The sequence below is a fragment of the Sebastes fasciatus genome, chromosome 1 (genome assembly GCF_043250625.1).
Source record: "Sebastes fasciatus isolate fSebFas1 chromosome 1, fSebFas1.pri, whole genome shotgun sequence".
NCBI classification, from domain to species: Eukaryota; Metazoa; Chordata; class Actinopteri; order Perciformes; family Sebastidae; genus Sebastes; species Sebastes fasciatus.
Window position 1 is genome coordinate 3,972,460 of NC_133795.1, and position 138,028 is coordinate 4,110,487.

A 138,028-nucleotide genomic window follows, 5' to 3' on the forward strand; every position below is an offset into this window, starting at 1 on the left:
TATTCAGGAGAAAACTGCTGGACCAGAGCGGCGTTTTCAGCACCCTGGACAGCGTTAATAAGTCTGCAATTTCATTGGCTGTCAGTGTATGCCACCTATACGCGACTTGCCCCTCTAGCTGTGAGGCAGGTAACGGCGCTAACCACTGCACCACAGTGCAGCCCCACACATTTTTTTTACCTGTTCAAAATGTACCTTAAAGGGAGATTTTTCAAGTATTTAATACTCTTATCCACATGGGAGTGGGCAAATATGCTGCTTTATACACATATGTGTATATATGTATTACTGGAAATCAATTAGCAACACAAAACAATGAGAATTATTGTCCAGAAACCCTCACAGGTACTGCATTTAGCATAAAACAATATGCTCAAATCATAACATAGCGAACTGCAGCCCAACAGGCAACAACAGCTGTCAGTGTGTCAGTGTGCTGACTTGACTATGACTTGCCCCAAAACTGCATGTGATTATCATAAAGTGGGCATATTTCTAAAGGGGAGACTCGTGGGTACCCATAGAACCCATTTACATTCACATATCTGGAGGTCAGAGGTGAAGGGACCCCTGAAAATGGTCATGACAGTTTTTCCTTGCCAAAATTTTGCGCAAGTTTGGAGCATTAATTAGCCTCCTTCGCGACAAGCTAGTATGACATGGTTGGTACCAATGGATTCCTTAGGTTCTAGTTTCATATGATACCAGTATTTTCACTCTAGCTTTAAAACCCGCTACAACCTCCGAGAGATCGATTACGTTTCAAGAATCTCTGTTGTGGTACTCTCTAAAGAAACTTGTCATGTATTTGCATCGGACCCAGAAGCCTCCTACGGAGCCGCTTGAACAAGAATGGGACCTGCGACCAGATGTGACCCTGGGATATCACTTCAATTATATTCTTGGTGAACTGTACCTTTATCTTCTGAAGGTTGGGGAGATGATGCCATGCTGAGGTGCAAGTTGACATCAAATGACTGGGCTGTAATGACTCTCGTGTCATGGAGCGAACAATGAGTATAATAGGAAAGCGTTTTTTAATAATTAATATGATGCTGGCTTTTATCATCCCTCTCTGGCCGTTTTATTCTGCTTTTTAAAAATCTATTTTATCCTCAGATGTTTCTTGTTTGTATGATCCCTCTGAATTTTGTATTTTATTATTTTTGCTGATTTATTGTTTTTTGCTGTTTTTTTGTTTTAGTTTTTTTTTCTGAAAAGCACTTTGTAACCTTGTTTAGAAAAGTGCTATATAAATAAAGTTTATTCTTATTATTATTATTATAAGGTCCTGATGGGCAGGTTGGCACCTTGATGGCAGCCTCTGCCATCAGTGTATGAATGTGTGTGTGAATGGGTGAATGCTGACATGTAGTGTAGAGCCCTTTGAGTGGTCGGAAGACTAGAAAAGCGCTTTATAAGTGCAAGTCCAATTTACCATTTACCACTGGCAGTTAGATCCTCATTCAGTATTTTTCATTAAGTAATCATTAATTAATCATTACCTACTCTATAAAATTTGAGTGGAATCAACTCATCAACTAATGGTTCATTAGCATTTAAATCCTCATTTCTTTTTTAATTTAGTAATCATTAACTAATCATTACCTACTCTATAAAATTTGAATTGGAGTTTGTGAACATTGTCAGGTAGAAACTGTAGAGCCGGAGCTCTGTAAGCATTAGGATGCTTGGTCAGAACAGGACTGATGACACTGTAGGAGTTAACTAACGCCAGAAGATGGCAGTAAAATGTCAAATGAAGAAATGAATGAGGCATGTGGGCTTCCTGCAGATTACAATGGGCGACTTTCCTTATAAATTTCTCCAAAACGGCACAGTAAAATGGCTTTAAATTCCATATGGTCATAGTCAGTGCCACATTTTAGCAAATCTATTAAAAAAAATGTCATATATAACAAAATTGTCCAAGTGCTATATTGTATTTTGACTTTGGATGTGAATTAATTTCCTCCAAAACGGTTCAGGAGAATAACTTCAGATTTTATAAGGTCATAGTCAGGGTCACGCTGGACAATTTATTTAGACTTTTCCTTTAATGTTCTCCAAAACTGTACATTATTATGCTTTCAAATTGTATATTACAAGTCAAGGATATTCTGAGCAGAATTCCACTGGATTTTTTTGCAAATTGTTATTGTTTTGTCACAGTTTTAACAAGAAAACTCCACAGGTGGCCTTAGGGAATTAGTTCATATTAGATACTTACTTATCCATAGTCAGTGTATTACCTACAGTAGATAACGCCCCTGCTTTGGAGGAACAGACAGGAGTACAGGCACAGAGGAAAGTCATATACTGTTGTGGACGGGTGCAGCAGCAAAACGTATTTTAGCCACCTAGAAGAAAGGCCCACCTAAAAAAAATCAATATCAGTTTAAGTGTACGCTATATTTAGAATATTTTCACAGCTTTACCTTTCCGTCAAACAGCCCTTTCCGACAGGGAACTGAAGCCTTTATCTATGCTCTCACAGTGCGCTCTGTGAAGGCCATCCAGCATGGACAGCATATTCTTATCTGCCGAGCATCCTTCCACCTTCTGCAGCCGAGTCCCCTGCAGCACCAGTTCACCAAACTGGTGGTCCCTCAGCCTGAAGACCTCATCACTGTAGAGGAGCTTATTAATCTTTTTCTCATTTAAAGCTGCTAAGATTATTCGATTTATTGATTAGCCAGTCGACAGAAAATGAATGAAACTATTTTTTATTATCGATTAATCATTGTAGTGATTTTTCAAGCAAATATGCCAAAAAAGCTTCTCAAATGTGATGATTTGCTGCGTTTATCTGTCGTATCTGACAGAATATTTTGGGGTTCTATATTTTCTGACTTTTAATAGACAAAAAGATTAGTTGAGAATAAAATAATTATTTTATTAGTGACAAAGCAACATGAACGAGGGACTTGAATAGACACAAACAATACCTGCAGAACAAGGCCGACATGTAATTTGTATACTCAGTCGGTTAGATTAGAGGGCTACATTAGAAGCTAGTATACTAGGGTGACATAAAAACACAGTACAATTACAGAAGTATGCATATATTTATTCACATAAATCACAAAAAGTAACATATTTTCCCACTTACCTCTAGTGGTTTCATGCCATGTAGTTAGTTTTGGGTTTTTTTCCTGCAGAGGATTTAAGGCATCAGTCTCTTAGATTTCTGCCATCACCCAAATAAAATAGAGGTCAATTGAAAATCACACTTCATGTCCCAGTTACTACTGATAACCCACAGACTCCACATGAAGATCATAAATCTCTGTGCTCTGGTGCCATCCTATGTGGCTTTGACTCAAGTACAGTTTGTAGCACTAACTCATCTCTGTATATTTCTGAATATTGTTTATTTGTTGTATGCTACTGTTGTGGCTTATCGCCAATTAATCATTTCAGTCATCTTTGTCAAAAGCTTGGACACAGTAACACTTTTCTGCATTCTGCTGTAAACCCAACATGTGTTTTGTGTTGTGTCCTACAGGGGGCAGCAGGGGACTAGTTCAAGGCCGACTGTGGAGAAGAGACCTTAGGGAGTCCTGAGAGTCCTCAGAGTCCAGCAAACTATAAGCACATTCATAAGATGTATTTTAATTGTATTTATTTGTAACTCTAATCATGATCATGATAAAAAATTTTGACCTAAAATGTAAAATATAATACTCAATAATTGTTTTATTAAGAACACACAAAAATGTGAATTAATGTAATTTAATTTCCAGTTGATAAAAATTAAAGGGACTGTTTGTAAGAATCAGAAATGCTTGTTAACAGAGACACCAGACACGGGAAACCTCTGTTGGTCTGGAGGAGTTGCAGCATTTATTTCTGTACAAACATCCACTGTACATTCACTAGATATTCTCAGAGCTACTAACTCTCCTGCAGTGTGTAGTATGCACGCATAAACATGAGAGTGGAGCGAAATAGCGTGAACGAGCGCAGTGTGTGAGTGAAGGCAAGCAGAGGAGCAGAGGAGCAGAGTACAGCAGAGACTCCGGCCCTGGAGACCAAAGCTACGGTCTCCCCCGCGTCCACCGACCACGGCCAACACTGTTTAACAGACGGGTTTCACTAGATATAACTGATATAACGGTTTTGGTGCTTCCGTGTAGTTTGTGTTGGAGTCGGAGTCTGAACAGTGTAGCCACACGCGAGTGAGTGCGCATGGGACACCGACACGGATAGATTTATACGTTTAAGAAGTTACAAACAGTCCCTTTAAAAAGGTTAGGATGGGTGAATGTTTGCCATTTGTTAGATGAGAGGTGATAACATGTTTCTCACGGCCAAATGTTGCACAGAATTGATTCCACTGCTTTGCATGTTCCCTCATGCTCATTTGTGAACGTAAACAATGTCAGGACCAAATTCAACTGCAAGGTATCGGCTGTAATATTTGAAGTACCACAGTTCTCACAGGTCCAACTATTTTTAAATGTCTGGAATTTCCACAAAGTAGAAACTTGGATGGTATAACATGTGTTTGCCTGTCTAGCACATGCAGCTGCCAGCAGCTTTCCCATTGGTTGCTTAAAGGCATGTAAAGATCTGCCTGTTAAGAGGATAAAGCAGGTGAATGGAGTCAAGGAAATGCCCAGCCTGATCCACCAATAGAAAATGAAATAGGTGTAATCATTGTAGAGCAAGACAGCCTGGAAAATAAGCCTGAGAAATGATTGTGGAGCAGGACAGGATGAAACTGTAAATTGTTCCACCTGCAATAGTACTTTTAAATCTGTTCACAAATAGGTTTGTTAGGAGGCAGCAGACCTGAAGTGCATAATGCATTAAAGGTTGTACACAACATGTCTTTTGCACTGACTTATTGTACAGTATGTCTGATTTTGAGGGTTTGTAGGTTCTCATTACACAGCTACAGATTAAATGAGGATAACATAAAGCTACATGTAAGGAATAGTACTATACAGTGTAATGTGTGCAGTGTCTGGGCCAAAGTTTTGACAGGTCACTTTTCTGCACACGCCGTTTTTATTTAATTCCGAGGGATTCCACCGGAAGTCGAAAACCTGTGTCTCCTTGAGCTACGGTGACCGACGTGAAAACGGGAATGACCCTCTCTAGAGCCAGTTATAGGTCATTTGGAGCAGAGCCAGTGTGTAGAGTGTGTGTGTACGTGGGACGTGAGAGAGAGAGAGAGAGAGAGAGAGAGTAACATTATTGACTCAAGCAGGAAACGTTAACAGTGTTTGGTTTGTCCTTTCTGCGCTACTATAGAAACATGGCGGTGCAACATGGCGGACTCCGTGGAGAGGGGACCCGCTCCCTATGTGGATATAAACAGCTCATTCTAAGCTAACGAAAACACAGCGATTACTATTATCAGGTGATTATACACTAAAGAAAACATACTTATTAATATCATATTCAATTTCTACCAATTGATCCACTTAACTGTTACACACTGGTCCTTTAAGTTATAGTAACTTGTGTTTGATCAGAATCAGAATCACATTTATTTACTTACATGTGCACATTCAAGGAATTTGACGCTGTTTTTTTTGGGTTGTTTTTTGCATCTCTCTCAATGTACTTACACAAAAATAGAAAATATATAAAAAACACCAATGACAAACAATAAAATTGGAAATAAAACATCTTTATACAAGTCAAGTGAAGTAAGTTGTAAACAATACAAATGGATGATTATGTACAGTATGAACATGTCTATTTTACAGCGTGTAGGATTAACATTGACAGTGACAGACGATAGGTACATATTAAAACATTTTTACATTAAAGACTGTAATATTATAGTCTATAACAACAGCAGTGAATATTTTGGTGTTGTGTATGACTGATTGTGTTCATCAGAGTGACGGCCTGCGGAAAGAAACTGGGGGCAATGTATGGGGTCTCCTCCTGAAGTCCACTGTCATCTCCACACTTTTAAGAGCAATTGTGATTGATTGTGTGAGGGACAGATTAAACCTCACTAAACCCAAATATTATAAAGGTATGTAGGATTTGGCTGCATCTAGTGGTGTGGTTGCAGATTGCAACCAACTGAGTACCCCTCTGCAGTGGACGTGTCTAGAAGGTAACCCGCAAATTGCAAAAACTTGCAAAAACTCTCACAAGACTCGCTGCCCGACAGCAAGTCCTAACCTTAACTATTTAAGGTCAATGCCTAACCTTAACTATTCAAGGTCAATGCCTAACCTTAACTATTCAATGTCAATGCCTAACATTACCTATTCAAGGTCAATGCCTAATCTTAACTATTCAAGGTCAATGCCTAACCTTAATTATTCAAGGTCAATACCTAACCTTAACTATTCAAGGTCAATACCTAATCTTAACTATTCAAGGTCAATGCCTAACCTTAACTATTCAAGATCAATACCTAATTTTAACTTTTCAATGTCAATACCTAATCTTAACTATTCAATGTCAATACCTAACCTTAACTATTCAATGTCAATACCTAACCTTAACCATCTTGTGAGAGTTTTGCAATTGCGTGTTACCTCCTTGACATGACCCTCTGCAGCTCACGTTACCGCCGTTTCACAAGCGTGTTGGACAACTATTGTGGCCTTCAGGTACTTGACTTGACTGCAGACTCCGAGTCCGAAATGGAAACAGCAGCTTGATTACTGTGTGACTCAGCGATGGCGATGATGGCAAATGAGATGGCGATCAACAATAAGACTTGCACTTATGTGTAACACACCTGGGCATAAGCATAAGACTGTTAATGCAGTCATGTTTTCATAACATTTTAGCGAAGATGCATGCGTTTGGGAAGTAATGAACATACGGCTGGATGAATGACACTTATTATACTGCTCAAGCTGTGTGAGAGTTGTAAACGGATGTTTTGATATAGTTTTGCTGTTCTTAATCACGGCCCCCATTTACTTCAATTCAAGACTTTTCTCCTTTTTTTTGATTCTCAGTTCGTGTTGGAGGCATGCGAGACGAACGCCTAGTTCTCTTCAAGAATTTAAGGTAACACGTGGTGAGTAATTGATATACAAATAGTAATTTTGTGGGTGAAGTATTCCTTTAATACTAATATTTTTGTTATTGTCATTTTATTACACAAATGTGTAAAAGGTCAAATATGAGGGATTATACAAAAGAATGATTCCATTGAATTATTAAATCATACAATATCTGAAAAAAATTATAGTACAGTGTATTTTCTCTATCTGATTATGTCTGTTGTCTGTCATACCCAAAACAAGAATCAATCAATCAGCCTTTGGGCTGTTTTCAGCCTCATCCTATGGCAATTGGTCCAATGCTGACGGTTTTGAGCATAGTTGAGTTGTCAGGAGAGCGATAAGTTCTTCTTCTGCAAAGCTGTGAGGTGAGAGGGGGTAGAATGATTAGACATCTACCCAGTGTTTGGATATAAAGCATTGATTGCATATTGGTTATTTTGATTGAGTGAGAGGATGAGTGTCTGACTCACTGGAAAACAGTTTTGGCTCCTCTTGTCACATAGGCGTAGTCTGCAGTGAATGAAGACGCTTGGGTTGTCACCCTGGAGAGGGAAGAGCAGGGCAGAGAAACGAGCACGGAGGGATAGGCCGTTCTCAACCACCAACACACGACGGGAGTCAGTAGAGCACCTGTCAGAGATGTCAGATCGAATCATTAGGACCATTACACATCACCATAGATTTTACATTTTCCACTCCAGTCCATCTAAATTAGGAGAGACACATACCTGGAATGAATGAGAAAGTATCGCACAGGGTCATCAGGGTTTGAGGAGTTAGTGGTATAGCACTCCTCCAGAACGACTGCGAAGCTTGGATCACTCAGAGGCACAAACACTTGCACATGCAAGGCAGAGCCCACTGGCAGAGAGAGCGGACCCGCTGGGTAGCTGTATGAATAGTTGGAGTCACGGAAAAGATTCATGTAGGCTCTAGCTTTGGTACCTGATCCCGTGAGGCCACCCTTAAGGCTGTTAAGAAAGAAAGACAATTAGAGATGTATTTCACCCCTGCAATAGTAATTATATTATCCAGGGATGTAGGCCCACGACTTTTAAGTGTATTGTATACAGTCAACGAATGAAATAAAAGACTCACAGCTGAGGTTTGATTTCAGCATTCAGGCTGGTTTCGGTTTCCAAGGGATAGGCACAGGAGAACGGAATAATCGAAGGTAGAACGAAGGAACCGTTGCTTAGAGGGTAGAAAAACAAGCTGTTGCTGTAGATGGCATGGGTGGTGTTGGTCTGAAAGAAAAAGGATGAATGAATGACCAGTCATGTGTATAATCAATCAGTCATCTTGAGTTAAAGTACAAACCAGCGTTAAATCAAGGTCCTCCAGATGAAAGATGGTTTCTTTAATCTCCTAGTTGGAGATTAAAGAAACCATCTTTCATCTGGAGGACCTTGATTTAACGCTTTCAAAACCAATTTTAATAGTATCACAGCTGACACTTCTTGATGACTTCCTGATCGAAACCACACTAATTACTTTATCTGCCGAGTTATTTTATAGCTCAACTTACCTCTGACCTCACTGCAGGGAAGTAGGTGAGAACCGTTTTCGTATTAAAATCAATAACCGCTCTTAAGAATTGTGCAGTACTGCAGTATGTAATGAATACAGTAAAAAAGAAAATAGTAACTAAAAATAAATGCAGTTTAGTGTTGTTCCTGTATACACATATAAATGTGGCACTACGAATTGCTATTTGTGCTCCGTGAGCTTGTTTGCCTGAGAGCCTTACTTCACTATATTCCGTTATATTTTGAATTGTCACCTCCCGCCTGCATTTTGTATTTTCCTTAACATAAATAAAAACAGTGTTCTAGCGCCAACACTGTACTTACAGTAACTGAGGAGGAGGAGCGCTGCTGCGTCCCTGTGTGTGTAACAAGCAGAGTGTACGCGTTGTGAACTCGCCTGTGTAGACGCATCCTACTATCTGTATAATGCGCCCTTTGAATACCAGGAAAATACTGCACCAGACTTTAGACCAGGTTTTTGTTGGTCAATGGCGCAATCACTTTTTGCTGCCTCAAGATAGCAATGTGCCAACAATGCGCCTGACCTCACCTAATTTTTAGGCCATGGGCGCACAGATGGGTGTAGGTACATTTGCTACTTGCACAACGTGGGCAGAAAATGAATAAATACAATAGACTTATTAAACAAATAATCGGGTGATAATTAAGTAGTTAATCTCACCATCATTACAGTTCCACAGATGCCAGTCCTACGTTGCACTTGGTACCACAAAGTGTTGTCACGCACTGTGTAGCTGGTACAGTATGGGGCCGCCAGGTGACCAGAGAACGCGTTCAAACCAGCCGACAGCAGACTTTGCAATGGCATACCAACTTCAAGCTGATAAGGGGTGCAAACAAGCTGAGAGTCCTGGATTAGTGGTTGTTGGCCTGAAACAATAAAGAAAAGAAGAGTAAGCGGGAGAGATTTTGATAAATTTTGATTTCACTGTATTATGTCAAAACATTGCAAAAGTAAAACTAGCTAAAATGCAAATTGAGTTGTAAAATATACACATTTACCTGCACAGATGACACCAGCATCTTTTCCATGGTAACAGTTGTGAGAACCAAATCCCCCATGTGCACAATCTGTAATTGATGACTCATTTCCTCTGCACCGAACATTATCTAACCAAATCGGTCCAGTGCCCCATCCAAAATGTGCCCCATGTGGTGCTGCCACAGCCCTGCCACAGCCCAGCTGTCGACAAATCACATGAGCATCATTCAAATCCCAGCTGTCATCACACACCGTCCCCCAACGGCCGTTGTGGAAGATCTCCACTCTGCCAGAGCAGCGACTGTTAGAGTTGACCAGTCTCACTGGAGGACTTGGTGGTGCTGTGGTTGTAGTAGTAGTAGTAGTAGTTGGAGTAGGAGTAGGAGTGGTTGGAGTAGGTGTGCTTGAAGGTGTCGCTGGAGAAGGTGACGTTTGAGTAGATGGCCTTGGAGGAGGTGGGACTGGTTAAAATTAAAGCAAAAATCTCAGTCAACCAACATGACAACTGCAGGTTGCAATTACAGCAGTATTGAGGAAAAGCCCCATTTCTTCGATGTAACGGTATTTGATCATTTATTCCTTGGGCTCCTTTTTTGCTTTGTTTAGAAATAAATGGTCTTAACACAAAGTAATGCCTTAATAGTATATTAGTTTTTTTGCAGTGGAAGGGGATGCCTATTCTGTATGGTACAAATTAGACTTCAGACACGTGTTTTAATAGTGAATGTGGCTTATTGTTGTAAAAAAAAAAGTCCATTCTGTATGGTATCCAGTATAAGGTGCCTTCTTTAGTTGTATGTGAACAATACCAACTGCAGTGTGCATACTGTTGTGTAAACTTACCTTCACAAATGACACCAGCATCTTCTCCATGGTAACAGTCATGGGACCCTAATCCCCCATGTGCACAGTCTGTTAGTGATGACTCATTTCCGGAACACCCAACATTATCGAACAAAATTGGTCCAAAACCCCATCCAAAAAATGCACTGTGTGGTGCTGCGACCGCTCTGCCACAGCCCAGCTGTCGACAAACCACATGAGCATCATTCAAATCCCAGCTGTCATCACACACCGTCCCCCAATGTCCGTTGTGGAAGATCTCAACTCTGCCAGAGCAGCTGCTGTTAGAGTTGACCAGTCTCACTGGAGGACTTGGTGTTGCTAAGGTTGTAGTAGTAGAAGTTGGAGAAGGTGTGGTTGGAGTAGGAGTAGTTGGAGTAGGTGTGCTTAGAGCAGATGTGGTTGGAGCAGGTGTGGTTGCAGCAGGTGTGGTTGGAGTAGGAGTGGTTGCAGCAGGTGTGGTTGTTGTGGAAATTTCTGTTTGAAGGAAAACCAAAATCTCTGTCAATCCACATGACAACTGCAGTTTGCAATTACAGCAGTATTGAACAAAAGCCCCATTTCTTCAATGTAACTGTACTTGACCATTTAATCCTTGAGCTCTTTTTTTGCTTTGCTTAGAAATAAATGGTCTTAACACAAAGTAATGCCTTAATAGTATATTAGTTTTCTTAGTGGAAGGGGATGCCCATACTGAATGGTACAAATTAGAAATCGGACAATTGTGTTTGAATAGTGAATGTGGCTTATTGTTGTAAAAAAAAAGTCCATTCTGTATGGTATCCAGTATAAGGTGACTCCTTTAGTTGTATGTGAACAATACCAACTGCAGTGTGCCTACTGTTGTGTAAACTTACCTTCACAAATGAGACTAGCATCTTCTCCATGAAAACAGTCATGGGACCCGAATCCCTGATGTGCACATCCTGCTATCGATAACTCGTTTCCTGAACACCGAACTTCATCTAACCAAATATCTCCAGTGCCCCGTCCAAAATGTGCAGCTCCTGGTGCTGCCAAAGCCCTGCCACAGCCCAGCTGTCGACAAACCACCTTAGCATCGATCAAATCCCAGCTGTCGTCACACACCGTCCCCCAAAGGCCGTTGTGGAAGATCTCAACTCTGCCAGAGCAGCGGTTGTTAGAGTTGACCAGTCTCACTGAAGGACTTGGTGGTGCTGTGCTAGGAGTAGGAGTGGTTGGAGCAGGTGTGGTTGGAGTAGGAGTGGTTGGAGCAGGTGTGGTCGGAGTAGGAGTGGTTGGAGCAGATGTGGTTGGAGTAGGAGTGGTTGGAGCAGGTGTGGTTGGAGTAGGAGTGGTTGGAGCAGGTGTGGTCGGAGTAGGAGTGGTTGGAGCAGGTATGGTTGGAGCAGCTGTGGTTGGAGCAGGTGTGGTTGGAGCAGGTGTGGTTGTCATGGAAATTTCTGTTTGAAGGGAAAGCAAAACATCTGTCAACCTACATGACAACTGCAGGTTGCAATTATAGCAGTATTAAATAAAAGCCCCATTTCTTCAATGTAACTGTACTTGACCATTTAATCCTTGAGCTTTTTTTTTGCTTTGTTTAGAAATAAATGTTCATAACACAAAGTAATGCCTTAATAGTATATTATTTTTTTGCAGTGGAAGGGGATGCCGATTCTGTATGGTACAAATTAGACTTCAGACACGTGTTTTAATAGTGAATGTGGCTTATTGTTGTAAAAAAAAAGTCCATTCTGTATGGTATCCAGTATAAGGTGCCTTCTTTAGTTGTATGTGAACAATACCAACTGCAGTGTGCCTACTGTTGTGTAAACTTACCTTCACAAATGACACCAGCATCTTCTCCATGGTAACAGTCATTGGACTCGAATCCCTGATGTGGACATCCTAGTATCGATAACTCGTTTCCTGAACAGAGAACTTCATCTAACCAAATTGGTCCAGTGCCCTGTCCAAAATGTGCAATTCCTGGTGCTGACAAAGCTCTGCCACAGCCCAGCTGTCGACAAACCACCTCAGCATCATTCAAATCCCATCTGTCGTCACACACCGTCCCCCAAAGGCCATTGTGGAAGATCTCTACTCTGCCAGAGCAGTGGTTGTTAGAGTTGACCAGTCTCACTGAAGGTAAAGGTAAAGGTAAAGATGAATGTGTTGTTGGAGTAGGAGTGGTTGGAGCAGGTGTTGTTGGAGCAGGTGTTGTTGGAGAAGGTGTTGTTGGAGTAGGAGTGGTTGGAGCAGGTGTTGTTGGAGCAGGTGTTGTTGGAGAAGGTGTTGTTGGAGTAGGAGTGGTTGGAGCAGGAGTGGTTGGAGCAGGAGTGGTTGGAACAGGTGTTGATGGAGTAGGAGTGGTTGGAGCAGGTGTTGTTGGAGCAGGTGTTGATGGAGTAGGAGTGGTTGGAGCAGGAGTGGTTGGAGCAGGTGTTGTTGGAGAAGATGTTGATGGAGTAGGAGTGGTTGGAGCAGGTGTTGTTGGAGCATGTGTTGTTGGAGTAGGAGTGGTTGGAGCAGATGTGGTTTGAGCAATTGTGGTTGTTGTGGAAATTTCTGTTTGAAGGGAAACCAAAATCTCAGTCAACCAACATGACAACTGCAGGTTGCAATTACAGCCATACTGAGCAAAAGCCCCATTTCTTCAATGTAACTGTACTTGAGCATTTAATCTTTGAGCTCCTTTTTTGCTTTGTTTAGAAATAAATGGTCTTAACACAAAGTAATGCTTTAATAGTATATTAGTTTTTCGCAGTGGAAGGGGATGCCCATTCTGTATGGTACAAATTAGAGTTCGGACACTTGTGTTTTAATTGTGAATGTGGCTTATTGTTGTAAAAAATGTCCATGCTGTATGGTATCCAGTATACGGTGCCTTCTTTAGTTGTATGTGCTGAATGATGAGTGCGCTGTTTTTGTTGATTAAAATATCTGGCAACTTCATGATTGTTTCATTTGTGTGGTCATTTAAACATGTATGAATTAAATCAAAACTAAATTGTATTATAATGATATATGACAATGGTCTCACTATGAAGGCAGAATGATTGAGAAGATCTCTTGTATCTCCAGTTTTTTTTTTTTTAATATCTGATACAGATAAGCTACACAACAGCAATCGTGTAATGAACTCTTATAATACAGAGAAAATCATGTATAGTGTGAAGGGGAAGATATAAATGATCTGAAAAATGTGGGGTTCTGTGATACGCAATACTCCAGCAATGGATGTAAATTAGGGGTGAAAGTAATAAGACATAAAGAGGTAAAAGGGTATGAAATTAAGTATTAGCTGTGCCAGATGGAGCTGGGTACATGGGGACTAGATACACTGGTTATTGGTTGGGAACAGGATTATGGAGATAACTGTTGTTACTATGTCATTGTATTATTTGTTAAATTGAATGAAATTATTGGGGGTTTTTCTCAATTATCCAGTTATATTTGAGCAGAAAAAAATGAAATGGGTAGATTTACACAGTTACCTTGACAGATGACACCAGCGTCCTCGCTGTGAAGACAGTTGTGGAACCCAAACCCTTGATGTAAACAGTGTGTTACTGATGGCTCATTTCCTAAGCAGCGAACATTGTCCAACCAGATTGGTCCTCTACCTTGTCCAAAAAATGCACTTTGCAATGCTGCCACAGCCCTACCACAGCCCAGCTGTCGACAAACCACCTGAGCATCATTCAATCCCCAGCTGTCGTCACACACCGTCCCCCACTGGCCGTTGTGGAAGATCTCCACTCTACCAGAGCAGCTGCTGTTAGAGTTGACCAGTCTGACTAGAGAACTTAGTGGTGTTGCTATTGTTGGAGCAAGTGGGGTTGAAGTACAAATGACACCAGCGTCTTCTCCATGGTTACAGTTGTGGGACCCTAATCCCCCATGTGCACAGTCTGTTACTGATAACTCATTTCCTGAACACTCAACATTATCTAACCAAATTGGTCCTCGGCCCCATCCAAAAAATGCACTGGGTGGTGCTGCCACAGCCCAGCCACAGCCCAGCTGTCGACAAACCACCTGAGCATCATTCAAATCCCAGCTGTCGTCACACACCGTCCCCCAAAGGCCGTTGTGGAAGATCTCCACTCTGCCAGAGCAGCTGTTGTTAGAGTTGACCAGTCTCAATAGAGAACTTGGTGGTGCTGCTATGGTTGTAGTAGGTGTGGTTGGAGCAGGTGTGGTTGGAGTAGGAGTGGTTGGAGTAGGAGTGGTTGGAGTGGGAGTGGTTGGAGTAGGTGTGGTTGGTGTAGGAATGGTTTGAGTAGGAGTGGTTGGAGTAGAAGTGGTTGGAGCAGGTGTGATTTGAGCAGGTGTGGTTGGAGTAGGAGTGGTTGGAGTACAAATGACACCAGCATCTTCTCCATGGTAACAGTTGTGGTTCCCGAATCCCCCATGTGCACAGCCTGCTATCGATAGCTCATTTCCTGAACACTGAACATCATCTAACCAAATTGGTCCAGTGCCCTGTCCAAAACTGGAACTTCTTGGTGCTGACAGAGCTTGGCCACAGCCCAGCTGTCGACAAACCACTTCAGCATCAATCAAATCCCACCCGTCGTCACACACTGTCCCCCATTGGTTGTTGTTGAAGATCTCAACTCTGCCAGAGCAGCTGCTGTTAGAGTTGACCACTCTCACTGGAGCACTCAATGTTGGACCAGATGTTGTTTGAGAAACTGTGAAAATAAAGACATTATATACCAATGAGATAAATCAGATAATTTGTTTAATCAAGGATTATGTGTTTTGTCAGACGAAACACAGACACATCACCGACAGTATGATAATAATGCATTTTCTGTGCCTAGTCTGATAGTCTGTAGATTATGTAGCCCATAGATAAGATATATTTTAATAAAATAGAGTGCGTTCACACCTATACTTGTGATCCGATCACTCAGGACGCATGTTAATGCCAGGTCTGAACAGGGCATTTGGTGCTGGGTTTATCAGAGGTTTGTCACTGAAAAAAAAAAAAGGAACTGCCTACTGAGGCTGGAAACAAGGTCATTGAGAGCGCCGTGAGTGAAATTAAATAATAAAGTCGCTGGCTGTAATACCAAAACAATAAGCAGAAAGGCGCTGAAATGTTCCATAGAGCTGGAGGGGACTGCAGAGTGAGGTGGTAATAAAACTAATGTTTAGAACAGCTTTAAATTAAGAAGAATTTGAGCTTAATGTGTACTAATATGTCAGACACTTTACCTGTCCATCCTGTTAAAGTCTGCATCAGCAGGAGCAACAGCATACCCCGAGTTATCCCCATTATGGTCCACATCCAGGAGATAAGACACACACTTACTGAAAAGGACAAAAGAGACATGTTTGACAAACTGCAGACTCTGTAAGCTGCTTGCTCAATAATGGATATAAATGCAAATACAAATTCACAAAATGATCAAAATATGCTACCATTCACAAATATCAAGGGCAGAAATTAGATTTGATTAGATTCAAATACAGTTGATTTCCAGCATCCTTACTCTCCTTGAAGTGGCTGTTTGCTAATCCAACAGTAGCCGTGCTTCCATTCATTTGTCAAGCGAATTTTAAGCAAACTTTTGAAATGACTCAAGAAAGAAATGCAAATTTGGCACATTTCCATCAACTGGTTTGGAGCAAATAAAATCTGCCACAGCGTAGTTTCATCAGAAGTTGGCGCTGTAGGTTTTGCATGGCTGTAATCCGCCAGTAAACAGAGTAGATGAAGTTGAGGTTGTGAACTGGAAACAAAACAAGGCGCCTTGGCCATCTAACCCATGTACGATTGAAAAATGGAGAGAGGTCTTCATGAATTTGTTTGATTGTTTATGTCAGCTACATTGTCTCTTTGGTAGGTTTTCAGTTTTGTTTTTTATTTGTTTGTTTTTAATCAACTAGCAAGTACATTGTAAGTTTGTAAAATTAAGAAACTAACTTTCCCTGTTGAGAACTTCTTTTACCACCAAGTAGCAGTGTAGCGAGACCAAACGCTATATGTGTCGGAACCGGAGGGCAATGGAATCTGACATTGAACTACTTTATTTGGTGAACCACTTTCACCAATATTTGTCTGAAAGCTTCCTGAAGCATGTACTACTAAGCAATTTCAACATACTTTTTGTTATCTGGCTAACCTAAAGTGACGCCAAGGGTAATTATAGTGGTTTTGATGCCAAAACCTAAAGGGACGCCAAGGGGCGTGACAAAGTGGCTGTACAGCATGTGACGAGTTGGGATGAGAAAGTGAAGGGTTTTCTCAATCTAGCTGTGAGCGTGGTCACATACAAGGGGTGGTGTTTGCAGCATATGACCAATCGCAAACATAGACCTACTGTCAGCAGAGCGGCTTATTTTACAAACAAAGAGCAAATATAATATTAGACAAATACGAAGAAGTTAAACACATAATCCAGACTAAAAACAACACAGTTGAAGCTCTAAAATGAAATGCCAATCCTCTCACACGCCTACTCATCTCCAGGGTGTGGCCCATCCTTAAATGTTTTCAAGGAGTTGCTGGGGTTGAATTTGTTTGCTAATACCATCCAAACTGTTCTGAAATGAATATGGTGGTATTGCTAGCTTCGAGCGTTAGCATGTTCTCCTCATTAGCCGAATGGTTTATTTCTCAACCTTCTCTGTCTGGGTTTCTTCAGTTCTGTATTGCCTTTGAAATTCCGCTCATTATCAATGGTGCTGGGTCTTTCTGCATTTAATTCTCGAGTTTTGGCGGAGTTAGTTGTGTTGTGTGAACTCTCAACTCAAGCTTTACCATCCCCCAAAAGCTGAATGACCGTAACAAAGATTTTTTTTTACAGTATATGCAAGTTGTTTTATCTGACGATACTTTTATGTTCTTCAACAGGCATTTTGCACCCCCCCCCCCACCCCCCCCTGCTGCCAGAAAATGTATTTACGACAAGCATTCGCATATTATGGGAATATCTGGGAAAAGAAGCTGACTGCAGAAACAGCTGATCAGTTATGTTTGCTAGGTCAGAACTTATTAGGCAAAGGCGTTTCCATATCCCATTTAACGTATTAACGTAGCATTCTTTTTTTGACAAAGGCAAAAAACACTTCAAGCGGGCGTAAAAACGTTTTGCGCAATTGATAAAATGTTATGAAATTTTGCCATTTTCACACAGCTTTTCTATTGCGAAACAATGGAAACAGCTTATAGTGATCACGTCTGTCCGGGTCAAATTGATTACTATAAGCAGATGATTATTATAACCAAATTTTTGTTGTTGTGCATCATTTGTAATGCAGATTACTATCTAATTGACAGTTTTAGATTTTTTACATGAATACAAAGTAATGAAACAGACGGCTTCGCTATTAACTGACTCGCTGCTCTCTTGCATTTTCCCTCACCAAGGGTGAGGCATTTCCGTTTTTGGCCAGCTCTTCAGCGCAAGCATGCATGCAGAAAGACGCCCTTTTGCCGGGGCTCCTCGTTCTCTCAACCGGTAGAAGCATGGAGGGAGAACAGAGCCGGTCTGCATGAGCTGCATGAGCTGCATGAGCTGCCGGTGCTGCAGGGCCGAGGAGCCGGTCGGCAGAGTGTCACTTTTGGGACATTACGTGACGAGGCATTGTCAATCCACTTGATGAGGGTGGCTTCACCCACAGGTGCTTTCCCCGCGCACATTAATTTTTTTATTCAGAGAATTTTTTTTCTTTTTCCCATTATGATATCAATGTGCACGCAGCATCAGCCACATGTATCAATCCCAAAGCATCAAGAAAGTATCAAGGAAGTAAAGTAAAAAAGAAATTCATGTATGAAAATAACCCAAAAAGAACACTGTAAGTGGACTACTTGATTACTATAAGCAAATTATTTAAACAGCATTTGTATAGGAATGATTCTGTCCCAAGCTTTTTGATCCATATAAGCGGTTGATCAATGTACTTAAAAATGTCCATAAAAATATGTGAATGGAAACACGGCTAGTGAGTGAAAGAGCTTGTTAAAGAATCCACCTGTGAGAATGGGACTATGTATAGAAGCCAGTGTTGGCGTCCAGGGATGTATGACATTATTAGTCACTTGTAACCCTCAAAACGTAACTCGGATTGTAAAGATAAACACAATGCCAGGGTGCAAATTTGCCAGTTATTTGCCAATATCATAAAATATACTGTATTGTGTACTATATACTGTTAATCACCACCACCACCACTGCCCACATCATGGTTGTCATCATCATTTACTCACCTTTTCCAGGTGTGAGACAGGCAGTTGTCCTTGGAGGCTGACTGGCAGTGCTTCGTCGTCGCTTGGGAAGAGAGTTTCTGTGAGCTACGTGCCTGTTCTGCCTCGCTCTGTGCACTGGATATTATATAAAGTCAGAGACAGATGAGGTGGTACAATTATGCCTTGAAGAAGTTTAAGAATGTTGACTATCTAGACAGACAATCAAGTTAATTGCTTGACTTTGCCAGACAAGTTAGGCAAGGTCAAGTTATGTGTTTGTGTCATGTATGTTAATGTTATTATGTAACCTTGCACGGCAGCAGATTCTTGCAATGCCACGAGATCACGCACAAATCGCAGGATCAAATGTCACTCGAAAATCCATCTCGTCGGGCTTCAAGTAATGCTTTTTTGTCCGGCAAGCCAGATCACGGACCATTCAACTTAGGTTAGGTATGTGAGACCCGGCGAGACCATAGTGAGAGACGACACGTAGAGCGACTGTTCAACAATGGCGGTTAGCATAGATGCTGCAATAGCATCAGTTACATCAGAACTGGAGAATAATTCTTCATTGAAAGAAAAGCAAATTGCGGCGATGTTTTCACCTTCAGTCAGTTTAGCTTTCGTTAGTTTGAGTGACAGATGGTTCATCCAATCTGTACCTGCCCTTTTCCAGTCTCCCATTAAGGCTTCTCAGATTGTTCTGTGTAACAACCCATCTGACGGGTCAGGTTAGTTATTATGTCCACTCATTTACAAACTAACAAATCATTTCAGTATAAGAAAACCTAATTGGAGCTGCCTCTGTGCTATTGAAAGTTGGAACATTAGAAGTTTACAGTATTTTACAATATTTCCACTAAGTTGCAGTAAATGAAAGATTATCCTTACATTATGGGAAAACTTTCTAAGATCAAAAATCCATTAGTATTCTGCCTGAAGCAGAACCAGGTCACAGTCTTTAACATCGGTGGGTGTTTGATCAATTGTATAGCACATCATTTTAATTCTGTCAATCTTTGTGTTCATGAGGCTTGAATCAGGGATGTTCTTCATTTTAGTAAACTAAAAACGATTAAATACACGGTCTACGGTAACATTTTTCAAGTTATGGCAACCCCTCTTTGACTATATGGAGACACTGCAGTTCCAGAGTGTACCTCTGTGAAGCTGGCAGCTAGCAAACTTTTTTTATTTTTGGTTTTTCAGTTTCAATTCTGCTGTTTTGATCACCCAATAATACCAATTTATAGCACTAAGTACTTATTTTGCAATTTACCATGAAGACTGTGTTTTTTGTTTGTTAGTTTGTTTTGCAGGGGAGAGGGGGTTAGTTCGTATATAAAAATATATATTTGTTTCTATGTTTACATCTTATTTGTACGTATACATGCCATATACATAATGTCTATATGCTATTATTTTTACATGTAACATATGGTTAAAAACATGTAACAATTTAACAATTTGAGTATCTTCTGTTTACAATGGAAAAACACCAATAAAAAGAGTTTTCCAAAAAAAAAAAAATCGTTGTGTTCCAAGTGGTTTATAAGGGGCAACAAGAGTCTTTCCTATAGGTCTGCTCTCACGTTCACCAGTGTGTTCTAAGGGATGTCAGAAATAGAGCGTGTTTTACCAGGATCCACATCCACACGGACTACTGGGGTCAACCCTGGAGTACTATGTTTTCAAAATCTGGGTTTCTCAAATCGTCCAATTAGTAGCTGTTAAGATTAGGGGGAACTTGGACAAAAAAAGCTATGTGGTCCTGGTGCACCGCAATCCGGTGCTAAAGCACACCGGGCTCCCAGGAGGGAATGGGGACAAGGTGACCTAGATCCATCATCCAGGAGCAGGGCCTGGAAGGGAGGGCCGCAGGAGCCTCAGGTGGCAACTGGGAGTCCACAAACCAATGAGTGACGTCACGGTGACTAGTACGTCCACTTCTTATATAGAGTTCATGCATTTCGGCCAATGCATTCTGCCTCTTTTGCTCTCCACATGGACTGTTTACCTGGATGCAACCAAAGCCCGGTCAAACGTGATTGTTCAATACTACTCGGACTACAAACAGAAACCAGAAAGTTTCCGATACCAAAATCTTGTCATGTTGCCTGAAGATTCTGAGAAAACCACGGCGGCAGTAGGGACTTTTCTCAGCATGTGGAACTTTCCAGTTCAACAGGATGCTATTATTAGCCTGTCAGAGCAGTGAATCAGCACAGCAACATGTCACTTTTGCACTCACCAAACCTACACACAACAACACTGACAGTGTCACCATATTTACTATTAAGACTGACTGAAATAACCACAGATGAGCCGTAGGAATACGAAATAAATACAATGTCAAACAACAATAGCGGTAACAGAGACTGATGTTAATACACCTGTTGCCCCAGTGCATGCTGGGAGGCTTTCCACTACACCTACCCTCCTGTGCCACTATGTAATTCACATAAAAATATGATTTATTCATATTCAGAGACATTTGTGCATCCTGTATTCAGACATGGCAGGGGTGGGATTATGGTGCACATGTGGTCTGATGTGGTTCATGTTAACTATGATGGTGAGAAGCTACAGTAGCAACTCCAGGTTTATTGTTTGTGGTGGGTGTGATCGCAAATTTTCTTGCAGTTGGGACTATTGGCAGGCTAAACTTAATTAGGTCAATTGGATTGCAGAAAGTGTTGCAAGAATTTTTCTGAGGTTTTGAATCATCTTACATTATTTTTTTTTAACCAGGAAAGTCATTAAGAACAAATTCTTATTAACAATGACCTAGTTAAATGCAAAGCACACACCCATTACCGGCATACAATCATGACAAGCATTACATAACATGCATTACATAAAAGATATGCAGACAGGTACGCAACTCAACATGGGCAGTAGCAGACAAAAGCATCAAGCAATACAAGTCAAAGTCAAGTCAAATTTAATTTTTTATAGCACGTTTAAAAACAACCGCAGTGGACCAAAGTGCTGAACATGTACATAATAAAAATGAATACAAAGCAAACAACAATAAGAACAGAGTAAAAACAATAAACATAATAACAGCAGTGAAAGAGTTGCAGCACAACAGAAAATAAAATTAATCAAACACCAGTGAGAAGAGATGAGTCTTCAGCAGCGACTTAAATGATTCTAAGGTCTGAGCTGTTTTAATATGAAAAGGTAAGCTGTTCCAGAGGTTCGGGGCGGCCACCGCAAAGGCTCGGTCGCCTCTGTTTTTGATTCTAGTTCTGGGGACATCAAGGATCATTTGATTGGTCGACCTCAGTGCTCTAACTGGAGTATGAAAGTGCAATAGTTCTGACAAATAAGGTGATGCCAGCCCATTTAAAACCTTAAAACAAGCAATAAAATCTTAAAAGCCTCACATAAAAGACATGCAGACTAGCATTAAGACAATGATAATCTAAAAACGTTAAGACTTTAAGACAACTGATAACTTAAAAAACTTTATTTTTATCACAATCGCACAACAGCACAGCGTATTGAAATTCAACCTCTGCATTTAACGCATCCTAGCATTAGGAGCAATGGGCTGCTGTAAAGTGCCATGGGAGCCACTTGGGGTTTAGACAGGAGGAGCCGGGGATCAAACCGCCAACCTTGTGAACCTTGTCTGAAGTCCTGGGGCCAGATGTATAAACAATGTGTCCACACAAAAACCATGTGTATGCCTTTTCCCACACTTAAACTGGTGTTTATAAAGGAAAAATGTGCGATGAGAATGTGCACACCTCAGGTATACTTTAGACCAACGGTGCACACGGTTTTAGCTGAGATAGAAGGAGGAGATTGAATATAAAATTGAGAGACGGGTAACATTGTTACCTGCCGTGACAGCGGCGCTGGTATTGTTTTCACCTTGTGAGTCTGTGTGTGAGTCATCATCGCTACACCTACTGTAGCGGGAACTTCCACAGAAGCAGTTTTGCCAGGTGTTTATATTTGGTTTTATCCGTCTGTGGACAGATTTTGTCGCTACGAAAGTGTCGCTGAGATCAAATGAAGGTCTGAAGAAGGGTGCCGGAAGTAGGGGGTAGGAAGTGGGAAAGGGCATTTACAGCACAGTCAAATGTGATGAGAGTACCCCGTTCCGCAGACGTCGCTCCGCCAACTTGTTTGACTCCCTTTCTGGCCACAATTTTTTTTCAGGATCTTGGACAGTGGTGATTCCTGTCTCGTCCATAGTCCAGATGTCTTGTGCACCAAATTTGTGTTTGGTCAAGACAGCAGACATGTAAAAAAAAAAAACATTTGTTTTTCAAAAATGCTGTAAACCAGTCAGCTCCAGATATCCCTTTCTCTGCCAAGGTGTCAGGATAGTTGCACTTCTAGGCCTTTGCTAAATGGAAGGAACGGAAGAGGATGAAGTACTCAGATCTGGCTGCTGAGTGCAGGGAGGCGGGCTGGAGGACTACCATGTACCCCGTGGAGGTGTGGTGCCGGGGCTTTGTCAGCACATCAACCTCACGGCTACTCCGCGATATGGGAGTAACAGGGGCGAAACTCCGGCGGGCGTTATAAGAACTGGCAGAGGAGGCAGAGAAGGGCAGTTTTTGGCTGTGGGTAAGGAGGAAAGATAGGAGTTGGGGTACTGGTTAACCCGAAGGCCAGTTGCAGGGAGTGGGAGGGAGACGTCCCTCCCACTGCTCCGCCACCAAGAGACGTACCGGATGTAAAGGAGCGAAACCTCGATGATTGGTGGTTTCCCCGGCTGATGACCCTGCAGCTGGCCCAAGGGTACCGTTGGAGGTGCGGCAGGCAGTAATGTCCAGCAGGTAGCAACACCCACCTGTATTTCTAATGAAGCAAACTTCAGTACCTGAAATGAATAAATTGTTGTGAACATAATAAATCTATATATAGCCTGGACTACTCCTCCTTTGGGCTCAACCCATGTGATACCATTTAGCTGCCTGCATCAGGTAGTTTCTCAGAAGGATTTCCTGTTTTGTGGAGAAAACCTTCTTGGGGGTCCAGGGCTATACTTTGGGATCCTTGGCACTCCAGCCTCTGCCTCTTTTTGTGAAAATGGTACAAGATCGCATTGCAAATTTTCTCTTTCTGATATTTGGCATGCTGTAAACAAACACATATGTTTCTACTGACTATTAGCATGCAATTGATTATCATTAACTTTGCTCGTAATCTAGGTTCGGTACGCCTTTTGGTTTTTAAAAAATAAGTGGAAGTACTTGGTTCAGGGATGGTTGTGTCCCAGTATCACCAGCCATGTTTTCACCTCATGTGAATTACCTGACTGCTAGTTTGACAGATTAGTCATTTCTATTGTTAGCTTACAAAACAATTATTCTAATGATCCTTGTTTGGATTCCTACACATCTGATCTCAAGGCAGTATCCAAAAAAATAGATCTGATAGAAAAGTTAAATTTAAAAACACTTTTGCTGGTAACTTTCTCTGGGATTTCAAATGTGGCTCCTGTCCCTGGTCTCCCCATGACAGCTGCTCTGGCACCAAGAACCTCGCCGATGCGAGACAATTGGTGAAATTGCACTTTATTGCCGTAGGCTATTTCTCATTGACAGGTCTAATGTGGAGCTGGCACATATGCAAATGCATGTTAAGAGCGTTTCAACATCCATTCATGTTCCACGGCAACATGAATAACTGTTGCTGTGGAAATGAGGCTTGTGCGCGAGCGGCCAGTTTCACAATGATTGTGATTAAGAAAACAGAATCAAGCGTACGTGCAGCTTTATAAATCTGACTACTGTTGTTATATTTTTTAAATATAAAAGGTTGACCTCCACACAGATGTGAAGGAATGTAACATAATACTTACACACATATTTAATGTGTATTTAACTGTTCTATTTGCGCAAGAATTTCTGCAAGAGAGTCTGACTATCCAATATTGCTGTTGCATCCTATCTAGGTCACCTAATGAGATAATGTTGTGTGGCAAAATGTATTTCCTTGTAAAAGCTATTTTGTTATTCCATTTAAAGAGTGAATCGTCAGCAGGTGAAGCCGAATTCACCACCAGTGACGTACAAATATTACACAAGTAGCAGTCTGTATCCACCCAGTCATTAAACTAATTACAGAAATGAATGGGTGTGCCGCGGAACAAGTTGAGTTTGTACAGGAAATGGCATGTGGGAGAGCTTGTGATGAGATGTGTCCAAAGATGACATAAAAGTTAAACCTCAATGATATCCGCATAAACAATGAGTTGACCTACTTAATATGTTGACATGTGTGATATTTCCTGTTTTTTTTGTCGCACTTAAGTAGGTCTACAAGTAACTGATTACAAGTACAACATTTTCTGCTGAACTACCTGCAGCCACATGAGAACACGCATGTGGGAGGCCTTCAGTTTGAATATACCTGTCAATTGAGCATACGTGCATAATGACTTGTACATTCCTATGGTTCCCTATGACACACACTGAAAGTGCCTTTCTCCCTCTAACGCACAATCTTCTACTGAAGAACTAGTTCCTATGAAAAACCTTGATACTAGAAAGACTATATTCAAGTTTTTACAGATGGATTGAAGGATCCACAGGTTCTGCAGTGAGAGTTCTAGCCATAGACGTGAGATATGCAGGTAAACTTCTAATTGCCTAAGTGTATGTTGAGCTGTACAACATTTTGATGGCTTTAGAATGAGCTGAACAAGACAAATCAAAGCGCTTTACATGAAACATAAAACATTGAGAAACACATTATAAAAGATAAATAAATAAATAAATAAAAAGATTTTAAAAAAGATTAAGTAAAATGCATAACATAAGATGGAAAATAAAACCCACTGAATACTAATAATAATAATAATAATAATAATAATAATACTTAAGTTATACATAATATGTAAATTGGGCACTGGGATCAGGAAATAAGGGAAATACATTCCATTTAAAATAGTGGGTATTGTGGGAACTAGGGGAGGAAATAGAAAAGATTAAAAGTAGGACACAGTTATCGGAACAGCACACAACAGCATCATACCGGTCTTTGTGAACTGTGTTAGGTAATAAAAAATGTAGAGCATGTGTTTGGTGGTTGCAGGAAATATGCAGCAGAGAGAAAGAACGTGATGGACGACGTGAAAAGGTTAACAGGAGCAGGAGTAAAGAGCATAGCCTACTAGTGAAGGCTGAAGAAGATTGGTCAGAACAGGACTGATGAGGAAAACACTGTAAGTGTTAACTAACTCCATATTGGATCTGAACTGGACGATCTGGAGGTGGTGGCAGAGGGGAGGATGAGGAGGAAGCTGGACGCCATCCTGGATAACCCCTCCCACCCCCTCCATGATGAGCTAGTCAAGATGAGGTGCACCTTCAGCCACAGATTCATCCCCCCTCGGCACAACACAAAGCGCCTGGGTCAGTCCATCATGCTGGTAGCCATCAGGCTCCACAACCAAGGCTGACCCCCATATGAGAACTATGAGGACTTTAAGAACTTTAAACATGCACTATCTGCCTTTAAACATGCACTATCTACCTTTAAACATGCACTATCTGCCTTTAAACATGCACTATGTGCCTTTAAACATGCACTATGTGCCTTTAAACATGCACTATCTGCCTTTAAACATGCACTATCTACCTTTAAACATGCACTATCTGCCTTTAAACATGCACTATGTGCCTTTAAACATGCACTATGTGCCTTTAAACATGCACTATCTGCAACCATCTTGGACTCTAACCACTGGCACACTTTACACTATACATCCTATATACCACTTTATAGACTGCACATATGTACATACTACATTTATTTATTGACGGACTGCACACACTATGTTCACCCATTCACTCTGTATCTTTTATATCTCTATTATTGTTTTTATAATTTTTGTATACCTTTATCTCTCCTGTGTTTCACTCTGTTAGCTGATGTTGCTGCTTTGACACCTGAATTTCCCTCCAGGGATTAATAAAGGTTCATCTTATTTTATCTTATCTTATTCTAGCTTTTATTTTTAGCTTGTTTTTATTTTCTAATATTTAATGTTTATAACTCTTAATGTTCTTTTGCACTTTGTCGCAATGTTCTTGAATGTTTATGTAAAGCACTTTGAATTGCCCTGTTGCTGAAATGTGCTCTACAAATAAAGTTGCCTTGCCTTGCACATAACACCTTGTCCAAATAATCACTACACTTTAAATGTTAAAATGTTGGCCTCTTTTATTTCTTAACATTAAGCGTTAAATAAATACATTTTTATAATTTTTGTATACCTTTACCTCTCCTGTGTTTCACTCTGTTAGCTGATGTTGCTGCTTTGACACCTGAATTTCCCCCCGGGGATTAATAAAGGTTCATCTTATCTTATCTTATCTTATTATGGCAATAGTGCAATACTAAGTAGAGATAATTAATTTTATTTATTTATTTATTTATTTATTTATTTATTTATTTATTTATTTATTTATTTATTTATTTATTTATTATTTTATTTTACTTTATTTTTATTTATTTTCAATTATTAGTATTTTTCTGCCAATCTACTGCTCCACACTCCAGTCCAGTAGGTGGCAGTAATGCACCTCCAAGCTGGTTTGCCAATAAACACCAAAGAAGGGAGGAAGAAGAACCATGGAGGAGGAAGAAGTTGGTGCCAGCAGCAGCAGCGACTCAACCAATAATTGTGATGTTTCAGGCGGTTCTGTGTCACAGAAACCACCTGAAGATGACAGCTCAGAGAGTGCAGCATCTCAGCTTGACCAGGACCTCAAAAGCGTCCTGGTCACCAGCGTGTTAAACCTGGAGACGCTCGACGTAGACCTGTACAGGTGAGTCTGTTTCTCCTACTGCAAGTAGCCTTCAAGTCAAACTCGGATATTTTTTAAAAGATCTAATATATCCGACAAGTCCCTGAAAATCAAACACATATGGATGCTTCACTTGAGCCAAAGACCGTCGTTTAATGTAGTTGAACCCTAATTTAATGGTGTTGTATTGTCAAAGCACCGTCTTGTTGACGTGAATGGAATATTTCCCACCGTCCCGTAGGTCTTGAACGCAGCATAACTATTTTGATTCAGTGCATTTAGTTACTGAATAAATGCAAATTAATGTGGCTCTGAATTTGTTTTTGACTAAATGCAATTATATTGTGATGTCACCAAAGTGTCCTAATGTGTCTGCAGGTTTCCTAAAGATCACAATGGGGGACTTTTCCTTAAATGCTCTCCAAAACTGTTCAGTAGAATAACTTCAGATTTTATAAGGTCATAGTCAAGGTCACTTTGAACAATTTATTATTTAGTCTTTTCCTTTAATGTTCTCCAAAACTGTACATTAGAATAACTTCAGATTGTATATCACAAGTCAAGGATATTCTGAGCAGACCTATTATGGAAATGTTTTGTTATTGTTTTGTTATAGTTATTTAAATGAAAACTATACTAAACTCATGACACCTGAATACTTTGATCAGCCTCGCTGTCAAAGCTACATGAGCATCAATGAGTAGGGCTGCATGATTTTGAAAAAAATATTAAATTGCGAATATTTTAACGATATTATCATCATTATTTTCATTTTAATTTAAAAACCTATTAAAATGACTAGTGTGTTTTTTTTGCGGGGAACTGTACCAAAAAAAGATATTTTATTAAATAAAATATGATGTGTAGTCCAGGAGATCTCTGGAGCACCACAATATTTCATTTTAAATGGTATTTTGTTAATCATTTCGCCTTGAACAAATATTATGCCTCCTGTGATTTGAAAATTGCAGTAGGCCATATTGCGATTTTTATAATAATTTGATTAATCGTGCAGCCCTATCATCAAGTGAGACTACATTACATATATTTCAATTATTTCTCTTGTTTTTCCCCAGAGGGACACACCACTGGGTGCCCCGCAGTCAGCGTTTGTTTGGGGGTCAAATAGTCGGTCAAGCCCTTGTAGCTGCTGCCAAATCTGTCAGCGATAATCTCTATGCCCATTCTCTCCACTGCTACTTTGTACGAGCAGGTAAGATGTAGCATAATTCTAAAGGTGTTGGCCAGCGATAGTGCAACCCAAATATTAAAGCGGAGGTATAAGGAAGTTACCGCTTTTATTGTTGTAGTCTTGAGTAACGTGACATCATATCCGTTCCGTATCTGTCAACCAAAACAAACTGCAGCCGACCGCAGCGAGCCGAAACAAGAAAGTATAAAACGGCGGAGGTTCAGCGTGGATACGACCTGCACCCTCACATTTTAAATCCAGCGTGGTAAACACTACACATCCAGTAAAGTATGGAAACACTTTGGGTTTCACACATTGACAGGAAAAGCAGAGCTAGACATCACGGCTAAAGCTGCACGCTAACTCTGTCATGGACAGGAAATGTTATCGTATCGCGTTGTGTTATCGTAACGTGCGGTTGAGCCGGCCGTCGCGCTCATCTCCGTGGTCAAATGGGCCGACGCCACAACTGTAGAGCACCCATATACTGACATTTATGTTAAATGCATTCAAACGGCCCGATGGAGCTGACCATGGATGGATAAAGAGAACGGAGCTGACGGGAGAGCTAGAGACCACCTTGGAGAAATTAGAGGAAGTATACACGTGTCCGGTTTTCAAAATAAGGTGTTAACAAAGGGAACTGTATACATAAAATACATATATGGAAATAAGATTGATTGATTATATTCACCAGAAGTATAAAACATTATATGTCCCATATAAATTAAAAAGAAAATACCATTAAGTCCCTACAAGTGTATGATTCAACTTTTTCCCATGGTCTAGTGTTAAATAAGTTAACAAAAATCACAAAAAAATCATAATATCGAATCGCAATACATACCGAATCGGCACCTTATCGTGATCGTATTGAATCGGGAGATAGGCGTATCGTCCCAGCCCTAATGGTTTAATGCAAATTATCTTTTATAGAATGAATGAAACCACAGAAGACTGGAACAGTAGTTACAGTTACAGTGACTCTATCCTGTCATAATCAGTGGTGATCTGGTAAATTGGCTTCAGTCAGTCCCAGTTACTGTTTCCCCACAGCTGTCTTCTGGGTGTTTTTCAGGGGATCCTAAGGTTCCAGTGCTGTACCAGGTGGACCGCACAAGAGATGGTCGCAGTTTCGCAGTGCGCTCTGTGAAGGCCATCCAGCATGGACAGCCTATTCTCATCTGCCAAGCGTCCTTCCACATGCTGCAGCCGAGTCCCCTGCAGCACCAGTTCACCATGCCGGTGGTGCCTCCGCCTGAAGACCTCCTCACTGTAGAGGAGCTCATTCATCATTATCTCAGGTAAAGCTGCTAAGATTAGCAGATTTATTGATTAGCCAGTCGACAGAAAATGTATTAATTAAGCTATTCGATTAATCGTTGCAGTAATTTTTCAAGCAAAAATTCAAAACAAATTCTGGTTAAAGCTTCTCAAATGTGATGATTTTCTGTGTTTCTCTGTCATATCTGACTGAATATTTTGGGGTTTTGGACACAAAACAATTTGAATTCATCACCTTTCTCTATTTTCTGACATTTAATAGACAAAAAGATTAATTGAGGAAATAATGAGCAGATTAATTGATTAAGACAGTAAATGTTAGCTGCAACCCTGATCTCAAGTAGAATAACTATTTATTTTATTAGTGACAAAGCAACATGAACGAGGGACTTGAATAGACACCAACACACCTGCAGAACAAGGCCGACATGTAGTCTGTATACTCAGTAGGTTAGATTAGAGGGCTGCATTAGAAGCTAGTACACTAGGGTGACATAAAAACAAAGTACAATTACAGAAGTATGTACAGTATTTATTTGTTAAATGGTCAGGTCACACAAATCCAAAAAAAGATAACATATTTTCCCACTTACCTCCATGCCATGCAGGTAGTTTTTTTTTCTGCAATCACCCAAATGAAATAGAGGTGAATGGAAAATCCCATTTTAGTGTCCCAGTTACTCCTGATGATCCATACAAACCGTTAAAACCTCTTCAGCTTGTGTAACCACAGACCTTATTTCAGGTATCTAACTACAAACCCATTGACTTCCAGACGAGGAATCGGATGTGTTAAAATGCTAACTCATTTCAGGGTTTTAGGACTCATTCCTGTAGCACTTTATACAGTCCTCAGGTGTGGGAACCAGCTCACAGGTTCATTAGAATAAACAAATGATGGATTGACTCCAGTTATAAAATAAAATATGCAATGTTTTAGTTTGCCATGAATGACCATTGAGCACTTTGCAGATGGAGGTCCTCAATCGTTGATTTGTATTTCTTTCTATTGTTTCACAGTAAACCAGACCTGGCAGAGAAATCAAAACAAGGCCTTAACAAACTGCTGGCTAATGAGGTCCCCATTGAGATAAAGCCAGTCAACCCACCACACTTCTACAGAGTTGTTGCAAGTGAGCCGAAGAAGCTGTTCTGGGTGCGAGCACGAGGATATATTGGTAAACAATTCACTCTATTTGCCCCATTCTGGAGTGTAAATGAAACAGTAAGCTGAGAATCTTTGGGGACATGAAATGACTGCAGCAGACATGATAGGATACAGCATATAACACAATGACATATACTCGGGATGTAAGCAAAATATACCATGTATACAACCCTGTCTCCCACAAAGTGACGTTGCCGTACAACTGAAGTGCATAACCAAAATACGTTTTGAGGGAAACATATTTTCTCCTGGATTACAATCGCAGTTTTAAACACGGAATTAACGTTGTAAATGGAAACAAAACAAAAAGAAAACACAACAAAACTCCTAAGTTAGGTTCAGGCCACAAAACTACTTAGTTTTAGGCTACAACACTACTTGGTTAGGTTTTGTAAAAATGGTTTGACTTAAAATGACTAGGAGAGTGAGACAAAACCAAACAAAACTACTTAGTTAGGTTTAGGCAACAAAACTACTGGGTTAGGCTTAATAAAAAAAACATGGTTTGGCTTTAAATTATTTACTGGAAAAACAAAAACGCAAGAAATTACTGTTTCACACGGGACACAAACTTGGTCTCCTGGGGGAAAGTCTGGTGTTTGTTGGACCCATCCACCTGCCCGCCAGTAGTGGACTTTCTCACTTGTTATGCCCATTATTATTCAATAACGTTTTTATTCACGGTTGCTTGATATACTGCGTCACCTGCTCTGAGCGTCGCTCCTTGTTCTACGTCAGTCGCTGCAGCCATCTGCAGATTTCTGCAGGTATTTGTGATACATAAAAGACAAACGTAATCCGCAAAAAAATATATTCCCTTCCAAATGTAATTGAGAATGCAGTTTAGTTGTATGGAATTTTTTAGGAGACAAGGCTGCATGTATAGTGCAATCAAAGCAGGGTTTGTTTATGCATTTTATTTGTGTATTTATGTAGGTGAAGGCAACATGAAGCTGCATTGCTGCGTTGCTGCTTATGTATCAGACTTTGCGTTCCTGGGCACAGCGCTGCTGCCTTATCCCAACTACAAGGCCCTGTTCTCAGCCTCCCTGGACCACGCCATGTGGTTCCACAGCACTTTCCGCAGTGATGAGTGGATGTTGTACGAGTGTGAGAGCCCATGGGCAGGTCAGTATGTTGTTCACTTTATCTCCGCTGTACTTCATTTGTTCTGTCTTCTGTCTTGCACCACAGGGTCTTAAAGACTCCTGTCTAGAGTGATGTGTTAGTTTTAAGATTTTACATTTAAAATGAGAATATTAATACATGTTTTAATACCAGTTCACTAATATAATTAATGTGGTTTGTGTTGTGTCCGACAGGCGGTAGCAGGGGACTGGTTCAAGGCCGACTGTGGAGAAGAGACGGGGTGCTGGCTGCCTCGTGTTCCCAGGAGGGAGTCCTGAGAGTGAAACCAGTCTCAGAGTCCAGCAAACTATAAGCACATTCATAACATTTCTTTTATTTAAATGTATTTATAATCATATTAATGTTATTAGATTTTTAGACTAATGTTCAAAATGTTTAATATAATAATGAAGGATTGTTTTATTAAGAACATGCTAAATTAAATTAGTGAGTGTGAAAAAAGTGGAATTATTGTGGATTAGGACAGTCAAGGAAATGCACAGCCTGATCCACCAACAGAAAATGAAATAAGTGCAATCATCGTAGAGCAAGACAGCCTGATCCTCCAGGAGAGACTAAACAAGGGAAATGATAGTGGACTAGGACAGGACGAAACTGTAAATTGTTCCAGCTACAATAGTACCATGAAATCTGTTCACAAATACGTTTGTTAAGATTGAGCAGACTTGAAGTGCATAATGCATTAAAGGTTGTACACAACATGTCTTTTGCACTGATTTATTGTCCAGTATGGCTGATTTTGAGGGCCTGTAGGTTTTCCTTACACAGCCATAGATTAAATGACAGTGTGAAGATAAGATAACCTTACATGTAAAGATGAGTATTAGATACACAGTGCAAATGTGTGCAGATCTGTGACAAAGTTTAGTTCACTTTTGTGCACACGACGCTTTTATTCTGAAGGATCCATCCGGAAGTGGAAAACCCGTGTATCCTTCGCCAATCTGTGGTTCAACACAAGTTGTATTTCAACTTGTAGAGAAGTATTGTTTAATATCATCGGATATGGCGCTTATTTATGTGAACACGAGCAATTACACTTCTGTGAACGTTTAGAGTTTTATTTTGAAATGATTTACCGGAAGTGTGAACATGTCTGCATTGACGCAGTTTTTGTTTTCGACTTCTGGCGAACTTTGTTACACAATTTTTACCTCGAAGTACAACGTTTCTTAGATTAATATTCTGAAAAACCAAGCAATTGTGAGTCCAGTTTAGGAGACGTTTTTAAAGAGCGTGTGATTCCGTCGCCCCTGTGACCGTTGAAAGTTTTATTTTGAAATGCTGTACCGGAAGTGTAAATATAGTACAACGTCTGCAGTGACGCTACTTTTACTAATTTAGCAGTTCCTTGCTGTCACCACTAGAGGGCAGCAGACAGTCTTGATTTTAAATACAGAGATCAACATCTATCAACATACAGAGGGAGACTATGGATAATGAATTAATAAATAAATAACTCATTAAATGTAGCAAAAATATTATGAATAAATATAGACATTAATTATTTGATCAAATTTATAAATGTATTAAATAATTATATTTTATTTATTGAATTATGTTTGTACTTGTTTTTATCTTATATTTATTTTTAAATATACGTATTTATTTATTTATGCATGCATGCACGCATGCATGCATGATTTTACTTTTGCATTTCACCCCTTATTTATTTCCCCAAACTTATTTATTTTCTATTGGAAGTTTTATTTTGAAATACTTTACCGGAAGTGCTCATATGCTATATTGTCTGCATTGACGCTATTTTACTAATTTAGTAGTTCATCGCTGCCACCACTAGAGGGCAGCAAACACTCGTGATTTTAAATACACTAATCAACATCTCCTCGCAGCAACATAGAGGGAAACTCAGGATTAATGAATAAATAAATAAATGATTAGATAAATAAAAAACTGTCAAAAATTATATTACAATTATATGTATTCATTAATTAATTGATGAAATGTGATATAAATTGTTATTTCTGTTTTAATTTGCTTCTTTATCTTTTTATTAATTCCCTTTATTTTTTTGTTTAATTGTCACTTTTATATATTCAAGCAACTATGTTTATTAATTTTTAAATGTATTTATTCATTCCTGCATTCATTATTTTTTTTTATTATTTTTTTATATTTATTCATTTACTTTTTCATTTATTTATTTTTTATTCATTTTGTTTGCACTTATTTTTATTTTATATTTATTTTTAAATGTTTGTATGCATTTATTTATGCATCATTTTCCTTTTGCATTTCACCCCTTATTTATTTCTCCAAATTATTTATTTCTCTATTATTTTCTTTATACATTTCTTTATGCATTTCTGCCTTATTATGTAAATGAGGGGACTGTCAATAAATGCATAAATACATCATTAAATGCATACATTTAAAAATAAATATAAAAAATAAGTGCAAGAATGAATGAATGGATAAATAAATACATTTAAAAGTAATAATAATAATAATAATAATAAAGGATTTAATGCAAAGATAAATAAATAAAAAAGCAAATTTAAACAGAAATTTCAATTTATGTCCCATTTGATCAATAAATTAATGGCTAAATTTATTTTTAATATTATTTTTTGTTAAATTCAATGACATTTATTTATTCATAGTCATTTATTTATTTATCTATTCATTTTACATTTTGGCCCACACTTTGCAGACAATAATACAGTTATCAATACAGATTATATTCTTTACAGGTATCAATAAGACATTTATATGTTCATAATAGTATCTGTATTTCTCATGAACACTTTGTTATAAACAATATAAAGCCTGCATCATGTAATGTGCTGAGAAACTGTATATTTCCCAGAAGTATGTTACAATGTTGTAAAATACAAAGGAAAACACTATTGGGATGTTGTGCTTCTTTTCCTTTATGTGTTCAAATAATCCCTAAAAATACTCTGTATAACATTAAATAATTACATTAAATATTGTGTATTTGTTATGTTATAATAGCTTATGGCAAATCATTGCCATGACTCAACACTGCCCTCCTGTGGTGACCACGAGTAACTACATCTCGTTTTATGTTTTATTTTGAAATCGTTTACCGGAAGTGTGAGTACGCTATAACGTCTGCATTGACATTACATTTACTAATTTAGCAGTTCCTCGTTGTCACCACTAGAGGGAAGCAAACACGCGTGATTTTAAATACACAGATCAACATTTCCTCGCATCAACATAGAATTAATTAATTAATAAATAAATAACTCGATAAATAAAAAACTATAAATATAAATGTAGCAAAAACAATATTAGAAATATATGTATTCATTAATTAATTAATAAAATGTGACATAAATTGTTATTTCTGTTTTAATTTGCTTCTTTATCTTTTTATTAATTCCCTTATGTATTACTCTTCTGTTTAATTGTTCTAAACACGTATTTTTATTTTATATTTATTTTTAAATGTTTGTATTAATTTATTTATGCATAATTTTCCTTTTGCATTTCACCCCTTATTTATTTCTCCAGATTATTTATTTCTGTATTACTTTCTTTTTACATTGTTTTATGCTTTTCTGCCTTATTATGCAAATGAAGGGACTCTCAATAAATGCATAAATACATAAATAAATACATACATTTCAAAACAAATATAAAAAAATAAGTACAAGAATGAATGAATGAATAAATAAATAAATTTTAAAAAATAAATAAATAAATAATAATAATAATAATAATAATAATAATAATAATAATAATAATAATAATAATGATAATAATAAAGGATTTAATACAACGATAAATAAATAAAGAAGCAAAGTTAAACAGAAATTTCAATTTATGTCACATTTGATCAATTAAATACACAGATCAACGTAGAGGGTGAATCAGGAACTGCTAAAGCTTAAAATGCTTAAATTATATGCATGCATGATTTTCCTTTTGCATTTCACCCCTTATTTATTTCCCCAAACTTATTCTTATTTTCCTTTATGTGTTCAAAATAATCCCTAAAAATACTCAGTATAACATTAAATAATTACATTAAATATTGTGTATTTGTTATGTTATTATTGCTCATGGACAATCATTGCGTTGACTCTACACTGCCCTCCTGTGGTCACCACGACTAACTACACCTCTCTGTACGTTGGAAGTTTTATTTTGAAATGATTTACCGGAAGTGTGAGTATGCTATAACGTCTGCATTGACGCTACTATTACTAATTTAGCAGTTCCTTGCTCTCACCACTAGAGGGCAGCAAACACTCGTGATTTTAAACATACAGATCAAATGTAGCAAAAATAATATTAAAAATAAATATAGCCATTAATTATTTGATCAAATTTATAAATGTATTAAATAATTATATTTTATTTATTCATTTATTTTTGCATTTATTTTTATTTTATATTTATTTTTAAATATACGTATTTATTTATTTATTTATTCATTCATTTATTTATTTATGATAGTAATGATTAGTATATTATATATATTATATATATATATTATATTAGTATATAGTATATTACAAATACTTTGAATTTCAGCCCTTATTTATTTCCCCAAACTTATTTATTTTCTGTATTTCTTTATACATTTCTTTGTGCATTTCTTCCTCATTATGCAAATGAGGGGGCTGTCAATAAATGCATAAATACATATGGACAGCTAAGAGAGAAATACATAAATAAATAAATAAATAAATACATACTTTAAAAAAATAAGAGCAAGAAAACAATTATTAAAATAAATAAATAATTAAAGAATTAAAAGAGGAAATTAAAAAAAACAGTAAATAAGTAAGGGAATTAATACAAAGATAAATAAATAAAGAAGCAAATTAAAAAAGAAATTCCAATTTATGTCCCATTTTATCAGTTAATCAATGGCTACATTAGTTTTTCATATTGTTTTTGCTTAATTTAATGTCATTTATTTATTTATGATTTTTTTTTTTAATTGTAGCAGGTTCCTACCTCCACACTTTGCAGACTTTACTAGGAATAATACAGTTATCAATACTGATTATATTCTTTAAAGGTATCAATAAGACCACAATAATGCCATCCTGTGGTGACAGAGTAACTACATCTCTGTGTACGTTGGAAGTTTTATTTTGAAATGATTTACCGGAAGTGTTGGTATGCTTTAACGTCTGCATTGACGTCACTTAACTAATTTAGCAGTTCCTTCATGTCACCACTAGACAGCAGCATTTTAAATACACAGATCAACATAGAGGGAGACTCAGGAGCTGCTAATGCTTAAAATGCTGAAATTATTCATGTTAAATGATTAGTAAATATAGATGGTTTACTTCTAACTTGACCTGTTTATTTAAAATCTTGAGTTTTAATAGTTTTAATGTCCTCCAGAGTCGCTCTACCACCCTCTTCTTGGTTGCTATGTGGGTTAAGCGCCCTTGGTTACCACTTTTCTCCCATCATGCATCACTGCGAGGAGAGCTGGTGAGGTAACTAAGGCAACGACAACCCGTTAATATCAATACACCCGTGTTAATATGAGACTACACAGCGTTACAGTGGGAAACTAAGGTTATATCGACCACAACCGGAGAGAAAAGAAACACGTTAGTAGCTAACAGTGGACGCTAATGTGAGGTAACGACGTCTAGCTGCTAGCTACATGCTAACTTAGCTTAAAACTAGCTAGCTGTGTTAGCTCTGTGTGCTAACAGCATGCTAGCTGTGTTAGCTCTGTTTGCTAACAGCATGCTAGCTGTGTTAGCTCTGTTTGCTAACAGCATGCTTGCTGTGTTAGCTCTGTGTGCTAACAGCATGCTAGCTGTGTTAGCTCTGTGTGCTAACAGCACGCTAGCTGTGTTAGCTCTGTGTGCTAACAGCACGCTAGCTGTGTTAGCTCTGTGTGCTAACAGCATGCTAGCTGTGTTAGCTCTGTTTGCTAACAGCATGCTAGCTGTGTTAGCTCTGTGTGCTAACAGCATGCTAGCTGTGTTAGCTCTGTTTGCTAACAGCATGCTAGCTGTGTTAGCTCTGTTTGCTAACAGCATGCTAGCTGTGTTAGCTCTGTTCAAGATTCAAGAGTTTTATTTATTTGTTTTTTGCACCTATTATATAAGTACATTGTAATTCTGAGCAGTTTACACCGAGTCAGCTTAAGAAAAGAAAAAAGGGTAGAAAAGGCACAAGGTAATTACAGTACAAAAAAGTAGCACATTCAACTACAACACAATAAATAAATTATTAAAATATAAAACGCGTTGTCAGTGTAGTCAATAAATAAACTAAACTACCGTCTGCATAGGAACTATACCCCCAGAATACAAATATACAGTAAATAAATAAATACTTCCAAAAATGAATACAAAATAATTGCAAAAATAAATAAATTCAAAAATAAATAAGTACATTTAAATATTTATAAAAATAAATACACAAAGAAATAAGAGGGCAAATTAAACAGAAACACAAATTGATAAAGGATTAAATTATTAATTAATTAATGGCTAAATTAATTTTTAATATTTTTGCTACATTTAATGATATTTATTTATTTATTATGTTATGTTTGGTGTTGGCAGGTTGTTTTGAAGTGGGGTTGTATGAGGTACTTATTGTATTACCTACAGTAGATGGAGTTTGAAGAAACAGACAGGAGCACCATCATGTCATTAAATGTAGCAAAAATAATATTAGAAATAAATGTAGCCATTAATTAAATCTTTTTTATTTATTCTCTTATTTATTACTCGTCTGTTTAATGTTCCCTTTTATTTATTCATGCAATTATTTGTATTCATTTTTAAATGTATTTATTTATTTTTGCATTTATTTTTATTCATTAATTTATTTCTTATTTATTCATTAATTTTTCCACTTATTTTTATTTTATATCCATTTTTAAATGTACGTATGCATTTATTTATACATGATTTTCCCCTTTGCATTTCACCCCTTATTTATTTACTACTACAATTTTTGCAAGTTAATATTAGCCAAGTATTCCCGTGAATGTCACTTCTAGCCGGTGAATAATCTTGCTATCTCAGTTCATAGTTAGCTCAGATAGTATTTAACGTATTTAAGACGGTTCCTAGTTAATCAGAGCGGATGTGTTTCTAGGTGTTTCTAGGTGGATGGATGCAGAGAACTTCGGTGAGTGAATCTAATGAAGGATGGAGAAGGAACAGCACAACATTGTCGTCTTCAATGTCTCGAAAAGAGAGCTGTTTACTACGAATAATGGCTACAAATCCATGCAGAAAAGACTAAGAGCTCAATGGAAAATCCAAAGGTAAGGTGCTTGTAGTGTAACACGAACCATCTCTGCTGTCTACGGTTACTTCATTTAAACTACAAAATGTTCCATAGTATTGCAGTAACTAATCTGGAGAAAACCCTCAAAATAAATGTTGTCTCCCCTAGTATGAAGGAAGAGCTGTCGTTGGAGAAGCTGAAGGGCGTCAAGTTGTGGATAACTGCAGGACCAAGAGAGAAGTTCACAGCTTCAGAGGTGATGGAAAACACTAGCAAAAATCGAGTTTAAATAAAGTAAACATCTAGAATAATAAATCAAACAATACTACCTATTATTAGAAAAACAACAAATAAATACTAACAACAAATAAATAGCTCCTACAACAAGTTAAGTTTACCAACATTTTACCCCAGTACTCCTCAATGTGGATACATGACCACATACAGTGCCCATAACTTCCCACCTCCACTTGACATTTCGAGCACATTTCTGTGAAACTTGGATTCATCCTGTGCTACTTTTAAATTCTGCACACACAAGCATGTTTTCAGTGTTGTCCCTTTGCATTTCAGCTGGAGGTACTGAAGCACTACCTGGACGGAGGAGGAAATGTCCTGGTAATGCTTGGTGAAGGAGGAGAAATGAAATATGACACTAATATCAACTTTCTCCTGGAGGAGTTTGGAATAATGGTCAACAATGGTGCATATTTAAATTTGTTGAAATGACAGTTGACATCATCTAAGTAGTTCTATGTATTTTTGTGACAATGGTATTGAATTCTGTGGTTTCTTGTTTTCTTTCTCTGCATCACTGCTGCAGATGCTGTTGTGAGGAATGTGTATTACAAATACTTCCATCCTAAGGAGGCGCTTGTGTCCAATGGTGTATTGAACAGGTTTGTCGTTGGAGCATATATTTTTCTCACACAAACACACCCATTTTATACTGTATATTCCAATAGAGGGCTCCAGGAATGACATATTTTATAGGTCAACCAGGAAGTTAGCATCACCCTGGGTTCCCTCGAAAAAAAGCCAATGGGATCGTTTCATTGGATTTTGGATTATTATAGAAAATAAGCTCTGTGACAAACAAACGTTTGATATTTACACCTTTTGTTCAGCAAGATAATCTTCACAAATGAACACCTCTTATGATTTTAAAGCGTAAATGCAATCGCCAGAAGTAAAAAGTTAGCGTTTAATTATCTTAAGCTTGTGTTAACCACAGAACTTATTTCAGGCAACTAAAAACCCATTGACTTCCAGACGAGGGAACAGGAAGTGCTAAAATGCTAACCCACGTCCAGATTTTAGGACTAATTCCTGTAGCACTCAGTAACTCCCAGACTTTTAATAGCCTGTACATATGTATCCACATTTAGTTGTAATAAATGTACTACTCTTAAACAGATTAGTTTCTTAGCTAATTTTATGTCTTTCTCTTGTTTAGAGAGATTAGTCGGGCTGCTGGCAAAGTGGTCACAGGTGTCATCGAAGATGAAAATGTTGGAAATAATGCACAGTAAGTTGTTTACTTTTATACTCCTATCTTCTTCATTAAGTACTGCATTTAGTGTTTTGGTGGGTTATTTAACGCAAAGCTCTTCTGTCTTTATTTGTGTAGGGCTCTGACATTTGTGTACCCATATGGTGCCACTCTGAGTGTGATGAAGCCTGCTGTGGCTGTTCTTTCTACTGGCTCCGTCTGCTTCCCCCTAAACAGGCCTGTCCTGGCCTTCCATCAAGGAAAGGTCAGATGTAGTTTTCACACTCATTCCCAGACCATATAACACTTGTGTGTACTTGAGATGATGTTGAAAGATATCCTATGTCTCATGAAGGAGGCTGGCAAGCTGGCAGTGTTGGGTTCCTGCCACATGTTCAGTGACAAGTACATAGACAAAGAGGAGAACAGTAAAATCATGGTGAGTCCAGTTGACATTTAAAGATTTTTTTTTTATCAACTAACACATCAGAAGAGTATTCTGCTCTCTTGTGGAATTTTTGTTAAGCATCAATGTTTGTGCACAACAGCCTGTCTTGCTTTTTCATTGCAGGATGTTGTGCTCCAGTGGCTCATGGCTGATAATATTCAGCTGAATCAGATTGATGCGGAAGACCCAGAGGTGAGGAGGTATACTTGACAGGAGAATGGCGTCACTTATATTGTCTTCTAAATTAGCCAAAGATCCCATGTTGTCCATTTGTCCCCTAGATCACAGATTACACCATGTTGCCAGACACAGGGTGCCTGTCAGAACATCTCAGAGTGTGCTTACAAGAGGGTGATGAAAACCCCAGGGACTTCACCTCGCTCTTTGATATGTCTTTGTTCAATTTGTCAATGGACACTTTACCCCAAGTCATCAGGTGAGAATTCAAAATACGCCCGAGGAGGCTGTCCTTGCATCACTGCCGTTTTTTCAGCTGACTGCATTAGCGGATGTGAGCTTCCCTCCATCCAGTACATTTACAACGATTGGTGTGTCAGTAAGGCCTGTAGGATCATCAGAGACCACGGCCACTCCAACCACAGACTGTTTCGACTGCTGCCGTCTGGCAAACTGTACCGCAGCCTTAAGGCCCGGACAAGCTTCTTCTATCAGGCAACCAGGCTCATATACAAAGGACACTAAAACTGTCTGTCTGAGACACACATAACTGTGCAAACACACAACATGTAAATATAGGGCATACACATTTGCACACTACACATTTATATTATTTTATTATATTGTATTTTACTGTATTGTTACCTTTTAATGTCTCTTACTGTTAATTGTGTTATGTTGCTAGGTCAAGGAGCTTAAACAAAGATTTTTACTCTCATACCTGTATATTGAGATATAACAATAAAGGAATCTTGAATCTTCTTTATAGCTAAAAAATGTTAAATGTTTTCTGCAGTGCTTACAAGCAGCTTAATGTCAAAGACGAGCCACTTCAGCTAATCACACCACAGTTTGAGACTCCTCTGCCTCAGCTCCAACCCGCTGTAAGTGTCTGTCCTGCATTCCTGTCCCAGACAATGTTTTTCCATACATACAATTAATTTACTGTAAATTCTAGTCATCTACAATTGAAATGTTATGGAAAAGAAAATTTGCCTTAAGCCCCACAAGTTTAAACCCAGAAGTGGGTGTTGTCTTGTCTTTTAGGTCTTTCCACCCGCCTTAAGCGATCTGCCTCCTCCCATGCTGGACCTGTTCGATCTAGATGAAACATTCTCTTCAGAGAAAGTGCGCCTAGCACAGCTCACCAATAAATGTAAGTTCAATGTTTTTCTAAACCAAAATGATTAACTGGTAAGGTTTAGGACTGTTAGGGATAGTTCAGAGGTTTTTAAGTAGGGTTGTATGAGGTTCCTATCCATAGTCAGTGTGTTACCTACGGTAGATCACAGTCAGCGCGCCCCCAGTTTGGAAAAGCAGACAGGAGTACCGGCACCGAAGCTAAGCAATGTACTGCTGTAGACCGGGGCAGCAGCAAAATATATTTTAGACACCTAAAAGGAAAAATTATAGTTACATTTGGAATATTTTCACCACTTTAACTTGCCATCAGACAGCCTTTTCCAACGGGTAACTGAAACCGCTATCTATGCGCTCTTCAAAGCCACCAGACTCTTGACAAAAACTAATATTTTACCTCGCAGAACACAGAAGTTGCTGGTCTACCGCTGCTTTGGTTAGTTTGTTTGCATCATTTGACTTCGGGGAATCCGAACCAACCCTTTAAAACACCAAAGTCGGGCGGCTGGTTAGCTCAGTCGGTAGAGCGAGCGCCCATGTATCGCCAAGGCTCAGTCCTAGCAGCGGTGGACCCGGGTTCGAATCCGGCCTGTGGTCCTTTCCGCATGTCATTTCTCTCTCTCCCCCTTTCCAACACTCTATCCACTGTCCTATCAATAAATGCTTAAAAATCACCCCAAAAAATAACTTTAAAATAAAATAAAACACCAAAGTCACACAATAACACAAACTAACCGATCGAGGTAGCGGTAGACACGCAACTTCTGCAAGGTAAAATTACCGTTTTTGTCAATGGTGGTCTGGCGGTTTTGAAGAGAGCATAGATAACGGATTCAGTTCCATCCTAAAGGGCTGTCTGACGGCAAGGTAAAGCAGTGAAAATATTCTAAATATAGCGTACACCGTTTGTTTTGGGGGTTTTTTTGGGGGGGGGGGGGGGTAAAATGTGTTGCTGCTGCCCCCGTCCACAGCAGCACATTATTTTGCGCCTGCAGGTTTCTCCAAACTGGGGGCATACAGACCATCGTCTACTGTAGGCAATACACTGACTATGGATAAATACCTCATACAACCCCATTTAAAAAAAATCGCAACTACCCCTTTAGGTACTATTGTTATATGTCATCATTGTTTATTTAATTTTAACCAGTTCCGTTCTTAAAAATGAATAGGTACAGACGATGATCTTGAATTCTACGTGCGGAAATGTGGTGAAATCCTGGGGGTGACTCCAAAGTTGGATAAAGAGCAGAGGGATGCCAAGCACATCTTGGAACACATTTTCTTCCAGGTTGTAGAGTTCAAGAAACTCAATCAGGTGAGAACCTTTAAAAAAAATCTTTACAAAAAAAATGCATTGAAGGCCTGGTCTAAAAAAATAATTTCCCCCTCCCTGCAGGAGCACGAGACGGACACAGAGGCACCATTCACGCTGTTGTGATTGGATTCAAGAAACATGTTAATTATTTTCAGCTGCCTTTTCAACACACTGTAATGTGACCAAGCAGATGTGTATTCTTTAGTAAAGGAGGTAAAGCTGTTGTGTTTTAGAAACTGTATATACACACAAGATATTTATCTTTATACCTTTGTATTATATTGTATTTCATTTTGGAAAAAAATGTACAATGCACTTGAGCAAATAAAGTCATGATTACTTTTATTTAAATCTTTCAAATCTTTTAAAAACATTGTTAAAAAAAAAAGGCATACAGAACTCTGCATGAATCCTCACACATGGATCCTGTAAAATCAAAACAATTTTTGTTAGTTGCAGATCTTTGCCAGAGTCAAATATTAAAAATGATTAAGTAAACCAAGCAGCTTACATTCACATTTTTTTAAATCCATTTTGATTCATCTTTGATGCTTGGTGGATGCAGAGGCGGACACAATCATGTACAGCTGAAAATTCCATCCTAGTCTCTTAAAATTTCTCCATGCTAAGTGTGTAATTAGAGGAACATTCGTGGTCACCTCAGGGGGAAACTTCAGCTTGTGATTGTTGTGTGCACTGGGGTTTTGGACTCCATGTTGCCTCCAGAGCACTAAACTCCATGCAGGATTTGGGGCTGTTTTCGGACTTAATCAACGACACATCCCATGACATATGAGAGACAGTGAGATCACTGTTCAGCTGGTCAACACAAGCAGCCTTTTTTTGCTTTTTAAGTAACATGTAGGGAGTGGAGGACTTTCCCTGCAAAGGCACAGCCAGGAGACAATTTTCAGTCTCTTGAGCGTTTAAGCTGTTCACTGAAAATGCCCGAGAGGGAGAAATGGAATCCGATGATAGGCAGAGAGAAGCCAGGATGGACGGCCTGGTGTCGGATCCATCAGCCATTGTGTCATTTGACGCCCTTGATGTGGACAGTTGTTCCAGCAACAGAGCAGACAGCAAACTCTGTTCCCCCAAAAATTTCCTGTCAAGCTCCGATGGAGATGAACACTCAAAGCTTTTCATATCTAGGAGGTAAAACATTAGATCCCACTTAGAATCACATCATCTAATCAGACATAAATGAATATATCTATCTTATGAATAAAACCAGTTGTCTTACCTTTAATCACAAAAGCTTTCTCCATTGTTTCCTGAGGCCAGTGAGTGTCAACTGAGCACCAGGTGGGTTTTAAACTGTTGAAGCTGCTTGTTAATTGAATTGACCCAGCTGGAGGCATAGCAGCATCAGTCTGGAGGAGGTGGGGGAGCATTCATGTTTTTATATATATATATATTTATATATGTAAATAAAATGTTATTTTAATTATGTATATTTTGTGATTTAAATAAAAAAAATTCTAAAGAAGAAAAATGTTTAGAATTTTTTTTAATTTATTTCCTGAGCACTTCCTTTTGGACAAATATATAAAATAGAGCTCCAAATAAGAATAATTGACCTCATAAATACATGTATTGATTATTTTCTCCAATTAATTGTTTAATTTGTCTAGAAAATAGTCATAAATGCCCTGCCCAATATCTCAGAGCCTAAGATGACAACTTTCAAAATTGGTTATTTTGAACCACCAAAGGTCCAAAAAAAAGCAAAGAATCAACAAAGAGAGAAGCAGCAAATTTTCACATTTGAGAAGTTGGAATCAGAGAATATTTAGTATTTTTGATTAATAATTAACTTAAGTGAATGAATTTTTTGTCATTTGATTAATTGGCCGATGATTAACAATCACCTCAAAATATTGAGATTATTGTTGTTTTAAAAAAAAAGAATTAGAATAAATATAACAGTGACCTGTTTTTGTTTGTCGCTTAATATTTTTTATTATAAATGATTTAATAATTTATATACAACAATGTAAAGGATTTTACTTGTCACTATATTGTAAAAAAATATGTGGAGGTAATTCAAGATTCAAGATGTTTATTGTCACGCCGGTTATACAGGTACAATCGTGTGAAATACTTTTTGCTGGGAAGCTCCATTAAAAATAATAAGTTATAATACAATTATAAAAGGAAATACTTTGTACAAGGGCATATTAATAACATATACATATCAGGAAGTATATATATATATTTATTGTGAAGGGCATTTTTGACTATTTTCTAGAAGTGCTCAGAAAATTGAAAAGAAAAATCACCTTTTTCTAAACATTTTTCTTCTTTAGAACAAAGACGATTTAATACACAAAATATACATAATTAAAATAACATTTTATTTACATATATTTATATTTATATATATATATATATATATATATATATATATATATATACATGTATGCTCCCTCACCTCCTCCAGACTGATGACCTGCTGTGCCTCCAGCTGGGTCAATAACTCCGTCTGATTAGTCTAAGCTTATTGCTATTTGATTATTTATTTGGGGGGAAACCCACTGTTTTTAAAATTTTATTTTGAAACTCCCACAGGAAGTTTTTCGATCTGACTGCTCGGACCCTAGGCGCACATCTACTGCGCATCTACGTCACCATCCGGTTTCTACGATTGAGAAGAGCGCGAGATAGAAATCCAGGAGCGCGGACAACCTCTGCTCTGCTCTCCAGCTGGCTAAAGGCTGCCTGCAACCATCACCATCCAACACAACACAGCACCGAGCCTCCACCACCACCACCACCACCACCGCTGACTAACTCTTGAAGACAACAAAACACGTGGAATACAACCATATTACACCAAATATAGACGCACATGACGTGCAAAGGCTGCAGGACAAATAACAACAGAGACAGAAACAGAGGGAAATGTCCTGGTGGCCGCGCGGGTAAGATGTTGATCTTTACTGCATTAACAGTATTAATTTAATCACAGATGGATTTAATGTTACCATATAACGTTACAGTATTTATTTCATTCCAGTTGACTGTGGTAAATGTTTGCTTTTTGACCTTTTACTTGTTGTGAGTGCTTCACGGACTCGTCTGTCTGTGCCGCCCTTTTCCTGGAGAATCACTAAAGAGTGTTCAGTATTTAATTTTACAATGTACTCTTTTTTTTTTTTTTTTTTGAGAAACCCACTACAGTAATTTCTGAGTAGCCAGTAGTAGTATCTTCTTTTTCCTTCTTTTTTTTAATTTCATTTATTCATTATTATTTGTATTATTATTATTATTTATTTATTTTTTCTATTTTTATTTATATGTATGTATGTGTTTGTATGTATATCTGTGTATGTAGGTATATATATAAATATATATTAAATTACTATTATTATTATTATTATTTTTTCTATTTTTATTTATATTTATGTATGTGTGTGTGTAGGTATGTATGTATATGTGTGTATATATATATAATATATTCTCTCCCTGTGTTGTATTTTCTACAATTTTTATTTTATGTATCCATGATTGAACGTCAGCCACTCTATTAAATCACAGCAATCAAATAATAATCTAATACTGTTCTGACAGTATACTTACAAACACTAGTTAATGCTCATGAGATTGCCGCCATGTCCCAGTTAGCTATAGAAACAAACCTGATAATCAAGTATTCCTTGCTGCACCATAAGGGCGGGTCACAGTGGCTCGTTTGTTGCTTTCACTGTCAGCTTTATTGTTGTACATCACAGCTTTTGTTTGTTTCTCAGTGAGGATGGAGAGGAGGCCATGCATCAAGACACCGATTCTGATGTGGCAGAGCAGAGAGACGGTGGGAAAGTGAAGGTGAAATGGACACAAGAGGAGGTGATTGTCTTGACATGTTCCAGCAATTTGCATGTTGTCTCAAATGACTTCTGACCCTGTCAAAGTAAATAATGGCTCTGTAGGACTAGGGAACATAAACATGCTTATTTGTTTATGTTAACAGGATGACAAACTGAAGGCGCTGGTTCAGAAGCTGGGACCAAATGACTGGAAATACATTGCCAACTACATACCAGTGAGTTTGATTATCCTTTTTGTTATTAACCCTTCTGAGACCCACAATAGACTCATTTTTGTCTTCTTTATGGGGGGGATAGCAGATCAACAGTAGATGTCACATAGAAGTGGTGCACATCATCTGAAAGCTGGGAAGCTGAAGATTAATTTGAGATGCAGCTCAGCACTGTGTGTCAAGTTGTTCTAGTCATAATTCAGAAATAAACATGATTTTTATTAATTAATTATTTAAAATAAATTATGATTGGACAATGTGATGGCCATTCTCATGCTCACTTATGTCTCATAAGTTGTTGCAGCAATATTTTGGGTTGAAACCATTTGTTACACAGATTTGGTGCTGAAGTTAAACATTTTTTTACCAATTAAGAATTGATAAAGATGATAAAAAATACCACATTAAGACACCAAGACCTTGAGGAACACCATAGAAAAAGCCATGCTGTGATTTGGTTTCAAAAACTTTTGACATTTGGAGATTTCTGCAAGAATTGCATTTTTTGGTTGTTGTATGGCAGTGGTCTCAAACTCAATTTACCTGGGGGCCGCTGGAGGCAGAGTCTGGGTGAGGCTGGGCCGCATCAGGTATTCCACAAAAAAAGCTTTGTTAAAAAAAAAACAATCTTCTCAAACGTCATTATTAACAGTTCTTTAACTTGAATGGGTTCTTCTGAACATGAACGGTTCTTCTGAACACGAACTGTCCTGAACATGAATGGAACATTGAAGAACATGAACGGTTCTTCTGAACATGGCCTATTGTGTCTCCCACTTTTCCTGAAATTGTCTGTGCTCGTCACCAACCTTTCTCTTCACTGCAGGCTTTGAAAAAGACATGATTGGGGCTGTGTGACAAGATATATATTCATTCCACTTGGTGTCACTCCGCAATAAAGTTGTGCCTGCTGTGTTTGTGTTGCTCTGCAATTACACCACCAAACCGCTAGTTGGCGGCGGCGTCTCTATGAGTTTCCTTCTTCTTCTTCTTCTTCTTCTTCTTGTACTACAAACAGAAACTGAGCGGAGTTGGAGCTAATAACTGTTGAACCACAGAACTTTTACTGACATTACTGCAACGCCGAAAAGAGAAAATATATCTGAGTGGATTTGTGTGAACAAACATTGAAAAGATGGAGGCAGAGAGAAGTAGAACTTTCTGTGGTTGTCCGGGGTCCTGGCCGCTCAGCATCGCTGAGAGACTGGACCAATCACAGCTGTTGCGGTCTGCGTCGCCGCGACGTGTAGTTACATTTCTGGAGAGGTGCACGTCAGGCTACGGCGTCGATTCAACGCAGAAGTATAAATCAAGCTTTAATCAAGCTTATGCGATGTTACACGGGCGCCGCCATAGTTGTTGTGAAATGTTTCTCTGCTTGCATCAAGCCCGGCCGATTGCCCGCCCCCGGGAGCCATATACCCCACTGTGATTGGTAGGTTCGTTCAGCTCGGGCTCGCGCAACAAAGGGACCTTCCACGGCAAACTGCCATTCACATAAAACTCGCGGGCCGAGGGCGCCTGGTTAGCTCAGTTGGTAAAGCGGGCGCCCATGTAACAAGACTTGGTCCTGACCGCGGCGGCCCGGGTTCGAATCCGGCCTGTGGCCCTTTCCGCATCCACTCTCTCTCTCCCCCCTTTCCAAGACTCTATCCACTGTCCTGTCAATAAAAATGCCCCCAAAAAAAAAACTTTATAAAAAAAAAAAAAAAAAAAATTTGCGGGCCGCACTAACATTAAACTTTCATATCAAGGTGGGGGCCACAAAATATCGTCTTGCGGGCCGCGAGTTTGAGACCCCTGTTGTATGGCAAGCACTTCTGTTGTGTAAACTGCTCAGAAACCCCCTTATTGTCAATCTAGATAGGAAAGCCATCCATCCTTTGAATGCTCTAGGTCTCTAGGTTTGTGGCTGTAAAGTTTCATGAGGCTGTGTTTATCCTAGAGGTCACCACAGGTCATTTTATACAGAGAGGTCACGTTTTAAAAATGCTCTCAATATGATGAAATGGCTACTATGCGGACTAACATCATCACATATGAATACAATTGGGCTCTTTGGATCCACAAGAGTCTCAGCTTTACAGTGATCCCCAATTTACGTAATTCCAAGACGATTTAGGGACCCCAGTATGCAGAAATATTCAAACATATCATTTTAGAATAGGCGAAAAAAACACATTTATACTGCATGCAAAAAACTGCACGTTTTTTTCCAAAACTGCATGTGATTATCATAAAGTGGGCATGTCTGTAAAGGGGAGACTCGTGGGTACCCATAGAACCCATTTACATTCACATATCTGGAGGTCAGAGGTCAAGGGACCCCTTTGAAAATGGTCATGGCAGTTTTTCCTCGCCAAAATTTTGCCTAACTTTGCATTATTTAGCTTCCTTCCCAACAAGCTACCTTCTCTAGCTTTAAAACTGAACCTGCTACAGCCTCTGAAAGACAGTAAAGTTGGTCGGAATCGCCCACAATTCTGCATGTCTCAGAGGGTTAATAGTAAGCTTTAGGGCCTCCTTGGCTGATCTCATATCATTCAGTGTTTTGAAGCTTCTTCTGCTTGTTTTGTTTTGCGTAGAGTCACACTGAACACCAGTGTCAGCACCGTTGGATTAAGGTGTTGGATCCAGAATTGGTTAAAGGCCCTTGGACTAAAGAGGAGGATGAGAAGGTGAGTGCTTCGTTAGGTAGCAGTGCAGAAGTTTACAATTTGACTCCCTACACAAGTATGTCCGGTATGATGAGTAATTGCATACCCCACATTCCTCAGGTTTTAGAGCTTGTAAATCTCTACGGCAACAAACAGTGGGCAATGGTGGCCAAGCATCTGAAGGGCAGACTGGGGAAGCAGTGCAGAGAGCGTTGGCACAACCACCTCAATCCCAACGTGAAGAAGTCATCATGGACCGCAGAAGAGGACCTCATCATCTACAAGGCTCACTGCCTGATCGGAAACCGCTGGGCTGAGATTGCCAAGCTGCTCCCTGGAAGGTAAATACTCTCCATCTTCGGCAGCTGATTTGATAGTTGATATGGTATGATGCGTGGAAATAAACCCACTCCAAAGGACTCATGTTATAATATTTATTCACAGAACGGATAATGCAGTGAAGAATCACTGGAATTCAACCATCAAACGCAAATTAGAGATGGGCTTCTATGCCGGCGAGGTCTTTAGGCCAGAGGAACTTGAAGAGCTGTTGGCCCGTGTTAATAAAGATGTGCAGGTGGGCTGTCTTTCCATCCTCTCCTCTAATTTTGATGTAGTATTGAACTGTGCGGACAGTAGTGACAGTTTTTTGATTATACAGATGCCCAGTTGCTCTCAAGATGGCGCAGAAAACGAACCAGAGCAGAAAGCGAATCCTTCGGTAAGCAACCAGTCACGTCGATTTGAAAATCAGAATTTATATACAGTTTGGCTTTGAGTAATTTAATCTCTGTCAGTAGATTGAAAGAATATCTGTATTGTGTTTCCAATGTCAGTATTATTATAGATGTCTACATTTTCCACCAGTTGCAGGAAACGCCTGTCTCAGCCTCGGATAAAGCCGGTCCCAGCGAAGCAGGGCCATCAAAGGCTGTGTCCCCTCCAAAGGACAGTTTAAGCCCCAAAAGTGAAGCAGACACCACAGGAGAGATGAACGCTACCAGCTGGGTGGTGGACAGCTCTGGCTTTCTCTCCCCTACAGGCCCAGCACTGAAGGAGGTGCTGGACATGGTGGATGGGGTAAGTATCCCCAGTAACCAACAAAATAGACACATCGCATAGCATTTAATTCAAACATATCCAACAGATGATACTTCCATCTTGGCTGCTGCTTGGCAACCTCTTTTTTTCTACCAATGACAAATAATGCGATTGAATATAAAGTTCAGTTATGTGCAGATAAAAAAAAAAGTAGGCTGTCAAAGTTAACACGATAATAACGTGTTAACGCAAATTAATTTTAACGATCACTGATTTATTTGAGGCATTAACACAACTTGCGATTTTTAGGTGGTAGTGGGCTCAGTTTTAAAGGTAGAGTGAAGCTACTGGCATCATACGCTAAATTTTGGCGAGGAAAAACTGTCATGGCCATTTTCAAAGGGGTCCCTTGACCTCTGACCTCAAGATATGAAAATGGGTTCTATGGGTACCCACGAGTCTCCCCTTTACAGACATGCCCACTTTATGAGAATCACATGCAGTTTGGGGCAAGTCATAGTCAAGTCAGCACACTGACACACTGACAGCTGTTGTTGCCTGTTGGGCTGCAGTTTACCATGTTATGATTTGAGCATATCTTTTATGCTAAATGCAGTACCTGTGAGGGTTTCTTTACAGTAATTTGTATTGTTTTGTGTTCTAAATTCATATCCAATAATAAAAGTATACATACATTTGCATAAAGCAAGCACATTTGTCCACTCCCATGTTGATAAGAGTATTAAATACTTGACAAATTTCCCTTTAAAGTAAATTTTGAACACATAAAAAAAATTTGTGATTAAATATTTTAATCGATTGACAGCCCTAAAAAAAGATTGCCAGATAATTTGTGTTGTTTAAATATGTATATTGTTATTGTACTTCTATAAAAGATGTACGCTTCTTTTGACTAGTTAACATGAATTATTTTATTTTTAACTTTTATGACCTTTTACCATTTTACACCACCATAGTTAAACAAATGCAGAAAAAGCTTTAAAAAGCGTAGCTGTAATATTTTAGAATAGTGACTAGATGTCCAACTAACAAGTTAATTGTCTCTTCTGCTACCAGGACCTCGATGGCTGGTGCAACCTAGAAGCCTTTGACCTGCCTGAGGACAGTCCGAGTCCAGAGCGCCACCGGTTTCGTCTGGAGGGCAGCGCCTTGCAGGAGTTAAGCAAAAGCAGCAAAGGGGAACTCATCCCTATCTCTCCTGGAGGGATCACGCCGCCCTCCATACTGAGCCACCGAAGCCGGAGACGCATCGCCTTGTCTCCTGATGCCAATAGCTCCATGACTCCCAAGAGCACTCCTGTTAAAATCTTGCCCTTTTCTCCATCTCAAGTAAGTTATTAAATCAATGCACCACTGACTTTTGGCACTGCTCACAATGTCGCATGAGCTGGTCCATTAACTAACAAGTGTTGTTCCAGTTCCTCAACATGTGGACCAAGCAGGACACTCATGACCTGGAGAACCCGTCCCTCACATCCACGCCAGTGTGCAGCCAGAAAGCCCTTGTTACTACACCGCTACAGCGTGACAAGACCCCCCTCACCCAGAAGGAAAACTCAGCGTGAGTGGTCTCTAACTAGTGATGGCTTCTAATAGCTGGTTCCATTTTGGATTTCAGGTTGACCAAATACCTGGATTCTTTAAAGGGACAGTTCACCCCAAAATCAAAAACACATATTATTCCTCTTACCTGTAGTGCTATTTATCCATCTAGATTGTTTTGGTGTGAGTGTTGGAGATATCGGCTGTAGAGATGTCTGCCTTCTCGCCAATATAATGGATGGCATTTGGCTTGCACCAAAAAAATACATTTGAAAAACTCAACAGCGATGTCTCTTTCCAGAAATCGTGACCCGGTTACTCAAGATAATCCACAGACCTTGTTATGAGCAGTTTCATGTAGGAACTATTTTCTTTCTACCGAACTACACCCGCCAACCGTAACACCGCGCAGAAGGAAAAGTGCACCAACTCATGGACGAGAGGCTCGTGCTTGTGACAGCGTGAGATGTAAACGTGAATGGCGTCCTCCTCGGCTGAGCTGTAATGTCAGCTAACTCACACCGGAGGAGCAGACAGGCCACGGCTCCAACATTTTGATTTGTACTGCTTTTACCTATTTTAAACACTCGCTGTCAGTACTACATATTGCTCCTTTAATAATAATAATAATTTGAATGTCAACATTATGAATGAAGCTTCGAACTATTCGGTACAACCCTAATTATATATGCGTATAGCGCTCACAAAAGACACAACTTTCATAGTTAGACAAAAAGTCTGATTATTTTCGCTTTCATTTCTGGTATTTTACACATATATGATGAATACTGTGGGCCTACATACCTGAGTGTGATTATAAGTGCATGGGAGTGAATATTGGCGTGCGACTTCAGTAACTTCAGTATTTGAAGTATGTTGCTTGTGCTGTACAGTAGGCTACAGCTTCTCATTGAATGTGTCCAGTACATTTAATAAACCTTTTTTATATATTAAAGGGACTATTTGTAACTTTCAGAATTGCTTCTTAACAGCGACACCTGTGGCCGTGAAATCAACGAAAGTCAGCGTCGGGCTCGTGCTTGTGCTCGCTCTACGTAGACATAAACGAGCATCGCTCAACACAGTGAGGCGACACACGTCAGCTAAAACCACAACATCACTCTATATTTCAGCTGCTTGGCAGTAATGTTAGCTGACCAGACGAAGGTCTCTCGATGAATCACTGCTGATACTGTGTTTGCTTCTCCTGCCTCATAGCAGGCTTCAGCAGCGAGGCTCCGCAGCGAGAAACTCATCTCCCTCCGCCCGCAGCCGGAGTGAACAGGGAGACACCGGCACCCGGTCGGTAACGAGATGACAACGTTTCTCGCTGGAGAGCCCCGTCACTTCACAAGACACGGGGAAACCTCTGTTGGTCTGGAGGAGCTGCAGCATTTATTTCTGCACAAACGTCCACTGTACATTCACTAGATATTCTCAGAGATAAACTAACTCTTCTGCAGTGTGGAGTGAGCGCGCGTTCACGTCTAGAGGTGGAGCGAGTACGCGAGAACGCCCGCGCTGTCTGAGTGAAGGCAAGCAGGCAGAGGAGGAGAGGCAGCAGCCACAAGCGAGCGCGCATGTGTCCCGACCCGGTACATTTATACGCTTAAAAAGTTACAAACAGTCCCTTTAAGCTGCTCATCTCATTTTTAGGTTTTAGGGTACTGGTTGTGAACATGAAATAGACTGTCACTAAATCTGTTTCTGCTTTCTCAGCCAACTAAAGGTGATAGACATCTTTGAGTCATTTTAGCCTTTAGTTACTTGCAAATGTGGAAACGTAAGCCTAATGAGTATCGATGAGGGATTCAAAAGGATTTGGATTTGATACTGGATTCAAGTTTGATTTGTTCACATTTTGTTTTCATGCAGATTTGTTACACCCAACCACAAGTCCGACCTCTGTACGACCCCGCGAACTCCGACTCCGTTCAAAAATGCCATGGAGAAGTACGGACCTCTGCAGCCACTGGTGAGTGTCTGTGATTGTCAGTGAAAAGCAATGAGTTCCCCTTATGGTTTTTATCAACGCTGCTTTAACACTATTTTTCTGCTGTGTGATCTTAGCCTCAGACTCCCAACCTCGAAGACGACATAAACGAGGTCATTCTAAGAGACGGTGGGATTGACTTGGTTGTTGTACGTACGACGACGCCTGAGCAAAGACGCAAAACGATGGTAACTGAGTCAACTTTAATACTTAACACCTATTTTAATCCTTTAACCCCTGTTAAAGGTATACCGTAACATTTATACATATTAGTACAGATCACATAGAGCCAGCATGATATAAAATATTAGAGACATTTGTAATAAAGCAAGTTAGTAAAATCAACACAACCTTGCCCAACAGTACGGCATTTAGTTCATTCTGTATGTCCAGGTAAGGATGCTAAATAATAATAGTAAAAAGTAATATTGTTGTTTGTTTTATATATCTGTTTTTAGTTTTGTTTTTTATAAAAAATAAAACTAATGAAAACCATCTTGGTTGCTCTATCCACTGTTCCAACAATCATCGGTTTGGTCGAAATAATTCCGTAATTCACAGTTAGATGTGAAAAGAAACAGCCATTATATGCGCTTCTAAAAGCTACCAGACTCCATTGACAGAAACATTAATTTTACCTCACCGATCGTTGTAAAACACACTTTATTCAACTCGACAGAAACTAAAAAAAACTAATAAAAAAAACATCTTCGTTAGTTCTCACCAACTCTGGTTTGAGAGGTTGAAAGAGAGAATGAATAAGTAACATATTTTCAGTTTGCTAACCCTGTTTTCCAGCGCATTTGTGACATTGAACGTGACACAACAGGGGGAAAAAACAGAAATGCTACTACTGGCAATCTCCTATTATTTTGTGTTTTAAAAAACAGCATACAGTATACACGCTAATTTTTGTGGAAAGGGGGTATAAGATAGTGAAGAGAAGGGATAAGCGTTTATATGATGGTTTGTGCTTATGATCAAGTACCGACTCGAGTGTATGTCTGTTAAACTATAACTGTAGATTGTCTGTAGAAGGTGAATCTTGGGTAACATCCACACTATTACGTTTTCATTTTAAAACAGCGTTTTAATGTTCCGCCGCTGAGCCGGGATCAGAGGTGGAATCTCTGTGTGAAAGGGGCTACTGACAGTCTTCCACTGTTGTTCAGCAGACAACTGCACAGCAGCGACTGAGTGTGAAGTCCCTTGTTCATTCACTTCCCCCAACCAGATACTTCTAGGCTTCTACTGCCACAGCCATTCAAGAATGCTTTCAACTAATATGTTTTAGCTTCCACACTGGAACTTTTAGTCCCTGGAACTACTTTTTAAGAAACTAAAAGGTTCCTTCAGCCCAATGTTGTCTATGTTTCCACCGCAGTTTAAAGACCTGAGAAGACTTGGGCGAATGAAAAAGCAACATGTCATGGGACAAGGGCTGCCTAACTTTACTTTTAGTGTTATCAAACAAAGAGAAATGGAACCCAAAAGTTTGGGTACTTACAGAAACTACTCTCCCAATCAGGGCAATTTTTTGGGAGGTAAATTGTCCCCAGAACTTAATCTAGACCCTGGTCCCTGTGCTCGAAACGGAAAGAGTTCCTCAAAAGGTTCTTAGTTCCGGGGGGAAGTTCCTGCGGTGGAAATGGGGCTATAGAAACAGTATATAAACAGCTCAATGCTGAACTCTTTTCCGTTTTTGCCTGGACAAAATTGTATTGATTTTATTTTAGACAGATTGTACTTCATCATTGACTTTTGTGCTGAAGCTATTTACACATATCTGCATTTTTTTATTCCCAGCATCGGCCTCCGATGAAGAAAGTACGGAAATCATTGGCCCTAGATGCCGTGGACTGCCATGTGACGCCTATGTCGAAACGCAAATCCATGAAAACTGAAATCAAACACACCATCAAGGTAAAAAAAAAAGTCTAAATGTGTTATTAACCTGTCTGTAGATTTGACGCATCCTAATTCTTTTTGTACTCCTTTTTCAAAAACAGGAAGAACCAGAGATAGTTTCTATCAACTCCTCATCATTTTGCAATAAGCAGCATGAAAATATTTTGGATCAGGGCTTCCTATTGGGACCCAGTGACAGTGCCATATTTCCCAGCACGGTGCCCCCAGTTCTGGTAAGTTTTTACATTTTAACCTTAAAAGGAATGGATATCCTCATCAATGGAGAAAAAATATTTTAACATAGCTTTTCTACTTAGACCTAATATGATGTTTTTTTCTCTCTCTTCAGATGTCAAAAGAATGGGAGACGGTTGTTTGTGGACAAACTAAAGACCAACTCATTATGACGGAGAAAGCGAGACGCTACCTTCGCTCACTAAAATCCCACGCTCCCAACCGGGCTCTGATTCTGTCCTGAGACATGTCTCGTCTTTACACCAACATGTTACACATGCAGAACTTAATGTTGCTCTTTTCCCCCCTATACTTTTTGCTGTTGTAATTTATGGTGGAGAAAATGAACATGCCATGTGTAGGTTTAGTACAGTTTTTGAACAAGTCATTAGCAATCAAAACACTGACAATATGTAGCCCTATCAATATTTTGAGAGGGAACGGTTTTAGATTTATTCTCACTCCAATGGCCTTATGCAAGGCTTGAGTGTATTGTCACTTAAACATGAAAAGAACAATGAATGTAAAATTGAAAAATCACGGCCATATACTTTTGCTATCACTGAAAAGACACGGTTTTACATTGCATAATGTGAATGTAATTTAACCGTTTTTTAAAGTTGTGAAGAGTACAAAGAAGACTCGGGCTGCACCTCCATATCTTAAATTCTGTTATATATGGAGTAAAATTCAGACAGGTTGATCAGTAGTGCATTTAGAGATGAAGGGTCCATGTTGAAAATGTTAAATGAACATTGTCTTGTTGTAAAAATCAGTTTAGCATGTGTCTAGACTTATAATATACATCTCAATACACATATTAATAGTGAGGACCTCAGGGGGAAAATTAGATGTCTGCTGGACAATGACTTGTGATGTAAAGGAGGCATGGGAGCTGTACCACCGTCGACAGCAAGAGTATTATGTTATTTGGCACTGTTTGTAAATATTTAGAGTTGTATGTTTTTACTTTTGTCATACAGCATTTTGTTGAGAAATTTAATAAAATGCGAATATAATATGTCCTATACACACTTTCCTCCTTGATTATGCTGCTACTGTGCAAAGCAGCATATCTAATGTAAACCTGGCATTTAACGTTTGCCTAGTTGTAGTTTTAAAGTATGTTCAGTTGAACCGGATTCACGTTTAAAACGGTACAGCTAAATGAAATGATGTGCTCAACGCAGGTGATCGGTACGGTTTCACATTTGATCTTAGCAAATGGTAAAACTTGATTCATGTCTTGATTATTCATTAGCCTGCTGTTTCAGTACTTGGAAACAAGCCAAAGGACTATGTTAGGGTAGGTTTTATAATTTCTTGGCCACCTGTAGCCTACTTTAGATAATAATTATCAGGCTCTATGATTCATTTAAGTTCAGAACCTTCTTATTGGGAGCATTTTTTATACATGCAAATGTGTCCCTGTGTTGCAAATGTCTACATGTTTGCATTATAAAATCTTGTAAATACACCAGTTTATGAAATAAAACTCACTATTTATAAATTGACATTAAAGGTTTTATTGATAAAATTTTTAGGTAGACAAATATTTTTTTAAATAGTACATCCACAAAGCCTTTAGAAAGGTGCCAAATAAAAGTATGGATCTTCCCGAAAAAAATTATGATTGTGTATAAATAATTTAAAAAATGTTGGCGGGTCCAGAATGAATGTTTTGTTTATATCTGTGGAAGATGTTTACATTCCATTCCCACTTCTTACAAGGCTCGTGAGTCAATAGTAAAACGACGTCGGTATCTCTGGGTCGTCAGTTAGTGTGGAAAAAACTGATAAATGGCTGAGATTGGCGTTAAGTGCCCGGCAACAACTTGTTGTGAAGTAAATGCAATGGGAACAGGGGAGGGCGAATGCAACATCTAGTGGCTGAATGTTATCAATAGCAAATTTAAACCTGCAGTAGGCAGAATGTTTTTGCCATCATTGGGCAAAGAAATCCATAACATCTTTTCAGCATATGTAATTCAAGTGCTCTGACAGAAAACTAAACTTCTGCACCTGTTCTAGCTCTCTTCAGGCTTTGCCACTGCAGCTTTAAATATGGCAATAAATTGGTAATACAATTGTAATAACATTATTATTCTTATTAAAGGGCGCATAACCTGAATGTATTCAACGTCACGTGTACTAATGAAACAATCATGATTATCGTTAAATTATGTTTGCGGTGTATGTATGTGTATATGTATATATATATAGTATATGTATGTATATATTGCAGGTTGTATTACATGTGCATATTGTATATTACAAAATTGTATATTGCAAATAATAATTTGCGCATATAAGAAAAGATAACAAATAGTCAATATGATTAAGATAAATATGTAATTAATGAATTGGTATTGTGATTAAGTTATATTATCAGTAATGAATTGGTATTCTGGATTGATAACGAATGTATATTTTGATAAGGATAATTATATCAGTAATTAATTTATATTTCTGTATGATAGAGATAAAAGGTAATAATTATAGTTAGAATAATTATAAATAATAATAATTATAGTTAGACAAATTTAGGAACATTTAATTAGAGTATATGTATGGCTCAATAAGGAAGCTGGTTAATAATTAATAATTGACTTATGGAGAAGAGGTGGGATTAAACAAGTTTATACTTCTCAATCTTTTTTGAATTATGTAAATCAAGGCATCAAGTGTTGACAATTAATTTTTCTTACGCTTTTCATTTTATGTAAATACTACTTGTTTCTGACTGTCCACATGTTGGTATGATCTTTTTTTTTGTATTTTACATGTTCGAAATACATTTTGAAATGAAAAATTAAATAAATGGCACTTCACAGCTTGAATTTACTCGACGTGTACTTACCGTGGCTTTTATTTTGAAACGTCGAACGCACCGCCGGATATTGTACCTTTTGGTGACAGCTCACTCTCTGAGAAACCGGAAGCTCTCGTCCGTTTTGGTGACGCTGCATTAGACTCTCAAGACATGGACCGGTCTAGTAAGTGAATTAATTCAAACAGTTTGAATATAACGTTAGATACGGGAGGTTTTTTGTGTTATTTACATTTTGAATGCTGTTATGGAGTCGCTAGTTATATGATAGTTGTATAAATAGCCCTCTGGTTGATGCAGTGTGTTGCTTCCTGCTGATGCTAACGTTAGCTAACCTCGTAGCTTCAACCTGCAATGGACGTTTATCTCAATGAATGAAGACACAAGAGATAGTACATGATAAGAATGTGTTGTCTCCTCTCCACGGTGGTAAACCGGTGCATACACCTTTCGACCAGCCGACAGGTTAACATCTGTCCTTTCTGTGTGTCTGCAGGGCTGTTCGGGTTGGTTTTCCTCTGCCTTGCTCTCGCTGGAGCTCAGGCGCTCACACCGGCGCACCACCTCTCCCTGTCCGATGTGGCCCGGCTGCAGAACCTCCTGAGCCAACAATTCACCGATCTGGACTCTGCATACTACTCTGTTGTTGGTCTGACCAAGCTTGGAGCAACTGTTCCTGATCACGAGGTAAGAAAATGTATATTCTGTTATAGAAAACAGTCATATTTCAATTATCTGGATAGTAGAGATATGACATGAAATGTTGATTGTTTTTGTTTTGTAGGAAGTATGCCAGTTTATCAAATCCCAGCTGGATCCCACTAGCGTTGACTCTCTCTTCTTTGCTGCGGAGACCAGTCAAGCCATTTCAGGATGTGAGGTATGCATGCATGCCTCGGCCTTCATATCTGCCCTACTGCTTTTCATTATATGCAAATGCATTTTTTTGGAGTAGATACATGTGTAGTTGGGCTGGACAATATAGGAAAAAATATATTTCACAATGTTAAGAAGATCCTCTTCTCATAACAAATCACCGTATTTGATTTGATTTGATTTGGGGAGCACAAAACTGCTAATAGTACAAAAAAATCCAAACTATGGCTGTTCATTACAATCATGCAGGACATGGGAGTCCCTCTTCCCTGAAAGCAATTGCCCTCGAAGTCATACCTAATCATATAAAAGTTGGCGATAGACTAAGAAAACTCCTCCAACAAGCAACTAATATCCCCTGACCTTCTAAACATCATGTACATTTAAAGTCCAGTGACTATCGTTTAATCATATTTACAATGTTTTTGCATATCAACATTTTTACTACCACTTATCTGGGCATTATGCAATACTCCTCAACCTGGCATATGCCGATTTATTCCTTAATAATGCCAATTTTGTAATTAAAATATAGTAGTATTTGCTTTGATTTTCTGGTTATTGAGTTTTGTCTTGTTTGGGGAAATGTCTCCATCTTGCAGAATTATATTTTACTGCGGTATTGCAGGTAGTACTGGTACATATATATTTAATTGTTTGCCTATCTCCTTGTATATACTTATTACTGAAATTCATTGAAAGGTATGTAGAGTTCGCTACATATATTTGAGGTATGGATATTTATTTTGTTAGTTTATTTGATATTGTTTTCAGTTTTCTGAACATTCCTTATCAGTATTCGTTGGGTATTTTCAGGATTTTTTCCACCTTATGTAAATTATGTATTATGCTTTTTCTCTCCTTATATCTCTTTGACATACTATATGCTTGCATGCGGCCCTTGATAACGCTTTAGCGCCTTCTATTGTTTATATACATGGCTTTATGACTGCCACCCACGGCTAGTATATAATCCTGACTGATCAGTTGTTTGTCAGACCCTGATGAAGATCTAGAGTCAATACGCGTCGGCCTGTTTTATTGCCTATGCTCAGAAAATAAAATTACTATATATTTTTTCACCTGAAGTATTTTTTTCCATGGTTGTCTGCACTACTTGAGGATTATTTATCCAGCAAGCAAGACTTCCTGTATTCTGTTTCATGTACTTTTACCTGCCTTACTAAAGAGCAGTGCTTCTTTCCTCTGTTTTAAACTCACTGTATTTGTTTGGGTATTTGAAATCCACATCATTGCTTCATGATCATTGACATGGCAAAGTGGACGATGCTCTACTATAATGCAATCCCATAAGAAACAACTATTTATATGAGATTTTTGTTCACTTCATAGATCCCTGTGTCCAATGAAACCCGCGACATCCTCCTGGCAGCAGTTAGTGAGGATTCGACCATGACTCAGATCCACAGAGCCGTGAGCGCACTCAGCTCTCTGGGGCTTCCTCTGGCTTCCCAGGAAGTTGTAGGTGCCTTGACAGGTCGCATCAACAAAGAGGACAACGTTATGGCGTAAGTGTTACCTGTGTGGGTTTGGGAGTGCAGTATCATTCTTTGTCATTCTTGCAGTGCTCATGAGCAAATGATCGGAGCAATTTAATTCACAACAAATGTATGTTCTCTCTGAACAGTATCACTTCAGCTCTGCAGACCGCCGCCCGCCTTTCCCAGCAGGCAGAACTTGGAGGAATACTGGAGGAAATTGAGGTGAGCTCTTTAACTTCCACCAGGTGGTGCTGTGTCACTGTGATTTTACTTGGCGCAAGACACACTGGACACTTAATTTTGCAGGTTTTAGTTTTTTTAACAGAAAACACTTTTTTTGCTTTTTTCCTCTCAGGATTTGACCGCTCGTTTGGATGACCTTGGTGGCATCTACCTCCAGTTTGAAGAGGGACTTGAGGCGACTGCCATGTTTGTGACCGCTGCTTATTCCCTGTCAGATCATGTGGACATGGAGCCCCCTCTGAAGGAGGTATGATTTCTGTCTGTCAGGTGTTGGCTTTTCTCTGCATGGGTTTTTCCTCTCTGAAACTGATGTTAGACGTGTTCTCCCCACAGGACCAGGTCATCCAGCTGGTGAACTCCATCTTCAGCAAGAAATCCTGGGACTCTCTGGCTGAGGCCTTCAGCGTGGCAAGTGCCGCCGCTGCTCTCTCCAACAACCGCTTCCATGTGCCTGTCATTGTCAGTGCTCAGGGCCCAGCCACAGTGTCCCACAGCCAGCCAACCCTGCAGGTACAGATGTTGGATCTCAACCGAGCTACAGTCCCTCTTGGTGGTTTTCAATCCGCTCATAGTGACACTGTTTCTCTGTCTGATTCACAGCTCCTAGTTACTGATGTCATGTCTCAACCTCTGGCCATGGCCAACGTGCTGGTGGAATCTGCGTACGCTGTGGCCTCCAAAAGCGTCATTCTCAGCCAAGCTCCATTCACACTTAATGAGTATGTATCATTAGAGAGACAAGTTTACCCAGGTTCCCCTCTACTTGAAAATTATACCAAAAGCTGGAAGAAATAAACACACACATGTCCTTTCATTACCTCATTACTCAGCCCAAAAAACTTTCCTAGTGTTGACAGAAATGCAGTTTGAATGATGACGCAAATAATAACATCACACAAATGTAATTGATCTTTTCCATTGACTGTGTAGATTATGTTTAACTCGGCACATTCAGTTTCTTTACAAGATTTAAGTACTGCCTGGTTTTGGTAGAACGTACACCGTATTATTATTTTTTTTCTTCTGATTTTCAGTGGCGTCTTTGAACTGAACTTCATGTCCACCCAGCCAGCCAGTGGATATTACCAGTTTACCGTTGCAGTGACCGGGGATACCCGGCTTGTTGCCAACCATGTTGAGGTGAGGTGGCGGTCAGAATTGGAGTCATTTAACTATAGTGGAATGGATTAGCCAATTTTTATGCATGTAGTTAGGCTGGACAATATGGCTTATGAATAATATCTTGATATTTTTTAGGCTATACCGCGATATACGATATATATCTTGATATTTTAATATTTTATCTAAAATAACATAACTGTTTGATTTAACCCTCTGGTGCATATGATCATTCTCGCAAACTAATCTGAACCCTCTGAGGTGGTATACTGTCATATTGAAGTCAGATTGGTCTTGAAATTTGACTGATTATTTACACAGTTGAAATTTCATTTTTCTCTATAATACAGTTTGCAGGCAGTAGTTTTAAATCATTTATTTTACTTAATATTTATCCATTTTGTTTGATTTATTTATTTATTATTTTACAGACTGACTGATTTATTGAATAAATATGAGATTACCAATCACATTTACCTGAAAGGTCACTTTTATTTTCTTACACGCTCTTACCATAATGCCTAGTGTATACACCTTCCGCAAAACAACGTTAGGGCTAACTTTGACCATCTTTTTCAAAGTGGAGACTGGCATCTTCCATCAACGTTTCCAATCTCAACATGTATAAAATCGCTTTGGTGCTTTACTTCTTTTGCTCTCTCCAGGCTCTTTACCTGTTCCCTCTAGATACAAAAACGCACGCCCACTGACACTCGCCCTGAGGAGTGTGAGAGGGAGAGAGCCGTGGGAGAAGCGAAACGAACGAGAACGAGTCTCATGCCGGCGGCTTAAAAAAAAAAATGTGACAATTTGTCCTCTATGTTTGCGATATAGTCATTTACTACATCCCATGTAGAACAAGCCACAATACATTAAGTATATTTGATATATCGCCCACCCCTACATGTAGTCATAGATTTGAATGTTTTACATGTTTTTGGCTTTAATTGCCTTGGTGGAGAAAGTGATGCAAATGAGAATGTGCTGTTGAGTCAGAGAGGGGAGGTTGTGGCTGCAGCCTGTCCCACGTTGGCGGCCCATCTGAATATGATTGTAGTCATTCTTTGTTAAGGGATTAGTATGCTGCTCTCAAGCCCTTACTTGACTAACTTTGTGTCGTGACTGTCCACTTGTAGCTTAAAGTGAAGGTGTCCACTGAGGTGTCTGTCACTAGCATGGACCTCTCTGTGGTGGATAAGGACCAGAGCATTGGCACAAAGACCACCAGGTAAGGAAACAGAGTTTGATAAGTAAAGCCCTTTTTGCTGACCCTTAGTATCATGACAATAGGATACTATATGCTTTTCTTTTTTTTAAATGTCTCAGGGTGGACTATCCTTCCAAAGCTAAAATCTCCTTCACAGCAGACAGCCACCAAAACTTTGCTATGGCCTTCCAGCTGGTTGATGTCAACACTGGAGTGGAGCTTACCCCTCACCAGGTAAGTAACCAGAGTGTGGGACATGAACAGCAAACTGCTGGCATTACCATACAACCATTATGTAGTTGGCTAAAACAATCATGAAAACAGCCAACTACTGCCACCAGAAAAATTTAGCTCTCAGTCTTGTTCAAGATTAAGACAATTTATTTTCTCTGTCACAGACTTTTGTCCGGCTGCACAATCAGAAAACTAGCCAAGAGGTTGTGTTTGTGGCTGAACCCGACAGCAAGAATCTGTACAAGTTTGAGTTGGACACAGCAGAGCGGAAATCAGAGTTTGACTCCATGTCTGGTACCTATTCCCTCCACCTCATCGTTGGAGATGCTACTTTGGAGAATCCCATTTTGTGGAATGTGGTGAGTGTCTGTTCAGACTTGTTGGTGGCAATGAGGATTATTTACTGATGTAACAAGCCAGTGAGAAGTTGATATTGAATTCTAAAGTTGTAATCTTTTGAAAGGCCGATGTTATCCTGAAGTTTGTGGATGAGGAGGCCCCAGTGGTCATTCAGCCCAAGAATCTTTATGTGCCCAAACCAGAGATCCAGGTAATACTTATCCTACTCTTTATTTATATCAGCTTCACTGCCAGATGATGGAAAATGAAGCAGCATCAGTCCAGCTGTTCAAAATCTCCTCTTGTCTCTGCAGCACTTATTCAGGGAACCAGAGAAGAAGCCTCCCACAGTGGTTTCCAATACCTTCACTGCACTCATCTTGTCCCCCTTCCTACTTCTGCTCATCCTGGTAATATTTAAAACTAAAACGTTTTGCTCTGTTATTATTTTTGCCATCAGCTTAAAGGGATGGTTAGGATTTTTTTTTTTTTGCTTTAAAAACAGCATAGATGGATATATCGGTTTCAGTTTCCCGTCAGAAAAGGTTGTCTGATGGCAAAGTAAAGCAGTGAAAGTATTCCTACAACTATCCTTTTAACTGTAGAGCAACTTGCATATGAAAATAATTTAGAAACCATTTGTCTTATTCAAAGGCCCGCCTAGAAACAAACCTACTTCCATTATTAATCAAAACCTTTCTTAATAGAGCATTCAGCTTTGTTATTATTGTTGTATGCACGGTGGTCTAGTTTCTTTCCCCAGAAAAGCTCTTCAGTAGGAAGCCTTCATAAACAGTGAATGAGGCTCCAGTAGTGCATGAATATAATGCTTGTTTTAATTTGAAATCACAAAAGCTATGGTGTATTTTTACCTGGCATTTGCAGTGCTGAGTAATAGTTATTGTTGCGGTGGATCAGTGCATTGTGTGTTAGGTGGTAAACAATTTTTCAGCCCCTTTGTTTGCAGCTCTTGCAGGGGATGAAACTCACATTGTCTTTTATTCCCCCTCTTGTCTGTAGTGGTTTAAGCTCGGAGCCAACATCTCCAACTTCAGCTTCACTCCCAGCACCATTCTGTTCCATGTAGGACACGCAGGTTAGTCGCAATCTTTGTTTATCGCAGATCTGATTGTTTTACAGCCTCTTCATCTACTATTCATCTGCTGTTGTTCAAGATGATAAGTGAATTGCAGTAATGACTGTGTGTGACATTGTGTATTATCATAATTAATTTCAGCGATGCATTATTCACGACATTCCACACACAAAATCTCGACATGAAACATCCCCCCCACCCCACCCACAACATCTCTAGAACATTAAGTCAGGTTTGTGTATGTCACAGCCAAGGTTCCATCCAAAGTTAGATAAAATTGTAATTTAATTTCCTTTCCATTCTGACAAGGCACAAACAATTTGGGTGTTCTGGTATTAAAAACATTACTCAAAGGTATAAAAATATTCCCAGAAGCTCATCCCATTAGGGCATTCGTAATGCGTGTAAAGGCAAATGTCAGTATTCTCATCAAAATGTTTGTCGTGGTATCAGTTTCTGGAATACGTGTCTTTATCAGAATATAAAAATAGGATGTAACAAAGAACTTGGGGTTGTTGTAATTTTTATTATATATTTCTGTAACAAACGAGTGGTTCCCAAACTTTTTTTAAACCATGACAGCCCTTAAAGACTTTTTTTCATGGACTTTGATCTGTTTTTTTTATTTACCTCTCTTGTCACTTGAAGTTTTTAATATCTTTGCTGGCTAGAGGGTGACTTTTTTTTCCAGAGATGTCCCTTTAGTTTACTTTAATTGGCGCAATTGACAGTTTTTCCCTGCAGGTGAGCCATATATATGAGACAGCTAACTTACTAACTCACTCCATGAAAAGCTATAAGCCAAGTAGTTTTTACCGTACAGTGTGATTCCTTGTGGCCGGTGTTGCACCAAAATCTGTGACCATCGAAATCTGTGACCGCAGAGGAGCCAGCAACATATGAGGTCATCAATTCTGACGGCTGTCATCAGGAAATGTGACCCCACTGTTATCTGTGTAATGTTATACATTCAAGACAGAAAACACACAAAACTACATTGTTAATTTTTCAAGATTATTTCAATATTTTTACTTCAAAGATATATTCACAAAACTCTAAAAGAAAAGCAAAAGATAGTTACAGTGGAGTCACATTTTCTGACGACAGTCGTCAGAAATGGTGACCTCATTAGGCTGACTCCTCCGTGGTCACAGATTTCAGTGCAATACCGGCTTAGACCAGGTTGAGCACAATTGCCAAAAAGCCTGTTATGTTACTATGATAACCGTGCAACCGTGGACTGTTGTCACCAGTTTTAGCTGTGGGCATAACTGTATATTTTAAATAATTTCATTTAAAAGGTTTATTTTAATATGGTAATTTCAGTCTGGTTTTTTTTGTTTGGTTGTTTTTTGGCCTATATTATAGAGGACGGAACCTGCCAAAATAAATAAATAAATTACGAGATAAATAAATAAATATGTCATTAAATGTTGCAAATATAATTATATTAAAAATAAATGTAGCCATTAATTGATAAAATGTGACATAAATTGATATTTCTGTTTCAATTTGCCCATTTATTTATTAATTTATTAATTCCCTTGTTTATTTTCTCTACTAATTATTTTTGTATTTATTTATATATTTTTGCATTTATTTAGAAATGTAAATAACTCTTGCAGCACCCTTGGCCTCTCCTTAAAGCACCCAAGCCACTTGGGGATCCACTGATACACAGCCATTTAATTTGAATGTTAATGTTCCAACTCTGTTGTTTCATTTCAGCCATGCTGGGCCTGATGTACGTCTACTGGACTCATCTGAACATGTTCCAGACTCTGAAGTACCTGGCGATTATCGGCGGTGTAACCTTCCTCGCCGGGAACCGCATGCTGGCCCAGAAAGCAGTGAAGAGGTACGTCTCCTGATGGTGCCTGGGACAAATGGTTCCTAGAGAGTCCTTAGTCCCAGAGAGAAAGCCTAGCCCCCTTTCAGATGATGAGGACTCATGGTAGTTCTTAGCCTTAAACCTGAGGAAAAGTGCCTGTTCCATATCGTAGCTCCTCAGTTGGTCCCTAGAGGCTGATACCAGTGCCAGGCTCTCTGCCAGAAGGAGAGCTCGTGCCTACTTGGACCAGGAGAGAAGCGTAGCAGCAAGATCTGCAAGAGTGATGATCTAAGTGGGCAATTTCCTCACCATCAATATGTAGAGCCCTCAAAGGGCCAGAGTGAGCAATTTGTAGCCTGTGTCTTTGACAAAAAAACGTCACTCTGTAATTGTTCACTTTTACTTCTTGCTATTACGAAAGCCCATTTAACCTTTTTAAGCAAGTAGAATTTTGCAATGAATGATTTCACAAATGTCATATTTCCAGGGAGGACTTTGTTTTCCCCTTTTCTTTCCTGCTAGTCTCTGTCTCCTTGGAGCTGGTGCTTGTCTTTTTAACCCCTCTATCCACACCTCGCTGTCTCTGTACTCCTTTTTCAGGATTGCCGCAGAGCAAAGTAGTAGGTTGGCAAAGTATAGGAGCCTACGATAAAGCCCTGCCATTTGTAACAAATGAGTCGGTCGTGCTTCCAGGCTGAAGTAAGGGCATTCCTCATAGACTGCATCCTCAGTGCATTTCCATAATGGCTGGCCAGCGTGCATGGCTGTGTGGTGCTCGATCATTCTAACTCCCGAGTGTTCACATGTACTTGCCGCCCCTCCTCTTTGTTTGCCTCTCACTCATCCCACCATGATCATTACAACCATAGCCATACCAGCACTTTGGTAACCCCTCCATCGTGGTTCTGGTTGTGCCATTACATTTGAGTGACATGTTTTGTGTTCGTGTGCCAAGGTATGCATTGTCCAGATCTTAAGACATTTGTCATGAGAATTTCTCTGTGGTCTTTGCCAAAATACATTGTTTGTTGTGCATTAAAACGCATGATCCAGCCTTTACATGACTTCGTCAAAGATCAGGCATTAAATAAAACCACAAAGTATTTCATTCATCTTCATGTTTGTAATAACTAACGTTTGCTTATTTTCTCTTTCTTTCACAGAATTGAGAAAAAATAAGAGCAAGAAAATTAAAAAGAAGACACTGACGAAGCTCATTTTTTGTCTCCAAGGAGTCATTCAACGATGCATCAAATCAGACTTTAAACATGGCGTGGCAGTTCAAGAATCCAATCAACAGTTTAAACATGCAGTTTGTCTGTGTTGCCAAATGGAAGAAATTGAGAAATCACAGCATCTCCGAGGACAAACGCTCACTGACAGATACTCTTACTGAGGACTGTAAAGCTACTGATCATTGCACTTCATCTTCCTGTGAGATTTGTTTTCTTGTTGTCCAACATGCGAGTCTTTTATAAGTGAGCTGGGGGGTTTTATTTGTGGTTTCTTGATGGATTTTGGGTTGATTTGTGTTTTTTTTTTTTTTTTGTACATTCCTCTTTTTTTTGTTCAATGCCCATTTCACCTTGTAACAGAAGCTGTAAGTCAATTTGTTTCAGCTGATTGTAAAACCCATTGGCAGTCGCACTGATACGTTGAACGTTACTATCTATGCCAGTGTGTTTGCATGTTTGGTGCTTCCGATGGGTAGGAGGAGCGTTGGTCCACTATTTGATACACAGTTGGCGTCCCCTAGAAAAAATGTTGATAATGAAATATGGGCAATTTGAGGAAGTGATGTTTTTGTAATGAAGAAGAGGAAATAAAGAATTTGAGGTGAGTCTAAGTTTCTTTCTTTCTTTCTTTAGTAGAAGGAAAATGGGAATCAAGACTGATTACATCTTAAGTATGTCTTTTGAATGGATTGAAAGAGTGAAGGTTGAGTGTAAAGAGGAGAAGCTGGGGAGACTCAGAGGAGTATTCAGATTCTTAATATCAATAACAGTAGTACTAGAAATCATTTTAGTTTTATTAGCATTAAATTCCCTCTATGTTTTGTTAAGTGTTTCAAGAATGGATTGCATTTTTGTTGTGTCCCCATTTCTTAATCGCATGAGGAAGAAATCTCTAAGTATGGAGCGGCATGGAATGACATTTGTCCGTACATGTAAGTGGTATTAACAGACTTTTAAGGGCCTGCACACCCACACTTTTGTCCTGGTGGATTAGACTTAGAAATTGAGAAAATTATGATGTCACTTAGGGCTGGGCAATATGGAGAAAATCAAATGTCACAATATTTTTGATCAAATACCTCGATATCAATATTGCGACAATGTTAAAGGATTGACTATTTATGCTTTTACAAAATATTTACACTGAGATTTTTGATAAATAATCCTCAGTAATGTTGATATAATGACTAAGTGGGTAAAGGCAAATAATAAAACAGCGAGAACAGTCTGGTAAGTTAAGAAAATTACTAAATATATAATTGTGATTAATGTCATGATTGTCCATAGTTAATCACGATTAATCGCAAATTCATCACACATTTTGTATCTGTTCAAAATATACCTTAAAGGGAGATTTGCCAAGTATTTAATACTATGCTTGCTTTATGCAAATGTGTGTATTTATTTATTATTGGAAATCTATTAACAACACAAAACAATTACAAATATAGTCCAGAAACCCTCACAGGTACTGCATTTAGCATAAAAAATATGCTCAAATCATAACGTGGCAAACTGCAGCCCAACAGGCAACAACAGCTGTCAGTGTGTCAGTGTGCTGACTTGACAATGACTTGCCCCCAAACTGCATGTGGTTATCATAAAGTGGGCATGTCTGTAAAGGGGAGACTCGTGGGTACCCATAGAACCCATTTTCATTCACATATCTTGAGGTCAGAGGTCAAGGGACCCCTTTGAAAATGGCCATGACAGTTTTTCCTTGCCAAAATGTTGCGTACGTTTTGAGCGTTATTTAGCCACATTCCCAACAAGCTAGTATGACATGGTTGGTACCAATAGATTCCCTAGATTTTCTACTTTCATATGATTTCAGTATCTTCACTCTAGCTTTAAAGCTGAGCCAGCTACAACCTAAATATTGCAGATTCGTTAATGCGTTAAAAAAATTAGCGGTGTATAAATTAATTTGTGTTAACGCATTATTATCACTTTAACTTTGACAGCCTTAAACAATATATCACGTTACTGTAATGCAGCCTTTAAAACCAGGAAAAGACAGCACTTATGCCATATTACGATATCACGATATCCAAAATCTAAGACAATATCTAGTCTCGTATCACAATAATGATATAATATCGATATATTGCATGTGGACTGTATTGGACTGTAACTTTGCTAAACGGCCACTGTGGCCGCAAGTGACAATTACATGAAGTTAAAGCTTGGGTTGGTAATATTCTTCAAAAACATTGTTACAATGCAAATGCAATATTTTTCTCTAAAAGGTGGCAATGTAGAAGTATATAATACTCAAGTATATTACAAATACCTCAGAACTGTATTTTTCACCACCGCCTAGTTCAGCATGACCACATAAATTATATGATGAGTCTTGACTCTTGAAAAAAGATAATGTTCAAGATTTCAGTAATATCATTAGTCCTTATTAGTATTTCAGTTAAACAATGTTACATCCTAGTATTTCTGCTAAAACAAGAGTTCACAACTTAAAGTTCCTCAGTGCCATTTATTCCACAGTCATGAGCCGGTCCGTAGTTTTTATTTTGTCACAGCTTTAATGGGAATAAAAAAATTACAATATAATTTTCATCTGTAAAGAACAGGTTGGAGGAAGAATAAGAAAACAAGCAGTGATGGTTATGAAAAGTGCCGCTGGTGAGGAGTACTGGCAGCCTTCAATCTGTCCAATACACCAATCTCAACTCAGCAGTCTGTAACGAGGACAGAATCAGGTTATTGACAGACTAACATGTCATTATGTGTTCATTAGAGTGTGTATTAGGCTTTAATGGTATTTATTTACCTGGGCCTCATGACATTCCCGTGCACTCCTCTGTATCTCTGATTGCTCTGGATGGATGTAAGATCTTCTTTATAGGTTCCTTCATAGATATCTGACTGACGTTTCACGTAACTCTCACTTCCATCTCTGTAGAAAAAAACAGTTAATGTTTCATTGTGTGTTTCTGTTGGCAACCTGTCCTGAAAACACAGCGTTGCTCCTGCTGTATTTGCACAGATTGAAGTGACATCATTCCTCCAGTGCTACACCTACCCCAGCCGTTTGCCCATGATTGTCTGAAGGAACTTCCTGGCAGAGATTTGGCCCAGGACTTTCCTGTAGCTGTTTGTAAAGATGGCGTCAGCGTGGCGTCCTGAGCTAAAAACAGAAAGAGGACAATTTACATCACTTCAGTTTTTACACAACAGTATTCTGGAATAGCTTTCAGAGAAAAAAATTAACTGCAGTGCAATGAAGCAGAAACAAAAATGCAGATAAAGGATGTATCTGTCCATTCACTATTGCCCAGCTTGAAGGGTCAGTTCACCTGAATTACAGAAAAAAGTACATTTTAAGATTCAAGTTTTTTATTATCATATGCACAACAATTACAGAGAAGAGATCATTGGCAATGAAAAATAACAATAACCAACAATGCTCATTAAATATGTTTATTTATTATTATAATATAATTTATTTTAATTTATGTTTAAAATAATTAATGCAAATAAATAATAAAAAGCATGCAAGTAAAAGCAAAATGAGTATTTTGGTTATATATATATATATGTATATACATTTATATATTATATATAAATAATATCTCAGTTGTTGGCAATTAAAATCTTGGATCTCAGTTTCCCTCCTACAATGCTCATTAAATATGTATAAACAAAAAAAATGAAATAAAAAAAGCATGCAAGTAAAAGCAAAATGAGAATCTAAGACATAAAATAGTTAAAATATAGGGCTAAAATATAAACATGAACAAAATATAAAATAACGTTATATAAATTTGTGGTAGACAGTATTGCAAATTAATAAACTGATGTAAACAGGAATGTATAAATGTATATGCATAATGAGAAGTAATATATATATACATACACACACACACACACAGAGAGGTGTAAACAGTTTGTAAAACAGTAAAGTATAATATTTGCCCAGATTTTGAGATACCATTCTATCTGGCCTTAATAGTTCATACAAAAACTGATCACAGTGAGGTCTGTACATTATCCAGAGTAACTGGTACACCTTTTCTAAAAGGACATGCTGATGTTGAATTCTTTGTAAATTTCCACTGCTGTGAGCACCACAAAAGCAACTCCATTCACCTCTATTCTACTGAGGGGGTGGAGGAAGAAATCTTAGAGGCAGATATCCAAAAAAAAGCTATCTGCATTGGTAGATACCACTAGAGGTAAGTGAGAAAATTTTTTTTTATTTTATTTATTTGTAATTTTGGTAAACCGACCCTTTAAGCCATATTTTAATTCAGCCACTCAGTCCATGTTAACAAACTGACCGTAACTCTGCTTGCTCCCTGGGAGGACTCGTGTCTTCCTTCATCTGCTCTGCTGGATTCTTTATAGAAGATGTCATCAGGATGGCTGTATCCCTCTGGCCGAACCTGAGAAATATCCGTTAACTTAATGAATGTAGAACATTGTATTCAAATATCTCCACAAACATTATACCATACTGATATGTAAATGTATTCAAAGTTTTGATGGTGAGGATGGATTTTAGACAAAGAAAAATAGCCTCAATCTGACAGCAAAACGCTCTAGCTCTTGTTAAATTATATATTCTGCTGCTTCAGCACAGGACACTGTAATTAAAGTGCTGTGTGAATGTAACGTGGTGACTAATCCAGACATCTTGACCCTTTTTAGCATAACAAGTGCAGAGGGCACAGCTATGACATGCAAAGTAACCAGAGAAAGGTTTAAAACATCATACGCTTTGTGCATGGATATGGCTATATTCTTTTAGCCCTGACACTGTGATCAAGTCATCATCTATCAACCTGGAGCCCAAATTAGTGTTAATGTACGTTGTGTTTCTTGTTTTATCTTGTATTTTCTGCTTTTAAATATTAAGATGTTTTCTATTTCCACTTGGTAAAGCTTTCTAAACACATCAGCTCTCTGAAGCTTAGAAACAGTTAATGATACAGATGATTGTATTTTTGTGGTGTTGTAATTTGTCAGAATTCTATTAAAAAATATATTTTATTCAGAGTAATAATCCTCAACCTCTTTTCAGTATTTCTGCTGCCATCGATATGCATCTACAAAAATGAACAGCTGAGTTGAGCACTCATAAAAGATTTGAATAACTTTAAAAAAAAACAAAAAAAAAAACACTACTAAAACACTAAAACTCAGTAATGGAAAGTAAGATTTCAGTAAATCTGTCAGGACTTACCTAATGGATGGGTAGAGCGGGGAGCCAGATAAAGACATGACCAGGCAACAAAACAGCAGCAGTGCAGCTTTCTCCATCCTCACAGCTAGTCCTGGAGAAGAATGGACAGCTAGAATAAATGACAGGAGTAGAAATTACATTAGAAAAAATGCTGAAACCACAGTTTCCCTCAACCAGCCTCATCGCTCTGCAGAAGGCACTGAAGTTGCCACATGCAGAGATGTATTATGGAAAACATTTACATTTAATCTAAAATGTTGAAAATTGTCAAAACAGAAAAATTACACATATAATATACACATTACATTTACACATATGGTGGAAGAGTTACCTTGTTTTGTGTCAATTCTGAGCGTCCCTGCGGTTCCTCTTTACTTGGTGCCCTCCACTCTCATCATCTCTCACTGCCAGGAATCACTGGAACAGGACTGTTTGTTATCCCTGCATCCATGGTCAGTTTATACTGAACCTGTAGCTCCCAGTCACTCCCACGTCACACATGATCTCTCTTTCTCTCTCTCTCTCTCACTGAGCTGAGTTGTGAGGCAGGCTCTCTCTTTCTTTTTATCCTTCTCTCCTTTCTCAAATTCAAATTTGCTTGAATTAAATACAGAAATGACAAAGCGTGTTGTACAAGGTTTACAATATAAGTATGATAATTCAGAATGTAGGGTAAAACCAACAACAAATTGTTGCAAACAAATAATTTAAAACAAATAAAAACAAAAGACTATTTATGATAGGATGAGATATGGTTTATGTAGAAAATAAAATGTAATGATCATTTTGACAGCCATTACGTTATCTTATACATACATTCAGCAAATTGTTCCCTAAAATAAAGTGTCTACAACTATCGCCTGTCAAGGAAATACAAATGCATCTATAGACCTTCATTTCAGAGGATTTTGTGCAAAGGATCCTGAAGGGGACAACAAACAAACAAAAACAGAAACACGTTTAAAAGTGTTTGTGTTATTGGACATGATGAAAAACATCAAAAACATATGGACTAGAATACATTTGAATAAACAGCTCTCTGATACAGTTTTGAATAGATGACATTATGTTTTTACTTACTATTATTTATTGCAAGGCTACAGACTGCATTATTTCTAAGCTTTATTTTGTGCATGCCTGGTATTTAACAGTTGGTGCTACAGATGGATAGCATACCTATGGACAGAGTTTCTTCTGATAGACAATGGTACATTCTGTCACTAGCTGGGATAATGTCTATCAGGAGAAGTTAATAAAAATTAACTGTTTATTATTATTATAATTATAATTATTATTATTATTATTATTATTATTATATCTGATCTTCTGCTATGTTATGAACCATCCAGACCTCTCATGTCATCTGGATCAGGTCTGCTTAGTGTCCCCAGAGTCAGAACTAAACATGCAGAAGCAGCGTTCAGTTTTTATGCAACAAATATCTGGAACAAGCTCCCAGAAACCTGCAGGACCAACTCCAACTCTGAGTTCTTTTAAATCAAAGCTTCAAACTTTCCTGTTTGCTGCTGCTGCCTTTTATTAAACCAGATAATTATCTTATACTGCACTAGAGCTTTTACTCTTGTGTGTTATATTCTATTTGAGCTTCTATCCTAGCTTTTATTTTTAGCTTGTTTTTATTTTCTAATCTTTCATGTTTTTAATGTTTTTATAACTGTTTTAATTATGTCTTAATGTTCTTTTGCACTATAATCGCAATGTTCTTGAATGTTAATGTAATGCACTTTGAATTGCCCTGTTGCTGAAATGTGCTATACAAATAAAGCTGCCTTACCTTGCCTTATTATTATTATTACTATAATATAATATAATATAATATAATATAATATATTATATTATATTATATTATATTATATTATATTATATATATAATATATTATTATTATAACTATAATACAATATAATATAATATTATATAATATAATAATAATATAATATAATATAATATTAGATTATTTTATGTTATATTATATTATATTATATTATATTAAATTATTTTGGGACCATAACGTGAAAAACAATTGTGAACTGTATCTATCACCACTAAGTGTTCAGCTTTAAAGACTGACCCAAGATGTTGGTGATTTATTAAAAGCTCACTTCGAAGCTTTCGCCGACGTCCGGAACGTTGGTTTACGTCAATAAGTCTTTAGACGGACCGTGAAACTGGACGGACCCGGGGACATCTTTGGCTAACGGATTGTTTGATACAAGATAGTTCTCTGTCGTCTACTTCCGTTTTTGCCGAGCAAGAAACCATTACATCTTTTATTTTCCTGTCATGGTTTTCAGGATTTAAGGAACAGTGTAATAATAATGTACCTGAGCTAATATAAGGTAGAGTTGCTGCACTGTTCCCAAAACTAATTATTATTATTTAATAACCTTCTAATTTATGACAGCTCAATGCCTTCTTCCGGGTTTTAGATTCATTTTTATTTGGCGACAAGAGTGTTTCCATTTTTTTTAAAGTGTACACATACAATAAACATTGTAAGGGAAAGAAAAAAGAAAAAATCAATCAAATCAGGATCGCATTTAGCTGCGTACAATGTCTAAATAATGGGGAAAATAAATAAATAAGTTAAATATATACATACAAACATACAAACATACCTGCATATACACACAAATATATATATATATATATACACATATATACATATACACATACATTCAGTACATACACATACATACTGTACATATCCATACAAACACATGTCTACATACATACATAATCATAACATATTCCCGAGAACCCTACATATAAATTTGGGGTGCCAAATAGTAATTCTATTAAATAAACAAATATACATGTATATATGCATACACACACTCATATACCCACATGTTCATGCCCATACATACACGTATATATTGCATATATATATACACACATACATATACCCACATTCAAGTTCAAGTTCAAGTTCAAGTTCATCGTTATTGTCATTTGTCCTCATACAAAGTACACGGTTAAAATGAAATGTCGTTGCTCACGGACCAAGGTGCAAACACACACATACAAAAACAGTCACAAGAACATAACACAGTGAACAAAGTGCGATGGTGCAGCACAATAAAAAGTGGATGACAGGATATTAACAGAGTAAAGCAGTATAAAGGCAATCAGGTCTTTAAAAGTGCTATATATAAAAAACGAATGACTCTCCAGTAGTTCTCCTTGTATAAATACCTAATAAATAGATAAATAGAAGTGTCAGTGCAAATAGTGTCAGTGCAAATAGTAGTCGCATTCATGTACTGTACATATAAATAAGATAAAGTGGGTAAAATAAAACAAAGTAAATAAATCAGGATGATAGTTAGACTGTAATGTAAGTTGAAGTCTGCAAGGTTGAGTGTCCTAATTTGATTGGAGCTGCTAAAGGGTGTCAGGCATTGTTTTCCGGGTTTTAGGGAGATACTCCTCTTGATGTTAAGACATCTTTGGCTCCAGATGAATGACATTAGCCCAACGTGGCTAAAGTTAGCAGCTACACAGTCTGTTATTCAGAAAGATAAACAATGGACAACATGTTAAGCTATGAAGTAACGTTAGTGCTAAAAGTAGCTAACTAAAGTACATGTTTGTTCAGTCAGAGAGGTAGTTACAAAGCCTTTGCTCCAGCTAAGCATGGAATACCTCAGGAAACCTTTGTTTACCTTTCCACAACTCTGGATACCTCTCAGGTGTATTCAACCCAGATATTGTTCTAAATTAGCCAACAGTAGTGTGACTTCAAGAGAGAGGAAGACAACAGTAAAGTTCAAGAGTCGGATATCATCTGGTCCAAGTTTTCAGGATTTCATTAAAGGAGTTTCAGTCAATAAGACTTATGTTGAAGATGAAGATGAAGAGTACTCTGACAAACATAGTTATCTTCCTGAGGACTTGGAGATGGGGAATTCAAGGAAAGGTTAGTCTGCATCACTGAAAGAACATTAAGTTAAAGGTCCCATATTGTAAAAAGTGAGATTTTCATGTCTTTTATATCATAAAGCAGGTTTAAGTGCTATATAAATATTGTGAAAGTATCAAAACGCTGAATCCACAGAGAAACACACACACAGCCGTATTCAGAAACTCTGCGTTTGAAACAAGCCGTTACGATTTCTGTCCATTTGTGATGTCACAAATATCAAATATTTAGACAATTTCACAGTTTTAAACGTAAACATTCTAAATGTGTCCCAGTTTATTTCCTGTTGCAGTGTATGTGAATGACATCAGCTGACAGGAAGTAAACATGGACCCAAGCTGTCCTAGCAACGCAATTCCGTTGCCATTCCGTTGAAATGCGCTAAAACGGAGCGTTTCAGACAGAGGGTGAATACAGGTATATTCAGACAGACATGATGAGAAAAATAAAGTGTTGTTTGAACATCAAAGCATCTAAATATGTTCTAGTAGAAACCCAAAATACAAGTATGAACCTGAACCTGAAAATGAGCACGATATGGGACCTTTAAGTTTGATTGTTTGGGACAAATTGCTAAACTTGTGCTTTGTGTTAATATTACAGTGTATTTTGAAACCTATGGATGTCAAATGAATGTAAACGACACAGAGATAGCCTGGTCCATACTACAGAGGAAGGGATATCTACGCACAGTTGATTTAAGTCAGGTAAAGAAGAGCTCTAAACAATTATAACATCATTTATGTCAAAACAGTTAACGAAGAAAATCTTTGTGCTTGCAGGCAGACGTTGTCCTTCTGGTAACATGCTCCATAAGGTAAGACAATGTTATGTTCTCAGAAATAATCTGGAAAACTGCTGCTATGAGTGACAATTGTTTAACTCAACTCACTAAAATTGGCATTACAAGGCATCTATGAGACCACACAAATGAAATCTGATGCACCAACTAATGGACAGACTTGTCTCTTACCAGAGAAAAAGCTGAACAAACTATTTGGAACAGACTACAGCAACTAACAGCTATGAAGAAGAGACGGTTAAGGTCCCATACACCAATGAAAATTGGGATTTTAGGTAAGTTAGTTCACTATTATTGTACTATTTGACTTTCTTATGGAGGCTAGAAGATAATGAGATATGTTAATGGCTGTGTTTGTTCAGGGTGCATGGCAGAGAGGCTAAAGACAGAGATTTTGGAGCGGGAAAAGCTTGTAGATGTTCTTGCTGGTCCAGACGCCTACCGAGACCTTCCCCGCCTCTTGACTGTAGCTGACGGAGGTCATCAGGCAAGCAACGTGCTGCTGTCATTAGAGGAGACCTACGCCGACATCATGCCTGTCCACCACGCTCCTCAGGGATACAGTGCTTTTGTGTAAGTGTGCAAGTTGTTTACTGTCATTTTCTACAGCAGCATTGTGTCTTTATATTGTTACCTCTGATGATTTTGTGTGCGTCTTTTGTGCTGGCAGGTCCATCATGCGAGGCTGTGACAACATGTGTAGCTACTGCATCGTTCCCTTCACCCGAGGGAGAGAGAGGAGTCGACCCGTCAGCTCTATACTAGAGGAAGTTCGTATGCTCTCTGACCAGGCAAGTTATAACCTCAACACTGACGTGTATCAGTTTAAAGTCTGTGCTGTACAGTAATGTATATATTAGCGGATAAAACTCTCCCTGACTAGTATGTGTGAGGTGTATGTTTTTTTTTTCCAGGGTGTGAAGGAGGTGACTTTGCTGGGTCAGAACGTGAACAGCTACAGAGACACGTCAGAAGAACAGTTCTGTGGCTCAGACCTGACCAAGCTCAGCCAGGGGTTTAAGACCGTCTACAGAACGAAACAGGGAGGTCTGCGCTTCTCCGACCTGCTGGAGCGAGTGTCAAACATCGATCCAGACATGAGGATCAGATTCACCTCCCCTCATCCCAAGGATTTTCCTGATGAGGTACATGATACTACAGAAGCCCTTAGAGGCAAGTGAGAAAAACAAGACTTCTGGTGATCGATTTTCTAAGTCTGATCTAAATTGTTTATGACTTAAGAACAGGTGAAAAAAAAAGATTTTGCCAGGATAATCTTTAAATTTTTTTTTCATATGAGAAACAGGTGGGAAAAAAGTTTTGGCTTTTAGTTTTAGTTTTTTAATTTCTCCATGCACTCTAAACACAAGGTACATATATTTATGCAAATTAAAACTCACCTGGAAGGAAACATGAATGCTTCTAGTCATATTTAGAATATGGGGTAGTGGTGCACTTCAGCCTCCTGTGGCCAAAATGAGTATTACAACTGCTAACAATACCATACGACTGGTTGTTGCTTCATTGCATTATTGGAGCGCTGAAAAATGTTGAGACAAGCTTAACCTTATTTGTAGCCCATCACGCCGTCACGTTTTTTCTCACTTGCCTCTCAGAGCTGCCATATGATACACTTAACTCGCTGAATACACATTCTCAAAAGCACTAAATCTCATCACAACCCAGTGTAAATAAAGATGTTCAACGAAGCCTTAGCCTTTTTTCCTGTGTGATTACATTTTGCAACAATACCCTGCCACTTTCTGTGGCGAATTCCCTGTATTAACTTGGCTGCTTGAGGCTTCTTGATCTCCTCTGTGTGCTGGTGTTTACAGGTTTTGCATCTGATAGCGGAGCGAGGGAACATTTGTCAGCAGGTCCATCTTCCAGCCCAGAGTGGCAGCAGCAAGGTCCTACAAGCAATGCGCCGCGGGTAAGACACCACTATGTTTCTTTTTCCCAAACTAAATTGTCAAAGCAATTCTGTTTGTAAAGTTGTTGGTAAAGTCTGGTGAAGTGTTCTAATATCATGTCTTTTCTGACAAAATGTACAGCTACACGAGAGAGGCCTACATTGATCTTGTGAAGAACATCAAGAGAATTATCCCGGGTAAGATACAAAAAGTCAGGTTTAATTTTTTACCTTTAATTTGCAATGACGGCTAGACTATTAGAATATATTAAAAGCATTGTTACTTCATTGAAATTTACGCACGTGCTTGTGTGCAAGAACTCGTGTCCAAACCAACAATAACTGACTGAGAAACATTTCTGTTTTACTGCATTTCCATTGTTGCAGTTAGTTCCCTTTTTGCCAGTCTGAGTTTCCGTTGACAAAACAATGATCCAAGTATTAGCACATGAACCACATGATTAATTATGTGTTTGTGTGTCAGGGGTGAGTCTCAGCAGTGACTTCATCTCAGGCTTCTGTGGTGAAACAGACGACGACCACCAGCAGACTCTGTCTCTGATCAGAGAGGTGGGCTACAACGTGGGATTCCTGTTTGCCTACAGTATGAGAAAGGTGAGCTCTCGTGGGCTTGTAACGTACAAATCTGTATTTTTTTTATTCTGTATCTGAAGTGTTCTCTTCAGTCACCCATAAATGATCTAGTTTTACATTCTTTTTGCAACTTCAGAAAACCCACGCCTTCCATCGGCTACAAGATGACGTGCCAGCTAAGGTGAAGCAGCAGAGGCTGGAGGAGTGTATCCGTGTATTCAGAGAGGAAGCCGCGAGGGTCAACGCTGCTCTCATTGGCAGCACACAGCTGGTCCTGGTGGAGGGGGTGAGTACTGAGCACATGACTGGCACATCCTTCAAAGGATACGCATGAATGGATATTATACCTAAGTGTATTACCCTAAACATGAGAATGGGAAGTTTGCTTTTATTAATTTGCCTCTCAAAATAACAACAAAGATGCTGCTGCCTCTCTAAAGATAGCTTAGATTGAGATGGCACTGGCTAATCTTTGAGGAAAGAGTAATGGAAGATCATAGTTTCATTGTTTTTAGCCATGCTAGTGGCGTTGCTCTAGGGATGGCTTGATCAATGTGGGTCTGTTGGTCGGTCAACCACTTTGGTTCCGACTGAAATATCTCAACAACTATTAGATGGATTGCCACAAACATTCATGATTCCCAAAGGATGAATCCAAGTGATCCCCTGACTTTTCCTCTGTGGTTTTAAGTGAAATGTTTCAACAACTATTGGATGACTTGCAATGAAATTTGGTACAGACAATCATGTCCACCTCAGGATGAATTGTAATAAATGCAGCGACCCCTTAACTTCTCATTTAGCACCATCATCAAGTCTAAATTTAAGATTTTCCAAAACTCTGGTTCATGACCAAATACCTGCAACGCTAATTACATTCCCATCAGCCTCTGCACTTTGTGTTTTGTTCTAATTAGTATATAGTAGCATGCTAACATGCTAAACTAAGATTGTGAACATGGGAAACATTACACTTGCTCAGCATCACCATGTTAGCATGGTATCAATAGTACTTAGCTCAAAGCATCGCTGTGCCTAAGTGTAGCCTCACAGAGCTACTAGCATGGCTCTAGAGACTCTTAGGCTTGTTGATCCTTTAAACTCATTCCAATATGTGGGGGAGAAGATTGATTGTCTCCTATAGAAATACAGAAATTGAATTCGTAATGTGTAACACCGTGGATGAAAGTTGTAGTCCTTTACCACTGTATTGGTTTGTCATAACCTGTTACCAGACAACACTGCTCATCTCTGGTTTCCATTTTTATGCAGGAAAGTAAAAGATCTGCCAAGGACCTGTGTGGGAGAACTGATGGCAATACCAAAGTGATTTTCCCCAAAGAGGATGTTCCTGCTCAGCCGGCAGAATCCAACACTGCATCGGTCAATGCTGGAGACTATGTGCTGGTGGAGGTACATACACATAGTACATCTTTAAAGACTCATCACATTTTTACAATTTCTTCAAAATGGAGCCTAGCTGATATGGCCGATATTATTAGTAGATATTTACAGATATATTGGTATATGTTGGCTGATATATATAAAAAAAAAGAAAGTTGCAGTACAGAAATGTTTAAAAGAGCACTGACACGTTTATTTTTCAACGTAAGTGTCCCACTCACTGTCAGTACATATCTTTTTCATTCTTTAATAACCAAATTTAAACTGAAAACAGTGATGAAGTGGGAAAAAAATAAGTGCTAGTACTGTCTTATTCACATGTTGGCGTGTGCATCGGCCAGTATCAGCAACCTCTTGCGACCTATTCCTGGTTATGTTTATTCATTATTTCTTTATGCATGCTATACTCTGTCTGTCTTAATCGGTTGTGATTTTATTGCTATATTATTATAATAGGGCTATGCATCTTCTATAGAAGGCCTATAATATTTCAATAATAATCCAACTGGAACATTATAGGGTGTGTTTGTATATTATTTAGTGTTAATAGATTGTGCGCTGTCCTGTGTTATTTGTAGCCTATAGTCGGGTATCATTCAGGTTTTAGGAGCAGTGTCCCGGTCAGGATGCTCCTACATATTATACAGCAGGATGATGAAACACATTCTGAATTTCTACGGGAAATAAAAGATACTACGAGCTATTGGGTTTGGGGGTCCAAGAAAATTTGAAGGTTTTTGACTTAAACTGTGCAATTTTACATCATTTTGTATCACTATTATGATTATTTTATTATTTACACATACCACAGCCTTCATCTGAACATTTAATTCTTCTGGAAATGATTGCCTTGTAAAATCATATTTTATAAGCAGATTCAGAAAACGTTAACTAATGTTTCATTTATTATATTTGTTCACAATTATAGTTATGATGAACAGTTCACTAATTATTTTACAAAAAGTGTATTGATAAATTCCAGCACCCTCGTTCCCCCCCCCATCATCATCTTTAAATGTTTGTTTAAATTGTGTGTTTATGTTGAAAAATATAAGATGATGTATTGTTATTTCAAATATCAATATTGCTGTCACCATCAAAAATCCAGTTAATGGTCAGACTGTATTTCAAATGTTGGGAACATTTACTTAAAGATGGAGATGAAAAACATGTTTCTCAAGTTTAGAAGTGTCTCTATACTCATCTTTTATTGAAAAGTCCATTGCAGGTGTTTAGATATAGGCACTTAATACAATCATGTAATCATCATAAAAAAGGGCAAGGTAAAAGCATGAAAAAACGCTTTCCTGCCAGTCAATGGCAGGAGGATATCATTTCAACAATCCTCACAGTCAAGAGCTTTAAGGCATCTGGTACTTTCAAAGAGTTCATCCGTCAATCATTCATTCTTTGATGTTGTGTGTCTTTCATATAGATATTGTCGGCCAACTCCCAGAGCCTGAGAGGCCGAGCCCTCAGTCACAGCTCCCTGAGAGGCACAGTGAAGCACTATGAGACTCTGCCAAGGCACCAGTTTGAAGAACATATGGCCGCAGACACAACTGTGATTGAAATGTGCCCTTGATTGACTCAGGTGACGTCACAGGAAACAAACTGTTATTGTTTGGGGGAAAACTAGAACACTGCCTTCTTCTCTTGAATGACTGTGAAGACACATGGAGACTGTTTTTACGGGAATTTTGGTCATCTTACTGTCACACTGGACTGTGTGGATATGTTATTTATACAGTCAGTATGTGTATGTACATGTTGAATTGCTTAAAAGGATAGTTTGGATGTTTGGAAGTCGGGGTTGTATGAGGGTACTTATCCATAGTCAGTGTATTACCTACAGTAGATGACGGTCGGCACGCCCCCAGTTTGGAGAAGCAGACAGGAGTAACTGTTCAGAGGCAAAGCAATGTACTGCTGTGGACGCGGGCAGCAGCAAAATGTATTTTAGCCACCTAAAAAAAGGTCAACTTTAAAAAATCAATATCAGTTTAAGTGTACTCTATAATAAGAAACATTTTCACTGCTTTACCTTGCCATCAGACAACCCTTTCTGACGGGGAACTGAAGCCATTATATCCATCTATGCTCTCTTCAATGCCACCAGACTCCTTTGACAAAATGTTTTCCTCGCAGAACACAGGGGTTGTTGGTCTACTGCTGCCTGAATAGGTTAGTTAGTTTGTGTTATTGTGAGACTTTGGTGTTTTAAATGTTTAGTTCAGATTCACCAAAGTCACACAATAACACAAACAAACTGACCGTTCGAGGCAGCGGCAGATCAGCAACTCCTGTGTTCTGAGAGGTGAAATTACTGTTTTTGTCAGAGGAGCCTGGTGGCTTTGAAGAGAGCATAAATAACGGCTTCCGTTCCCCGTCGGAAAGAGCTGTTAGACGGTGAGGTAACTCTGTGAAAACACTCTATACACAACATAAACAGATTTTTTTAGGTGACTAAAATATGTTTTGCTGCTACAGCAGTACATTGCTTTGCTCCTGTGCTGGTACTCCTGTCTGTTTGAATAGCATCCTGCTGCAGAGCTCCAGACTCGGGCAGCTCTGGCGCTGGGACCCACCTCCATCGCTCGGACTCATGGTGGAAAATGACGCGTTTATCGCGCTTCCTTATCAATAAAAAATGGTTGCATGCCACTGTGTTATATTGTGCAATGTATTGTTTTATTGCGCTTATTGTTAATAAATAAAGAACTGAGCATATATTTAATACATTTTATCACTTCCATTCAGTGATGAAATGTAACTAAGCACATTTACTCGAGTATTGTACTTAAGTACAATTTTGACATACTTGAGTATTGCCATTTTATGCAAATACTGTACTTTTTACTCCACTACATTTATTTGACACCTAAGTTTACTAGTTTCTTATATAAAAACACAATATGCTTATATGATATGATGCAGTAGTAGTACTATAATCTACCCAGTAGTATACAAAGTATCTCAAATTGGCTCCATATTGATGAACTACAACATTAAAATGCTCTTGCGTGTATGTTTTAGTGATAAAAATAAAACAATATAATATGCTATAATAATATAACACTCAAAGGAGCCATTCTGCATACTGAGTACTTTTTCTTTTGATACTTCAAGTACATTTTGCTGATGATACTTCTGTGCTTTTATTGAGTTTTAATTGAGTATTTTGTGGGAGTACTTCTTCCATCCATACCATACAACCTCCTCCAATAAAACCAAGGTAAAAATACAACCTTCATATTTCAGTATAACTATAATTTATAGTAATGAGTTTGCTAATGTTAGCTAGCTATGCTAAGTTACAGTTATATGGAAATATTGACGTTGTATAGTTTACCTTGGTGTTATTTGTGGAGGTTGTGTGGCTTATTCAAACTATTTAACGCATGCTATCGTACCCTGATGATCGTCTTCGTCTCTGGCGTACCTAATTTCAGACATCATCCAAGCTCCGGACCGGAAAGGGTCCGACGGAGGAGGTATAGGCCCGAACCTGGAGCTCTGCAGCTAGAACATTCTCTTCTGTTTCTCCAAACTGGGGCGTGCTGACCGCCATCTACTGTAGGTAATACACTGAATATGGATAAGTACCTCATACAACCCCACCTCAAAACATCCACACTACCCCTTTAAGATGCTGACACCGGTTTGGTTGATGTAAATTGTTTAATACATACAACAGTGACTGATTTGTTTTGTATGTTGCTTGATTGATGTCATTGCATTTTTTTATGGGACTCTCCAAACTGCAGCAAAAATGTGAAGGATCAGCACATTTGTAGAATCGCTCTGTAAGCTAGCAGGTCAGAAACTTTGAGAAATTATTTTTCCTAAAGTCAGCAGTAGAAAGTGCTGTGATTTGCTTTGGAAGGAGCATTTTATTTAAAAAAAGATGATTGTAGTGACAACAGTGAACCGTTTCCTGCAGACTGTCCTGTAGTGACATGACTGCAGTAACCCTATTGGAAAGGTTCACTGCCCCCATCGCATTTTATATGGAAAACTTGGTCTGTAAAAAACCAAGTAAAAAAAAGAACAGAAAAATGATAAAAACCTCAGGTGATATCCAAATACAAACAGGAGATCTCCATTTCTCGTAGAAGTAATATTTGTGCATCATTCAGTTTGTTCTTTGAAATCTGTCCGTCAGGTAGTTGAACTCTGGCTGTGATTGCCTTCATGGTTGCATGCCCCAATGCAGAAATGAATCCTGGGAGTTTCCAGAAATGCCATTCAACCCGTGAACTGAACATCTGTCCCAATCAGCATATAGTCCTTGAAAAACAATAATAGAAAAAATATAAAAAGCAGTTGATAACAGCTTTGACATTAAAATCTCTGTCATATAAATAACTGCAGTTAGCTCAAAAACATGCTGTTTTATAGAAAACATCCAGTCTCTGACCTTCAGGACCTGAAGCTCAGTGTTCACAAGCTTCATCTTTCCAAGTGTAGGAAGTGGGTATCCCTTCGCAAGTTGAACTATGAAGCAAAATTCATACATTTAGATGAACTAGTCACAAAAATCCAAACATAGTGATATTATTAGCAGGGGTTTTATATTGAGTTTTAATTATATAGCGCATGTTGTGCATTAAATGCAGCTCAAAGTAAACATAAAACATAAAACAAGAATCATCAAATAGTAGATAAACATAAAAAATAAATACAAAAAGTACAACACAAGATCAAAATGAACTTGAAGATAAGAGGACAATTAATGGTTCAATATAATTACAATGAAAAGGACAAAATATAAATATGATAATAAATACGAAGTTGTTTAAAAAGGGCAACCGAGTTTGGCTCTCTGTTTTTAGTTAAACCTGCAATAACTGATTTTTTTGGCCACTTGGGGACAGCAGAAACAAGTTGTGAAAACAATATTGACATTACATGATGAACAGTTATTTACACATCCAGCAGTTATGGAACAACATTATCATTCATTTTGGAGTCACATATCTGGCCACCTGATGAATGTAAGTCCAATATTCACTCTCTTCTAGCTCTGTTTTTGGTCTCTTGTAACTCCTGAGGGGAAAAAGTCTGTCTTTTAAGCTGATAAATGCTCCACTATGTTCACCCGCTAGTGTCTAGCTGTGTCTGTCTGCTGTTATATGCTGAGCAGGTAGTGTAGATTGTTTTTTTCCCCCCTGAAAACGACGATATAAGAGCAGTGAGAGTGAACTGAAACAGTAAAGTTGTGCGCCAGACAGCTAAACACTGAGCTGAAACTCATTTTTAAGCTCCGTAAAGCCGAGAGGAGCTGCAGATTACAGTACATGACATTGAGTAGAAACTGAAAAATGCAAGAACTCACCGTTCAGTTGAGGTATCACAACAACTTTGAGGACCACTTGGAAGATGTTGTCAAGGGATCTGACCTGCAGGTTAAGGTTAGGGTTAGTTTGTTATGCTGGTACTGATGGTGCACACTGTGACTCGTGTTAGAAGACAGTTCTCACCTGAAACTCTCCCACATAGCTTGTCCTCAGGGTCAGAGCCATTCTGTGCAAATTAGGCAAAATTAGACTGTGATTTTCATTTTCTACCAGGACCTTTTGGCCCCATTTTTCTCTTCTGAGAACAAGTAGTGATGTTTTAGTAACTCACTTGTTTAGGGTGACAGCTCCGGCCAGCCTCATTCCACTGACAAACACTCGGGCGCTGACACTCGTCTCCTGTAAAGACAAAATTGTGAGAAAGTTACCTTCTCCGAACCACACAAATGGCTTTTTTTTTTTTTATCATACCAGATGGCTAACCTACCAAGTTTAGGACAAAGAGCGGTGAAAGTGTGGTGTTGGGTTGGATAGCGTAGGCCGTCACTGTGCCAGTGGCCTGAACTGTCACGTTGTTGGGTTCAAAAGTGACGACAGGGTTTTTCACCGTCTTCACCAGTAGTTTCATCATCAGTCCTGGGAAACGCTTGGCAACCTGAAAATACACCCATAAATAGCTGACAAAATGCCACTGAAGACGATGCTTCTTACAAAATCAGTGGAATGTGTTTGTCACCTGCGGGATGAAGGCTCCAAACGTTCTGGTGTTGAGTCGGATGGGAGATGCTTGTGGGATCTGTTGTGACAGAGCCAGAAAGGTTGTAGATCAGTGACTACGTTTACATGCACACTAATATACCACTATTATTCAGTATTTGATATGGGTCATGTAAACAGCATATTCTGTTTGGATATTCTGAATTAGGCCTAATTCCTATTGGAGCATTTTCCGATTAAGACATGTGTTATATGGTTTTAGGAGCATTCTTTGGACATGTATACAGCGCATTCGGAATATGCATTTCACTTGGGGTTTTTAAACGGCAGGTTGCGACAAACGCCCACGTACCCGTTTACAGCCAGCTTTGTACGTTGTACACAAACCAACGAGCCAACAGTTTCCAGAGATGCATGCACAAAAGAAAAGCCTACGTTTTGGGTCAACACAGTCTCACGGCAGTTAGCGAAATAGTCACGAAAATTAATCTATTTAATTTTTGTACATAGACATGAATTTCCTTTTTTTTGTGACGCTCAGCGCGACTTTCAACAATGTATTTTGAGTGTGTTTTCCTGCGAATGTCCAGTAACATGTGGTGCACGTGTCAATTTCCGGTCTGGTCTTTTCAAAATAAAACAACTTAGTTAGGCTTAGGAAAAGATCAACTTGGTTAGGCTTAGGCAACAAAACTACTTAGTTAGGTTTAGGAAAAGATCGTGGTTTGGGTAACTTAGGTACGGAAGTCACGTGACAAATAAATCAACTTTGGCTTGAGGTTTCACACTGGTCTCCTGGGCGAAAGTCCTGTGTTTTTTGACCAACCTCGACGTCCTCCCTACGCAGCGTTTGCCACTCTTTATACTTCCCGGTTCACAATTATGTGGATTACATACAAACTGATTTTGTGCTGACCATCACGAAAATGTGAAATTCTTGTCTACGTACGTGAATCAATACGTTGAATTTAGTGACTATTTCATGAACTGCTGTGCGGCTGGGCTGCTCTAGTGAGAAGGAGAAACATCTACTTTTAAACATTATGAAAGACTTGGATATCAACAGGTTTTTGGTTATGCTCAAATATCACTACGCCGACCTTTTCAAGAAGTTGGTTGAAGTAACATTAATGAAAGGGGGAGGCTGTGTTCGCACTGTCAAACAAGTCCGCCACCGATTACATTAATCGGAGTATGCACGTCTGCATGTAAACAGGAATATTATTGGAATATTCATTTTCATCAGCCATATAAACATCTTAGTAGGAATATTGTCTTTTTCGGTAATGAGGGCAAAATAACAGAATACTTTGTGCGTGTAAACTGTGACGTCATGAAAGTAGACCGATGAGGGAATCAGGAGGATGCAGCTCACCATGTCATCAGTGATGTACAGGCTGAGGGCTCCAACTGTGTTGTAGACGAAGGCTGCAGAGTTGATGGTGAAGGCAGACACGCCGATATACAACATGTTGTTGATCTGGGGCGGCAGGGAGAAGGCTGCGGGGGAGAACGGAGGCTCCTGATGCTTCCCGATGTTGTAAAATTCACCCTAAATGACAAAGAAAAGCAGAGACAGAAAAGTTGGGACATGAGCATGATTGTTTGTTTCTTTATAACTAAACTGAAGCTTCAGATATATAAAATGTACAGTGTAATGATATACACTTTACCTTCAAGCTGAAGTCAATACAAGAGTTTGACACTGTGGGCGATGACACCATGGAATATTCAATCTCTGCATACTGGTCCACCTTGGCTAAAACTGCAGTTAGGTAGAAAGTCTCTCATATATTCAGCATCAATGAAACATCCAAATATTTGACATAAAGACTATGTTTTACCATTCAGAGTTTTCAACTGAGGGTTCAGATCAGAAACTGCATTGGCCACCAGAGGGCACATCTGCAACAAAAAAGACCAGAAACATTCCCAGACTCACTCAGTGGATTTGTGACTAGAGAAAACAATTCTTAAAAGAACCAGCTGGTATCAGAAAACCAACTGCAGAGGAATAACTTCCTCATCCACAATTACCACTATGTTGTGATGATGTCTAACTTTATTTAATGTTATTAGTAGGGCTATCAAGCAATTCAAATAATTAATCATGATTAATCGCAAATTAATCGCACATATTTAATTTGTTCAGAATGTATCGTAAAGGTAGATTTGTCAAGTATTTAATACTCTTATCAACATGGGAGTGGACAAATATGCTGCTTTATGTAAATGTATGTATATATTTATTATTGGAAATCAGTTAACAACACAAAACAGTGACAGATATTGTCCAGAAACCCTCACAGGTACTGCATTTAGCATAAAAAATATGCTCACTTGGCAAACTGCAGCCCAACAGGCAACAACAGCTGTTAGTGTGTCAGTGTGCTGACTTGACTATGACTTGACCCCAAACTGCATGTGATTATCATAAAGTGGGCATGTCTGTAAAGGGGAGACTCGTGGGTACCCATAGAACCCATTTACATTCACACATCTGGAGGTCAGAGGTCAAGGGACCCTTTTGAAAATGCCCATACCAATTTTTCTTCACCAAAATGTAGCGTAAGTTTGGAGCGTTATTTAGCCTCCTTCCCTACGCTAGTATGACATGATAAATGGATTCTTTGGGTTTTAGTTTCATATGACACCAGTATCTTCTCTCTAGCTTTAAATCTGAGCCCGCTACAACCTAAAAATTGCAAGTTGCGTTAATGCGTTAAAGAAATTAGTGGCGTTAAAATTGGTTGGCGTTAACATGCTATTATCGCGTTAACTTTGACAGCCACAGTTATTAGACAGAAGAGTAAATGAAGATACTGACTGACTCTGATACATATATTTTTCTGTCAGATCATAAAGATTTGCAGTCTCTGTGAGAGCTTCCGATCATACCAGGAATATTTTCTGAAGTGGCTGTATCCCCGAAACATCCTGAGACTGGCTGAATTATACTTTACTACATTTCAGAGGGACATACTGTACTTTTTACTTCACACCATTTATCTGATAGCTATTGTTACTTTAAAAAATAGCACTTAACATAAAAAACACACTCACTAAGCTTATAAAAAACAACATATTGTTAAAGATTAAACCAGTGGTATCCAACCCTTTTTGGCTTCTGAGCTCTGACATAAAACCAGTTTCTATTTGGGTTTCCTTGTCACATGTTTCAGATGTCTATGAGTTGTTTGCAACTCTACCAAAGACTGATTTTTCCTCTAAACATCTCACATGGTTTCATTTAAATAACTGTTTGAGGCCTAAAGAGGTCAAATTATCCAATATTTCAATATTTCCAAAAATGAAAACAGATTTGTGTATCAGAACGTTGTGTTCTTCTTTCCTCTCTCATTAATCATCTCATGGCCCCTCATATGTATCTTGTGACCCTTTCGAGGGGCCCGACCCCTATGTTGGGAACCACTGGACTAAACTACATATGTGTATATAAAGTAGTTAAATCAGCTCCACCTCGAGCAGCTAGCAAAATGCTGTGTACACACTGATGCATCAGTATTAACAATCTAATATAGAAAACTCAAAAGGGCAATTTTTCTGCAATTTTTTTCTTCTGAAACTTTAAGTACATTTTGCTGTTAATAAGTCTGTATTCAAATCCATATGTAGAAGACCAATGTGTTGGATTTAGGGCGATCTATTTGCAGAAATGGAATATAATATTTATAACTGTTTTCATGAGTGTATAATCACCTGAAACTAAGAATGGTTGCGTTTTCTTTAGCTTAGAATATAGGGAGTCCGCCATGTTGTACTGCCATGTTTGAACGGTCAAACCAAACACTGGCTCTGGAGAGGGCCTTTTACGGTTTTACTTTAAAGTGGCAGCTTGAATTTGGTGGCACGAATGCACCTGAAGGCCCCCGTTGGTTCTTATACACACTTGGAAAGGTGTGGGGGGGTACTCAGTTGGTTGCAGCCTGCAACCTCACCACTAGATGCCACTAAATCCTACACACTGCTCCTTCAAGTATGATTTTGAATGGATTAGTTGAACTTGCAATAGAGTCTTTTACATTGTAAACTTTTTTTGATAACCCCAGAGACGGAGGGTGATGATAAAACAGTGTGTATAAGGCTGGTTTGCCCTCACCTGTTTCTGCAGTGCATTTCGTATAGCCTTATCAACGAACTTTTTGAAGAGATTGTACAGCCAGCTGAAACAAAAAGCAATCACAGTAGTTAGGACAGTGTGTCAAGCATGAAACAAACCTCACATTACATTCCCTCATATGGGTTCAAACGTAGTGCACAGCAGGGTTTCTTTTTTACCTGGCTCCACCGTGGAATTTGATCTTCGCACTGCCGACAGTGGCCGCACAGTTGACACTGCTGACCACAGGTCGGCCTGTCGCATCACTCTTGATGGCAATAGTTGTTGTGATAGTGAGATCATTGACATTCAAATCAAAAGAGCCATGGTCCTTTCTGTTAAGAGAGAGGAGTCACTGCTGCAGCAGAAATATCATAAAATGGATTTAACTGCACTGGATGAGGAAGAAATCTTTTCTGACTCACATTATTCGGAGGTACTTGACCCTCCAGTTTCCGTGCATACGGAGGAAGGCGTTACCAATGGACAGTTTGACACCAGTCCCTGGCACCAGATCCAGCGCAGACTTTGGCAATCCCACGTCCACTATTTGCATACTGGAAGAGACAACATAATTGCATGTTTGTAAAGACACCTTAAGTATCTCAGTTCCCTACAGAATCCCCAGGAGTGTTGAATAAACTGGTGCCTTACTTTGACAGGCTGTACTTGACTTTGCCAATGGGAGACACCCTTTCTTTCCCTGATATATCTGGGACTTTGATGGTTTTGAGTTTCTGCTGGATGGAAGCCATCCCCAGTTGTCTGCCTAGTAAAAGGCAAGGAAATTTGATGATGAAACTCTGGAGACATCGGTGGCTTTCCAACTGAAAGAGGAAGCGTGCTGCAAACCTTACCATATTCAAGGCCTTTTCCTGTTAGCCTGACCTTCACCCCAGGATTGATGCTTAAGGTCATAGGGATTAAAGCCACCAGAGCCAGCCAACAGCACAGGAACATCTTGACTGTTGGGAGATAAAAGGACAAGATCATCAGCAAAACTCTTTTTTTGTTTTTAATGAACATGACACCATAAACCACACAAAGTTTCTGCTTTTGCGTGGTTGACATGTTTGCCGTTCTGCAAGCAATAAATTAAGGCTTCCTCTTTTAGAGTACTTTTTTCCCCTTTTATTACTGGTTTCTTATTCACTGATATATCCCATTCATAGAAGATGATTATAATTTTCTTATGTCAGTGGCTTCTTGTTAAAGCACAGCCCCTTCTTTTTTAATTAATGTCAACATTTACTACTCTCTATGATCAAGACCATCTAAGATAACCTATAGGTTGCATATATAGTTTGTTAGTTATTTTTCAAGCAATGTGAAAACATGAAAACCTGAAGAGCCACAGGGAAATCAATTGTGTGGAAGTGGAAGAAGAAGTACTTAGATTACTTTACTTAAGCAAATATACCAATATATTAATGTAAAAATACTCCATTATAAGTCAATTTCTTTGCGTTCAAAATCCTATGTAGGTAAAAATACAGTTGCAACACAATATACTTCAAGTATAAAAAGTAAAAGTACTCGAAAAATGGGCCCTGTGACTCATAAATGATTAACAATTCATTAAAATCCGAAATGTGACAAGAAGCCCCAACTAGACACTGTGTGTTTGTAAGCGGTCACAAGCCATGATTTTTGGAAACCACTGGTTTAACCTTTAACAATATATCGTATCTTATAAGTTTATGATATGTTTTTGAATATAAAATCTTAATCTGATAAGTAACTCCACTGCAAATAAACGTAAAAAGTGCAATATTTCCCTCTGAAATGTAGTGAGGTATAAGTATAAAGTAGCATAAGTACAGTTCTTGTGTAAATTTCCACTGCAGCCTTGGGTTGGGGAGTCCTGCTTCAGTGGAGGCCTGTGAAAGAGCTGACTGTCAGTGCTGAAGAAACCACATGACCCCTGATAATTCAGCAGACAAGCCGGACTTTTATTAAATTAGGCTGAGATTAAAGGACCAGTCCGCTATATTTGTCCGTTTTGAATATGGACATTTGAAAAGATTTTACAGATGGAAAATCCACTTTTTTGAACATTCAAGTCATGGCGTTTCCAGACACAATTGCAATATGTCATGTGTCTGCAAATTATTTGGCTGTCACATGCTTTTTCTTACCACAATCAAGAGCTCCATCGGTTGTGTAGGAAACAATCTAAACTATTTTATCTAGTTCTTTTTTGGTTTTCTGTTGATGTTGCTTGAACTTAAGTATGTTGCCTGTTTGAATTGACAGATTTAGGCTCTGAACATGTTTATGAACAGACAGATATAGACAGATGGAATTGACAAAATGTAAGTCATGTGACTGCCGGTGGAAAGCTCTCTTAATGAAGTTCCCATGTGGTAAAAGAGCTGCTTATCAAAGAGAAACCATAATTCACTACTGGTCACCAAAAACACTCATCATCTCTGACAATAACAGCACTTAATTCCGAAAGTAGTTATATTTAATCTAATTGTACATTAGCAACACCGGCAATGCACAAACTATTAGGTACATCTTTCTTAATCTGCATTGCAGCCTCTTAAATCTTCAACAAATACGTTTAACACTGCAAAGGAAGCAGAAGTGGAAACTTTAGGACAGTTTATCCTTACTGGAATGTACTCCTTTGCAAAGAACCTTTCCAGATACTACAATTCAATTCTTCACACATTGAGGTAAATGTGGTAAATATTTGGACCATCATTAGAAAGATTAATCTTTGAGAACAAATATAAGAAAAAGAATATATTTGTAAATTTGACCCCAATACAGTGAAAATACACCCGCTCTTACCCGGAGCAGCAGTTTTTCAGGTTCTTCTTGATGTGTCAGTCGGACTGCAAACAATCGGCGAGTGAAAGAGGAAGGGAGGCACATGGCCTTAAATTCACTTACTCAATCAGGAACTGATCCTGGCCGGGGGAATAACCCAGATAAAGCAACAATAAGAAAACTTGGTTTCTCCAGTGTTTCACTGTCCTGCTCTCTTATAATCTCTTCAATATCATAAAATACTATCTCCTACCTTAAGTGTTGTTTGCATACAAAACAAACTGTGAAAGCTACAGTTCTAAATGCTTGACGTGGTTTTGAACAGTGTTGTGTCTTTGCATATTTGTCACCTCCTGTGCTGTTGTTGTTAAGTTTGCTTTCTAGTTCCTTGCATGAGTTTCCAGTAAAGCAACAATAGCAAACAGCAAATATTTGACACGGTATGAAACAGGAACTAGAAGTAATTAACTGTGTGTTTATGCTTCTGCTGCTATTTAACTGTGTGATCGTTCTCATTTTGAGAATAAAAGGCCGTAGAGTGTTTTGTATTTTACAATTTTCCTCTGTCAATGTTTGTCATCAATAACACCCAAAGCAAAGTCTCTCTTCCTCCTCTCATCAGGGGCAGAGCAGGGTTTGCTCATGTATCATAGACATATTGACATATTGTTGTAATGTTGGAAACTATACTAGTGTGTCAATAGTACTTTTTCAGTTCTTGCGCTCATACATTTGGGTATCTGGAGTTTCTACCAACCCACAAACTGTGAAATAAGACAACCCAGTCAGCTTTTTTTGGGCTGTCTAGATCAGAAAACATGTGAGTCAACAAACTATTCAAATAGGGCTCCTCTTCCTATGTCACATGCAGGCTCATTAGAATACACCGCCCATGGCTTGAGAACTACCTTTGCAAAGGTGCAGCATATTTTTCTCACAAGCCAATCAGAGCAGACTGGGCTTTGTCGGGAGGCAGACAGAGGGTGGATACAGGTATATTCAGACAGATAGTATGAGGAAGATAATGAAACATCAAAGCATGTAAACATGTTCTAGTAGAAACCCAAAATACAAGTATGAACCTGAAAATGAGCATGATATGTCCCCTTTAAGGTACTTCACATAATGCAGTAAGTTCTTGGAAATGATCTTCGGTTTTATAAAATGCATTGATAAAGAAATCTCAAGTAACTGTTAAGTCGTACCCGTTACATACAGGTGTGATTGAAATGACTGACGGGTTGTGTGAGCTGTCTATGGAGTGACAGATATTGCGTATGACCTCTGAACAGGATTTGGACAAGGAGCTTTGTTTATTCATGAGGATTGGTGGCATGTTGGATATCAGGTTTTGTAAGTTTGGGTGAACCAACTTAGTAAAGCAGCAAAACCATAAAACTATTTGCAGTCATTGCAGTTTTCATGGCTGTTGCTCAATCAAAGCCACTTCAAATTCCAACAGTAATTTATTGATGCTAATGCTAATTACTAATGCTGCTGGCCGTCCTTTGTGTGGCTTCAAAGGAATGAGACTGATTTCATTATGTAATTTTTGATCAGTTCGTTTTTCGAATTAAATTAGAATTAGAAATAGAATGTTTTTTACCAAAACCTGTTAAAGTAGGCCTATCTCATCAAGCAATCAGAGGTTGAAATTGAGCATATATTGGCACAGAAAGGCTCTAAAATAAGCCAGTTTATGGCTGAATTGCTATCCCTGTCTTGATACCACTTTAGAATTTTACTGAATTAAAAGTAATGGAGAAACTGAAAATTCTAAATTTAAAAACATTTAATTTTCAGAATGATTGATCTCATTTGTCACATCCCTTAATTAGGTGCTAAATTCAATATTCAGAGCATATCTATAGACTCCACATGGCGCTCATGGCGACGGCTGAACTGTATGGTGTCAAAACAGTCTTATAGGTATTCACAAACAAATGTCAAATATAATATTCCATAATAATATAACACTCAAAGGAGCCATTCTGCATACTGAGTACTTTTTCTTTTGATACTTCAAGTACATTTTGCTGATGATACTTCTGTGCTTTTATTGAGTTTTAATTGAGTATTTTGTGGGAGTACTTCTTCCATCCATACCATACAACCTCCTCCAATAAAACCAAGGTAAAAATACAACCTTCATATTTCAGTATAACTATAATTTATAGTAATGAGTTTGCTAATGTTAGCTAGCTATGCTAAGTTACAGTTATATGGAAATATTGACGTTGTATAGTTTACCTTGGTGTTATTTGTGGAGGTTGTGTGGCTTATTCAAACTATTTAACGCATGCTATCGTACCCTGATGATCGTCTTCGTCTCTGGCGTACCTAATTTCAGACATCATCCAAGCTCCGGACCGGAAAGGGTCCGACGGAGGAGGTATAGGCCCGAACCTGGAGCTCTGCAGCTAGAACATTCTCTTCTGTTTCTCCAAACTGGGGCGTGCTGACCGCCATCTACTGTAGGTAATACACTGAATATGGATAAGTACCTCATACAACCCCACCTCAAAACATCCACACTACCCCTTTAAGATGCTGACACCGGTTTGGTTGATGTAAATTGTTTAATACATACAACAGTGACTGATTTGTTTTGTATGTTGCTTGATTGATGTCATTGCATTTTTTTATGGGACTCTCCAAACTGCAGCAAAAATGTGAAGGATCAGCACATTTGTAGAATCGCTCTGTAAGCTAGCAGGTCAGAAACTTTGAGAAATTATTTTTCCTAAAGTCAGCAGTAGAAAGTGCTGTGATTTGCTTTGGAAGGAGCATGTTATTTCAAAAAAGATGATTGTGGTGACAACAGTGAACCGTTTCCTGCAGACTGTCCTGTAGTGACATGACTGCAGTAACCCTATTGGAAAGGTTCACTGCCCCCATCGCATTTTATATGGAAAACTTGGTCTGTAAAAAAACCCCAGAAAAATAGTATAAAGAACAGAAAAATGATAAAAACCTCAGGTGATATCTAAGTACAAACAGGAAATATGCATTTCTCGTAGAAGCAATATTTGTGCATCATTCAGTTTGTTCTTTGAAATCTGTCCGTCAGGTAGTTGAACTCTGGCTGTGATTGCCTTCATGGTTGCATGCCCCAATGCAGAAATGAATCCTGGGAGTTTCCAGAAATGCCATTCAACCCGTGAACTGAACATCCGTCCCAATCAGCATATAGTCCTTGAAAAGAAATAAAAAAAATATATAAACAGCAGTTGATAACAGCTTTGACTTTAAAATCCCTGTCATATAAATAAATAAACATGCTGTTTTATAGAAAACATCCAGTCTCTGACCTTCAGGACCTGAAGCTCAGTGTTCAAGAGGTTCATCTTTCCAAGTGTAGGAAGTGGGTATCCCTTCGCAAGTTGAACTATGAAGCAAAATTCATACATTTAGATGAACTAGTCACAAAAATCCAAACATAGTGATATTATTAGCAGGGGTTTTATATTGAGTTTTAATTATATAACGCATGTTGTGCATTAAATGCAGCTCAAAGTAAACATAAAACATAAAACAAGAATCATCAAATAGTAGATAAACATAAAAAATAAATACAAAAAGTACAACACAAGATCAAAATGAACTTGAAGATAAGAGGACAATTAATGGTTCAATATAATTACAATGAAAAGGACAAAATATAAATATGATGTTAATAAATACAAAGTTGGTTAAAAAGGGCAACCGAGTTTGGCTCTCTGTTTTTAGTTAAACATGCAATAACTGATTTTTTTGGCCACTTGGGGACAGCAGAAATAAGTTGTGAAAACAATATTGACATTACATGATGAACAGTTATTTACACATCCAGCAGTTATGGAACAGCATTATCATTCATTTTGGAGTCATGTTTCTGGCCACCTGATGAATGTAAGTCCAATATTCACTCTCTTCTAGCTCTGTTTTTGGTCTCTTGTAACTCCTGAGGGGAAAAAGTCTGTCATTTTAGCTGCTAAATGCTCCACTATGTTCACCCGCTAGTGTCTAGCTGTGTCTGTCTGCTGTTATATGCTGAGCAGGTAGTGTAAATTGTTTTTTCTCCCCCCTGAAAACAGCTGCTGCTGCGGCCGAAAACGATGATATAAGAGCAGTGAGAGTGAACTGAAACAGTAAAGTTGTGCGCCAGACAGCTAAACACTGAGCTGAAACTCATTTTTAAGCTCTGTAAAGCCGAGAGGAGCTGCAGATTACAGTACATGACATTGAGTAGAAACTGAAAAATGCAAGAACTCACCGTTCAGTATAGGTATCACAACAACTTTGAGGACCACTTGGAAGATGCTGTCGAGGGATCTGACCTGCAGGTTAGGGTTAGGGTTAGTTTGTTATGCTGGTAATGATGGTGCACACTGTGTCTCGTGTTAGAAGACAGTTCTCACCTGAAACTCTCCCACAGAGCTTGTCCTCAGGGTCAGAGCCATTCTGTGCAAATTAGGCAAAATTAGACTGTGATTTTCATTTTCTACCAGGACCTTTTGGCCCCATTTTTCTCTTCAGAGAACAAGTAGTGATGTTTTAGTAACTCACTTGTTTAGGGTGACAGCTCCGGCCAGCCTCATTCCACTGACAAACACTCGGGCGCTGACACTCGTCTCCTGTAAAGACAAAATTGTGAGAAAGTTACCTTCTCCGAACCACACAAATGGCTTTTTTTTTTATCATACCAGATGTGTGACCTACCAAGTTTAGGACAAAGAGCGGTGAAAGTGCGGTGTTGGGTTGGATAGCGTAGGCCGTCACTGTGCTAGTGGCCTGAACTGTCACGTTGTTGGGTTCAAAAGTGATGACAGGGTTTTTCACCGTCTTCACCAGTAGTTTCATCATCAGTCCTGGGAAACGCTTGGCAACCTGAAAATACACCCATAAATAGCTGACAAAATGCCACTGAAGACGATGCTTCTTACAAAATCAGTGGAATGTGTTTGTCACCTGCGGGATGAAGGCTCCAAACGTTCTGGTGTTGAGTCGGATGGGAGATGCTTGTGGGATCTGTTGTGACAGAGCCAGAAAGGTTGTAGATCAGTGACTACGTTTACATGCACACTAATATACCACTATTATTCAGAATTTGATATGGGTCATGTAAACAGCATATTCTGTTTGGATATTCTGAATTAGGCCTAATTCCTAATGGAGCATTTTCCGATTAAGACATGTGTTATATGGTTTTAGGAGCATTCTTTGGACATGTATGCAGCGCATTCGGAATATGCATCTCACTTGGGGTTTTTAAACGTCAGGTTGCGACAAACGCCCTCTTGCCCGTTTACAGCCAGCTTTGTACGTTGTACACAAACCAACGAGCCAACAGTTTCCAGAGATGCATGCACAAAAGAAAAGCCTACGTTTTGGGTCAACACAGTCTCACGGCAGTTAGCGAAATAGTCACGAAAATTAATCTATTTAATTTTTGTACATAGACATGAATTTCCTTTTTTTTGTGACGCTCAGCGCGACTTTCAACAATGTATTTTGAGTGTGTTTTCCTGCGAATGTCCAGTAACATGTGGTGCACGTGTCAATTTCCGGTCTGGTCTTTTCAAAATAAAACAACTTAGTTAGGCTTAGGAAAAGATCAACTTGGTTAGGCTTAGGCAACAAAACTACTTAGTTAGGTTTAGGAAAAGATCGTGGTTTGGGTAACTTAGGTACGGAAGTCACGTGACAAATAAATCAACTTTGGCTTGAGGTTTCACACTGGTCTCCTGGGCGAAAGTCCTGTGTTTTTTGACCAACCTCGACGTCCTCCCTACGCAGCGTTTGCCACTCTTTATACTTCCCGGTTCACAATTATGTGGATTACATACAAACTGATTTTGTGCTGACCATCACGAAAATGTGAAATTCTTGTCTACGTACGTGAATCAATACGTTGAATTTAGTGACTATTTCATGAACTGCTGTGCGGCTGGGCTGCTCTAGTGAGAAGGAGAAACATCTACTTTTAAACATTATGAAAGACTTGGATATCAACAGGTTTTTGGTTATGCTCAAATATCACTACGCCGACCTTTTCAAGAAGTTGGTTGAAGTAACATTAATGAAAGGGGGAGGCTGTGTTCGCACTGTCAAACAAGTCCGCCACCGATTACATTAATCGGAGTATGCACGTCTGCATGTAAACAGGAATATTATTGGAATATTCATTTTCATCAGCCATATAAACATCTTAGTAGGAATATTGTCTTTTTCGGTAATGAGGGCAAAATAACAGAATACTTTGTGCGTGTAAACTGTGACGTCATGAAAGTAGACCGATGAGGGAATCAGGAGGATGCAGCTCACCATGTCATCAGTGATGTACAGGCTGAGGGCTCCAGCTGTGTTGTAGACGAAGGCTGCAGAGTTGATAGTGAAGGCAGACACGCCGATATACAACATGTTGTTGATCTGGGGCGGCAGGGAGAAGGCTGCGGGGGAGAACGGAGGCTCCTGATGCTTCCCGATGTTGTAAAATTCACCCTAAATGACAAAGAAAAGCAGAGTGGGACATGAGCATGATTGTTTGTTTCTTTATAACTAAACTGAAGCTTCAGATATATAAAATGTACAGTGTAATGATATACACTTTACCTTCAAGCTGAAGTCAATACAAGAGTTTGACACTGTGGGCGATGACACCATGGAATATTCAATCTCTGCATACTGGTCCACCTTGGCTAAAACTGCAGTTAGGTAGAAAGTCTCTCATATATTCAGCATCAATGAAACATCCAAATATTTGACATAAAGACTATGTTTTACCATTCAGAGTTTTCAACTGAGGGTTCAGATCAGAAACTGCATTGGCCACCAGAGGGCACATCTGCAACAAAAAAGACCAGAAACATTCCCAGACTCACTCAGTGGATTTATGACTAGAGAAAACAATTCTTAAAAGAACCAGCTGGTATCAGAAAACCAACTGCAGAGGAATAACTTCCTCATCCACAATTACCACTATGTTGTGATGATGTCTAACTTTATTTAATGTTATTAGTAGGGCTATCAAGCAATTCAAATAATTAATCGTGATTTGTCTAGTATTTAATACTCTTATCAACATGGGAGTGGACAAATATGCTGCTTTATGTAAATGTATGTATATATTTATTATTGGAAATCAATTAACAACACAAAACAGTGACAGATATTGTCCAGAAACCCTCACAGGTACTGCATTTAGCATAAAAAATATGCTCACTTGGCAAACTGCAGCCCAACAGGCAACAACAGCTGTCAGTGTGTCAGTGTGCTGACTTGACTATGACTTGCCCCAAACTGCATGTGATTATCATAAAGAGGGCACGTCTGTAAAGGGGAGACTCGTGGGTACCCATAGAACCCATTTACATTCACTGATCTGGATGTCAGAGGTCAAGGGACCCCTTTGAAAATGCCCATACCAGTTTTTCCTCACCAAAATTTAGCGTAAGTTTGGAGCGTTATTTAGCCTCCTTCCCTACGCTAGTATGACACGGTTGGTACCAATGGATTCTTTAGGTTTTAGTTTCATATGATAGCAGTATCTTCTCTCTAGCTTTAAATCTGAGCCCGCTACAATCTAAAAATCTGCGTTAAAGAAATTAGTGGCATTAAAATTAATTTGCCTTCAAGTGCTATTATCGCGTTAACTTTGACAGCCCTAGTTAGAAGAGTAAATGGAGATACTGACTGACTCTGATACTGATCTTTTTTTGTCAGATCATAAAGATTTGCAGTCTCTTTGAGAACTTCCGATCATACCAGGAATATTTTCTGAAGTGGCTGTATTCCCGAAACATCCTGAGACTGGCTGAATTATACTTCACTACATTTCAGAGGGACATACTGTACTTTTTACTTCACTACATTTATCTGATAGCTATTGTTACTTTAAAAAATAGCACTTAACATAAAAAACACACTCACTAAGCTTATAAAAAACAACATATTGTTAAAGATTAAACCAGTGGTGTCTAACCCATTTTGGCTTCTGAGCTCTGACATAAAACCAGTTTCTAGTTGGGTTTCCTTGTCACATGTTTCAGATGTCTATGAGTTGTTTGCAGCTCTACCAAAGACTGATTTTTCCTCTAAACATCTCACATGGTTTCATTTAAATAACTGTTTGAGGCCTAAAGAGGTCAAATTATCCAATATTTCAATATTTCCAAAAATGAAAACAGATTTGTGTATCAGAACGTTGTGTTCTTCTTTCCTAACAATCTAATATAGAAAACTCAAAAGGGCCATTTTTCTGCAATTTTTTTCTTCTGAAACTTTAAGTACATTTTGCTGTTAATAAGTCTGTATTCAAATCCATATGTAGAAGACCAATGTGTTGGATTTAGGGCGATCTATTGGCAGAAATGGAATATAATATTTATAACTATGTTTTCATGAGTGTATAATCACCTGAAACTAAGAATGGTTGCGATTTCTTTAGCTTAGAATGAGCCCTTCATATCTATATAGGGAGTCCGCCATGTTGTACAGCCGCGTTTGAACGGTCAAACCAAACTCTGGCTCTGGAGAGGGCCTTTTACGGTTTTACTTTAAAGTGGCAGCTTGAATTTGGTGGCACGAATGAACCTGAAGGCCACTGTAGGTACACACTTGGAAAGGGGTGGGGGGGTATTCAGTTGGTTGCAGCCTGCAACCTCACCACTAGATGCCACTAAATCCTACACACTGCTCCTTTAAGTATGAATTTGAATGGAGTAGTTGAACTTGCAATAGAGTCTTTTCCATTGTAAACTTTTAGCTGCATTTAGGAGGATCCCTGGTGGTAAAATAAGGAACTTAGATAAGATAACCCCAGAGACGGAGGGTGATGATAAAACAGTGTGTATAAGGCTGGTTTGCCCTCACCTGTTTCTGCAGTGCATTTCGTATAGCCTTATTAACGAACTTTCTGAAGAGATTGTACAGCCAGCTGAAACAAAAAGCAATCACAGTAGTTAGGACAGTGTGTCAAGCATGAAACAAACCTCACATTACATTCCCTCATATGGGTTCAAACGTAGTGCACAGCAGGGTTTCTTTTTTACCTGGCTCCACCGTGGAATTTGATCTTCGCACTGCCGACAGTGGCCGCACAGTTGACACTGCTGACCACAGGTCGGCCTGTCGCATCACTCTTGATGGCAATAGTTGTTGTGATAGTGAGATCATTGACATTCAAATCAAAAGAGCCACGGTCCTTTCTGTTAAGAGAGAGGAGTCACTGCTGCAGCAGAAATATCATAAAATGGATTTAACTGCACTGGATGAGGAAGAAATCTTTTCTGACTCACATTATTCGGAGGTACTTGACCCTCCAGTTTCCGTGCATACGGAGGAAGGCGTTACCAATGGACAGTTTGACACCAGTCCCTGGCACCAGATCCAGCGCAGACTTTGGCAATCCCACGTCCACTATTTGCATACTGGAAGAGACAACATAATTGCATGTTTGTAAAGACACCTTAAGTATCTCAGTTCCCTACAGAATCCCCAGGAGTGTTGAATAAACTGGTGCCTTACTTTGACAGGCTGTACTTGACTTTGCCAATGGGAGACACCCTTTCTTTCCCTGATATATCTGGGACTTTGATGGTTTTGAGTTTCTGCTGGATGGAAGCCATCCCCAGTTGTCTGCCTAGTAAAAGGCAAGGAAATTTGATGATGAAACTCTGGAGACATCGGTGGCTTTCCAACTGAAAGAGGAAGCGTGCTGCAAACCTTACCATATTCAAGGCCTTTTCCTGTTAGCCTGACCTTCACCCCAGGATTGATGCTTAAGGTCATAGGGATTAAAGCCACCAGAGCCAGCCAACAGCACAGGACCATCTTGACTGTTGGGAGACAAAAAGGACAAGATCATCAGCAAAACTCTCTTCGTCTTTTTTAATGAACATGACACCATAAACCAAGCAAAGTTTCTGCTTTTGCGTGGTTGACATGTTTGCCGTTCTGCAAGCAATAAATTAAGGCTTCCTCTTTTAGAGGAGTTCTTTTTTTCCCCTTTTATTACTGGTTTCTTATTCACTGATATATCCCATTCATAGAAGATGATTATAATTTTCTTATGTCAGTGGCTTCTTGTTAAAGCACAGCCCCTTCTTTTTTAATTAATGTCAACATTTACTACTCTCTATGATCAAGACCATCTAAGATAACCTATAGGTTGCATATATAGTTTGTTAGTTATTTTTCAAGCAATGTGAAAACATGAAAACCTGAAGAGCCACAGGGAAGTCAATTGTGTGGAAGTGGAAGAAGAAGTACTTAGATTACTTTACTTAAGCAAATATACCAATATATTAATGTAAAAATATTCCATTACAAGTCCATTTTTTGAGTTCAAAATCCTACGTAGGTAAAAATACAGTTGCAACACAATATACTTCAAGTATAAAAAGTAAAAGTACTCGAAAAATGGGCCCTGTGATTAACAATTCATTAAAATCCGAAATGTGACAAGAAGCCCCAACTAGACACTGTGTGTTTGTAAGCGGTCACAAGCCATGATTTTTGGAAACAACTGGTTTAACCTTTAACAATATATCGTATCTTATAAGCTTATGATATGTTTTTGAATATAAAATCTTAATCTGATAAGTAACTCCACTGCAAATAAACGTAAAAAGTGCAATATTTCCCTCTGAAATGTAGTGAGGTATAAGTATAAAGTAGCATAAGTACAGTTCTTGTGTAAATTTCCACTGCAGCCTTGGGTTGAGGAGTCCTGCTTCAGTGGAGGCCTGTGAAAGAGCTGACTGTCAGTGCTGAAGAAACCACATGACCCCTGATAATTCAGCAGACAAGCCGGACTTTTATTAAATTAGGCTGAGATTAAAGGACCAGTCCGCTATATTTGTCCGTTTTGAATATGGACATTTGAAAAGATTTTACAGATGGAAAATCCACTTTTTTGAACATTCAAGTCATGGCGTTTCCAGACACAATTGCAATATGTCATGTGTCTGCAAATTATTTGGCTATCACATGCTTTTTCTTTCCACAATCAAGAGCTCCATCGGTTGTGTAGGAAACAATCTATATTATTTTATCTAGTTCTTTTTTGGTTTTCTGTTGATGTTGCTTGAACTTAAGTATGTTGCCTGTTTGAATTGACAGATTTAGGCTCTGAACATGTTTATGAACAGACAGATATAGACAGATGGAATTGACAAAATGTAAGTCATGTGACTGCCGGTGGAAAGCTCTCTTAATGAAGTTCCCATGTGGTAAAAGAGCTGCTTATCAAAGAGAAACCATAATTCACTACTGGTCACCAAAAACACTCATCATCTATCTCTGACTATAACAGCACTTAATTCCGAAAGTAGTTATATCTAATCTAATTGTACATCTCAAAACATTAGCAACACCGGCAATGCACAAACTATTAGGTACATCTTTCTTAATCTGCATTGCAGCCTCTTAAATCTTCAACAAATATGTTTAACACTGCAAAGGAAGCAGAAGTGGAAACTTTAGGACAGTTTATCCTTACTGGAATGTACTCCTTTGCAAAGAACCTTTCCAGATACTACAATTCAATTCTTCACACATTGAGGTAAATGTGGTAAATATTTGGACCATCATTAGAAAGATTAATCTTTGAGAACAAATATAAGAAACAGAATATATTTGTAAATTTGACCCCAATACAGTGAAAATACACCCGCTCTTACCCGGAGCAGCAGTTTTTCAGGTTCTTCTTGATGTGTCAGTCGGACTGTAAACAATCGGCGAGTGAAAGAGGAAGGGAGGCACATGGCCTTATATTCACTTATTCACTTACTCAATCAGGAACTGATCTTGGCCGGGGGAATAACCCAGATAAAGCAACAATAAGAAAACTTGGTTTCTCCAGTGTTTCACTGTCCTGCTCTCTTATAATCTCTTCAATATCATAAAATACTATCTCCTACCTTAAGTGTTGTTTGCATACAAAACAAACTGTGAAAGCTACAGTTCTAAATGCTTGACGTGGTTTTGAACAGTGTTGTGTCTTTGCATATTTGTCACCTCCTGTGCTGTTGTTGTTAAGTTTGCTTTCTAGTTCCTTGCATGAGTTTCCAGTAAAGCAACAATAGCAAACAGCAAATATTTGACACGGTATGAAACAGGAACTAGAAGTAATTAACTGTGTGTTTATGCTTCTGCTGCTATTTAACTGTGTGATCGTTCTCATTTTGAGAATAAAAGGCCGTAGAGTGTTTTGTATTTTACAATTTTCCTCTGTCAATGTTTGTCATCAATAACACCCAAAGCAAAGTCTCTCTTCCTCCTCTCATCAGGGGCAGAGCAGGGTTTGCTCATGTATCATAGACATATTGACACACTAGTATAGTTTCCAACATTACAACATATGTTGTAATGTTGGAAACTATATTAGTGTGTCAATAGTACTTTTTCAGTTCTTGCGCTCATACATTTGGTCATCTGGAGTTCCTACCAACCCACAAACTGTGAAATAAGACAACCCAGTCAGCTTTTTTTGGGCTGTCTAGATCAGATGTGACATGTGAGTCAACAAACTATTCAAATAGGGCTCCTCTTCCTATGTCACATGCAGGCTCATTAGAATACACCGCCCACGGCTTGAAAACTACCTTTGCAAAGGTGCAGCATATTTTTCTCACAAGCCAATCAGAACAGACTGGGCTTTGTCGGGAGGCAGACAGAGGGTGGATACAGGTATATTCAGACAGACAGTATGAGGAAGATAATGAAACATCAAAGCATGTAAACATGTTCTAGTAGAAACCCAAAATACAAGTATGAACCTGAAAATGAGCATGATATGTCCCCTTTAAGGTACTTCACATAATGCAGTAAGTTCTTGGAAATGATCTTCGGTTTTATAAAATGCATTGATAAAAAAATCTCAAGTAACTGTTAAGTCGTACCCGTTACATACAGGTGTGATTGAAATGACTGACGGGTTGTGTGAGCTGTCTATGGAGTGACAGATATTGCGTATGACCTCTGAACAGGATTTGGACAAGGAGCTTTGTTTATTCATGAGGATTGGTGGCATGTTGGATATCAGGTTTGTAAGTTTGGGTGAACCAACTTAGTAAAGCAGCAAAACCATAAAACTATTTGCAGTCATTGCAGTTTTCATGGCTGTTGCTCAATCAAAGACACTTCAAATTCCAACACTAATTTATTGATGCTAATGCTAATTACTAATGCTGCTGGCCGTCCTTTGTGTGGCTTCAAAGGAATGAGACTGATTTCATTATGTAATTTTTGATCAGTTCGTTTTTCGAATTAAATTAGAATTAGAAATAGAATGTTTTTTACCAAAACCTGTTAAAGTAGGCCTATCTCATCAAGCAATCAGAGGTTGAAATTGAGCATATATTGGCACAGAAAGGCTCTAAAATAAGCCAGTTTATGGCTGAATTGCTATCCCTGTCTTGATACCACTTTAGAATTTTACTGAATTAAAAGTAATGGAGAAACTGAAAATTCTAAATTTAAAAACATTTAATTTTCAGAATGATTGATCTCATTTGTCACATCCCTTAATTAGGTGCTAAATTCAATATTCAGAGCATATCTATAGACTCCACACGGCGCTCATGGCGACGGCTGAACTGTATGGTGTCAAAACAGTCTTATAGGTATTCACAAACAAATGTCAAATTATGTAACTCGTGAAACACAATGCACAAATAAATGCAGTGATTTGTATCTGTAAATCTCTATCTGTATCTGGGCCTCTGATCAACTCGTATATCATCATTTGTACATCAACGTAGCATTTTTCAAAGGAAATATATTTGTGAATCTTCACCTGCTTGTGTGGATTGTTTTGAGACTCTTTTACTTTGCTGTTTTCACACAAAATGCACAAATACAGTGAGCATGTGACTTGTAAAATGTAACGTGACTCGTGTCCCATAAAACACAATGCAGAGTGATTTGTATCTGTATCTGTGCCTCTAATTTACAACTTGTATGTCATAATTTGTAAATAAACACAACAGTTGTACAAATACATTTTCATATTTTTACTAAAACATCACTGAGACTGTTTTAACATGCCGTTGTGTCTCACACAAAATTCACAAGTGTAGGGAAGAGCCAGTGATCTCTAGTAGAAGGTGCTAATGCAACATTTTGGATTCCACAGAGAAAAACAAATGTATAACTGATAATTCGACTATATGACTGGATACGTACATGTGAAAGCTGACGAGCATATGCGTTAATGTTTAGAGTAAAGAGCTGACCAATCTGAAGCTTGTGTGGAATTAATGTTACAGCAAATTATTTAACATACAGACAAGTAGGCTACGAGCTGATTACTTCTTACTTTGTGGTGTTTTATTCGTGTTATATCAACAGTCTCAAAAGAATCCACACATTTCCTTTGAAAAATGCTACGTTGATGTACAAATGATGACGTACGAGTTGTAAATCAGAGGCCCAGACACAGATAGAGATTTACAGATACAAATTACTCTGCATTTATTCCGGCATTGTGTTTTTCGAGTTAAATAACTTGACATTTGTTTGTGAATACCAGTAAGACTGGATAGAACCAGGGGCTAGCAGCTAAGGCTGTTATTCACACCAGATTCGGAAGTGTCCAGAGTGAGAGCAGAGAGCAGGTCAGTTAATTCACACTCTATCTGAGATCTCTCTTACTTGTTGGGGCCATTTGGACACACAACATTGTGTGTCGACACAAAAACAGCACTCTGTACACTTCAGGGGGGATGCAACAGAGGCTGAAGATGCTCTGCAGCTCACTACAGAGGAGGTGGAAATGTAGTCCAAGGAGCAGTTCACACAGAGTTCAGTTTTATCGTCATGCTCTCCTCTGCTTCTGCCCCCAGGCGCTCAGGCCTACAACTGAGATCCTTTTGCCTTTTTGTCTTTACCACTGAGTTAGCTGTAACTAATCCTGCCTGCCTGCACACACCATGAAAATCCATGTCCGTTTGCAGTACATTTTTATAAACTATGCTGAATCTTTCCCAGCATGGATCTACATCCCCCTCGTTGCTATGATTTTCATGATCTAAATGTGTTACTCATATGTCATGTAGGGTTTCCAGTTTAATGCCACACATGAAGCTCAAGCTGATATTTGCCCTGAATCTTTTCTCAAACATAATGCTAGTGGTGCACTCCTGCCCCCCTGAGGCTGAGGGCAGTATGGCATCAACTGGTGTCAAGATATAAATCCAGGACATCAAACTTGCTTGAATGGCAGCACCACTACAACAGTTTAGATGTACGCCTCTGCCACGACTTAGCAGAGGAAGTCCCCTTTAATGTCACACTGTTTCTAATACAGTATGTTATTAGGAAAAAAAAACAATCTCAACTGCTGCCGGCTTTTCTAGGATCTGCCAAGAAAATCCTCCTAATATTTTGGTTTGTGTCCCTCAGGGCCTCCACGCTGTTCTTAAAACAAACATCCTTTTTTATTTTGATAACCTTTGCAATGAGGACTTTTAAGTGCTTTTTTCACCTGCAAAATGACTAGTGATTAGTGTAATACAACATAAAGTCATACTCATTTCTCAGTAAATAGTTCTGAGCTGGAAACAACAAAGGGTTGTGCAAATTAGTTGAAACTCACACTGGAATTGTATTTTGGTCAGAGTGGGGGTATGCAAAGAGAAGTTTATCTGTATGTTGCACCCTGTGTGGGGCATTTTCATTTAATTTGTGAGGAGACCCAAATCATTCGAAATGCGATAAATAAGACATTATAACGTAACTTTACATTTTATTGTTGTACCGTTAGCTGCGAGCTGCCATGTGGAGGCAATAGATATGCTGTGAATATCACGTTTAGTACCTTTAAGGTAGTAATAACAATCATATCATGGATATAAAAAAGCAAACTACATAAATTATGGTAAATAAGAATGAAGTGCAATACGCAAACGTGATATCAACAAAGTGTTGAATGTAGAGCAGCTGAGCACACAAAGAATAAGCTGTTTTATGGGCACAGCGCATAAGGAATGTTTTATACTCATATACTGTATAGTCCTATATATAATATAGGGCTGAGCAGAGACTGGATGCAAAACTTGTTTACTAATCTGTTCACTTTCTTATCCAGTTAAAATATTGACATATAGCAAAAGGAGAAAAATATGCTGACCTTGGAAAAAGGCTTTTTGCTTTCCAGAAATCAATATATTCAAATGAATAAACAAGTGAGTTTATAGAGTGAAGCATATTTGTACATGTCCGAGATTTGCAAGTTTATGTGCTGCCAAACAAACTCCAAATGATTTATAACAGGAAATATTGACAACAGCTCCGTTGGCTATAAGGAAGGTAGAACAAACTCATTTTACTTATTCTGCTTATTTTAGTTTAAATCTCCATGAACTCTTGTATCTTTAAAGTAAACCAAGGGCATGCAATATTTTAAATGCTCTGGCAGTCAAGTAATGGGATGACACAGATGGCCTAAGCACCCTGTGGTCACACTGTGGGCAAATTCATTATTCTTTCCTTGAGGAGGGAAGAGCCTCAAGGACATCCTACCACTTATTTCAAAATAGCAAAACATTATTTTCTTTTATAAAACAAGAAGCAACACAAGCAGCCTGTCTGTACTGAGTGTTTACAGTCAGTTCAGACTTCAAGATCAGGTCACCAGTTAGTATTTGACTGTATGACCAGTATAACATCTTATTCACTGCAAGAATGTGGCACAGAAAGACACATCATCTTCTACGCTGTCCCAGATTTGTCCATATTTGACTTCAAGATTCACTTAGCAGCAATTACACCATTGAAACTGACAGTTGATGTGATTTCATTTAATTCCACTGTTTAATGGCTCGTGTGAGTTTTCCAATAACTCAAGGGTAAAGGTTAACACTGGGAAATGGTTAAATGAGCAGTTTCCAGTCTCCTTTGGTAGCCTCTTACATTAATGACTCTAAATGGCAACGAAAATTAATTTAAACTGTATCCTGAAATTAAGCAGCGGGGCATCAGTGAAATGCACACAGCATGCTCATGCTCATTACCACCCAGGTCTTTGATGGCTTCACACTAAAAGATACCAAAGGGACAGTTTTAACATGAATGAATCTGGCTTCCTCTAAACAGAACGTCTACTCACTGCTGTGTAGGAAATGGTTTGGATTGATATTTAATAGTTACCGCTGCTTCGGAGGTTATGTTTTCAGTTCAGTTTGTCTGTTTGTCAGCAGGATTACAAGAAAACTACTGTTCCGATTTTCTCGAAACATTGGTGGAAGGATGTAGCATCGGCCAAGAAAGTACCCATTCAATTTTGGAGTGGATCCAAATCACGGGGTGGATATACGCATTATAATTCACTTTCGTTAACATTGCGGGATAGGGCATTTGACCTTGGCGGAGGTCTGCGCTCTCTGAGTGCCCTTCTAGTTCAATATTGTTTGTGTCGAGTTCTTTTCACTGACTATACAGATGTTGGAACATTTTCTTTGCTCCAGCCCCAATTTATGAAGAAGCCAGATGACACCAGTGTACTCTTGGATAACAAGACTAAGAGTCTTCAACCATGCTAACAGCTCTGTGAGGCTGTACTTAAGCACAGCGGTACTTTGATCTAAATGCTAACGTCTGCATGTCACCATGCTCACAATGATAATGCTAACATGCTGATGTTTAGCCGTTATAATGTTTACCATGTTCACCATCGTAGTTTAGTGTGTTAGCATGCTTTGCGTTTTGGTGTCGGTCACACACTTGGCACACAGTAGTTGGAGGCTGTAATCTGCAACCTCACTGCTAGATACTGCCAGATCCTGCACACTGTTCCTTTAAGTTTAAGAAAAGATTGTGGTTTGGGTTACAATAAGTACACTTGTTACGTAGCTTACGTAATTTTGCATTAGTGAAGTACGTAAGTTACCAAAAGTATGATAAAATAAGTGAATGGTCGATTTTGGTTTCACATGGGACACAAACAGTGGTCTCCTGGATGAACTTTGACTCATCCATTGCCCAGAGTACCACCCATACAGACTTTGTCGCTCTTTATACTACGTCACCTGACTTCCTCCTTTGCTCCCGTCATAATGGCGATCAGCCATGTGAATAGATGATAACGGCTTTCTGAACCTACTAGTAGGTGTAGCAGGCCCCTTCTAACCCATATCTACAAGGCTGATAACCGCTGATAATGCCCATTCAATCTGCTGATATCATTCAAAGCCCAAAGTCAATATGATTCATCCTCTGGGAATCATGAATGTCTTTACAAAAGCCCATCAATCTAGATGGTGAGACGTTCTTACTGGATAAGTGAAAGCTCTGACCTGCTGGTGACACTAGAAGAAAAGTCAGAGGATCGTCAAAGTTTTTAAGGCTCATCGTCTGAGCACCATGAATATCTGTACCAAATTGCATGGCAATCCATCTGACAGTTGTTGAGATATTTCTGTTTAGATCAAAGTGGTGGACCATCAGTACTGAATGTAGTGCTTTTTTAATAATGCACATATGTGAATTATATATTTTAAACGCATGTTGCTCAGTCTTGACTATGCTCTTGCACCATGTAGGTCAGTTAACATTTTATCACTTGCTGTACTTGTTATAATGTCACAGCATGAAACTAAGACACACTTCCTGTGCTTGATTTTCTATTGGCAGAGGTTCTAATTCAGAATGAACTAAATGTGAGTAGTTCTCAGTTTCATCATTTTAAAACATCAGGACACGCTGGACGAATCAAAAGGAAATTTAAATCAATGATGAGCTGAATCCAAGCTTACGAATTCCAAACACTCAACACATTAGTGAAGGACACTGCAGGGCCAGCAAATAGTGGAATTAGAAAAGTTGCTTTCCAGAATCATAAAAGAGCCTTGGCCTCGTATTGACAGGCTTCCTCCCACTGAGGTTGTAAACTGGTCAGTGCATCAGCCAGCGGAAAAGTGCAGTGAATATCAATCAGGCAACTCCAGCAGAGGGCCAGCAGAGTGATAGCTGACCACAGAGAGAAAGAGACTCATAAAGAAAGAGAGTCTGGTGGGGGGTGGATTGATTTCTTTTAATCGGAAACAATTTGGAATTACCCTGCCCTGTAGAGAACTGACTGACTTTCAGATTTGATAGTTTGACATGTTAAGATTTATAGCTAATGTGTAGATCTGTACGCAGTTATGTTAGTTAACATGGATTTTCTTGACAAATGTTATATTCTTGTTTTTGATCCATGATCTGGTTACAAGGATCCAAATTATGTTCCCTCAGTTTGTCTTTAATAATTCAACCCAGAGAGTCTTCAGTGGGACAGAGCCCCTCGGTAAAAGCTGAGTCTATGTTTGTCAGTGCATCTGCAGAAGTATGCAACACATTAGGCCTGATGAAATGCTAACAGCTAACAAGAGCTAACAACATTAACAATATCATCTTAAAAAATTGATATGGTAAACGTTTTGCATATTTACAAAACGTTTACCAGATACGGAACAACATTAGCCACCCTGTTGAATAAATCCAATATTTATTTTCCATCTAGCTCATTTTTGGTGCTGGGCAGGTAGCATATAGTGGGTTTATAGCACTTTTTTGAAACTCAAAACAGCTGCCTGCTGCTGCTGGAAACAGGATTGATGAGAGCGATGAAACTGAACCAAACAGTAAAGTTGTGGGTTAGTCATGATTCATTGTTAACCTATACATATTGGTATGAGCAGCGTTAAAGTCTGAGCTGTCACACAAACACAGAATTGATTTATCTATGCACAAATCTCATTGCATTTGGCACAGTTTATCTAAGATTTACTATTTTTTATATGATAACAAATCATCTACATCTCAGAATTTAGCATTTAGATTAATGTTCTCTAATTAATGCATGGTTGATAAGATACCTTTTGAAGTGTTTTTTAGTGCATGAAATCTTGGAAGTTACCCTGATAACGTTTTCAAATTTCACTTCCCCAATATATGCTTAGACGCGGCCGTTAAGAAAATGAATATTTGCATGTGAGATGTTGTCAGATATTGTGTTCACTGAGCCTCGCCGGAGTTTGTGCTGACCTGAGCTCTGTTGGTGCAACGGAGATGAGGGAGCCTCAGATCAATGGTTCAGTGTGTTGGGCATAAAAGGAGCAATGTGCCCTAGAGAGAAGGGCTGTCTGTGCCCCAGCGCCATGCAGCTGTGGGACCCGGGCACCCATCCATGCCCTCTGCTCCATACACTGTTAGTCCTCCCTCTATGGCCAAAACACTGCAAGCTGTAAAATTATTTCCACAGAGGACTGCACTGGAAATACATCTGCTGCTGCAATGCAATGTTATATATCATTTTGAAATGCGTGTAAGGTGTTTCTAGATGATTTTTGAGAACAGTGAGCAGAATTTGGAGAGCAAGAGAGCAAATGATGTGTCAGCTCACGAGTCATAACTTTTTAACCTGTGCTTGACTCGCTGCTCTCTGTTTCTGCAAAGGCTGCTACACGAGCCCAGTGAAGCATACAGCACCAGGAGTGTGGGAAATGTATTTTTTGTATTTTATGAGTTTTACAGTTGTTTCAAACGTTTATCACGTATTTGAAAGTTCAATGATCCCTGAAATCAGTATGAGTTTTTGCAGAATGGGCTGCAGGGCTTCATGCTCAATAGCACACAAGGCCTCTTTAGTCCACTCTATGACATGTATGGCTTTTGATCTTAGATTCTCTGCTGTACTGTATTTATCTCCTATGGTCGTGCAATGGCTGAACAAAAGCTGTTCATTGTTTCCTAGTTGTAGTAGTTAAATACAAACATGGTTATGGCTAGTCTGAGATCAAATCTTGTCATCTTAAGATTTTCTACTGTCCATCCTAGTGAAGGAAAAAACTTTTAGGGTCTGATTCAGGAGATTTAATATTGCTTCCATAAAGTTTGGGGACCCACAAGAGACAGATTAAAAAAGAATGTTCCAACTTTTGGCATAAATTTAGTCCATATTTGTATTCAAATCAGAAATACTTTAATGATCCCGGGGGAAATTAAGACATTGCAGTTGCTCTTATATGTACCCATAAAGAGATATAAGAAAAAATGAAAAAAATGAGTATGTAAAATGTAAATTACATACATAATGCTACAATAAAATACACAATATAAATGTAGTATTAATGCCAGAGTATTCCACAGTTGAATTATTGTACAAATTATTGCACAGTTAAGTTAAGTAAGTGAATAAGAATTATACAGTCCAAAAATTCTTGATCCTACATTTCCCATAATGCAACTCAGTAGCATATTATCATTGAACCCTCCCTGCATGGTAAACACCCACATCTTTCAAACTCCACTAAGTTCCCCTTTAAAACAGCACATAGAATATGTGTCATATCCACTTTACAATATGATTGATTAAGCTTTATGTTAATGAAGAAAATGTTACAGGATACTGTGGGTTGTGTGCACCTCATCGCTGATATGCTGATGAGTCTCCATTTTATAATAAGATTCAAGATTCAAGATGTTTATTGTCACACCGGTTATACAAGTACAATCATGTGAAATACTTTTTACTGGGAAGTACCATTAAAAAGAATAAGCTATATTACAATAATAAAAGGAAATACTTTGTACAAGGGCATATTAAGAACATTTATATACAGGATAAGAGGCAGTGAGATAAATATAGAAGCAGAGTTGTGTACTATAAAAATATATTGCACCGGCATTTATTTTATTTATTTTTTTATATTGCACATATTGTATTGATTGAAGTGTTGCGTGTTTATTGCACTTTTTGTGAGAGAGTGTCGTTTGAATTATCTATTTAAGAGACTTATGGCCTGGGGGGAAAACTGTTTCTCAGTCTGCTGGTGTGAGTCCTGGGGGTCCTGTATCTTCTACCAGAGGGCAGGAGGGAGAACAGGCTATTGTGGGGGTGTGTGGTGTCCTTAATGACCCTCAGGGACTTCCTGAGGCACCGCTGGGTGTACAGCTCCTGCAGGCTGGGCAGCTCGCACCCGGTGATGCGTTGGGCCAAGCGCACCACCCTTCTCAGTGCCTTACGGTCCACGTTGGTGCAGTTGCCGTACCAGGTGGTGAAGCAGCCTGTCAAGAGGCTCTCTATGGTGCCTCGGATGTGTTGTAGTGATATAAAAAAGTACATTTGTAAGACTGACATAAATGCTATGTGCACTTACCCACTCTACATGAATCAATATTTTTATATGAATGATGACTACATGTAATGTAAAAAGGGTCGTTCATAGTGATGAACCCGGTTAGAATTATCACGCATCTTTGCAGTCCCTCGCTCCACAGAGTGTTTTAGCATCCAACTGCACTCTCCTCCTCTAAGCCTTGTTTCCAGCTGCAGCAGGCAGCTGTTTTCAGTGAAAAATTGCTGTTACATCCCAGTAACTGCCCAGAAAGACATACTTAGTGACTAGCTAGTGAACATAAGCATTAGCAAGCGAAAGAAACAGGAGTCTGTACTTTACTAACACCAGTTACGTAACAAACATACTTATTTTACGTAACAAACAAACTTATTTGAACCCAAACCACAATCTTTTCCTAAGCCTCACCAAGTAATTTTGTTGCCTAAATCTAACCAAGTAAACCTTAAAACTACGTAAACCTATGTTGGAAGTTTATTTTGAAAAGACACAACGCATGTAATGAGGAGAAACTGACACGCTGTGCCTGACACGTCCAAATCTGACACTAGAGAGGTAATGTCATATTGAAGCATCGGGCCACTGACCAAGCGGAGGTATTTGACAACTTTATAAGGTGATAAATGTCAGATGTCATGTTTTTGGCTTGTTTTATGCTTCAAGTGATGTCACATGTGATGTCAAAATAATGGTCACTCAATGTGCTACGTCACTTGCTCTGACTGAATGCAAAAACGTCGACATTCAACATATCCCTGCTTTGCAGAAATTTACAATGCCGACATTTTTTCCTGGCGACTGGGCTGTGTGAGTCCCTCATCATGAAAAGACTGGAATGAAATTGGTTTTCAGATAATGAAATGCCTTTCCTCCCCTCAATTCAAACTTATTAAACCAGTCTGTGCCTGCCTAAGATTCAAATGAGAAAGCTACAAATAAGCTTTAAATCAGAGAATAATTATGACATTTACTACATATATCATTACCACTGAGTTCTTGATATGAGTCGGTCTCTGTGGGAGCAAACACAGAGAGCAGAAGCACTTAGAAGAACATGCAGTTCATTTAAGCTTTTGTGCAGCAGAAATTCAACCAGAAGTCTTTCTAGTGTGTGTATGTGTATGTGTGTGTGTGCGCACTTATTGGGGATGGAGCTGCATTTGAGGACCACTTATTTTCATCCATCAGCCACTCAGCACACACAGGGCCGACAGTATACAAGCTGAACAGAAAGGGGTGGTTACCATATATAGACAGTTTCTCGGCATACAGTAGAGTACACTTTGTTCATTCACATTATACAGTATCTTTTTTTCTTGTATGATGTCATACCAAATATATATATATTTTTGAAATAGCTACAATGAAAGACTAAAATGTGTATTATTTACAGGTAGAGTTTGTTTTAAATGTGAAATGTGGGATTGTGGAATCGAACACTGAATAAGATGTTTTTAGGCAACCAAAATGTTAAAATTAACCTTCATGAACTGAAAACACACTGTGAAAGGGTTAAAGTTGTAAGACGAAAACACGGACAACTACCAAACCGGACAACACCATGGTAGCGACCTGTCAATCACAAGGTATTATCGTCTATTTGACTATAAATGGGACCATAATTTACTAAATGAACATCATGTTGTATTGAAGAAGACTTGAAACTAGCGATTGAGACCATAAACTCATGTTTACAATGTTTACTGAGGTAATATAACAAGTGAGAAATAGGCTCATTTTCTCATAGACTTCTATACAATCAGACTTCTTTTAGCAACCAGAGGAGTCGCCCCCTGATGGCTGTTAGAAAGAATGCAAGTTTAAGGCACTTCAGCATTGACTTCACTTTTCAGCCGCCGGAGTTGCCCACTGGAACGGATCTGTTTTTATTGATGTTATATTTTAGTTGTACTACAAATAACTTTGACTTGGTAATCCAGTTTCAGATACTAGTTTTCAAAGATTTCAGCATACATAATTACAGTTACGTTTGCATTTAAACTCTCTTAAAGAGTACAGTAAATCATTACATTTTTCAAGCTGGTTTTAGTTGGTCTGCTCTTCTTTCTAACCATCCTCTGTCTCTGATGAATCTTACATATTTTTTTTTGGTGCCACATAAAGTCCCTGGAGAATGAAGATATTTTTGGGTTCAGTGTCAGCAGGCTGTCATTGTTATTGTTAGGATGACCACATCTGGGCAGGGGTCGCAGGGTTCAGGATGCCACGGCTGGTTTCCTGTGCAGCTGCTAGGGGAGCTGTGCTGCCGCTTGCAATCATCGGACCTGTCCAGGCACACATGCATGGTGGAGCGTGACGGGCGGGTTCCCCTCTGACCCCTGATGCTGTACAGTTACGTGTGGGGTGAGGCTACAGATGGCACAGGAATAAAAGTGCAGCAAGTTTACCCCCAAAAATAAATAGGACAACAACACCTTGGCATCTCAGTGCTGTCTGGTTAAATGAGCAAATATGGAAAACTCCAGTGCTCCAGTGCTTAGACAAACCATGCCAAAGTTAAATGTTCATTTCCTCAAAATTTCCTCTGAATTTCAAAATGTTCTGTTTAAAAATATCTTGAAGGTCATGTTTTATTATCTTTTAAATACAAAGGATCTGTTGTGTATTGTTATCATTCTTATCAGTCTTCCTTTTAAGGGCTAAACAAATGTTATTCCATCAATCATTTTGTCAAAGTATGTGTGTCACCTTTTTTTGTTGGACATTTGAAACCCCTTCAAACCTGTTTAAGCATAAAAGAAACCACCAAATAATTCTTGACAAAGAAAAACAAATTTGTCGACACTTGGACCATTGTTTGTTTTTCCTTCATTTTCATCTGAGAGAGACTGCACTTGAAATGTGACCTTATAAGTTTGCGTTTTAGCCACAGCACCTTCCACCGCCACAGAAAAGGTCATGTGGCAGTGGAACAAATGAAGAGAAGGAAATAGCCGTGTCCTGGCCAACAGATAGCAGACAGGGAAGAGACAGGATGCTCCAGCTCTCCTCTGAGTCTGTTCAAAAACACTGTAAATCACTTGGACGGGCCCACTTTATCATTTCACGCCAGACTTTGTCACATAGGGAGGAAAATTTGTATTGGATGTGACTGTTTTACATAAACAGATGGATTTAGCGCTAAATGGTCACAGCTCTTTTATGGGTAGCCTATTCTGCACAACTAAATTGTTACCGTTCAAGTGGAGTTAATATGCTGTGGAGACGATGCTATTCTAGGGAGGCAAATTAAAAGTAGTCACTTCATGAGAATTTGAAAGCTTATCCATTTTTATTTAATTTTTGGTTTCATTAAATAGCATCATAAAAACAGACAGGAAATACTGAGGAGAGAGTACTTTCTGAATTTATTACTGCTTCAAAGATAGGGAGTCACCACTTTTTTTTTGTCTCTCTTGTTTATTATGCCAGTAATTTTTCACAGTGTGTTTTCGTTCATGATCAAGTTAATTACAACCTTTTTGATCGCCTGAAAATGTCATATTCTGTGTTCGGTTGTACTTAGCTCCAGCCTCTTGTGTCCACTTCTTATATACAGTCTATGATAATATCACAGTTGTGTTGTCACTGCTCTGAATTTTGAATTTAGCACATTTAACAAAGCTACTAATGCTACTTACCTATCCTGCTAAGGATACTTTGTGTTTTGAGTCCTATACAAGTCGTTATGCAGCCTTCACCAATTTTCTTTGGTTATTACTTTCAAATACATTTTATAACATTTAAAGTCAAACTGATCAGGTGTGCCTTGATATGTTGTATGGTAGCCTATGTATTTCTCATTTTCCAGATCACAGCTAACCAAGCTATAGTTGTAGCCTTCTCTACACTGCTTGCTATATGATTAATCCTCAAATGGAAAAAGACTGCCATTGCAACACTGGCTGGAGGATGGCACACCTCAAACTGAACAGCTAAAGCATACTACTGAAGCGTTATACGATCTGGCAACCTTTTATATCCTAACACAGTATCTGATTTCACATATAAAATGTATATTTGAATGAAAATTATCCACTTGGCAAGCTAGCCAAAACGCTACCTGTCATGTATACTCTTACATCGCTGGCCCTTTAAAGTTAATTTCCAGTTCAGACAGTTTATTTTAGACACTCTTAAGTCAGCCTAAAGACTCTTCAGTGCCCATCAGTATGAATGTGAGCATCTGTCACTTTGTGTAAGTCGTGGTGGACTACCTACTTGTGTTTCCCTACTTTCCATCCAGTGCGTGCTGGGATAGAAAACTGTGCAGGTGAGGAGGGAGAAGAAGTGGATGAAATAATTATGATGTTCTGTCCTATTTAAAAACATCATCGGAAGCAGCATGTCCCTGAAAACAAGCAGCATCAGCTCCACTTCGAGTATTTATCCTGTCTTTGAGAGCAACCTGCAGCTAACAGCAGATGCTAGTAGAATTCTAAAAGCCTTTCTGATGGATCTCCCATAGATTATCTATGAGACTGTCTATCAGCTCTAATTTTGGGGGGCATGTCTGGCCCAAGCTGCCCTGGCGCTGTGCTGAGGGAGATGGATTAAAGGTAGGTGATGTGTAACCAGGATTTTTGTGGTTTCAGCTGTTTTTGTTGTCCGCAGTGCCTCCGCTGTCCTGCCAAGTGGGTGTTTGCCTGGAGCCAAAATAAAAGTAGTATTTCACTGCCATCTCTGGTTTCAAGCCTGTTTCTCCCAACATCGTGGGTGAGGTCAGAATTGTGCTGTGTGCACCTTGAACCAACTGTGAGAAGTTAAAACAGGTGAGAAGCAAGGTGAGAAGTTAGGCAACTAAAACCCTGATTATACTCCCGAACGGATGCGTACTGTATCACGGACAGCCGGACAGCTGCGGACACCATGGATGCGTAGTATTTCTTTTTATATTGTCCGTTTGGAGGACCCGTTAAACACATGTACAGTAGTTTGCTATGTCTGCCCTCGTCAGAGGTTTTTCAGCAGATTCGGCATGTTGAATCCATGGCAGAGCCCGTCGGTGAGAGAAATGACCCTGATTGGCTGTTCAGCTTTCTTTCAGGAAAGAAAGCCAACGAGTAAAATCAAGGGGGTGCACACAGAAGGCTCTTCTCATTTTTCATCTTCATCTCATCTGATCATTCTGAGTTATTTCCTTTTACATTACCACATTACATTAGCGCTTTTACATTACCTGAATAGTTCACCATAGTTCTCCGACAGGCCGGTGAAACTGCGGTAACGTTAGCCGCAGAGTGCCAAACCGTGGTAACGCCAGCCGCCGTCTGACATCCGTTGCTCCTAAAGTAGTGTTATTATGGTAAGGATGGCCTCTGAGCGAGGTGAACGGCGTTACCACGGCTTTGTACTTGGTGGCTCATGTTACCGTAGTCTTGGAAAGGGAGGATTGAGCGGGGGGGTACTCAGTTGGTTGCAATCTCAAACCACTGCCCGCCAAATCCTAAACACTGTACCTTTTAAAGCCACTGGGAGTAGGATTTGAAATTTCTGAAGTGCAATTTTCTTCTTTTATATAGATTGTACATGAAAAGCAGAGCAGGGTATAAATTATATAGAAGTATACCTTTTCAAACAGCATCCAGGATGCATCCTTTACACCTCCACCTGCAGATGATAGAGATGCTTCATTATTAAACAGACTGGCTTCAGCTGTTCGTTCGTGTCTCATGTTCACAATGTTTAGTTTCATTTTCACTTTACAAACGTTGTAGTTTCAGTCCCAACCACGTAGTGTTTTTCCCAAACCTAATAAGTGGTTTTGATGCCAAAACCTTAAGTGACTCCAAGGGGCGTGACAAAGCGGTGGTATGTGACAAGTTGGGATGAGAACGTGTTGAAGCATGGCTTTGAATTCTTGCTTGTATGTCCTTGAGGCAGAAATGCTATTAATAACAAAGGTGTCAAACTGTATGGCCCATAAAGAAGAAACCTTGTATACAATATGTTTTCATGTTGAGATTTGTAATATAGATTTCTCTTTTTTTTTTAAATGGCAAAGACACTTATATGTCTCATGGACTATTAGCCTCAAACATCATTTCATGTAAGTCTTAAAGATCAAACCCCAAAATATGAATACACAGACGGGCTACAAATTGGAAAAACATGAATAAATGGGTGGCGAAACATTACAATGCAGATGCTTCCATACAGAGCATGAGAGCTCACTGAATGTGTTGATGATTACGAAGAGGATGTGAATCATATAATAGGCTCTTCACTGTCAAGAGATCTCAACCCAGCTGGACATCTATGGGTATGCAGCTGTAATTGGGAGGATGTTGCGATATATACATCTCTGGAGGATGCTTACTGAGGCACTGTATGTTGTTTTTCCCTTTAATTTATCACCCATATAGATCAGAAGTTATAAATAGATGCTAACCCGCTTGGTTATGGAGGATGGAACCTGCCGAAATCAAAAATCAATCAATCGATAAATAAATGACTCAATAAAAGAATAAATTAGTATGTCATTAAATGTAGCAAAAATACATAAATAAATAAATCTAAATAAATAAATCAAAAACAAATGCAAAAGGTTTTTAATTACTAAAAATAAATACATAAATAAATAAAAGGGAAAATGAAACAGAAGAGTAAATAAATAAGGGATTTATTACAAAGATAAATAAATAAAGAGGCAAAAAAGAGGTAAATATAAATTTATGTCACATTTTATCAATGCTACGTGTAATGACATATTTATTTATTTATCAAGCTATTTATTTATTTTTTAATGATTTATTTTTTATTTTGGCAGGTTCCGTCCTCCATACCTGGGGGACCTCGGGGCATAAATAAGCTGCTGTTATTATCTGGCTCTTCAGCAACTAAAGGTTCCACTACCAGATATCCGCTAACTTTGCCTGTCTGTTTGGTGCTGGGCAGGTAGCGTACATGTGGGATTATTAGAGCTCTAATGCCTGTTGCTTTGGGAAACAATGTCAAAACTGTAAACTTGTGGGCCGTAAAACCTAAAATGCTACGTAGAGTTGAGGAGTGCAAAAGAGTCGGGTGATAATTTGTCACTACGAGCGACACCTTTCACATACAAGTAGTCATGTGGTCAATGTGGTCAATTGTTAACATACAAATGTTGATTATATCTGCTTTAAACACACATTTAGGAATATGCAAAGCACAAAACTGAAATAAAACCCTCTTAAAACTGGGTTTTGACAAGACAGGACCTCAAGATTTATAGATATAAGATTAATTTCTGCATATTTGAAAAACGTTGTAGCGTAGCGTTTTGTGGCTCCAGAGGCAGCTGCGACATCTGATCCTATAACACATCTAGGTGGAGTAAAAAAAAGACAATATTGCGATATCTCAGGAACGCCTTGAGCGAACGTCCACTTGGAATCTAGGATGAACTGATAAGATTTTGGTGGTCAAAGGTCACTGTGACCTCAATGTCTAATAGTATAAAATGATGAAGTGATGACCTTTTGGACAGACATGGATGTAAACTGCAACTTGACTGGTTGGCGGAGTAATACAACTGTGAGGAGGTAATTCTAGTTTTAAACTCTCCACTATGAGTCCGACAATGTAAAAGGAATGCAATTAGGGCTGTCAACTGATTAAGATATTTAATCACGATTAATTGCATGATTATTCATAGTTAATCATTATTAATCACAAATTAATCGCACAATTTATCTGTTGAAAATGTACCTTCAAGGGAGATTTGTCAAGTATTTAATACTCTTATCAACATGGGAGTGGGCATATATCCTGTTTTATGCAAACGTATGTACAGTATATATTTATTATTAAAAATCAATTAATAACATAAAACAATGACAAATATTGTCCAGAAACCCTCACAGGTACTGCATTTAGCATACAAAAAATATGCTCAAATCCCAACATGGCAAACTGCAGCCCAACAGGCAACAACAGCTGACAGTGTGTCAGTGGGCTGACTTGACTATGACTTGCCCCAAAACTGCATGTGATTATCATAAAGTCATAAAGTGTCTGTAAAGGGGAGACTCGTGGGTACCCATAGAACCCATTTTCATTCACATATCTGGAGGTCAGAGGTCAAGAGACCCCTTTGAAAATGTTTTTCCTTGCCAAAATTTAATGTAAGTTTGGAGCGTTATTTAACCTCTTTTGTGATAAGCTACTATGAAATGGTTGGTACCAATGAATTTTCTAGTTTAACATGATGCCAGTATCTTCTCCGTAAAACTGAGTCCGCTACAACCCCCGAAAGATCGATTGTGTTAATGCGTTAAAGAAATTAGAACAAATTTGTGTTAACGCGTTATTATCGCGTTACCTTTGACAGCCCTAAATGCAATGCTATTAGACTTGAGATTGTGCTTTAATGGTACATTTTCCAGATACATTTTTATTTAACACACATTAAACCTCGAGTTTTTGGGACCCCGTGGGACAGTTGCACTTTCCCCAGTTTATAATCCAGTCTTGGACATATTAGATGTAAATAAAATGATATTGTCTTAGAGTAGAGTGCTTAGTATCGGGTTACTGTTAACCTTGTATTTCTTATGGTAATATTATTGTATTGCTGTAATATTTATGCAATCCTTCTGATTATAGGCCTGCTTTTGAAAGGGACTGACAGTGATTAATCAAATCAGCAACAGTAACCCCTCATCAGTGATTAATGATATCAAACTCAGCGTGCCTTTCAACATAAAACCCTGTTAATTTAGCAGACACAATGGGGAACTGATACCTCCACATTACTGCTTTCCACGGGTGAGTTCCCAGTATTTTTTTTGCTTACAACAAAACAGTGTGGGCGAGTCAGGGCGCGCTGTCCTTTGTGCATCATCTCTGTATGCAAAAGGTGATGGCTTGGGTGTTGTTAGCAGTGGACCTAGTGATGCAATCAAAGGGATTGTGACGACACTGCAAGAAATACTCAGCAACTCCTCTGATGTAGAGCCGGGGTTTTAAATATTTCATTCAAAGCAAGAGAGAGGGACTCCTCCTAAAAATGAAACATCCTCTCTGGCTTACTATCTATCCACATTTCTTTCTTTTTTTAACAATGTCTTTATTGTTTTTTTTTGTTATACAAACATCAGCATTATTATGCAATATATTCAATACAGGATTTACTTTAACAAACATAACATACCCCACGCACCCGTTCTCTCTTAACTTTTCCCTTTCTCACAGGGCCAAAATCAATATACAGCTTCACAGTATCAATCATACAATTAAACAGTTAAATGGCACCTCTAACAAAATGAAGATACACATACACAGAATATAAATATATAGAAAATAAATAATAAATAAAATAAAAGGATTTTCAAAAACAAGAGTGCATTCCCTTCTGAGGGTCTACCACACTATCTATCCAAATCAAAGGTGTTTCTCATATTGTGTCCTCATTCATGTTTCCTGACACAATCACTAACACCTGAATGCAGCTGCTGTGCAAACAATGTGCTGTTATGTCACCTTTGTTGGCATATTTCTGCATGTTGATTTAGTTTTCAGTACTTGTTGACAGAGAGGGATATTTTTTTGCAGGAATGACACTTGCATTGTTTGTCTTTACGCATTCCACCTGAACACACACTGTATGCACGTGTGTGTGTGTGTGTGTGTATGTGTATGCATGTGTGCGTGTGAGTGTGTTTGTGTGTATGCATGTGTGTGTATGCATTTGTGTGCGTGTGTGTGTGTGTATGCATGTGTGTGTGTATGTGTGTGTGTGTGTGTGTGTCATCCCTCCCTCCTGCCTCCCTCTCTGCATCTGACAGTGTCCCTCCCTCTTTCTCTCTCCTCCTCCTCCTCCTCCTCCTCCTTCTCTCATTAGGCTTTTCACCGGCAAAACACCGACACACTCCCTTTCCCCTGTTAACCGGGGAATAAACACGGAGAGACGAGGATCAGCAGCGGGATTGACCTCCATCCATGGTCCTCCTCTGGATGTCTGTCTGACAGGAGGGTATGTTGAAATATTCATATTTTCCTCCCCTGCTAGTTTGCTCATATCGTTACAGTAAAAAGCCCAGGCTTGGTTGTATATGTTAAACGATTTGTTGAATGTCGAGGACCTTTTCTTTTTATCCGCGTAATCGTCATTTCTTACAGCGCTTTGTTATTTTTTCTCTTCGTGCTTTTTTTTTGCTGCAGCAGTGAAAAAAAGGTGCATTTATTGGAGCTGCAGCTGTTCATTTCATTTCATAGCTAACGCAGCGTGGACTTTGCCCGCTTGCTTGCCGTCCTCTACCAGGAGGATGGATCATATTGTGGGAATGAAGCAGAAGCAGAAGGAGAGGGAAGTTGTTGCGTCGTTTTGTGCCTACTGGCCCAGTCAGTGTTGACAGCAAACCAGGCAGTATAACCACCCACATCTCTGCCACTTTACACATGATGCTCTCTCCTACATTATGGCCCTTCATTTTGGATTTTTCAAGTCTTTTATTAAAGTTGTGCTGGGCTTCAGAGATCAGCTGTTGTTTCAGTTTGTGTCTCAGTCTGTCTCAGGACAAACTGGATCTGCTATTGTCTTTCAGCCAGTGTGTTCACCCAAACACACCCATCACTAATTATGCAACAGCCACATTGACAGATGCACACACACACACACACACACACACACACACACACACACACACTTGCAGGACTTGCACAATCAATGTTGCCATTGTCACACCCTCTCATCAACAACACCTGTGGTTGGCAAAGTGTTTGCTTTTAAAAAAAAACACATTTGTACTTCATAGATTTTGGCCCTCTTTTTGTCAGCGACGTGTAATAATGGTGCACTTCAGCTGAGACATTTGGCTGCAGAGGTGAAGCGGCACTCTGCCTGCGTGCTCGGGCAGGTCCACGTATGGAAATGGCCTCACCTTTGGCCCCCTGGCTTACACCGTTTTTTGTGGAATTACATACAGTATTGACGAGGAATGTCTCAGCAATGCACGGGGTTGGCTTCACCTTTGGGATGCTTTACTTGCACCTCCGGCTATAGCTTCTCCAACTATATTTCTACTTTTAATATGTCTGTGTCTTGTATATTTGGTGTTGATTTTGCAATAAACTGCAAAATCGTGTTGTCCCTAAAAGCTCCTCTGACTCTTTATTATTTCTTATTACACGGCTTTGTTGAATACTCGATTCTGATTGGTCAATCACAACGTTCTACGGTCTGTTATTTCTTTACAGCAGACCGTTGCTATGTATAACAGACCGTTGCTATGGACGCAGTTCTGATGTCGGACTGTTTTTGTGTCAAATTTTTGATTTCTTTAAGTAGGTAGCTGTGTAATAAGCAGGATAATGTACAGCTAGCGGGTCATTGTTGTGAAATGAACCCCTTCAGGGCGATGTAAGACCCTGTCTGGGTTTATTTCACAATAATGACCGGCTCGCTGTACATTATTCCTTACATATTTCTTACTATATTGGTTTGTCATGTCCTTGCAAGTCAGACCAGTTCCTCAGTTCCTCTGCAGTGTTACCATACAGGTGGGCTTACGATACTTTGTCACGCTCTTCCTTCAGGCCGCACACACTGTCAGCCTCAGCTGGCAGACCTGCTGTCACACAGCATCCATGTCGTTAACATCGGACACACTCCTGTGCCTGCTGTGTCAGCCTTGCCTAGTCATCCTGCCAGCCAGCCTCCTTTCCCCCCCCTCTAACTGCCAGGAAGCCATTACCTCATCTCAGCACCAGTTTGTCCACTGTTTGCTCATCAGTTCTACGACATGAATTTGTGATCATACAGAGTTCAGACACATCGAAGTGAATCTAACTCAACGATCCTGTATGCCTTTTTATTTCTTATCGTAGTGTATATGCGCACGAAGTCTCGCTACGAGTGTGTACATGTCAGTGTTGTCATTGTGCACGAGTTCAGATGCCTGAGGGTGCTGCTGGGATTTCACAGCCCAGCATGCTGCCTACCACCATTTGCAATTCAAATGAGCATGCATGAGGCATCCAGTGAGGCTGAAGCAGCCCTCCTCTCCCCTGTGTCTCATTGGAGCCAGTCATTCCTCGCACTTCCAAGTTAACTCAACCATTTCTTATTGACTTCTGCGTTGGAAAAAGAGAGCAGTTAAAGGGCTCATCTGTATGAAACAGTATCACAGAGGAAGAATATGTTTTAGGTAGCCATTTTACCTGAGTCATAGTTTCTTTTGTTTGGACTGTAGCTCTTGGCACATGCATGGAGTGCTGCATAATTGTGCGGGGTCACCCTGATGTGACCAGTGATGATGCCAAGGCTTGCAGCAGCTGTGTGTGTGTGTGTGTGTGTGTGTGTGTGTCCTGCGCTTGTCATTGCTTTTGGCCAAGCTGAATGTTCTTTGACTCGACATGTTTTTGTAGCGTGGTGAGTGTGATCACGTCTCTTCCTGCCTGCTGAACACCAGTGACCAATCACAGAGACACACACATGCATTTGTACTTCATACATCTAAACACAACCATAACCTAAAACCAATTTTCAACCTCAAATTATCATTCTTGTGATTGTCAGTATCAGCCCGTATTTTCATACTATTCATATTGATGGCAATAACCATGTGTTGTGTTTGCATTCTGCCATGCCCTCTTTATATACTGTAGTTGTTTTCATGGATAATGGAGGAGTCTGCAGCATTCAAATTGGGTACCCCAGACACAAGGGATTCACAGGAAACAATGCATGCATGTACTAGACGTGATACGGAAGACAAAAGAGCATGCACATATTTTGGAAGACAACATTTGATAGTTCAGATTTACTGTTACAAAACCATAAAGTTGGGAGACTTGTGAGAGATAGATTAATTAAAAAGTTAGTCAAAATTGGTGTAGCAAAGGATATCCTGACTTTTAGTTGCTTGTATAAGTCAAGCTTTAAAAACAACTCAATAGCATTTTTCAAATATTCCTGGCCTTCATCTCACAAACAAACGCAGGTTTTCTGTCAAGTCTCAAACCTAATTAATTAATATTGGTGCAGTTCCCGTTTGGAACATGTGCCCGTTAGGAACTGGACGATTGACTCCCAGTATTGCTGCTTGCAGCGCTGTCGTGCCCGCTTGGAGAAGCGTGTAGCCATTCAGAATGGACTGATTGCTTGGCTCACGGATGTGCTGCTTGCAGCGTTGTCGAGAAGCCATCATAGCTCGTTGACTCCAGGGAAGGGAAGAAGAGTTTGGTTGTAACAATAGTAGGGCTGTCCCGAATTCCATTTTTTGGCCTTCGAAGCTTCGGCGAGAAATAATTGAAGGAATTCAAATCTTCGTGGCGCGGCAGGCTGTCATGTTCTTCTGTCTGTCTGTCTCCATTTCCCCTCTTTCAGTGCCGGGACAGTGTTGGTGCCGCACTACTGTACAAACACACACCTCTACACACAACAAACAGCGATATCCGTCTGAGAATTACTAATATTAATTAATGTTGAATATGAATAATGTTGTGGGATTATTAATTATTTCATGGGCTATTTGGGGATTTATACTTTGTTCTTACATACTTATATAAAAAAAAAAAAAAAAAGCATTTGAATACTGATTTTGAGGTTGATTACCATAGCAATGGTCGAATCTTCATAGCATTTGGGTCAGCCCTAAACATTAGTATATATCAATCATACAGCAGCAAAAGTGAACTGCAATGAGCCGTAGCCTGTAAAGATCCGCTGCTCGACTCAGTCCGCAGAGCCCAGAAGCCCCGCCACCGCTGCTGCACAGAGCTCTTTATTTAAAGTTTATTAATATTGTCTAAATTCAACACAACACTCCCTGGTGTCCCCAACAATACACCCGCCAAGTGTGAAATAGATCGTCTCTTGAGATATGCGAAGGACATATAAGACATATATTCTATATGCACGTCCAACATTGTTTACACACCATGTAACTAATACTTGATACCTGATAACTGATGAGCACCTCTGTGTTATTGATTGTTTGCTGATATAGCCGTAATCGCAGTACTACAGCGGTAGCACTGCAGCTTTGTGTTTATTTATCCAATATGCCTAACCTTAGACCTAAATCTCTGTTTTACATGCTTTTTTATCAGCTTTGTTTGGAATAATCAAAAGAGGATAATACAACATTACGGCAGCTGAATCCATCAAGAGTAATCGCAGTGGCTGTGTGCTTTTGTTTTACGGGAATTGAATTAAGCCTCATCAGGATGCTGCATCCCCGCCGCAGTCCTGTCAAAATCTTGTTACGGCTCAGACCTGAACATCATATCGTTTCACTGCAGGTCTTTAATAGTGTGTTTTGGATTTCGAGCAACAACGTCAACAGTTATTTGCAGCGGTCAAATCTCGTCTTCCTCCTTCTGTCGAGGGTCTCTCCTGCAGCCAGTTGCTATACTGTTGCTGTCTGTCTGATCAGAGCTTTATTTTTAGCTTTGGTTTTTACTCACACAGCTTTGGGCGATTTATTGCCTTCCTCAGATTGCATCATTCTGTCTGCAGTCGGATGTAAGAAGAGAGAAAGCGAAGCTCTGTCATGCCATAAGGCAGTTTTATATCACCATTTTATTTCCCACCTTCAGTCATATAGCTCTTCACAGTTGACGGAAGCATTACTTTGTCCTTCTGAAGGGGAGGCAGGGAGCTTTACCCCGAGCAGCAGCAGCTCAGCTTGCCTCAGCCTGATGATTACAGTGAGTCAGCAGGTTCTCCATTTTTTTTTCTTATTTCCCCCTTCTTTTGCATACCTACACTCGTCTCCCTCTCGACTGCCGCCTTCTTTGAACAAATCCCCTGCCTCTAAAGGATGAGACTCATCATGTTGTTGTCTGGCTTTGATCTGGTGCAACGATACCCATAATGCTGCTCATTTTTTGCCTCCCCACAGTAAAGCAGAATTTATATTTCAGGCGAAGTTGGTGCGGGGAAAGAGAAGAGTTGCCACTTTCTTCCAGGGCTGTTTATTCTGCCTTCATTGTGGTTTAGCTGGAAATACTTTTCTCCAGCTATTTTGGCCTCTTCCAACAAACCAGGCCAGCAGCCATTGTTTTCTTTTGGCCACTTCACACTTGGCAATCATTAATTAGAGCCTTTGCATTCAACAGTTGTGGAGGGAAGCTAATTCCATTGTTGAGCCGTCCATTTCCCCGATGATTAGAGTGCGTGTGTGATTGCCTGAGTCTCGCACATTTTAGAAAGGGGGGGAATTGAGGAAAAATAGTCTGCACTAAGGTCGATCTTAGTGCAAGCTATTTCTAAATACATAAAACAAGACCTAAAAAGAGGATTAGGAAGGATTAGAGTTGCCAAAAAAAAGTAAAAATTCACAACAATACCATGCTTGCTCCTGCTGCTACTGAGGAAAATCCAGAGTTGATTTGCACAAATTATTTTTTACAACGTGATGAAGCTGCAGGTAAAGTAAAATTAAGTTGCTCACGCAGGATGGTCCCGTGGTAACTGTACTGTAATTAAAAATGGTTGCTGCTGCTGTGCGGTTATGGAGATACGCAGCTCCACCGAGGAAGTCAGGTACACTCTGACCTCTGCATTATATTTCACACGTAATTAGACTAAAAGATGATTGAGCATCAAATGCCCAGTGAAGCAGGTGGGTGTAGTATGCGTGCGGACTGTAGCTGTCTGTCTGCGTGTTGCACAGCACCCACTATATTTCTCAGTGATGACAAATGTGCTTGTCGAGGTTCGTGTTAGATCGGTTTGTTGTAGTGGTCTGTGGAGGAGTAGACACACAGGACTACTCCCAGTCCCAGTGGGCCCTGTCGTGTGACTTCTAAACTGGTCAGACAGGTTGGAAGGCAGATCCAGACACGGCCGCAGTCATTACGCCACAATGCTCTGTACACTCACACTTGGTGTGTGTGTTTACAGCTCTCGGTAATAATCTGTGGACGCATGTGACACATGTCTTGTGTGTTTTCTCTGTGGTTCATGCATCTCGGTTTGTTGCACCAATTGCTTGTTGCTATGTTTGCTGTACTGTACACACACCCACGCATGCATGCATGCACGCACGCACGCACGCACTCTCACACACGCACACACACACACACACACACACACACACACACACACACACACACACACACACACACACACACACACACACACACACACATATACACACACACACACACACACACACACACACACACACACACACACACACTCTTGACTACGTGGCAAAAACATACAAGTTGTGTACACATTCATTCTTGCATAAAATCCCCATCAGCATTTCATATTATTAGATCATCTGTGAAGATATCTTATGTATGTGGTGTCATGTACTGTTATTAGTCATGTTGACCATTTCATACTCGTCTGTGTTTATAGAGTTTAGATCATACTTTATTTTTGGTATAACTGTTATTTTTGTATAACTGACAACTGTCACTGGATTACTTTGATCCTGAAGTTATAAGGAGTGTCTTGTTCTATGATTCCTAAGGGGATTTCTGGATGTTTATTCATGATGGACATCAGAGATAATGTGGTATCCGTGGAAAATGCAAGTCACACTGAGTTATTTCTCAGAGAAGGCAATCTTGGAACCCATCGGCACACCTATTGGATATATCACACACAGGCAGTCCTAGGCTTTCATTCGTTTATTGTTAACTATTAAATTAATCACTAACTATTTTGGTCATTGATTAATCGGATTGAGTAATTTTCTAAAGAAAAAAAGTCAAAATTATCTGATTCCAGCTTCTTAAATATGAATATTTTCTGGTTTCTTGACTCCTCTATGACAGTAAACTGAATATTTTTGAGTTGTGGACAAACAAGACATTTGAGGAGGTCATCTTGGGTTTCGGGAAACACTGATCGACATTTTTCACTATTTTCTGATATTTGATAGACCGAACAACTAAACGATCAATAGAGAAAATAATCTACTGATTAATCAAATGAATAATTAAATGAAAATAATCGTTAGTTGCATGCCTAAATAGCAATACTAGTGCCCATGCTGTATATCCTTCACACTTGAACGAGCTGTATGCTCCGTCGTTCCTCTTTACTGCCTCGTTCCTCAGTGTGCCAATAAGCGTCCTCTCACCTCATTAATAAGGTTGTTGATTTATAATCAGAGTAGGCGCTCTCATCTGCAGCAAGCTTCTTTGTCAAATCATGAAGTGATTTTGCTGCAGCAATATTAGCCAGCCTTGTTGGGAGAGTGTCAACAGTAAAGCCAGAACACAGTTTACAACAAATCCCAAAGTCATGCTGTTCAGCAAGCAGCAGTGGTTTGTAGAGGAAATGTAATGTCGTTGTATTTGGGTTGGTTCACTACTACCTGAAACTGCTGTGTGCTTGTTTTTTGATCATTTGTGTGTTGTTATCGCACCCTGAACAACACTCTCACTTCTCTTCCCGACCTGCATTCATGAGTTGTAAGGCCACTCCTCAGTAACGAAAATCACTCGTTGTTTTGGTATCAGCAGCTCCTTCTGTAATAGTCAGCTGTTTTTTTTTTTCAACCGCGGTCTTTTCTCTAATTGTTCCACGGTTTTTAGAGCTTTTTTTTTTTTTTTTGCTGGCCGGTTTAAAATGTTTCACTCTGCACGAACTGATCATTCATGGATTCTCTGTCATGCATCGATTCTTCTTCTCTTTTCTTTTTATGTTGGCAGCGATAATGAGAGGCTCTTTTATAATTCATGATGGATGTCCCTCTGGTAGCCGGTTTTCATGCAGCAATCTCACCAGACACTTCTACGCCAACAGCACATAGTACTGCCAAACACTCCAGTCCACAGATTCAGATGCTTGGTGTTGGCTTTCAGCTGCCATTTAGCCAACCGCACTCTGTTGTCCACATAGTAGTATAGCAGTGCTCGGCAAATGACTGATTCTGCCCAGAAAAGTTTACAATACAACTCTAAAGTGTTCTGGATCGGTATTGACAAGCGTTTTTCAGCCTGAGTCTGTCTGTGCCTGTCCCTGTCTATACTTAAACAAATAGCATTGAGTTCCTTGTTCAGCATCTTTTCAAATGCTCTGACATTGACACCAATAACACAGAGAGCTCCTGTAGCTTCCTTTCAGCCCCAGCACTGATCCTAATAAGGAGAAGAATGGCTCTATACAAACAGTGGAGTGAAGCTGGCCCACTGCCTCTCTCTTTCTCAGTGTGCGGATGGTGAAATGCCTGTTTCAGTCTCTTCTGATCTGCTTCGGTTCCTCCGTTGAACTGGTCAGTGGTTAGTTCAGGTGAGGACAGAGGGGACAACTCCCACAGCTCCTGGACTGGGCAAAGAGAAGTGTTTGGTTAAAGTAAAAGCCAAAAAGACAAACACGAGCTTGGTTTGTTTAAGGATTGAGAGGTAGTGATAGAAAAAAAGGTCCACACACGTGACCTTATTGTGATGTCATCACTGCAGGTGAATAACTCGGGTAGAGTGAGGAGCTAGAGGAAGGAGGTATTGGTCAATGATCGTCAATAACTACGATTCAATCCTCATGACCCCCAAAGTGATTGACAGAACTAGTCTAAGGCTACGTTCAGACACTGCAGGCAGTAGGGCTGTGTATTGGAAAACTGTCATGGTGGGGTGTCTTTAAGTGTAACTTTGGAGCGATATTTAGCATCCTTCCCGACATGCAAGTATGACATGGTTTCATGATACCAATACCTTCACTCTAGCTTTAAAACTGAGCCCACTACAACCTCCGAAAGACAGAATAGCAGCCGGGTCCGCCAGCGGGCGATTTTTAAGAGGGTAATTAAATATTGATACAGCGTTTTGAAGAATCGATACAGTATCACAAAACATAATATTGCGATACTCATGTGTATCCATATTTTCTTATACTCCTCGGAGGCAGATCTGTTTCTTTTTTCATAACAGTGTGAACAGCACAAATCACATTGAATCTGATCTTTCCAATTCTGATTTGGGCCTCTTTCATATCTTGTCCTAAATAAGATCCAGGTCAGATTTTTTTTGCAATACGATGTCAGTCTGAACAGTCATATTGGAATTTTACGTCTCTCTTCATTGACATTCGTCATAGGGCTGGCAAAATTGGTAAAAAATTATGTTCAGATATTTGTTCGAAAAAAACATAGGTTTGAACTATAGGAATATCTATTTTTGCGCAGCTCGCCGTTTTGAGCTGGACATTTGTTGGATGTTTTTATTTATTCCTGTCACTTGCTTTCAAATACCTTGATACCTCCTCATTTCAATACAAAAACCTAAATAAGGTGGCAGCTGGCTGGAGGGAGATTGCCTGAAAGTTTCCTTCTTGCTGTTGGCTATATGTTTTCTGTTTAAAAAGTAAAACAGTTTGAAGACAGCAAGCA

The 138,028-nt window shown here is 39.0% G+C and overlaps 10 protein-coding genes and 2 long non-coding RNA genes across 23 annotated transcripts in view; 7 read left to right on the forward strand and 5 right to left on the reverse strand.

Moving 5' to 3' along the window:
• Nucleotides 1-5,793: 5,793 nt before the first annotated feature.
• LOC141772256 (scavenger receptor cysteine-rich domain-containing protein DMBT1-like) lies at nt 5,794-15,658 on the reverse strand. The gene is made up of 11 exons (XM_074643094.1): nt 15,567-15,658; nt 13,835-15,037; nt 12,177-12,905; nt 11,231-11,797; nt 10,374-10,850; nt 9,551-9,991; nt 9,210-9,418; nt 8,097-8,245; nt 7,727-7,969; nt 7,469-7,628; nt 5,794-7,356 (listed from the first exon to the last, which is right to left on the reverse strand). The coding sequence occupies exons 1-11, from the start codon at nt 15,637-15,639 to the stop codon at nt 7,273-7,275; spliced, it is 4,335 nt and encodes a 1,444-aa protein (XP_074499195.1). The 5' UTR covers nt 15,640-15,658; the 3' UTR covers nt 5,794-7,272.
• Nucleotides 15,659-27,121: 11,463 nt separating this feature from the next.
• Nucleotides 27,122-32,826, forward strand: acot8 (acyl-CoA thioesterase 8). Its single transcript, XM_074643696.1, has 6 exons — nt 27,122-27,353; nt 28,409-28,545; nt 29,603-29,828; nt 30,829-30,986; nt 31,913-32,104; nt 32,299-32,826. The coding sequence occupies exons 1-6, from the start codon at nt 27,157-27,159 to the stop codon at nt 32,415-32,417; spliced, it is 1,029 nt and encodes a 342-aa protein (XP_074499797.1). The 5' UTR covers nt 27,122-27,156; the 3' UTR covers nt 32,418-32,826.
• Nucleotides 32,827-37,328: 4,502 nt separating this feature from the next.
• On the forward strand, nt 37,329-44,266 carry ift52 (intraflagellar transport 52 homolog (Chlamydomonas)). 5 transcript variants are annotated; one of them, XM_074644186.1, is made up of 14 exons: nt 37,329-37,581; nt 39,197-39,383; nt 39,515-39,602; nt 39,920-40,049; nt 40,170-40,245; nt 40,803-40,874; nt 40,977-41,103; nt 41,194-41,277; nt 41,410-41,478; nt 41,568-41,722; nt 42,260-42,347; nt 42,511-42,619; nt 43,776-43,921; nt 44,003-44,266. In XM_074644186.1, exons 2-14 carry the CDS (start codon nt 39,265-39,267, stop codon nt 44,042-44,044), a joined length of 1,305 nt encoding a protein of 434 aa, XP_074500287.1. In that variant the 5' UTR covers nt 37,329-37,581; nt 39,197-39,264; the 3' UTR covers nt 44,045-44,266. The 5 variants fall into 5 exon arrangements, with proteins under 5 accessions (XP_074500287.1, XP_074500202.1, XP_074500111.1 ...); XM_074644101.1 differs by having other exon boundaries at nt 37,329-37,576; nt 39,187-39,383; XM_074644010.1 differs by having other exon boundaries at nt 37,329-37,576.
• Nucleotides 44,267-44,294: 28 nt separating this feature from the next.
• On the reverse strand, nt 44,295-44,581 carry LOC141772833 (uncharacterized). Its single transcript, XR_012594970.1, has 2 exons — nt 44,433-44,581; nt 44,295-44,347 (listed from the first exon to the last, which is right to left on the reverse strand). It is a non-coding gene; the product is annotated as an uncharacterized LOC141772833 (long non-coding RNA).
• A 1,969-nt stretch (nt 44,582-46,550) lies between these two features.
• mybl2b (v-myb avian myeloblastosis viral oncogene homolog-like 2b) lies at nt 46,551-58,386 on the forward strand. The gene is made up of 15 exons (XM_074644393.1): nt 46,551-46,845; nt 47,674-47,770; nt 47,895-47,966; nt 50,549-50,641; nt 50,741-50,961; nt 51,065-51,197; nt 51,282-51,341; nt 51,488-51,700; nt 52,739-53,011; nt 53,101-53,243; nt 55,100-55,199; nt 55,295-55,405; nt 57,024-57,140; nt 57,227-57,358; nt 57,475-58,386. The coding sequence occupies exons 1-15, from the start codon at nt 46,826-46,828 to the stop codon at nt 57,601-57,603; spliced, it is 1,914 nt and encodes a 637-aa protein (XP_074500494.1). The 5' UTR covers nt 46,551-46,825; the 3' UTR covers nt 57,604-58,386.
• A 1,842-nt stretch (nt 58,387-60,228) lies between these two features.
• rpn2 (ribophorin II) lies at nt 60,229-70,454 on the forward strand. 2 transcript variants are annotated; one of them, XM_074644526.1, is made up of 18 exons: nt 60,229-60,355; nt 60,686-60,876; nt 60,974-61,069; nt 62,419-62,594; nt 62,714-62,789; nt 62,923-63,057; nt 63,144-63,320; nt 63,411-63,529; nt 63,845-63,950; nt 65,066-65,157; nt 65,256-65,370; nt 65,535-65,729; nt 65,834-65,920; nt 66,024-66,119; nt 66,730-66,805; nt 68,534-68,663; nt 69,237-69,335; nt 69,800-70,454. In XM_074644526.1, exons 1-17 carry the CDS (start codon nt 60,343-60,345, stop codon nt 69,286-69,288), a joined length of 1,932 nt encoding a protein of 643 aa, XP_074500627.1. In that variant the 5' UTR covers nt 60,229-60,342; the 3' UTR covers nt 69,289-69,335; nt 69,800-70,454. The 2 variants fall into 2 exon arrangements, with proteins under 2 accessions (XP_074500627.1, XP_074500714.1); XM_074644613.1 differs by lacking the exon at nt 69,237-69,335.
• Nucleotides 70,455-72,357: 1,903 nt separating this feature from the next.
• On the reverse strand, nt 72,358-75,542 carry ghrh (growth hormone releasing hormone). Of its 2 annotated transcripts, none has more exons than XM_074650936.1 (6): nt 75,406-75,542; nt 75,075-75,183; nt 74,170-74,274; nt 72,912-73,016; nt 72,660-72,785; nt 72,358-72,567 (listed from the first exon to the last, which is right to left on the reverse strand). In XM_074650936.1, the coding sequence occupies exons 2-6, from the start codon at nt 75,149-75,151 to the stop codon at nt 72,555-72,557; spliced, it is 426 nt and encodes a 141-aa protein (XP_074507037.1). In that variant the 5' UTR covers nt 75,152-75,183; nt 75,406-75,542; the 3' UTR covers nt 72,358-72,554. The 2 variants fall into 2 exon arrangements, with proteins under 2 accessions (XP_074507037.1, XP_074507044.1); XM_074650943.1 differs by having other exon boundaries at nt 75,075-75,165; nt 75,406-75,516.
• Nucleotides 75,543-78,595: 3,053 nt separating this feature from the next.
• On the forward strand, nt 78,596-86,391 carry cdk5rap1 (CDK5 regulatory subunit associated protein 1). The gene is made up of 13 exons (XM_074644737.1): nt 78,596-79,015; nt 79,622-79,725; nt 79,801-79,835; nt 79,995-80,095; nt 80,183-80,393; nt 80,491-80,611; nt 80,735-80,965; nt 81,656-81,753; nt 81,875-81,930; nt 82,217-82,347; nt 82,463-82,612; nt 83,599-83,739; nt 85,166-86,391. The coding sequence occupies exons 1-13, from the start codon at nt 78,733-78,735 to the stop codon at nt 85,313-85,315; spliced, it is 1,812 nt and encodes a 603-aa protein (XP_074500838.1). The 5' UTR covers nt 78,596-78,732; the 3' UTR covers nt 85,316-86,391.
• Nucleotides 86,392-87,392: 1,001 nt separating this feature from the next.
• On the reverse strand, nt 87,393-96,762 carry LOC141773219 (bactericidal permeability-increasing protein). Of its 3 annotated transcripts, XM_074645068.1 has the most exons (18): nt 96,670-96,729; nt 96,421-96,442; nt 95,689-95,729; nt 94,725-94,832; nt 94,522-94,636; nt 94,293-94,424; nt 94,047-94,202; nt 93,868-93,931; nt 91,592-91,652; nt 91,421-91,512; nt 91,123-91,299; nt 89,767-89,826; nt 89,518-89,685; nt 89,362-89,429; nt 89,214-89,256; nt 89,069-89,132; nt 88,151-88,227; nt 87,393-88,020 (listed from the first exon to the last, which is right to left on the reverse strand). In XM_074645068.1, the coding sequence occupies exons 4-18, from the start codon at nt 94,825-94,827 to the stop codon at nt 87,979-87,981; spliced, it is 1,422 nt and encodes a 473-aa protein (XP_074501169.1). In that variant the 5' UTR covers nt 94,828-94,832; nt 95,689-95,729; nt 96,421-96,442; nt 96,670-96,729; the 3' UTR covers nt 87,393-87,978. The 3 variants fall into 3 exon arrangements, with proteins under 3 accessions (XP_074501169.1, XP_074501332.1, XP_074501260.1); XM_074645231.1 differs by lacking the exon at nt 96,421-96,442 and having other exon boundaries at nt 95,689-95,747; nt 96,670-96,730; XM_074645159.1 differs by lacking the exons at nt 95,689-95,729; nt 96,421-96,442 and having other exon boundaries at nt 96,670-96,762.
• Nucleotides 87,663-99,747, forward strand: LOC141773419 (uncharacterized). Its single transcript, XR_012595112.1, has 2 exons — nt 87,663-87,804; nt 99,608-99,747. It is a non-coding gene; the product is annotated as an uncharacterized LOC141773419 (long non-coding RNA).
• LOC141773126 (bactericidal permeability-increasing protein-like) lies at nt 99,209-108,440 on the reverse strand. 2 transcript variants are annotated; one of them, XM_074644946.1, is made up of 17 exons: nt 108,312-108,374; nt 107,317-107,375; nt 106,359-106,466; nt 106,156-106,270; nt 105,927-106,058; nt 105,681-105,836; nt 105,502-105,565; nt 103,414-103,474; nt 103,243-103,334; nt 102,955-103,131; nt 101,599-101,658; nt 101,350-101,517; nt 101,197-101,264; nt 101,049-101,091; nt 100,904-100,967; nt 99,960-100,036; nt 99,209-99,843 (listed from the first exon to the last, which is right to left on the reverse strand). In XM_074644946.1, exons 3-17 carry the CDS (start codon nt 106,459-106,461, stop codon nt 99,802-99,804), a joined length of 1,422 nt encoding a protein of 473 aa, XP_074501047.1. In that variant the 5' UTR covers nt 106,462-106,466; nt 107,317-107,375; nt 108,312-108,374; the 3' UTR covers nt 99,209-99,801. The 2 variants fall into 2 exon arrangements, with proteins under 2 accessions (XP_074501047.1, XP_074500958.1); XM_074644857.1 differs by lacking the exon at nt 107,317-107,375 and having other exon boundaries at nt 108,312-108,440.
• A 20,108-nt stretch (nt 108,441-128,548) lies between these two features.
• The window catches only part of LOC141773620 (band 4.1-like protein 1), a 100,153-nt gene continuing 90,673 nt past the window's right edge, over nt 128,549-138,028 (forward strand). For 2 of the 3 annotated variants that reach the window (XM_074645695.1, XM_074645609.1), the window contains exon 1: nt 128,551-128,706. The gene's annotated coding sequence lies outside the window, so the exon portion shown is untranslated. Of the gene's footprint in view, nt 128,707-138,028 lie in introns of all 3 variants that reach the window. The other variant, XM_074645519.1, reaches the window with a different exon arrangement.

Bases quoted from the DNA above. Each gene is read 5' to 3' on its own strand.
- ghrh (XM_074650936.1), bottom strand. From the start codon at position 75,151: ATGGAGAAAGCTGCACTGCTGCTGTTTTGTTGCCTGGTCATGTCTTTA. The intron at 73,017-74,169 runs GTCAGTTTGTTA...TTCTGTTTTTAG, and splicing joins AGGGAGCAAGCAGAGTTACG to CTCAGGACGCCACGCTGACG. The intron at 72,786-72,911 runs GTAGGTGTAGCA...TTTTTTCTACAG, and splicing joins ATCATGGGCAAACGGCTGGG to AGATGGAAGTGAGAGTTACG.
- LOC141772256 (XM_074643094.1), bottom strand. From the start codon at position 15,639: ATGTGGACCATAATGGGGATAACTCGGGGTATGCTGTTGCTCCTGCTG. The intron at 10,851-11,230 runs GTAAGTTTACAC...TCCTTCAAACAG, and splicing joins TGCTAGTCTCATTTGTGAAG to AAATTTCCACAACAACCACA. The intron at 8,246-9,209 runs GTGAGATTAACT...TTTTTCTTTCAG, and splicing joins TCTGTGGAACTGTAATGATG to ACCAACACCACCCATGCCAT.
- mybl2b (XM_074644393.1), top strand. From the start codon at position 46,826: ATGTCCTGGTGGCCGCGCGG. The intron at 46,846-47,673 runs GTAAGATGTTGA...TTTGTTTCTCAG, and splicing joins ATGTCCTGGTGGCCGCGCGG to TGAGGATGGAGAGGAGGCCA. The intron at 57,359-57,474 runs GTAAGTTTTTAC...CTCTCTCTTCAG, and splicing joins GCACGGTGCCCCCAGTTCTG to ATGTCAAAAGAATGGGAGAC.
- LOC141773126 (XM_074644857.1), bottom strand. From the start codon at position 106,461: ATGGTCCTGTGCTGTTGGCTGGCTCTGGTGGCTTTAATCCCTATGACC. The intron at 106,271-106,358 runs GTAAGGTTTGCA...GCCTTTTACTAG, and splicing joins AGGAAAAGGCCTTGAATATG to GCAGACAACTGGGGATGGCT. The intron at 103,335-103,413 runs GTAAAACATAGT...ACCTAACTGCAG, and splicing joins TCAGTTGAAAACTCTGAATG to TTTTAGCCAAGGTGGACCAG.
- LOC141773219 (XM_074645159.1), bottom strand. From the start codon at position 94,827: ATGTTCCTGTGCTGTTGGCTGGCTCTGGTGGCTTTAATCCCTATGACC. The intron at 89,686-89,766 runs GTGACAAACACA...GTGTATTTTCAG, and splicing joins TTGGAGCCTTCATCCCGCAG to GTTGCCAAGCGTTTCCCAGG. The intron at 88,228-89,068 runs GTGAGTTCTTGC...TTTGCTTCATAG, and splicing joins TGTGATACCTCAACTGAACG to TTCAACTTGCGAAGGGATAC.
- ift52 (XM_074644186.1), top strand. From the start codon at position 39,265: ATGGAGAAGGAACAGCACAACATTGTCGTCTTCAATGTCTCGAAAAGA. The intron at 41,723-42,259 runs GTGAGAATTCAA...TGTTTTCTGCAG, and splicing joins ACTTTACCCCAAGTCATCAG to TGCTTACAAGCAGCTTAATG. The intron at 42,620-43,775 runs GTAAGTTCAATG...AAAAATGAATAG, and splicing joins AGCACAGCTCACCAATAAAT to GTACAGACGATGATCTTGAA.
- rpn2 (XM_074644526.1), top strand. The intron at 65,158-65,255 runs GTAAGGAAACAG...TAAATGTCTCAG, and splicing joins ATTGGCACAAAGACCACCAG to GGTGGACTATCCTTCCAAAG. The intron at 65,921-66,023 runs GTAATACTTATC...TTGTCTCTGCAG, and splicing joins TGCCCAAACCAGAGATCCAG to CACTTATTCAGGGAACCAGA.
- acot8 (XM_074643696.1), top strand. From the start codon at position 27,157: ATGGAGGAGGAAGAAGTTGGTGCCAGCAGCAGCAGCGACTCAACCAAT. The intron at 30,987-31,912 runs GTAAACAATTCA...GTATTTATGTAG, and splicing joins GCGAGCACGAGGATATATTG to GTGAAGGCAACATGAAGCTG. The intron at 32,105-32,298 runs GTCAGTATGTTG...TGTGTCCGACAG, and splicing joins GTGTGAGAGCCCATGGGCAG to GCGGTAGCAGGGGACTGGTT.
- cdk5rap1 (XM_074644737.1), top strand. From the start codon at position 78,733: ATGGAATACCTCAGGAAACCTTTGTTTACCTTTCCACAACTCTGGATA. The intron at 80,612-80,734 runs GCAAGTTATAAC...TTTTTTTTCCAG, and splicing joins TTCGTATGCTCTCTGACCAG to GGTGTGAAGGAGGTGACTTT. The intron at 81,931-82,216 runs GTAAGATACAAA...TTTGTGTGTCAG, and splicing joins CATCAAGAGAATTATCCCGG to GGGTGAGTCTCAGCAGTGAC.